The 130,051-nt window shown below is 33.3% G+C and overlaps 7 protein-coding genes across 7 annotated transcripts; 3 read left to right on the top strand and 4 right to left on the bottom strand.

Moving 5' to 3' along the window:
- Positions 1-2,930: 2,930 nt before the first annotated feature.
- Positions 2,931-3,599, bottom strand: LOC133191248 (heat shock protein beta-1-like). The gene has a single exon (XM_061327002.1). It carries the CDS (start codon positions 3,561-3,563, stop codon positions 3,096-3,098), a length of 468 nt encoding a protein of 155 aa, XP_061182986.1. The 5' UTR covers positions 3,564-3,599; the 3' UTR covers positions 2,931-3,095.
- Positions 3,600-12,913: 9,314 nt separating this feature from the next.
- On the top strand, positions 12,914-23,588 carry LOC133191254 (RNA-binding protein RO60-like). The gene is made up of 2 exons (XM_061327009.1): positions 12,914-13,016; positions 18,413-23,588. Exons 1-2 carry the CDS (start codon positions 12,940-12,942, stop codon positions 19,959-19,961), a joined length of 1,626 nt encoding a protein of 541 aa, XP_061182993.1. The 5' UTR covers positions 12,914-12,939; the 3' UTR covers positions 19,962-23,588.
- Positions 23,589-29,658: 6,070 nt separating this feature from the next.
- Positions 29,659-36,356, bottom strand: LOC133191317 (RNA-binding protein Ro60-like). The gene is made up of 2 exons (XM_061327065.1): positions 36,241-36,356; positions 29,659-31,745 (listed from the first exon to the last, which is right to left on the bottom strand). The coding sequence occupies exons 1-2, from the start codon at positions 36,354-36,356 to the stop codon at positions 30,170-30,172; spliced, it is 1,692 nt and encodes a 563-aa protein (XP_061183049.1). The 3' UTR covers positions 29,659-30,169.
- A 6,685-nt stretch (positions 36,357-43,041) lies between these two features.
- On the top strand, positions 43,042-77,275 carry LOC133191246 (epidermal retinol dehydrogenase 2-like). The gene is made up of 6 exons (XM_061327000.1): positions 43,042-43,487; positions 57,588-57,753; positions 67,571-67,652; positions 67,998-68,160; positions 70,533-70,658; positions 76,885-77,275. The coding sequence occupies exons 1-6, from the start codon at positions 43,156-43,158 to the stop codon at positions 77,000-77,002; spliced, it is 987 nt and encodes a 328-aa protein (XP_061182984.1). The 5' UTR covers positions 43,042-43,155; the 3' UTR covers positions 77,003-77,275.
- Positions 77,276-85,392: 8,117 nt separating this feature from the next.
- On the top strand, positions 85,393-124,369 carry LOC133191244 (lipoxygenase homology domain-containing protein 1-like). Its single transcript, XM_061326998.1, has 46 exons — positions 85,393-85,527; positions 86,176-86,316; positions 87,072-87,214; positions 87,492-87,620; positions 87,748-87,921; positions 88,464-88,629; positions 89,061-89,305; positions 89,740-89,875; positions 90,097-90,241; positions 90,433-90,535; positions 96,256-96,388; positions 96,676-97,062; positions 97,643-97,890; positions 99,311-99,446; positions 102,180-102,334; positions 102,501-102,658; positions 103,004-103,077; positions 103,185-103,378; positions 103,665-103,857; positions 105,848-106,008; positions 106,344-106,430; positions 106,550-106,726; positions 108,670-108,847; positions 110,025-110,191; positions 110,526-110,662; positions 110,831-110,976; positions 111,163-111,267; positions 111,469-111,577; positions 112,195-112,379; positions 112,598-112,776; positions 112,928-113,044; positions 115,519-115,681; positions 115,972-116,126; positions 116,333-116,545; positions 116,817-116,985; positions 117,189-117,397; positions 117,667-117,856; positions 118,158-118,318; positions 118,514-118,600; positions 118,806-118,938; positions 119,369-119,599; positions 120,564-120,737; positions 121,120-121,255; positions 121,542-121,825; positions 122,084-122,275; positions 122,428-124,369. The coding sequence occupies exons 1-46, from the start codon at positions 85,428-85,430 to the stop codon at positions 122,607-122,609; spliced, it is 7,587 nt and encodes a 2,528-aa protein (XP_061182982.1). The 5' UTR covers positions 85,393-85,427; the 3' UTR covers positions 122,610-124,369.
- Positions 90,820-94,176, bottom strand: LOC133191245 (GRIP and coiled-coil domain-containing protein 2-like). The gene is made up of 2 exons (XM_061326999.1): positions 91,694-94,176; positions 90,820-91,203 (listed from the first exon to the last, which is right to left on the bottom strand). The coding sequence occupies exons 1-2, from the start codon at positions 93,726-93,728 to the stop codon at positions 91,103-91,105; spliced, it is 2,136 nt and encodes a 711-aa protein (XP_061182983.1). The 5' UTR covers positions 93,729-94,176; the 3' UTR covers positions 90,820-91,102.
- A 438-nt stretch (positions 124,370-124,807) lies between the features above and the next one.
- On the bottom strand, positions 124,808-129,796 carry LOC133191521 (tetraspanin-9-like). The gene is made up of 8 exons (XM_061327271.1): positions 129,738-129,796; positions 129,510-129,559; positions 129,131-129,322; positions 128,022-128,096; positions 127,439-127,522; positions 126,962-127,096; positions 126,062-126,145; positions 124,808-125,611 (listed from the first exon to the last, which is right to left on the bottom strand). The coding sequence occupies exons 1-8, from the start codon at positions 129,751-129,753 to the stop codon at positions 125,555-125,557; spliced, it is 693 nt and encodes a 230-aa protein (XP_061183255.1). The 5' UTR covers positions 129,754-129,796; the 3' UTR covers positions 124,808-125,554.
- Positions 129,797-130,051: the final 255 nt, after the last annotated feature.

The raw sequence follows: 130,051 nt of genomic DNA, 5'->3' as shown, positions 1-130,051 counted from the left end.
TAAGTACGTAAAAATGTCCATAGAACAACTCAATTTACATACGAAAAACTAGATTTCGATTTACCCTAAGCAAATTCTTGCTGCCCTTTTCCCCTGTGTTATAGTCTGCATAATTTAAAATACCATATGTTATCGATCACTGTGAAGTTATATATATATATTTTTTACTAAGAGTCAGTTTTGGGGTAATTTATGAGGGTGATATCACCTATTTGAATAGGTGACATCACTAATTCAAATCAAATAGGTGATATCACCTATAGGAATAGGTGATATCACCTATTCGAAAAGGTGATATCACCTATTTAAATAACCTGGTATTCGAAAAGATGATATCACATATTTAGATAACCTGGTACGCAGCTGTTCTCATCTATTGTGGCCTTTAATTTTTGGATCTCTTCAATGAACATGGTGTATTATTTTCAAGTTATTTAGTTAGCATACATTAGCGAAATCGGATATGCAAAGAAATAAGGCTATCCACTTAAAAGGTGAAAAAAAATATAAATATAACGTCTAATCTATTAAAATTTGCAATTTTGTTTAAAAAGTAAAATTATTGCTTAGTGGGAAAAAGCTTTTAAATGACAGAAAAGTCCAACACGACATTAAACCTTGAAATTATCTCCCTTTATTCTTAAAAGGTGTTTTAAGTCAAATAAACTATTACGTTCATTTAAACATCAATAATCACTAACGTATTACTTTAAAAAGAATAACAGACGTAAAATTTCATAGATTATACGTTAAATATATTTTTTAAATAACTTTCTTAAAAAATCAACTCGAAATGCTTCAGGAACGAATGGTGTGACGTCACGCAGACCCTCATGGTGACTGATTCTTTTCGAGATGTCTTTAACGTTGGATTTAAGCGTCTAGTACGGCAATTGAGAAAGTAGTCGGACCAGAAATCAGGTTAGAAACATCGACTGACATGAATTATACCGCGTGTTGTTGTTAGTTTTATTAAATAAAGCGTCAGAGCAGAATTCGCCAAAAACGCGTTGCATTCCTGTCGCTTAGCTCGCTAAGCTCACTGGTTGTTGTTTATGTTGTTTTATGGATAAAACTGCCGACTCCTGTGCCGAAATATAATTACATGTATAATTGTATTCATCGATCAAGTGAATGGTTATAATACACCAACTCTTTAACATTCATTATCATGCGTATTTACATAACATGTAAATTCTGAATCCTTCCAAGATGTCATCCTCACGCCAGAGAGCGGGGTATAACGTGGAAAACTTGAACCATATTACAATTATTGGCGGATCAAACGGGAGACTCAGGGAATGCAGAACACACCAGTTCCGACCAATTTTGTTAGTAACAACTAGGCTATCGCATCAACAGAACAAGATGATTTACCATCAGGTCAACAGCATACTGGAGTTTAAATATTCTAGTCAACTCTTCCAGACATAACTGGTACACAGTCTATGTTTTAGATTACGCCGATATGGAAGGTCATTGGCCAGAGAGTCAGATTTACGCTGCTCGTCCATGACCCTTATTATATTTAAAAAGCTTTGTTTACTTGAACGAATACGATGCATGCAGAAAAGCGGAACAAATTTGTTTTTCCCTGTTGACTTTAAATATATACTTAAAGAAGAAATGAGTGTATACATTCGTCACTTCGTATTATGTAAAACTACTGGTTCAATATTTAAAACTGCTTTGCAATATATTCTGTCACGACGGGCATTTCCGGTAACCTTAGAATAGTCAATAGACAATACCGAGTCTATAACCTTGACTTGAGTAGCCAATAGATCATCCTCACAGCGTCAAGGGTTTCGAGTCCCACATCCACGAGTGGACTCGAGACGTTGTGAGGATGACTCGATTATACATATATAGCGACAACAAAGATAATTGTTGACATCATTATATTTGAGCTGCTGGGTGAGAATAACACGGTAAAAAAAATTGCATAGGTACAGTACTATATGAAATATACTACCATTGTTACGTACCGCCACCACCAATAATCTTTGTGTCAGCGGCATTTTCTTTCTTTGGTGTAGAGAAAGGACTAATTAACACAAGCAATTAATGTAGAGATACAAAAATTTGAATTTTTTTTTTTAAAATAAATTTCAAATGTCTGTACTTAATTCCTGAACTCTCAACTACCGATTTTTTTTAAATTCTTTTTCCTTTATGCATATACTTGTATATATTGACCCTTGCCTGTTATTTGTGTTAAACTGTATTTATACCAAGTTTGTGTATATATAGAGGATATTCAATGTTTTGTAGATGAATATGGAATTTATTTCACGAGTGGGACAGGATTTTTTGATATTTTCACGAGTGCGAAGCACGAGTGAAAGTATCAAAAAATCCTGTCTCACGAGTGAAATAAATTCCATATTCATCTACAAAACATTGAATTTTCTGTTTATTACATTTTCTTTGATTTTCCCTTTGCCTCTGTTTTTTCTTAACACAGTGTCATAGGCTTGACGTCATAGTTGAGCGGTTGAGACGTCACAGTTTAGCAGTTGTGTGATTGAAAACATTACATAGCATGGATTTTAGCAATATATTTATATTAAGAAATTTGCAGTTTTAGCTCTATCAAGATGCTTAGGTACTATCTCTATCTTATGACAGGCCAGAAATTATTTTTTACTTACTTTGATATCCTTTCACACTGTGAGAGAATATTATTTTGGTATCCTTTCACACTGTGAGAGAATATCACTTTTATTCAATAAATAAATCACAGTATTTTACTGTTGAAAATGTAATAAATGCACCTCTTGTACCAGTGATCTGATTTATTGAATTTTAAAAAAAAAAGTAGGTAAAATTTTTGTCATTAACATTATAGATGAGTTAAATACAGATGCATGTGCATTAGACATCTGATATTTTTTATCGCCATTTTATGTTAAGACAAAAAAATAAAATATTTAGAAAAAAATTTATTGATTCATGAAGCATAAATTCTTGTATAAAGTTAAAAAAAAATGGACAATTCGAGCTCGTAAGACTTCTTACCAATATTATGAGACAATATCCAAACACAAAAAAAGAAATGATTCAAATTCAACACTGTAAATGAAAAAGAAATGTCATGATTTTATGGCCTTGGTCGCGTGTTTTGGTACAGGTGCTTCAATACACAGGTGACCATCTGAGGACAATGTGGAGGTCAGTTTTCCCGCATCAACGCTCTCTGGGAGTACATAAGACCTGGTAAATTCTCTATAAACCTTTTGTCCTTTGCCAGATTCCTCATGCTTAGCATGCACTGTCAATTTGTTTCCATCCATAGTTTTCACAGTGACTTCCTCTGGTTTGAATTGACTGCAGTCAAATTTCAGATGCAGTTTCTTACTTCCCTTTTTATCCTCTACGATGGGATTCTCCAGTTCCAGCATATTTTTCCCAAAATGAGACAAATCAAATGGATCTTTGTCCTGTTCCCATGGGCTCAACTTGAATAATTCTTTCTCGAAATCTTCAAAACTCTTATCAAACTCACTCTGAAACTTTGAGAAGAGTGAATTTTTCTCAAAATTCAAAGGAACCAGCGACATGGTTGTTTTCTTTGGATTTTCTTAAATGAAGTGAGCTTCAGTTAACGTTACCGACGCTATCGATTGATTTACATAACCACGCACTGTGTTATTTTTATATAAGCATGCGCAGAAAACGCTAGAAAATTTTAGAAAAACAACGAATATTCCAGATTCAAATGAAAACTGTTGCCAGCATAATCTAAAAGATGGATATGCCTTTTTCATTACTGAAACAGTGGACTTGGCCCATAGTGGGCTTGCGTAACCGTGTACACAGAGTCCTTGTCCCCTCTCTTTCTCTCTGTGTGTGTGTGTGTGTGTGTGTGTATTTTACAGTCTATAAATCGCAAAGGTGTGAGCCACTGCTTTTTCCAAAGGTATTTTTAAAATATATGCAAGTAGTCTGTAAAGAATTTAAAATGAAAACAACAGATAGATTGATGTCAAGCGTATACTTTTAAAAGAGTGATCATGTTGTTATCAGAGTATTGTCTGGTATATAATATTATGACCAGCATTTATTCTATAGTTAATATGTCTACATAGCTCCAGGAAATGTTGTTCCTTACACCATGTTCACTAAAATAACTGTTTAATTTTAAATTCACACATATCCTGCCCTGGATCAAAGAAGGCGATCTATTCTAAAAAGAACAAAATATAGATTAATCGTATTATACATGAGACAAAAGATTGTTTTTTATATAGCATGTAAATGCCCTTCTTGGGAAAAAAATCTACTATTTCTTGAATTTTAAATACTTTCGGATGGATAGGACTAGATTGGGGTCACATAAGAGTGGCAAATAGATAAAGTCCATGCACGTAGTACTTATCGTTTTTGAAAGGGGCAGCCAGAAGAAAAAGAACAACTCTCAATAAGGCTTATCTGTGGTCCCCGGTTACTCGTCAAATTTCGAACATTTATTATTTTTTTTTAAAAAATAAATTTTATCATTAACTAATGTCTTTATTACTTGAATCATCATCTAAAAATGTCAAACAATAGATATAGGCAGCATACGAAGCTGCGCTTTTAAGGTAGGTCCTTTGATTTTCATGAATATCAAAAGAAATCAGTGACATGTACACACTTCAAAGCTTTCGTAAACACCGAGCACAGGTTTGTTCAGAGTCGAGTTTGAAATATAATGTGTATATTATATGTGTCAAGGTTGAGTGAAAATATCTTTGTTGAACAACCTTGTGCTCTATGTTTTCTAATTAAAAGTATTGTGATTTTGAATCTCTTCGCTGACTTCATTTACATGCGATTAACCTCTTTATGACCTGTTTAGAATCATAACAAGCCACGTGGACTTGTGTCGTTACGGGTAAGTGCCCCCAGTAAAAGTGCTAGTTCTCAGTTGAAACGTACTCAGTTTTATGTCGATCAGCATGGACTTGTTTGGTTCATCTTGTTATAACTTTTATTGCCAAAGTTTTGTAAATGGAAAACTGTATTTGTAGTTGATTGTGAATATATAATTCGTCTTTGAAAGAAAAATAGTATACCAAGATCTTCTTTATATAGTATCTAATCTAAATGTCTCCGCCCATTTTCATGTAATAGAGAAACCGTAGTCTGATCGGGTGAAAATGTTCCGGCATTTTTTAGTGCGATAGGTGTTAAAAATAGGCTTGTATTTTTTGATATGTTTAATTATTTATTATAAATACACAATGTTTAAATTAGAAATACTTCGTTGTACACAATGAAAAGAAACAAAATACCGTATGCTAATATTTAACCGGTAAACCAAGGGTGTAAAAAGGGACCACGCTACTATACTTAAGAAGAATACTCCTTTGACAATTTACAAGAAAAAAAAGAGGAAATTGTCAAAAGTCGAGAATCCTTTTTCGGGGGTAAGTGGTGGGGATGGGGGAAAGATTTCAACTTTCTTTACAGCCAAATTTTAAGTTTTCTAAATGCATTACCAAATTACCAGGACTTAACTTTTCTACAACAAAAAGTAGGGGTGGGGAGAACAACCAAACTTTAAATGAACATTTTCAATAATAAAAGGTTATGTTTGGGAGAAAGGGGGCAGGCCCCTCTGGCCCACCTGATACTACGTGCCTGAAGTCTCCTATTCACAGATAAGTGTTGAAGCTTCCTTAGATTGTAACAAAAAAATCAACTGGAAGAGATTCATAACCTCTTAAGGAATTTTGGAATCACCAAAGTATTGTAGAAACCTACTTACTTTAAGTACTTACTACAAGTTTAATGACTTATTTTGCATGTCACCTTTAGAAAACAAAAATCTATATCCTCTATAAACTCTTATTCAACTTTTGCTCAAAACGTGAATATAAACTACGAGACAGGTAACCGTTTACATTTTTGATGTACATGTAACTATAGATATTAAAGAAAAACAATCTGAAAACATCAGATTACTTTTGATAAATTAATTTTTATACAATGTTAGTTGCGAAATCAGGGTGGAAATTTAATTATATTAAATAATTAATGAACCTTTACGCATTTTTTGTTGAATTTCTAATATCAGAAATTCGAAATTTTTATAACAAAAAATGTTATTACATGTATCTGATATCAACAAAAAAAAAAAAAAAAAAAAAAAAAAAAAAAAAAATTCTGGAATCAAAAAATCAATTTATTATGAGGTGCTGTTTTAATATTACTGAGATATTTTTGATATCAAAAAAAAAAAATGATTTTCTGATAGCAAAAATTTGACTATAGAAAATCAATATTAAAATGGAAAAACCCTTATATGCATATGAAACTGGGTCTAAGAAACTTGTAACAAGTAACGTTATACGATGTTGAAAAAGATATATTTATACTTGTTGAAAAAGATATATTTACATCCACTGCTTATCATTCCCTTTATTTCTTATGAAAACCATTGTCGTTCATCAGTCAGTAAACGACACTAAGCTAGCCACCTGCATAGATTTCTTGAGTAAAGGCTGTTCCGTCAATTATGTATACAATAAATGACATACACTTCTCTTATACAATATTTAACATAAATGTATTTAATTTTACTTTGAATGTTTTTTTTTTATGCAGATATAAATATAAACAATAAAATGTCTTTCTTTGTTTGTTATTACGGGAATTAACGTCGCAGCTCTTGCAGAAAAAATTTACATAACCCGCTTACGCGGGTTATGTACTTTTTTTCTGCAACAGCTGCAATATTAATTCCCGTACTAACAACCAAAGAAAGCATTTTATTTTAAATATACTTCAGATAAGTTGATGGAAAGAAGACCGTTACATCGTCAGTATACCCAATGCCCAGTCTTCTGGTTTCCTTGCAAGGGTCCGTACGTAATTGTAAATTGGTCATTGTTCGTTATTTTCACCTTTTTAATGTAACCCCCCCCCCCCCCCGGGACCCTTCGTGACAAAAAATATAAATAAGACTGATAAATCAATTTCATTGGTAACGGATATTGTATTAATTATGCGTAAAATATACCTATTTGTTTTTTTTAAACTGTTCAATAAAACTCCTAAAAACTCTCTGAGAGCTTCTGGGTACTTCTTTTTTTCATATTTCTACATTATTTTTTTCACCAAAAGTGATTGGACTGGGCAGCAGGCAAAGCTTATTTTATTCCTCTCCCTACAACAAAGTCAAGATAAATACACTATATATAGTTATTATGCTAATATAACAAACATTGTAGAAAAAGAGACAAGAAAAAAAAAATGGAAAAATACAATGTAGTAATGGTTTGGTACGAGAAATCTAAAAAACCTTCTCTGGAACCACTGAACCAATTTCAATCAATTTTGGCATATATCATCTATGGGTAAAGGGGAGTAAAAATTGTGAAATTCATGGCCGCTGCTCCCTGAGGGATGGGGCTAAAACCATCAAAATCAATGCTATCTTTAAAAATCTTCTTTACTCCTGGGCATCAAGCAGTCAAATTGTTGGCATGATTGTAATAAGAACTGAGCCCTCTACAAAAATTGTGAAATTCATAACCACAGGGTCAGGGGTTCTGGTGCTAGGGCGGGGCTCTGTTGAATATATAGTGAAAATGCATTATTTCTTTGAAATTCTTCTCCTCTGCTCCTGGGTATCAAGCAAACAAACTAAATGCATAGTTATAATGAGAAAGGTCGTCTTTACCAAAATTGTTAATTTTATGGCCCCTGTTTCAGGGTTTCAGGTGTTAGGGCGGGGCACTAATGATTATTTGTTTAAAAATTAAAATGCATTAACGCTTTGAAAATCTTCTCCTCTGTTCCTGGGTACTAAGCAGATGAGCTAAGTAAAATTATAGTTATGATGAGGAAGGTTGCCTCTTCTAAAGTTGTGAATTTCATGGCCCCTAGGTCAGGGGTTCTGGTGTCAGAGCGGGGCTCTAATGATTATATGGTGAAAATGCATTAATTCTTTGAAAATCTCCTCTGTTCCCTGGTATTAAGCCATGAACAAAGTAAAATTTAAGAATTATTAGGAAGGGTGCCTCCTTAAATAATTTAAAAAATGTGGCCCCAGGGTCAGGAATTTTGGTATTAGGGTAGGGCTCTAATGATAATATAGTGAAAATGCATTAATTCTTTGAAAATCTTCTCCTCTGCTTCTGGGTATTTAGCCAATGAACTAAGTACATAGTTATGATGAGGAAGGGTACCTCTTTCAAAATTGTGAAAGATGCCCCCTCGGGTCAGGGGTATTGTGGGAGGGGGCTTATTTATTTTATACTAAAAATGAATTAATGTTTTGAAAATCTTCTCCTCTGCCCCTTGGTATTAAGCTAGAAACTAAATGCATAGTTATGATGAGCAAGGGTGCATTTTTCAAAATTGTGAATTTCATGGCCCCTAGGTCAGGGTTTCTGATGTTTGGGCGGGGCTCTAATGATTATATAGCAAAAATACATTAATACTTTGAAAATCTTCTCCTTTGCCTCTGGGTATTATGCAAACAGACTAAATGCATATGTAAATGTGTAAATATTAGTAAATGTGCCTTTTCTCTGCCCCTGGGTATCTAGGAGGCAGAGTACAAAATTGTAAGAGCTGAAGCAAATGTGAGTTACTTCCCTGTGCTACATTGTGTTAAATCAAGACATCCTTGTATATGATTTAATTAACAGGTTATTTGATTGAATGAGAATACAAGAAAGAAGTTATATATATAGAAACAAAATAAGAATGAATGTTTTAAATGAGCAAAGCATGCACTAAGTCGGATTCTTGCTTGAAAAGCATTCTTAAAGATTGAAATAAAGATTATTTATGTAGCAAAAGGGCCAGTTGTACTTAGTATGTGTATACTGTAGTGTTCTGCTGGAAATTGACAACTTTTTGTCAGGTAACTTCATGGAGATCAGAGTTTAGTTAGCAAGAGACTGCAAAAAGTTGTTTTATGCTTTATCGAAGTGAACAAGTGAACAGAGAGTCAGGGTGACTAGGGGACTTGCTGTAGTTACTGACAAGTGGCAAATAGCCATGTTGTATACTAAGCCAAGTGGAGAGTGCTGGTAACAAGTTTTTTGTATAGCCAAGAAGCAAATGTTGGTACCAAGTGTTACCAAGTTGCAAGCAGCTAAGTTGTTTGTGTAGCACAGAGGCATCACCTCGAGTAAATATACAGGCATTAGAGATTTCTTTTTATATACTTACATGTAATTATAGCACTAGGCAAGTGACAGAAACATATCTGTATATATTGAAATCCTTACACATTAGGCAAGTGTTCACTGTACATGTATTTGTATATTTTGCATTCATTATCATCCCTATAAGACTTGGGGGAAACCAAGTACGATTCCATGGAGATCACTTGGATCTCGCAAGTTACAATAAGCAAGGGTATTTCTACCAGATTTTTGAAATTCTTGGGCAACATTGCTTCGTCTATCAGGTAATTTTGTTTTATACTTCTGTGAATCCTTTACAGTGTTGTATATTACTCAGGTGACCGTTAAGAAGGCCCTTGGATCTCTTGTTATCTCGTTATTACGTCTTTCTTAAGTCGTAATAATGACTTTTTATCTTGTAAGAACGACTTTTTATCTCGTTCTTACGACTTAAAATAAATTTATTTCTTAAGCCGTAATAATGACTTTTCATCTTGTAAAAACGACTTTTTTATCTACTTAATACGACTTTCTTATAGTCGTTATTATAACGAATTTTTATCTTGTAATAACAACTTTTCCCGTTTTCTTATTTGACCCTATTAAGCTTTCGTAGTTTAGAAAATATTGACAATGCATGACTGTGTTCAAATAAAACGTTTTATTGCTGCTATATATGGATGTTCTGCTTCAAATATTTGAATATCAATATTGAGTCCCCCACTGGCGGATTTAATGGGGGGGGGGGGGCAGGGGACCCGCCCCCCCCCCTTTTGTTTCCAATATATACATAAGATTTAATAAATTTTTTTTGGTGTGGCCGTGGGCCCCTACCCCGACCCCAAACTGGTCGCCCCCCCCCTTTCAAGATTCCTGGATCCGCCACTGGTCCCATATAATAATAATTCAAGTTCAAAGATCTGATCACAATTAATAATATTTTGGATTATTTGGAAGAGTAAATCTCTAGGAGATGCATATTTTGGGACAAGCAAAAAAGGTAATCATGGTAATTTAAACATCTTTAACAGAATCAGTAAAGTGTTCACACATTGGCGTTTCTGATAAACATTGGTTATGTAAGTCTGCCATCAAACTACATGTACTTGCATTATTTCTTAACTGACAATATATTATATTGTACTTTCTTATTCCAAAATGAAAAAAAGTTCATTACCTTTTTTTTTTTTTTTTTTTTTTTTTTTACAAAAATAAGAATTTAAAAACTCTTGAATGAAGAAAAACTCTTAAATGAAGATATTCAAAAAGCATTTCTAACATAGTCTGGCAAGTTATTCCACTGTTTAATTGTTGGTGGAAGGACACTTTCCATGTATGATGTAGTTTTAATGTGGGGAAGTTTGAATTGTGCATCATTTGTTCTGAGGTTATAGGAGTGATTTGATGGACGATAAGGTTTGATCAAGTCATACAAATATTGAGGTGAATAGCCATTTTATAATTTTATAAAATAATATCAATTTTTTAACCTTCCTCTTTGTTCATAAAAGATCCCAGCCTAATTCATCACAAAATTTTGATCGAGAGGAGCTTCTATGCCCTACAATAATCAGAGATGCACGGAAGATGCTTCTATAGTGTGTTTCATTGTACCAGTAAAGGTTTCAGATGCTGTAATTTCAACTAAAAAATGACCAGGTTAATGTTTTTGGAGCATGTTAAAGTTTTTGGTGCAGGTTAAAGTTCATTCTAAAGTAACTAAAAGTCCTGTGTTGCATGGATGATACATCTAAGGATGCACACTACCAGGCTTGCTTCGGATGCTGGATCTGACCTACATTTTCCGGATGAGTGACCAGGTTAAAGTTTTTGGAGCAGATTCATTTCAAAGTAACTATAAGCCCTACATGTATGTTGACCAAACTGGTATAGATGATACACAGAGCTCCAGATAAGGCGCGTATTTGCAGAAATATGCATTGAATTTTTCAAAATACGCATTAGAAATTAAATAAGGGAGTACAATTACGCATTAGCAATCATAAATAGGCATTACACTACGAAAGTACTGCGTACGACGGATTGAATGATACAAGTTTAATTGATTATGTGAATTGAGGGCAGCTCAGTGTTTGAATTTTTATCTAAAAGAAATTTTGATTTATAAGCGTATTCGGAATAACATAGGTCGATTTCCCGTTCGGGAGAAAGATTTGAATATTAAATATTCATACTTTGTCTAAAAATATCATATTTCCACTGTTCATAAAACATCCAAATTTTCGTTCTTAACGCTTACGTGCACGTCGATATTGTCACAATTGTGCAAAACACGCATGGTGTCTAATTTATCTTTTATAACAGTTTATTAAACTGTTCTTATATATTTACCATTTTCTGTAGCAATAATGTCATCTAAAGTCCGCCGACAACCTTTATTAATTGTACGAAAATAATTCCTTTTTTGCTTTCGACATGCTCCTGTGCTATAAATAGCGCATCGCGACTTTTAATTAATGCAAACGGGGAGTATCTCCTAAACTATTGCCTCGATCGATTCCAATATAGCAAAACCTAATATATATTTTTGATTTTAAAAAGGGGGGGGGGGGTGGGCGGGACATTTTGAGACGGTCAGGTGAGGATGAGAATCTAAAGATTAATTTTATCTGGCCAAAGGAAGGATATTTTTCTCGGTAAACTCTTGCTACGATCGATATAGGCCTAATCTTAAATGGAGTTCTGTGTGCCCGTGGTAACTTTGCCTACCGTATGGTCTTTCTGTTGAAAGAATTGAAATGTTTCTCGGTTATGATTAAAAGCTGACAATTTTTTTAAAAATTTCAATAACCTACATGTAATTGATTAATGCAGAAACTGTCCGTTTTTACATTACTCTTTCAAAAACACTTATTTCGATAACAAGCTAAAAATCACATTTGATGTCAAAAGAGCAATAGATTAACAAAATACTCTTTGATTATTTTGGTGAAAAGCAAAATCTGCATTGATTTGAAAATCAGGGAGTAAATACTCTTTGAGGTAAAAAATTATCTGGAGCTCTGGATACATCTAAAGATGCATACTATTGGACTTGCTTCAGATGCTGGATCTGACCTACATTTTCTGGATGAGTGACCAGTTTAATGTTTTTGGAGCAGGTTCATTCTAAAGTAACTGTTTGCCATACCTTGACCAAACTTGCATGGGTGTTACAACTAAGGATGCACACTACTGGACTTGCTTTGGATGCTGGATCTGACCTACATTTTTCAGATGAGGGACCACTTTAAATTTTTTGGATCAGTTTCTTTCTTAAGTTACTATTTGCCGTACCTTGACCAAACTTGCTTCGACGATACATCCAAGGATGCACACTACTGGACTTGCTTCGAATGCTGTATTTGACCGACATTTTCCAAATGAGTGACCAGGTTAAAGTTTTTGGTGCAGGTCCATTACCAAGAAACTATAAGTCTTAGCTATCTGAACCAAACTTGCATGGATGATGTATCAAGGGATGAACACTCTCAAACTTGCTTAAGATGTCGGATTTGAAAAATACCCCCCCCCCCCCTTTTTTTTTGGTTATTGTGAATTAAAGAACAAAGAAAACTATTTAAAGGATTAGCAACTGTGTACAGCATTCATGAACTCCTGACACTGGAAGGGAACAAACAAGCTTCAAGCCAAACCATGAACCAGCCTCTTACCAGATTAATTTAAGCAAGGCTTAGGAGAAGGCTGAAAGTTTTCGTCGATTGTTCAAATTCTGACGAAAATTGCTCGCCATAGGTGTTGAAAAATGGCTGCTTCCTCGGTGGAGAAATGTGTTTGGAAGTTTCTTATGTTTGGGGTCAATGGCAGAATTAAGAGGCCTTCTGTAGAAATTCTCAGAAATGAAGTAGATGGGGCTATTGATAGGTATATGTATTTTCATTATAAGAGAACATGACAAAGAATTTCTACTTTCGCTTTATCGAGACATACATCATTACATGTGTTTTGAAGTTATTATATGGTATATAGTAAGGTGTATATCGCCCGTCTGTCTGTCTGAATTTCTGTGAAATTCATTGAAAACATACCTCTATACACAAGTAGACTACACTAAGATAAATAACTCTCTAGGACAACATCATTTTCTGATTTGAATGAAGGTTTAATATAAATACTAGAAATTTTAGTGAAATTTTCCTCATCAGATTAATTAGCACTGGCGGATTTAACTGTTTAAGGGGGGAAGGGTCCTAAAACACCCCTAAAACCTGAGAACTTTCGGGGTCCCCCCTTCCCCTGGACCCCGACCCCCCTTTTTTTCCCCAAAAATCCTGGAACTGCCATTGATCAGTCTGATACTTTATTTACAATAATAAATCATGCCTGTATGAATTTTAAAGGCGGATTCCGCCTGGAATATGGGTGGAATCTAGCAGGAATTGGCAAATCCCAGGCGTACTTGAGGCGGAGACGGAGTTTTTGAAAAGTTACGCCTGAGTAGAAGAGGTGTCTTCCAGGCGTCATTTCTACTTTCCGGGCGTCAATTGGCAAGTTCAGATTTTCCTGGCGTAAAATGGCAGGAAAATGGGAACAAAAATTACGCCTGGAACTTTCAGGAGGAGGAAAAGCGTCCGATTGGTCAATTTAATTATCAATACGTTCTATTTCCACTATGGAAGAGTTATACTTCTTAGTGCGCTCTTTTGTGAAAAAGTCGGAAAATGTACAAATCTCGCGGGATTTCTGGGACAAACGTAACATAAACATGTAAACAATATGTTGAATGTTGATGAACAAATCCTAACAAAATGCAAATGAAGTATTTTATTGTTGTGGACTTTATAAACATCAAGAGTAGGAATGACAACGATATCAATTAATATCTATTGTTGATCGTACGTATCTATTTATCGTATGGTACATCTAATACAATACACATGCCTCGGAAATATTGTATTGTTTATTAATGGATGATAAATTTAGGGCTCTCGCTCTCTTACATATGTCTTTTAGTTCTTCTATTCTTTAATTGGAATGACAAATACATTTAACATTTAAAATTGGATTGAGATTGGCATATTTTGTATTATCCGCAACGCCATGCCGTCCCAGTCAGACGACCAAACGCGCCTCTAATTTTGAAGAGTTCACTAATGGAAATAAAACGTATTAAGGGTCATTTCAGATAGGAGGTTAAGATTGAATTTGATCAGGAAGGAGGGAGTTTAGTGTGAGTGAAATAGGGAATACAGATATCAATGTTAAGGCTTTTACACTTGTTCTGGATGACACAGTAACTGCTGGTAGGTGAGATAATTAATATCTGGTATCAACTTGAGTAGATCCTTTGATTATGATTATGTACAATGATCATAAGTTATAACTTATTGACTCTTTACTTTAGATATTTTGAGTTAGTCTGATAGAGGCATTTGAACTGTAAAGTAATGAATAAATGAAGAACTGTATTAAGTAATTTGTTTCAGTGTAATGATTGAAGTGATAAAATGTATTTTAAAAGGTTTATTGAATTCTTAAACATTATTTTACACTCATGGTGGTGTTCGACAGTGTCCCTTACACAAAAAATTGAAATGGCTTTTATAAATTATATTTCTATACTATGTTAATGACCTGTCATTATGTTTTCTTCCAGTTCAAAAGGCTAAATTTTTAACTTTAACATTGTAAATCATAACCTAAATGTTTTTTCTTGGTTATATAGGTTTTTAGGTCACATAGTATTATATAATAATAAGGACTTTCCAGGCGTAATTCTGCTTCAGGCGTCATTTTAGCAGAGCTCCAGATAATTTTTTACCTCAAAGAGTATTTACTCCCTGATTTTCAAATCAATGCAGATTTTGCTTTTCACCAAAATAATCAAAGAGTATTTTGTTAATCTATTGCTCTTTTGACATCTAATGTGATTTTTAGCTTGTTATCGAAATAAGTGTTTTTGAAAGAGTAATGTAAAAACGGACAGTTTCTGCATTAATCAATTACATGTAGGTTATTGAAATTTTTAAAAAAAATTGTCAGCTTTTAATCATAACCGAGAAACATTTCAATTCTTTCAACAGAAAGACCATACGGTAGGCAAAGTTACCACGGGCACACAGAACTCCATTTAAGATTAGGCCTATATCGATCGTAGCAAGAGTTTACCGAGAAAAATATCCTTCCTTTGGCCAGATAAAATTAATCTTTAGATTCTCATCCTCACCTGACCGTCTCAAAATGTCCCGCCCACCCCCCCCCCCCTTTTTTAAAATCAAAAATATATATTAGGTTTTGCTATATTGGAATCGATCGAGGCAATAGTTTAGGAGATACTCCCCGTTTGCATTAATTAAAAGTCGCGATGCGCTATTTATAGCACAGGAGCATGTCGAAAGCAAAAAAGGAATTATTTTCGTACAATTAATAAAGGTTGTCGGCGGACTTTAGATGACATTATTGCTACAGAAAATGGTAAATATATAAGAACAGTTTAATAAACTGTTATAAAAGATAAATTAGACACCATGCGTGTTTTGCACAATTGTGACAATATCGACGTGCACGTAAGTGTTAAGAACGAAAATTTGGATGTTTTATGAACAGTGGAAATATGATATTTTTAGACAAAGTATGAATATTTAATATTCAAATCTTTCTCCCGAACGGGAAATCGACCTATGTTATTCCGAATACGCTTATAAATCAAAATTTCTTTTAGATAAAAATTCAAACACTGAGCTGCCCTCAATTCACATAATCAATTAAACTTGTATCATTCAATCCGTCGTACGCAGTACTTTCGTAGTGTAATGCCTATTTATGATTGCTAATGCGTAATTGTACTCCCTTATTTAATTTCTAATGCATATTTTGAAAAATTCAATGCATATTTCTGCAAATACGCGCATTATCTGGAGCTCTGATTTTAGTTTCCAGGCGTAATTTTTTTCCAGGTGTCATTTATTTTTCCGGGCGTAGCTCATTTGCATTTTTCACCTCAAATTCCTGCTCATTTCCTCTTGGTTTCCCTTGGGTTACGCCCGTATTACGAACCTGTATATCACCATATATGTATTGAGACAAACTGACGCCCGGAATCCCTTCTCCAAGTACGCCTCTATTCCCCCTATATTCCAGGTGGAACATTTCGTACAGGTGTTACCGGTTTCCCTTAAAGCTTCTTTCTAAATTTTGGGCAACCAAGTTTTGCATTCAGACAAGTCAAAGTTTGAGTTCACTTGCCCAAGGTCAAGTGAATCTGAAAGTTAATGTCTATCCCTGTAAAGTCAGCTTCGGTACTATAGTATAATAAAACACCTATTTACTGGCTATGAGGACAATAGCAAGTTTATCGTCCCCCTCGACAGCAACTATTTCCCTTGGCTGCGCCTTGGGAAATAGTTGCTGTCTAGGGGGACGATAAACTTGCTATTGTCCTCATAGCCAGTAAATAGGTGTATAATATAAGTTCAACAAGGATTCTGAGAGTATTGCATAAGCAGTACTAGTCCCCTACCGGCAAGTGTAATCTGGTTCCCGTTAAGAATTGAAAATGCCACAATTCTGTCAAAAATCAATGAAGTGGAAAGAAATGCGAACTTGCTCTATAACTCATCAAGGTCAAGTCACATGCCAAAAATCAGCTCAATATCTGCAAGCGTTTAGAAAAAAAAGTGCGGAAAACCCTGAAAAATTGAAAAAGCCGTAATTCCGTCAAAAATCATTGAAGCGGAACGAAATGCAAACTTGATCTGTAACTCATCAAGATACAATGACATACCAAAAATCAGCTCAATATCTGCAAGCGTTTGGAAAAAAAGTGTGGAAAACCAAGTGGGACAGACTGAGGAACAGACAGAGGGACAGCTAGACAGACAGACTCAGAGGAAACCTATAGTCCCCTCCGGTTTCACTGGTAGGGGACTAATAAATCTTCACACAAGAAGACAGCACTAACTGTTTATTAGTCCCCTACCAGTGAAACTGGAGGGGACTATAGGTTTCCTCTGAGTCTGTCCATCCGTCTGTCCGTCTGTCTGTTCCTCTGTCTGTCTGTCAGTCTGTCCCACTTGGTTTTTCGCACTTTTTTCCTAAACGCTTGCAGATATTGAGCTGATTTTTGGTATGTGAATGTATCTTGATGAGTTACAGATCAAGTTTGCATTTCGTTCCGCTTCATTGATTTTTGACGGAATTACGGCCTTTTCAATTTTTACGGGTTTTCCTCAATTTTCTTTTAAACGCTTGTACATATTGAGCTGATATTTGGTATGTGGCTTTACCGTGAGTAGTTATAGATCAAGTTTGCATTTCGTCCCGCTTCATTTATTTTTGATGGAATTATGGCATTTTCAATTCTTAACGGGAATCAAATTACACTTGCTGGTAGGGGACTAGTACATGTATTCTAATGCAATACTCTCAGAATGCTTGTTGATTTTGATGAATCGTGTTGTAGGCCTAATGGTTAAGAACTTTTAAAAGGTATGTCACTTGTCAGCTTTTAAGAAAAGTTTTGGTCAGAACCTTTAACTTCAAAAATTATTTATAAAAATTCAATTTTTATAGGATATTCAAATAAAACAATAATTATAAAATATTCAATTTAAAAACTGCTCACAAAACCATAAAGGAACAAGATTTATGGGGGACTATTTCTTGTCAATAAATCCCTGATATAACTCTGACATGTCATTAGTGACATATTATACATGTACCTTTTTTTCCGTTTTTTTTCTTCCAAGAAATACAAACAAATTAACAAATAATACTTCTATAACAGAGGATTTAGTGATACTATTAAAAACAAAGCATGCAGTCAATTAGTTTTTAAGTTACACTGCTCAATTTTATTTGATAGGACAAAAACACACATTTTGGCAATTTTGGTTTCATTCGTTGCCATAGCAACCGTGACGTCATTTTACTCTGCATATTTAAATACTTCAAGATATTACCTTTCAGAAAATATATAGGTTGCTTTATGCAAAAGTGAATAGAAAATGTTTAAATTTCTATTTGAAATTTTTTAGTCAGTTTTGCAGAAAAAATGCAAAATCTCTGGTAGTTAAAGGGTTAAGGTAAGATTATGGAGATTTAAGAAAGTTTATCTAAAACTGTATTTGACTTTTCTTACCAATTTGAAAAGAGGTCCATCCTTTGTAAGGGGGGGGGGGGGGGGGTTCCAAGGTACTATTTTGGCTACTTTACAATCCTAAGGAGGTCTAGAATCCCTTCAGTTCTTCATGCTCAAAATACCACAGTTTTCCAATATTTACAAAAAAATCTGTAATATTATCTTTTTTTCCTTTATACAGTTTAATCCAAAATGGAAGTGGAATGACTATCATCAGTTTACTGGATAAAATATCTGGCAAGCACTTCAAATTTTACCCAGTGGCATATGCTTTAGCAAAATGTGCAAGATGTGCTGACAGACAAGTTTCCAAGCAAGCTTACCTCCTGATTCATAAAGTTTGTAAAATACCATCTCATTTATTCCTTTTCCACTATTACTGCAAACATGCTGTAAATCTCAGAGGCTGGCCTAGGTCTCATAGAAAGGCTATAGCAGCCTGGTACACTGAAAACAAAGATTATAAGGAAGATATGATTCAGTTTGCAAGACATGTGACAAAATATAAATGTCGTTATGGAATCAGCCAAAGAAAAGTGATAAAATCATGTCATCCTAAGCCACCAAATGAGAAATTTGATTTTATTTTTCGATACGCTACAAAGGGATTGAAGAAAGCTAATGAGAAATACCCACCTCAGTCTTCAGCAGGCAACACTAAAGTGATGTCAGATAAATGTGAAGATTTTTTGAGAGACTATGAGACAATAAGATCAGGACATGTCCCATTGGATTGTGTGATTGATACAATTAAGAAATGGAGACTTACGTGGGAGCACATCCCTCCAAGGTTTTTGAAAAAGGAAGAAAGATGTGAAGAATTTAAAGAGAGATATAAAGAAGAGTACAAAGAAATCTGGAGAACCTTATTGCTTCATACACAAATGCCAATGACAGCAATTGTGAGAAATCTTGTGAAAATGACTAGACTGGGTTTACTTATACCTAACAGTAAGGAAGAAAATATGGTGTGTCAAAAATTGAATGATCCCATGATTTTGGAACAGTCAAATATACACCCATTTCATGTACTTACAGCACTGGCTGCTTACAGAACAGGGCAGACGAAAAGAAAGGGAGAAGATATTAAGTGGGCAGTGAGTGAAGGGGTCGTGAAGGCTCTTTTCCAGTCTTTCTTGCACACACAGGCTCTGCCTCCTACAGACAAAAGATTGCTATTGGCCATTGATAGTGCAATAGAGATGAATGATTCGGTTGGAAGTTCATGCCTTCCTATAAAAGAAGCAGCAGCTGCCTTAGCATTAGCAGTACATCAAAATTCCACCAGTTCTGAAACAGTCACATTTGGAAATGTGGCAGCTAAATTTGAGTTTCAGCCACATGACCAGAGTGTATTTGACATAGAAAGTGCCCTTGAAAGAATTCACCAAAGGGCTGAAGATATTCAAAGATCCAATTTTAATGCTCCTTTTCTCTTTGCCAGGCAGAATATTGAGACTTATGATGGAATAGTCTTGCTGACATCTTTAGTTGACACAGAGGAGGCAGCAACAATTAGAAGATCTTTCCAAGAATACAAAGAACAAAGAAATTGCAATGTTAAAGCTGTAGTTATTACATATTGTCACTCTGAGCATGTTGGGACAGAGGAAGATTCTGCCATTTTGGATGTTGAGGGAGCCGATGCATGTGCTGCAAAACAGATCATGAGGTTTATCAGTGATAATAAAGAAGGTTTTGAAGAAATTGATATTGACTTGAGATATTAAGATTATGGAACCATTGTGTAAAAGCATACCAAGTCTGCAGCAGTATTGTGAAGGAGGGAAAGTTTTTGCATATCTGTTGCATATCTGCTCCTGTTAACATCCAATATTAAGTGTAACAAAGCTCTAGTCTGCAACAGTATTCTGAAGATGTATTTATATTTTAGTATCTAGTGCTGCATATGTTGACATCAGATATTTCTGAGAATGATAATGGTGAGTCTGCAACAATAGTGTGAAGGAGATGAAAGGTTTTGATTATCTGGTGCTGTTGACATCAAATATTAAGGTCATGTTCAGTGTCACAATTCTCTAATATGTAGCAGTTTCTGAAGTAGTCATACTGTAGTCATTACAGTTGTGCCTTTACTTATAATGCTAAAAATATATAAATTTATGTACGTGCATGTAATACTTGTACACAGAAAGGATCAAGGTACATTGTATGTAATGTGTAATCACTGGAATGAAGGAGCCTTTGTTATATTTAGTCCATGGATTTTCTTTATCGATCCAGTTAGTGCCATATAAATTATACGCATTATGGTAAGTGCTCATCATCATATTGTGCCAGTATTGCTGCAAATCATATATGTAAACAGTATTCATATACTGTACATTGTTTAAATTTTTTTGCTTTATTTTAGATTTTCTACCTCATTCATATATATGAGAGAATGTTCCTCTTTGATATTTTCTTTTTCAACCCCACCCTTTCTTGCTAAAATGTTAAAAAAAAGTTGATAAAATTTTGCACTTATTTGACCTCTTTAAGATAGATCTAATGAGATCAAACTTCAAAACAAATTTAATTGCTGTACTTACCTTTCAATATTATGACCCCATATCTGACTTTAAAATGTGATGATCATGAAATGTATAAATGTGTCTAGGATGAGCAAAAAATGAGAATTGAAAAAAATACCCCATTGCTTAGCAACCCCTTTAAAGTCATCATATATGCAGAACTGATATAGAAAAGTTCATGTGATTAATGTAGTTCAGTATAATGCCCTTTTGTGAGTATATCCCAATGTAAATGTTTAGCTTGACCATGTTGAAGATTTAGAAGTGTCCAAAAATTTGATCAAAATTTTGCACTTATTTGACTTTTGACCTCTATTTCCACTAGTAATATCAGTCTTGAGGTATCTGAATAGTAATGTAATATCATTTCAAGAAATTCCCTACAAAATGGTGTGCATTATGACAAGCTTTCTCTTTGGATAAAAAAGTTAGAAATTAATTTATAATGATATGTCAAAAGATCTCCAAAGTTGCTCAAAATGCACTGGTAGAGAAAGGGTCTATACTTCCATTCATCATTCTGTGTTTGTAACACTTTAATCTCCATTATCAGAAGATTGTGTGTTCGAATCACGGCCACGACTGACCTAAGTTGATATAAAATAGGTAGCATCTGTTCCTTCGGCACTTTGGAGTGAAAGTTGCTGGTCTTTCAGATGAAACCTTAAAAACCGAGGCCCCATGTCACGGTAGGCGATGGCATGATAAAGAACCCTCACTGCTCAATGGCCCTGAGTGCTGAGTGAAGGTCTAAATTTGAAGCCCTTCACCAGTATATGGTGAGGTCTCAATATGAGTGAAATATTCTCGAACGGGACGCAAAACAACACACAATCAATCAATCAATTTCCTTGATTTATCTCTAAATGTCATTTATAAGCTTTTGCAATGAAACTTATTTCATAACTCCCTATGACTCAAGAAGACTCTATTGATTTTGAGGTCAAAAAGTCAATGGTCAAATATTTGCAAAAATGATTTCTAGATAAATTTACATATCTCTTAAAGCTTTTGCAATAAAACTTAAAGTAATGACTATCATAAGACCCATATTGATTTTGAGGCCAAAGGTGAAAGGTCATTGTCACAAGTTACAAGTCACAAGTTAATACATATCTATGGATGATATGAAATGGCATCCTCACTCAGGGGCCCAGTGTCAACTCATTGCCATGGGACTCCTGACAAATTTAATTTCTTCAGGTTTTATTTGGGGTTGCTACTCACATTGAGAAGCACCAATCAAATTGAAGTAGACAGATGATATAAGTAGAAGGAAATCAGTTGACACCTAAAGTTACGCATTGTTTATCACCGAAAGGTTTAACGTGATTGGTTGATAGATAAGAAAAACATCAAGATTCACAATTTTCCTGAAAGACGTCGCTGCCGTAAGATATCGGATGAAATTTGTCAGGGTTCCCACGTCACCGAGTTGACACAGGACCCCTGACATTGTGAGGATGATCGATGAAATGGTTGTGTGATTCACTTCAATGCTCATCATAGATAAAACATGACCTCTCTTGATTTTGTAAAAGGTTCAAAGGTCAAGGTCACCAACATATATTTTTACAAGTTATTTAAGAAATAATTCCCACGTGTTAAGTATGAAAGCCCTAGCACCAACTGTTCAAAAGTTATGGCCAAGGTTAAAGTTGAGTAAAATTTTTGCAAAACTGGGTCAAATTCCAAGGTCAAAAGGTCAAATATGATGGTTTCCAAAGAAAGGTCTTGTCACACGGAATACACATCTGAAATATGAAAGCCATAGCTCCAACAAATCAAAAGCTGTGGGCAAGGTTAAAGTTTTTGCGGACAAACAGACAGACGGACAGGGCAAAAAAAACTATATGCCCCCGAATTTGCAATTACGGGGGCATAGAAACAAGTTTTTGTGTCACCTGCAGAGCAGAAAGGCACTTGGGTATCACTTTACCCAACGTATGTCTTGTACTTCCATCTGTCTGACACATATTATTTTATGTCTTATGAGCCATAAGGGGTATAGATTTAATATAGTGCACATATATATTAGTTTGGCACTATGGCTTTTATAAGCCTTTTATAAAATATGAAAGTTATCCATCTTGGTACCTTTGAAATTGGCCTTTGACCTAATCTTCTTTGCAAATTAAAATACTTCAAATGGCTGATTTAAAACTTGTTAATTTTGAGAGGCAGAGGCGTATAATTATGTTAATGGGCTTATGACACTGTACTTTGAAACTGATTGTATAATATACAATAACCACACAAATTGAAATTTAAATATATTATGAAAATTCATAGGGATCAGTATACCAAAATGGAGCGTACTTTAAATAAAGTTGTAGACTGACAATTGCATTAAAGGCGGACTGAGTGAATCTCTCTCTGGGGGATTGTTGGGCGATAATTATTTCTAATAATTTTGATTTCATTATTCATTTTAGCTTTGAGGGATGGGAAATCATATTTTTATTGCATTGTCACATTTCATAAAATAATTGCCATTCTATCAAAGTCTCTCTATCCTTGGATGTTTTTTTTTTAAATTGTAGTAGGAAATAAATAGCTGCATGACCAGTAATTATTTTATTTATGTCTTTCATGATGCTATAAAGCAGGCAACACATGCATTCCTTGGAACACTCTTGTTATTATAGGCATATATTACCCCGGTATATTATTTTCTTTTTTATTTGCTGAAAAAATGATTGAAACAGATATTTACCCAGACTCATGTGATTATATACCATTTGTCTTTCATAAATTGTCATGCTAATTGCTTCAACAGTTATGTAATATACATTGTTTAATAAAATCTTTTCTTTCTCCGAACGTTTTCTTGATGTTGTTTTTCTTTTAAGCTCACTTGAGGTGAAAGCTCAAGTGAGCTTTACTGATCACATTTTGTCTCAGGTGCCAATCAAACACAATGCATCCTCAGGTGAAGGGGATTCAAGTTTATTCGTATGAAAGGCCATGTTCCAATTCAAGGGGAGAAATTAAAAATTGGTAAAAAATTTAAAGGCACCTTTTGAAAATGTTTCCAATAACTACTGGGCTAGAAAAGTTGAAACTTAGATGAGAATTTCATTACATAGTGTAGATTCAGATTAGTTCAAATCATGCCCCATGGGGATAGAGTGGGGCCTCAATAGGGGATCAAAGTTTTATAAAAATCTTTTTATAAGATTTATAAGAGAATTTTATTAAAAAAAAAGGTGCATATTAAGAGAATTTTTATTAAAACAAGGGGCCCAAGGGCCTCAACGGTCACCAGAGTATAATGCAACACTGTAAAGGATCCATAGACTGAAGTATAAAACAAAATTAATTGATAGACGAGCAATGTTGCCCAAGAATTTTATAAATCTGGTAAAATTATAGCGTGCTAGACCTGAATGGTCTCCTTGGAATCATACTTGGTTTTCCCAAGTCTTAAAGGGATGATAATGAATGCAAAATATACAAATACAATGGACACTTGCCTTTTGTGTAAGGTATTCAATATATGTCACTTGCCTAGTGAATAATTCTTCGCTATACAACATTGCTATTTGCCTTTTGTCACTATTACAACAAGTCACCCTGACTTTCTGTGATTCTTTGTTCACTTTGATCAAGTATAAAACATCTTTATCCAGTCTCTTGTCAACCTTGACTTTAATTGATAATAACTCATCCTTAGTGTCACCTCAGTGTATACATGCTTTGTACAATTTCAACATTTGCTAAATATTTAAAAAATCTTTATGTCAATCTTTTATACTGCTTTCCAGGCAAGAATCTTACTTTGAGCATGATTTGCTCATTTAAATGCAACATTCATTTTTATTTTGTTTCTCTCTCTCTCTCTCTCTCTCTCTCTCTATATATATATATATATATATATAACATTCTTTATTGTATTCTCATTCAATCAAATAACCTGTTAATTAAATTATATACAAGGACTTCTTGACTAACACAATCTAGCAAAGGGGAGTAACTCTCATTTGCTTCACTTAGTACAACTGTGTACTCCGTTTGCCTTCTAGATACCCAGGAGCAAAAAAAAGGCACATTAAAATTGATATTGCATTTAGTTGTCAGGGGCAGAGGAGAAGTTTTTCAAAGCATTAATGCATTTTTGCAAATTAATCAATAGAACCCCACCAAAGCACCAGAACCCCTGACCCAGGAGCCATAAAATTCACAATTTTGGAAGAGGCACTTTTCCTCATCATAACTATGTACTTAGTTAATCGGCTTAATACCCAGGAGCAGATGAGAAGATTTTTAAAGAATTAATGCATTTTCAAGAATTAATGCATTTTCAACATATAATCATTAGTACCCCTGACCCAGGGGCTATGAAATTCACAGTTTTAGAAGAGGTACCCTGTTCTTCATCATAACTATGCATATTTTTTGTTTGCTTAATACCCGGAAGCACAGGTAATTTTTTAAGAAATAATGCATTTTCACTATATATTCAACAGAGCCTGGTCCTAGCACCAGCACCTTGATCGGCTGGGGCCATGAATTTCATAGTTTTGGAAGAGGGTTCAATGCTAATTACAATCATGCCAACAGTTTGACTGCTTGATGTCCAGGAGTAAAGAAGAAGATTTTTAAAGATTGCATTAATTTTAGTGATTTTGGCCCCACACCTCAGGCCCCAGGGGGATAGGGACCATGAATTCACAATTTTGTTCCCCTTCACCCATAGATCCTATATGCCAGAATTGGCTTAGCGACTTCAGAAAAGATGCTGAAAATGTTCAAAATTGTTAATGCACAACACACGACGATGGATGAAAACACAAAGCAATAGGTCACCTGAGTAAACTCAGGTGACCTAAAAAGGAAAAATCTTTCAAAAAATCTTTTTTTGTCAAGAACCACGGGCAAAAGAGTTAAAGCTTGTGTGAAAGCTTTATTTATAGTGTAGATTCAAGTCTCTTAAAATCATGACCAAGGGCGGGGAGGACCACAATAGGAAATCAAAGTTTTACATAAAAATAGAAAGTGAAAAAATCTTCATCTCAAGAACAGCAAATGCATGATCATACCGATATGGAAGCATCCTTAGGTAGTGTACATTATTAATAGATAAATTTGTTCAAAATCATGACCCCCGGGGGTTAGGGTAGAGTCACAATGGGCGATCAGAGTTTTACATAGAAATGCAATGTATATAGGAAAAAAAAAAAAATAAAAATCTTGTCATGAATAGCAAAGCCATGATCAGTGAAATTTATATGAAAGCATCCTCAAGTAGTTTACATTCAAGCTTGCTCAAAGCATGACCCACAGGGTTAGGGTGGGGGCTACAATCAATGTTTTACAAATTAAAAACATCTGTTGATGAAGAACAGCAGGGCCATAGTGACTCAGGTGAGTGTTGTGGCCCATGGGCCTCTTGTTGATCTTTGCAATTTCATTTTAACCACAAAATTTTACAAAATATTGGACAATGCAGGTAGGACACATAGCACAGTAATTGTTATGGTGCAGGTGAAAAGTTAAGTTTGTAGTAGTGGCCTTTAGTGAAGAATAACACCACTTATGGGTTCATCGTTTATTATTAAATACTTCAGTGTTGATATGGATGGACACAATGATAATATAATTGTTGTAGTTATAGTTTTAAGCCCTGTAATAGGAATAAACAATATTGAGCATAAAAAATCAACAATAAACTTGCAAGGGAATATGTATAATACAAGAAGGATAACTCTTGCTATCTTCTTAAAGTTTAAAGTACTTTACAAGTTATTTCCCTTGACTGCATTAAAAATATATTAAAAACATTAATTCTGATGATGAATATTATGCATATACAATATTACTCCATAAATATATACATTTCAATGCAACTATTTCACATTACATTTATCTATGATAAAAGTATTATATTTCATATGCTTATCAATTAATCACCTGTTTATGGAACAAGGCTTAAACTCAATAAGCTGCCTGAATCAAGTCTCGGATATACTATATATCAACTGTAAATAATAATTTAACTATATAACTTCAGAATCAATAATCAGATCCCATCAATGAAATTGATAACTGATATTTCTAATTACTAAGGTCGAATGATAAAAGTAAAAGAAATAAACTTGATGATCAAATCAATTGAATTTACTCATGAATGATAGAAAATGCATAAATTAGATAATTTACAGAAATATTAAATCAGATATTAATCAAGATAATAAAATATAGAGTGCACTTACTATCTGTCAGTACATCTTTCAGGTCAATCAGGATAATTCAAATATGGCAGACTTCACATAGATACAGTCACTACATAATTATATATTATAAGAACTTTCCTCTAAGGAATCTAACTTTCTAATGAACAAAGGCAGTTCACCAAAAGCGGGAAAATATATAAAGTAAATCTATTGGTTCTTCAAACCACATGACATGTATCACATGTCTGAAAATGACCACATAGGTAAAATAGCCATAGGCATTAAATACCAAAAAGTCATTAATTGAAGAAGTCAACTAATGATCAATGAATAGCACAATAAAAGAACCAAGGGAGAATAGGGCAATACAGGAATGTGTATCCAATTGTGTTTCAACTAAATATATACAAGATGATGATGTAGATGATGATCAAGTGAAATAATCATAAAACAACAAGACACACAATATACTTTTAGTATCATTTATTAATCATAAATATATTGAAAATATCACCCTATTACACAAAATTTTACAAAATATTGGACAATGCACAGGCAGATGGAACTATCTGTAGTCAATTCAGTACATAAAAAACAAAGGCCTAACAATTGGTATGAAACAAGTCAACCAAAATATGACCTGATGATAGGTAACATTTGCTAACAAGGTCATTATTACGACCATAAAATTTATTTACAAAATGCCGACTTTAAATGAGGGAAACATAAACACCCTAAGCAGGTGATTGTGGTATATTTCTACATAAATAAGGAAAGCTGACAATGGAAAAGATGGAGTCATCTCGTTTTTAGTTTTTAATTGGCCTCTTATTGTCAGTTAAACATCTAAATATAAAAAGATGTGGCAGACTCTGTGGTGTCTTTTATTTCAAGTTCACTGGAATATATAGTCAACATACAAATGAAAACAACAATTGTTAATTGATAAAACATCATTGATATATCTGAATGTCGAATTGAAGGCCACAGCTAGTGTTTTCCTCTTCTTGTGTAGAAGTTTTTGAATAAATTCTGCTTCATAGAAATATAAAAACAGGTCAGCTAATGAAAGAGCACATTTAGTGCCGATCAGAATTCCAACAGTTTATTGGAAAACTTGGTCTTCAGCATCCTTTTAATACCATTATCAGAGTACTCGTGTGTACAATCAGAGTGCATGGTTTTTAACAAAGTAATTTTGCTGATGACCAATCAAAAGACATGAAAATTTTTCCGAGTTCTGTTTTTATTTACAAAGCAGTTGTCTATGATATCAAATATTGTAGATTCCTTAATATACGCATTAAATTAATTATCGTGTAATTTTGTGAGAAGCACCACTCGTGAAATAATATTACTCGCTTTAATTTTTATGGTGCTGAAATCAATGTAAAATCTTTTGATCATCCGTCCACTCGTGAATTATTTTTCTCGCGATTTGACGTTAGAGGGCCATTTCTCAATAATAAGTACTCATGAAAAAAATAAGGAATCTACAGTAGTCAAGAATTTAATTTATTGTGATGAATTGTTATATAAAGTGTAGAAAAGTGTAAAAATTAAAATAACTACATGACAAGATAACACAGGATTTTCTTTCATATATTGTAAATAATATCAATATATATAACTGAAAATCAACTTTTGCAATATGCCACAATTTCATTGGTATATAATCTATAACAGTCAATAGAACATATATGAATTAAAGTAGACAAAATTGACATTTTCTCAAATTTCAATTTTTCCATTTGAGTAAGGTCCCTGCTCTTTTTTTTTGTTTTTGTTTTTGTTGTTTTTTTTTTTTTGGCTAGTCAAAATTTTTTTCAGTGAAGAAAATAAATAATCTGCCCTTGATCATCTTGAAAAATAATCTGCCTTTGACTGGCAAGAAAATAAAGAACATGACTCAAAATTTTTTTTCTAGCTCCCCCCCCCCCCAATCAAATGGTAATAAAAATGTTGTTTGAGTGGAAGTGAATGGGAGGTCATTCCATGATATCATTAACATGTAAATGCCTGTATCTTCATGTAGTTGTGTGGCTTATTTGTAGTCATTAAGTCTCCGGTTCAAGGAACACAGTGAAGCAAACTGAAAATCAGGATTCTTGTCATTTGAGTTTAACACAGGTCATGCATTTTTTTATATTTTTTACCATAGAATGATTTTCCAAACAGAATTTTTTGACATAAATTGTGGGCTCTTTTATGAAAAAAACATTGCATTTCAATGAATGCCAATAAATAACTGACTACAGTATATACTATGCCTATATTCTCTCCATGTTTTTTGATATAAGAATGCAGTTGTCAATGAAAATAATTTTGTAAACAGTTCACAGATTTGGGTAGACATTACTTAGATCACAGCACATCTGCATGCCTTCTATTTCATGAATTTTGTTAACTTTGGATCCCTCATGTCTTTGCAAATAACTTTCCTTTTTACATTACTTTGAAAATGGTTTTAATCTTTTTGAAAAGAATTTAGAAAGATACTTTATGCCAACATTTTTTAACAGAAACATAAGTTTTGTAAGATTTTACAATCAACTAAAGTTTTTGGTCTTAGTCATAAGTTCTTTTGTAAAACGACCGGGCCCCAAATATTAATTCAGTTTTTCTAATACTCCCAAACAATATTGATATATTTTTTTAAAAAAAGATAAAAAATTCATTTGATATTTTTAGAAAATAAATAAAGGTAAAATGATTGGTGTATCAGCTGCAGATTTACTAGTAGGGGGACCCTTTTATGGCTATTTCTGTAAGAGTAAATACAAAAGTATAAAAACAGACAACAATATGGCTTGAACTGCCAAAAATTTATCAAAATACACCGCAAAGGTAGGAGCTGCCAGAAATACTACTACATGAAGAAAAATTAAGTAAGTACACTTCAGAGTAAAGATATAACTTGGGTCCAGATTTATAGTTTTTATTGTATACTAGACTAGTAAGGCTAAAGCAATTTTTACTCAGCATAAATTCTAAAATTTTCTCATAAGTACATCTTGGTACCTGAGTATTTTTATGTATAAAAGACTATATTTGTTTTTTTCCTACTGTTATATCAATGCTGGAATTCTCACCAATGATGACCCTATCAATAACATTTGTCAACCTCAGCAGTAACCTCAGCAGTAAAGATATGACATTTTCAAAAGCAGGGGTAACTCATTGAGTTTATATGCACAAAATAATACTGCATAAAATAATGTATAAATATCATATTCGCAAATCTACCACATCTCCTATGATATTTGCCATGTCTTCATGATAACCTAGTATGAAGTCTTGGATTACTTCTAAAGCATAAGCATCCACACCGATCACATCCAACATACTGGGGTCCTGTGAGACTGAGGTAGCTTCACCATGTTTGAAATGAACTGTGATGCACTTGGCAGTAGAATGATGCTGTTTGTAATTTGTGAAACCTGACTTGATTTCTCGAACTCTTGGTGAACTAACTTTATCTGTAATTAAAATGATAACATCAAAAGGCTCTTCTCTACCTTCTGCATAAACAAATGGTGCCGTGAAGGACAGAGGGGGATTTCCCTCCTCTCGTATGGAAGCAATTCTTTCTAATGCAGTTTCAATGTCTCCCATACTTTCATCGTGTCTTGGAACATCAAATCTACGCGCAAAGTGTCCAAAAGTTACAATTTCAGCAGATCTTTCATTTTCTGATAGCATCATTGCCATTGCTATGGCAGCTTCCTTACAAGAAAGCCACTGCTTTCCTACTACATATCTGTCAAAGTTCATTTTGATATTAATGGCAATGAGCAGTCTTTTTTCTGTTGAGGGTCGGCATGATAATTTATTCATGTATGCTCTATAAACAGCTTGTATGATCTGTTCATTGATGGGCCATTCCCTTCCTTTTGATCCCTCTCCTCTCCTATAGCCAGTTAAAGCTGATATGATGTCTATAGGATGTAATTTACTATTGTTTACAAGTTCAATGTTGGTAAGCCTTTCACAAACCCTCCTTTCTTCTTCACTCCCTGGCTGAAGAAGCTGCATGGATCCTGCTTTTCCAAGATTCCTAATTAAGGCCATTAATGGCATTTCTCTCATCAAAAATGTTTTCCAAACACAGTGATATTTCAAAAACTTTGTTGGAATATGTTCCCACGAGAGATCCCATTTGTTTATCATTTCTTTCACAAGTTCAACATTAACATTTGGATTTTTCAATTCTTCTAAGTCTTTAAAAAATTCTCTGACCTGAACCCTTATCCTCCCGTTTATAATGGCATCTTCAAATTTTTGGTTTGCATGGGAGAATCCTTTAAGAACATAGCAAAAAATATAGTTCATGTCTTCATTTCTAGATTTTGGGTGACATGACTTTATAACTCTTTTGTGAGTGAAACCATGCCGATGCTGATATTTTGTGACATGCTTAGCTAGATTCAAAATGTCTTGCTGATATCGTGGATTAGCTGTATACCACAGTGCAACCCCCCTACGGAATTGCCTTGGCCAACTTCTTAATCTCACTCTCTTTGATATCCCCCGTTCTCTTTTGTACTGATGCTGCCTTGAGTGTCTCCAGTAAAATCCATCCTGTGTGCCGTCTATTTTTGCACAATACCATAAAAACATAAACAATTCCGTTGGTGTGTTACAAACAAATTTCAAAGCATCCAGTGCTTCTTGCCTTACTTGCAGCATGTTGCATTTTGCACATATGGCAAGGGTGTATGCAAATGGATAAAATTTGCAGCATTTCTCTTTGTTTTCTTTAATCCAATCAATAATTGCTTTTCCTCTTCCTCTTTGAATCAATCTGAAATTGAAAGGAAATATTTAAAGAAAAAATAATAATCAATTCGAGAAATAAACCGCATATTCAAGATTTGGATCCCAAACAGAACACTGTTTTTTAGCTCACTTGAGCTGAAAGGTAAAGGGGATTCAGGTTTGTTCAAATGAAGAGTCATGACCTCTTGAAAGGGGAGATAATAAAAAAAAATTAAGAAAAATTAAATGCAACTGCATTGCAAGGGGATAAATTTTATTCAAAATCATTTTATTTATTTTTTTTTTTGCAAGGGAAACAATTTTACTTTTTATATTTTCCTTTGAGAATACTTTTATAACTCTAAGTATATAAAAAGTTGACACTAGGTTTTGAATATTGAACATGTTGAGTTTTGATATGTTCCATGTCATGGAGTATGTGGACCGCTGCTACAGTTTAGTTTACTATTCAGTGTAAATTTATTTGAGCAGTGATCATTATATATGATTTCTGAGTTATAACTGAACGTAAGTGCCTTGCTGCAGTGAACAAAGATGTTAATGTTGATTTTTGAAATTCTGTTACTGATTACAGACAGCTTTCATATATCCATAGCTCTTTTCATAGACCTTTCCATGGGTTTAAATATTTTTGACCTTGACCTTAGAGTCTGACCCATTTTTAAACAACTTTAACCTTTGCCATATCATTTGATCAGTTAGCATGGTTACTGTAGATTCCTTATTTTACGCGAGTACTTAATATCGCGAAATGGCTAAAGGGCGTCAAATCGAATGGGTGATTTATTTAGAGATTTTACATACATTAAAGAACAATAAAAATAAAAGCGAGTAATTTTATTTCGTGAGTGGTGCTTCTCGCGTAATTACGCGATAATTTATTCCTCGCGTATATTTAGGAATCTACAGTAGTACTAGGGCTTTCAAATTTCACAGGTATATTCCTTGTGACAAGACTTTCCTTTTGACAATAACAATTTTGGCCTTTTGACCTTGATTTTTGATCTACTTATGAAAAACTTGAACCTTCACCATAACTTTTGAACAGTTTGTGCTATCTAGGGCTTTTATAGTTTGTTTGTGTATTTCTTATGACAAGGTCTTCCCCTGCGTACCATTAATTTTGAGCCTTTGATCTTGACCTTGGAGATTGACCCACTTTTAGAAAACATTAACCTTGACTATAACTTTTGAATGGTTGGTGCTTGGGCTTTCATATTTACCAGATATATCCATTGACGCAAGTCCTTTCTTTGGGTAACAACAGTCTGACTTGCATTTGAAAAACTTTAACCTTTGATCGTCATAAGCTGCCATACAGGGGAATCAGTGTTTCTCAAACACATCTTGTTTTTTTTAAAAAAAAAAAATGCACATGTATATACTCTATATTTACATTAACTTCCAGTGCCCCTGTTTAATAGGAAGTGAAATGAGCTCAATAGCCTAATATGCAACAACAGAGATAATTGGGAATGAAATTGGTATATTCGTCAAGCTAATTTTTGTGTGAAATCCTCCCAGAATTCCTTCACTACCAGGATTCGATGTGATAATGGTGAATATGAAAGGCCTGCAGTTATTCTGAAGATTCTTGCAGTGAGCTTAAAAGAAACAAAACAGGTTATCAGAGGTTACAGAGCTCACCTCAATGAATGTTGTCTTTAAGTAAGGCAAAGTCCCACACTAATCGAATTATAAAATAGTGTGCATCCCTAGATGCATCATCTATGCAAGTTTGGTTCAGGTAGGTCTTAAAAGTTACTTAGGAATGCACCTGCTCTGAAAATTTTATTCTGGTCATTCATCAGGAAAATTTAGGTCAGATTCAGCATTTGAAGCAAGATGTATTGTTCATCCCTAGATGCATCATCCATGCAAGTTTGGTCCAGGTAGGTCTTAAAGTTGTTTGAGAATGAACCTGCTCCAAAAACTTTAACCTGGTCACTTTTCTGGAAAATGTAAGTCAAATCCAGCATCTAAAGCAACTCTGGTAGTGTGCATCAATAAATATACATTTGTACAATTGTATCATCCATTCAAGTTTGATCCAGGTAGGGCAAATAGTACAAAACTCTTTTCTCCTTCAACTTTCAGTAAGGCGTGACATTCTCGGCGATACATAATTAGCTTCTCTCAAATAGTGACCTAGATTCTCATTGGTTGCCAGATTAGCTCATCAATACTGAAATTTACACAGCTTTTCATTCATGTGTGAAATACACATAGGATAAAAATGAGTCAGAGTCAACGAGTAATACAAGGAACCAATTACATCGTTTCTTACAGGAAAGAGGTGTGGCTTATGTCATCTCATTGTTTGTTAACAACAATCTAAAGTTGCTAATGTTATTAATTTCTTAACCAATGAGAATCTAGGTCACCATTTGAGAGATGCTCTTTATGTATCGCCAAGAATGTCACGCCTTACTGAAAGTTTAAGGAGAAAAGAGTTTTGTACAAGTTACTTTACAATGAACCTGCTCCAAAAACTTTAACCTTGTCAATCATATGGAAAATATCGGTCTGATCCAGCATCTGAAGCAAGCCTGGTAGTGTGCATCCTTAGATGTATCATCTAGGCAAGTTTGGTCAACATAGGGCTTATAGTTACTTGGAAATGAGACCTGCTCCAAAAACTTCGACCCGGTCACTCATCCGGAAAATGAAGGTCAGATCCAGCATCTGAAGCAAGCCTGATAATGTGCATCCTTAGATGTATCATTCATGCAAGTTTGGTCAATACATGTATAGGACTCATAATTACTTGAAAATGAGACCTGCTCCTGAAACTTTAACCTGCTCCAAAAACATTAACCTAGTCTTTCTTTAGCTGAAATTGCAGCATCTGAAATCTTGACTGGTACAATGAAACATCTCTGAATAATATAGGACATAGAAGTACTTGAAAAGAAATCTGCTCTAAAAACTTAAACCTGGGATGCTGACCCAGACACCGACACTTACGCAGACTCGCAGAGGGTATTGAATAAGCTCTGTTCAACTTCGCTGAGTTAAGCTAAAAATGTTTGCACCTACTCTACAATGTCTCTTGATAAAAAATGCAGTAGGCCTTTTGAGATTCTGCTCTTGAAATACAACTTACATACGACGTCATAAGGACGTCACAGTCTAGATTGTGTCTCATGTGGTTTGAAGATTGAAGAGGCGGATCAAAGTTACAAGTGTAGTTTTTGATGGTAGAACTGTGGTCGTCCCAATGATCACACTGTAAAACACAATTTTGGGTACTTTATTAGTCCCCAGATACGCAAGATAGATCCACAAGCTCATTGCACTATGATATAAGCTTTACGTCACTCAACTGCTCAACTGACAAGTCTTAATTCAGCTTCAATGGATCTCATTGGTTTGTTTACATGAAAAAATGGCTAAGTACAAAAGAAATGTCCCTAAACATGCACCGCACATGTAGGTCTTCATTGACAATTATTGTTTTGTGATTTTTTTTAAAAACGAAGTTTTAACCTAAACTTTTCACCGAAGAATTCGATTTTGGGGTCAAAACGGACAAAAACCTTTAAAATATCAACAACAACAAAAAAAATACTTTTTATTTTTTTTTTCGATCGTTCACGCGATCTCATTTGTATTTATTTTTAGCGTGTTTTCTGGGTAAAATAAAGTCATTCCGCAATTTTATTAAAATCAAAGTAATCATCACAGGTACTTGGGTCTTGGTTTATAAATATGTATGTACCTTATTGATATGTAAAAAAAAGTAAAGGTATGCAGGCTCCGTAATGGCGTCTGCTCAACTCGCTTGTTTACATGGCTTGTTCTTTGAAAATAACGCTGCACCTACCGATCTTTATGCACCGGACGTCTCGGAACACTGATTACTTATTGTAAAAACCCTCAAATCTTGCAAATAATTCCTAAAACATGATTTTTAAACACATTTTCAAACTTTTCGTTAACGTGCCCGGAACTAAGTGCAGATACTAAAAACCGATTCAAAACGACAAATTCCGGCCATTCAGACACTTCAAAATTCTAGAGGCGTTCCGAGAAAACTAAAAATAGTTCTGGGATAATTGAAGTTATATTTAAATTTCCCGGAATGCCTCTGGACTTTTGAAGTGTCTGAATGGCCGGAATTTGTCGTTTTGAATCGGTTTTTAGTATCTGCACTTAGTTCCGGGCACGTTAACGAAAAGTTTGAAAATGTGTTTAAAAATCATGTTTTAGGAATTATTTGCAAGATTTAAGGGTTTTTACAATAAGTAATCAGTGTTCCGAGACGTCCGGTGCATAAAGATCGGTAGGCGCAGCGTTATTTTCAAAGAACAAGCCATGTTAACAAGCGAGTTGAGCAGACGCCATTACGGAGCCTGCATACCTTTACTTTTTTTACATATCAATAAGGTACATACATATTTATAAACCAAGACCCAAGTACCTGTGGTAATCATTGTTATCTGACAAACCGAAAGTAGAAATCATTTCAAACTAAATGTGGCAAATAAGAATTTCGTCTTTAGTGAATGCTTCTTTACCTATCAATGATATAAGTAGCCTGAATTTCCTGTTGTCTTGGTCTATACACACTTTCATCGTCACCCAAGAACAAAAATCTCCAAAGCAAACTCTCTTCGTCTGTGGATTCTGCCATGCCGGTTTGCCTGCTCTGAATAATAGATTGTCGTGCCCGACTGTTTTTAAAAAACGTTAAAATCTGTAATTTTTTTTCAATAAAGAGAAAATAAATGAGAAACGGTATAAAGAAAAACCAGTGAGTTTGGCAGCAGGATGGCGAGGTATCGGGTTCCCCTACTGTAAATATTATGTTAATATTTCTGTTGAATTTTAAGTCATTTCTTCTATTTTTTAAATTTCAATAGATTTAGTAAAGAATTTTTTGTTTTCCTGATAAATTGACTATTTTCATTTTTTAAAAATATTTATCAAAGACTTTATTTGTTTTTATTAATTATTGTTAATCTTAATTATTTTAATACTGTAAATGAGGGAAACCTTCGATCTTTGTTTGTGTTTTTTGATTGTTTTGTTCTGTTTTGTTTTTTGTTTCTTTGTTTTTGGTTGTTGTTGTTTTTACGAAAGAAATTGAGGGGTTATTAGGCCATTTGGTACTAAGCAGGAATTTTATCTTTGAAGAATCTTATTCTCATATTAGAATATTTAATGTTACTTATAAATCAATGAGTATATTTATCAGACATCGATTACCACAGTTCAAAATCATAAAATTATTCATTTTATGCATGAGTTCTATTTTTTAATCTATATACCGTATGTATCAATTTAATGAATTATTATTCATACAGAAACATTCAGGAATTTCAATAAAATCAACATATAAATTACGAAAATTAACCGACAAACATATTCAACATAAAAAGGACGACGCACATTAGGCGAACAAATTTTAGAGGAACCGACTCTGGGCGAACAAGCATTTGGCGAACGGCGTCAAGGACGAACGCACCGCGCCTTATAGGACAAACTACAATGATGGGCATGGAAGTGGTAATTTTTTCGTTTGAATGGAAAGTTTGGTTCTTTCTTAGCGAACGTCAATTTCTACATAAAGACACGCCCATTTCTTTGAAACGAATTCGAAAAAGTAATATTCGTCGCGGTACCATCTTCGCTAGCCAAGTGTCCGATTCGTTTACCCTCATCGGACACTTGGCTAGCGAAGATGTCGCGGTACTTAAGGCACCACACTCTCTGAAACTAGCAGCACGAGTTTTGCTGAAATGAGGATAATGACAGATTTTATGAAGTTAGGAGAGAGTTAGAGACTCCCCAATTTTCTGATTATATAAAACCCACTCATAGCAACGAACATATGCATGTACATGTACATAATTGGGAATTTATCATGCTTAAGAAGTTATCACAAGTATCGATCGAACACATGTTCACTCGGTGACAGTGTTCACACTGCCAATCTGATTGGCATGCTTCATTCGAATACCTGTTCCACCGGTATTTGAATGAAGCATGTGACCCGCCTTTTCCTTTCTGAAGAAAAAGGCCTAAGCTTCAAATGTTCTATTCAAACGCAAATTTTTACCATTTTAATGCGCACCATTGCAACATAGATTTGGATGGCAATGAGTTTTCCCGATTTTCTTCAGTTCGTTATTTCACTAAGATCAAACATCAGGTATCACATTCATATTGTTAATTATAAATATCTGGCCTTTTTTTCCCTTTCATTCACCCACGCATTCTATTTATTCCCAATTTTGCACATCTCGTTCTTAACCATTGGCAATATTTTGCGTGACGTTACAGTCTATGAAAAATATTACGAAAATATTTGAATAAAAAATATTTACAAATGTATTGCATATATGGGTTAAATCTCTGTGGCAGAAGTTAAAGAATGATTCTGTTCTGATTTCCAGCAATCACAGGGTTTAAAAAAAGTCAAAAAGTTCCTCAAGGGAAACTACAATTTAGTTATATACAATAATGGACTCTTTAAATGGTTAATATGATTTGATATTCACAGAAAAATATCAATATAGACGGAGGCTTACGCTTCTGTCAATATTGATATTTTTCTGGTGAAAGTCAAACCATAATAACCACTGAAAGAGTCAATTATTGTTTTAATCCGGTGTTGAATAAGCCATTGAAGGCTGCATGACGACACCATTTTCATTAACTGGCGAACTTCCCTCACATGCAAGAAACATAAATAATGGAGTCAAGCTTTCAAGAGTAGTTCTAACTTTAGTATTTTCCTTTTCCAGTTTTTTTTTTAGCTCACCTGAGCTGAAAGCTCAAGTGAGCTTTTCTGATCACCCGTTGTCCGTCGTCCGTCCGTCTGTAAACTTTTCACATTTTCAACTTCTTCTCAAGAACCACTGGACCAATTTTAACCAAATTTGGTACAAAACATCCTTGAGTGAAGGGGAGTTTAAATTCTTAAAATAAAGGGTCAAACTCCCTTAAAAGGGGAGATAATCAAGAAAAGAAAAAAATAGGGTGGGGTCATTAAACAATCTTCTTCTCAAGAATCACTGGGCCAGAAAAGCTGAAACTTATGTGGATGCATTCTGGGGTAGTGTAGATTCTAAATTGGTAAAATCATGACCCCCGGGGAAGGGCGGGGCCACAATAGGGAATCCAAATTTTACATTGAAATATATAGAAAAAATCTTTAAAAATCTTCTTCTCAAGAACCACTGGGCCAGAAAAACTGAAACTTAAGTGGACACATCCTTGGGTAATGTAGATTGTAAATTGTTAAAATCATGACCCCAGGGGCAGGGCGCGGCCACAACAGGGAATCCAATTTTTATATTGAAATATATAGAAAAAAAATCTTCTTCTCAAGACCCACTTGGTCAGAAAAGCTAAGACTTTTGTAGAAGCATCCTGGGGCAGCGTAAATTATAAACTATTCAAATCATGACCCTGGGGGTAGGGCGGGGCCACAATAGGGAATCCAAGTTTTACATTGAAATATATAGGAAAAATCTTTAAAAATTTTCTCCCCAAGAACCTCTTGGCCAGTAAAGCTGAAACTTATATGGAAACATCCTGGGGTAGTGTAGATTTTAAAATTTTTAAAATCATGACCCCCGTGGGTAGGGCGGGGCCACAATAGGTATTACAAAAAGATCGTCTGATGAAGAACTATTCAGGTGAGCGTTGTGGCCCGTGGGCCTTTTGTTTCCTGCTCAGCTGCACCGCTGGCTCCAAACTTTGTAGTTTGTGAGCTCACAATCGCCGATGAATATGGAGTTTCATGAACCGTTCGCGTTTGTTCAGATTGTATAGAGACTAAATAGATTACGACATATATACGTCCCTGAATAGACCATAGAAACTTTATAATTTTATATACTACTAGTAAATAAAGAAGATAACATTTAACTGAAAACACATGTATATATGTAAACCTTTCCAAATGTGGCTGTCATAAACTCTTGTATAATACAAATACAAACATTGTGTCAGATGATCGTAACATTGTAATTACAATCAATGCATTGTGATGATTGTAACATTGTAATTACGGTGGACTGTCACGTAAACGAAACCTCCGTAAACTGAAAACTGCTACTAGTGTATATAATTATGTGATCTTCATATGTTTAAGAATAATTGCAATATATACTTGTTTCAAAAATTGATTTCTTGCTAAATTTTTTTTTTGGTGTGAAAAAGAAGTTTAAAATTGAATGTAGTCTGTTTTCATGTTTTTCCTTACAATTAATTGCCTTGCAATTTTGTATCAATTGTTTGTAATTGTGAGCATGGAAATTGTAGGTTTGTATTTAATCTGTGATTGAAATGCATTATAAATAAAACAGCCTTTCGGAAAGCAAGTAAAAGAATGCCTTTTTTTCAAGCATTAAATTTTTGTAGTATTATTTGTAGTACTCACTCGTAATGGAACTCAGCTGATTGGTAGATTAGAGTGTCAAGCCGGTGCCTAAATTAGCATATGAATTTATATTCTTACGTCAGAAAAAATACCTTCCTCGTTCTGTTCGTAATGGGAAAGGCCAGCTAGATTTTACAATGTTTTAAACACAGTCAACATTTGAGCGCAATTAGGTACAATTTTCTCCTTTCACATATAGGTAGATTTCGATGAAATACAGTGACAAGTCAAAGGAGAAAAATGTACCTCCTTGCACTCATATATTTCAAGGGCTTCAAAGAGTGGGGCTGGGCCAAACTTCAATGGGAATTGGATGTAAACACGGTATCCATACCCAAATTAATATCTTCCAAACTACATTTCCATTTTTGGTAAAAGTAGTATTCCATCAGGGTACACTTATCAGTGATTAAGTGCATGCAAAAATTTGAAGATAGGTGAACATGACGAGCGATTAGCCTACAGTGTGACAAACATGAAGGTGAAAAATTAAATCTCAATTAGATCAAAATTTTCCTTGATATTTCATCTAACATTAAAATATACTCTATGTAAAATCTCTACAATTTGCAAAAATCTCAAAAAGATTGAAATTATTTGCTAATGAAATATTGTACACACACTAAAGATGGCAAAAGAGTCATTTTCTCATACAATAACACTATTTTTCTATATAAGTGGGTCTTCGCTCCATTTTTTTGAAAGTTAATCCTCGAAGTTTGCATAAAAATATATATTCTTTGGTTTCCAAAAATATGGAGCGAAGACCCACTATACTCTAAAAATATACATTTATGACATAACATTCGCATCTTTTTGAGAAATACTTGAAGTCCATTAAGTCAAGGGTCATATCACAAACATGATTTAAGGTATGTCACTCGTGAAATTTGTTATATCAAGGATTTTTTGAGAAGTATATTTTGGATAAGTACTCATATAGCATGACTCAAAATCGCGGAGAAAATGGGGGGTCAGTGTGCATCTAACTGAGCTACGGTACAATTAAGTTGACCTTTTTGCACTTAAATCGTAACTCTTTGGTTAATCACTTTATCCGTTATCACATTTTATAAGATGTAACCATGGCAATAAACATAATCTTATTTTACGTAAAATGGTTTGAATAATATTTATCATTGAACAAATCATGCAAATTAATGCGCGTAAATTATTGTGTGACCTTTTTGCACTAAAAAGTCTCATATTTAGGCTATTAAAAATCTAAATAGGCAATAGAATATTTTCTTGTATCAAACTTTTTACGACTTAAGTGCTGATCGGTCAAAAGTATCGAGTAGTTTAAAATAATGAAAGAAAAAGTTGGGGTCAGTGATGTTAATTTTGAAATATTGGTCAAAATATGCGATTTTCAGGCAAAAAACTGTGTAAATTTTATCTCGACTTCCTTAATATATCTTCATTTCTTGGCAATGTTTGATGAGTGAAGGTGTAAATTTTGTTATAAAAATATAAATTGAGACGTATATTTAATATTCCAGGCATATCATAACGGAAAATATTCTCTGAGTAAAAGTATGTGAGGCTAAAGTTCCAAGATATTAAATTTAATAAATGTGTAGATTTGCAGAATTTTCTGCTAAATATCCTCCCGCCACAAGAAATAGTCCCTTATAAATCTTGCTTCTTTGTGAATTTTTGAGCAGTTTTTTAATTGAATGTTGAACATTTTACATTGTTTAATTTAAATATGTTATAAAGATTGAATTGTAATAAATAGTTTTTAAGTAAGAGGTTCTGACTGAAATTTTCTAAAAGGCTGACGAGTGACATACCTTAAGTGCCACTATTCATCAGGTCTTGAGTAGTATAGTGGTTAGCGTGCTAGTCTCGAAAGAAAATGAAACTCAGGATTTTTCAGTATTGCTTGGGTTCGAACCCCACGATACCACATTATTTTTTTAATAAAAGAATAAATTTTGCCGAGAAAAATCTCCTCAGAAAAGTTTTAAATTTGTTTATCATAATTTCATAAATTTCAATAATTAGAACTTTAAATATATACTAAATTCACAAATTGAACATGATTTTTATATATTTGAAGCTATAGGCTTTCTGCACACTATTTTCGCCCATCTCCTTAGAGTAAAATTAGACATCTAATTTTTGTCAATTTACTGGGAGCCGTATGGTAATCATCCTTTATTCTGCAGTCAACGCTTCTGCTTCAACACTGTTCAAGAATAAGAACCATATGGTTGCTCCTTGTAATTCTGATCATTTCGGATATGGTATCAAACAACGGTGATACGATATTTGCTTAACCACAATGTACACATTCCCGGAATCAAGTACTTTATAGATTATTATTACCAGGAATCTTTTGTACTAAAATATGCGGCACAGTTTATAGCTGAAATCAAGGTGAACTGTTCAAAACGGAGTACTGTAGTTCTAAAAGGCTATAGTTTTGAAAAACATGCAGTATATGTACAACTTACATGGAAAAAAAAAGTAATATAACAGAACGTCTTCTTCACTCTTCAAACATTGTAAAACTTAAAGGCAGACACAACAATGTTTTATCGAATATGAGGAGTTTCATTTTATTTTGAAATGTCCAATTTATGTTGAATTGAGAATGAAGTATAAAAAACAAAACCTGTAATCTGCTAATGTTATTACGTACTAACTTTGCCTCTTCAGTGTATCGGTGTGGTATGGTAATTGTCATACATTATTCATGGCATGTCGACAGGAGCACTGTCGTTTATATGGTTTATTGAGTTTAAATTAAGGATGAACTTCATAAGTGTTAACAGTGCTATAAACTGTAAAGGTGGCTTTTTTTCTTTTTTGATTAATTTTGCGATTACTTCTGAGTAGTTGGTCGATATTGATTTTCTCCTTTTTTTACGCGGCTAAGCTTCCATACATCACTTCTCGGGATTTTTCGCTGATATAAATAAAGCGGCTCGATCAGTCATTGTATGTTTACAACTCTGAAGCACACCTGACATTTCAGGATGGGTCAGATGGCTACTTAAGACGTACGGTCAGTGTCTAGACAAACTGACAAATGGAGGCACGACCTGAAATTCCGACATCGCAACAGCGGAAAGATGGGGGCATTTTTCTCGAACTTTTACAAACCTTACAAAATTTTTTTGCTGCGATTTTTGTCGGCATGTGGCGATTTTTTGTCCCGCCACCAAGAAAATCGGTGTTTGGAGAAATTGTTTTAATTACGGGTTCAGGATCTGGAATCGGACGTCAATTAGCCAGGGAATTTGCCAGGCTTGGGGCAGTATTAGTTCTCTGGGATATAAACGAAACGTCAAACTCGAAAACAGCATCAATCCTCGAGGAAGAATCCCATGCTAAATGCTTTTCATATACCGTAGATGTCGGGTGAGTACTATATATTATGCTAGGGATCTCGCACGAGAAATTGCAAATTAAAATTATATTTGAGAATGTAAGTAAGGAGAGGAAAATAAAAGTTAGATTAACTTAATTTATATCATTTATTACTTAATCATTCATAGTAAACCGATCAGAGATAAACTGCTGAAGTTTCTCCAAGTATGTTGTTGAAAATGTTTACATGTTTGCAATGTATGTCACAGTCTATGACACTGTGTTAGGAAAAGACAAAGGCAAAGGAAAAATCAAAGAAAATGTAATCAACTGTTTTGTAGTGGGATATGGAATTTATTTTACTTGGGAGACAGGATTTATTAAAAATATTTCACAAGTGCCTAAATAAGCATTATATAACTGTATGATATATGGCAAGCCAAAAATTGAGTAAAACATATTGGTTTATCAACCATAGTTTAAATTACGTATTATGTAGAGCCATTAACACCTATATAGTTTACGGCTTAATCTGTTTTATAGGTTTAAACAGTTTAACTATAACTAATACAAGTGCAAACATGGTTTATTAAACACTTTAAAATGTTAATTTACAATTAACAATGATTTTGTTCATTAATCTTAGGTATGGCAAACAAAACCAATTACTCTGTGTAAACTATACTTTACAGCTGTCGATAAATCTAATTTTTATCAAATGCAAACCTATGTTTCACTCTTTCATGTGGCATTAACAAGTCACACTCCTTTAACCATAGATTACTGTTTTTAAGCTTAATCTATAGTTAATTAAACATGCAAATGCAGAACAGTTTTTATGAAATTTTGTGACCTTTATATGATACATGTAATACTTAAGTAAGTTTATGTGTCAATTTATTAGATCTCTATTATCAAATCAACTGCAGGATCAGGTTTCTGGAAAGACGGAGGGGTGCAGGTTAAGTTCTGTGAGGATATCCCCTCCCCTGAGCATGAAAATTTTTAAGAATTAGGTACTATTTTTGATGGTTCTGGAGCAATCTTGAAGTCATTTTTTCACATTAAATGAACAAAACCAGTATTCTATGAGGCGCCGTTTTGGTATTTACTTCCAAAAAGTGATATCACCTATTCGAATAGGTGATATCACTTATTTGAATGGGTGATATCACCTATTCAACTTGAATTGGTGATATCACCTATTCGAATAGGTGATATCACCGTATTCCCTTTTAGAGTGTTTAATATTATGAATTTATTTTGTTTCAAAAAGAATATTTTGGAGTGTGACAGTGTGTGTGTTTATTATTAAAGTTACGGTACATAATGAGTCAAAATCATGTATCTTTCAAGATATCTGAGTGTATCATAAAGCGAAAGATTAATGAAAATTATGAATATAGTGAAGATATGACAACTAAATTCCACTGCAAAGTAAGAAAAGACTGCACAATTTAAGTGCCGGAAAAACAAAGGTTGTACCTACCGTTTCATTGTTATCGTGCATGTCAAGGTCATGCCACTTTTTTTTTAGCGTAAACTTGTAAACAACATGCAAAGGTGAGAAATATGTTCTAATAATCTTTTTTGAAGATTGTATCAAAATTCTTAGTCTACCGACATTCATTTTAATATTGTACTTGAGACCATGGTAACTTCAACATTTCTGCGCACGCGTATAATAAAGAGGAAAAAGTAAAGCTGCAATATTTTCGTGTTGGGCCATACAGAAATTATTTTTTTTCTCCATAAAAATACATTTTTTACATTCCTGAACCTGTAATTTTCTGAAACCTAATACTTTCAGGAATTGAACAAAATTTGCACAGGTCATACAAAAATTCTATGTTTGTCAATTTTCCTGTTTGTGCGTCACAGTGTCGCTTTAAGGGTGGTGTGGGAGTTGGATGATCACACCCAATACCCAGTGCCTTGAACTGAGAATTCCAAATGATCACACATTTGAGTTTACATGTTTTAAGTCTTTTTTAAAATACCTGAATTTTTACACATTTTGTCCGATTACCAATTGTTTTTTTTTTTTTTTAATACATTTTATCCAATGATTTGTGTTTTATTTTTTTGTTTTTATCCTTGAGCCTTGGTAAAGGGATAAAAAACATGTCCAACCACAAACCATGGGAGATCTTCTCTCTCTCTCTCTCTATATATATATTATATACAAGTTTGCAGTTTATACCCTTAAAGTCATATCCTGTATGCAGATTGAAAAAGATTAAAAACATGTACTGGGTATATTATCTCCCTATATGAAATTTGCAGCTGCTCTTTAAGAAGATGCATTATATTTTTCTTGTTCTCTTCACAAATGCAAATTTGTAATGTTGATTCTCATACTTGGGGTCAATAAAAGTTGAAATGTATGCTTGACACCTTAAAGAAGTATCAAATTTAAGATAGAAAAAAAATATCCACTGGATATTTTAACATCATAATATTAGTGTGGAACTAATAATCGAGGCCCAAATTTTTTTTTACCTGCAATGAAAACTTTAAAATGTATTTTTTTGCCATTAGATTTAATTTGTACTGGATAAAATTTCATCTCTCACTTTATTAGGGTATCTGATTTGTATGTCAAATTCTTCTTTTATACATGCAGGAAGCAATGCATAAGCAATGGTTGCAACTGCTAATCCCTCATGAACAATGAAGAAAAACATTTTATTGTTTATATTTATGCCTGTTATAATAATATGGTATAAAGTAGGGTTTAGTATATTTTACTATTGATCTGTATGTCATGGTATGATGAACAGCACCCTGCTTTAGAAATCTTTCATTCACGAGTGGCCTTGAAAAAATAGTTCTAACCAGTATACAGTGTTCATGAACTGAAGTGGTTTTCAAAAGAAATAGAGAAAATATTCATTGGTCAGGATGTAAATATGTGCATGCATGCAAGTTAACAGTTCAACGTTAGCTATGAATTATTAAGGTAAATTTCTTTTCATCCATGCAGGACTTTAAAAAGCAAGCTTGATTGAGCAACTTTGTCTTTCAAAAGAGATACAAATTTTGGGCTAAGCAGGGAAAAGAATAAAAATTTTAAGATATTAAAGAAATGAATCATTGTTTTTAGGTCACCTGAGTTTACTCAGGTGACCTTATTGCTATCTGTTTTCGTCCGTCGGTGTGTGTTGTCCATCGTACATTAATATTTGAAAATTTTCAGCTTCTTCTTTTAAACCACTTAACCAATTTAAACCAATTTTGGCATATAGCATTTATGGGTGAAGGGGAGTAAAAAGTGTGAAATTTATGACCCCTACCCCCTGGGGCCTGAAGGGTGGGGCTAAAACCATCAAAATTAATGCAATCTTTAAAAATCTTCTTCTTTACTCCTGGACATCAAGCTGAGGCAAACCGTTGGCAAGATTGTAATAAGCATTGAGTCCTCTACCTAAATTATGAAATTCATTGCCCCAGGGTCAGGAGTTCTGGTAAATGCATTATTTTATTTAAAAACTTCTCTGCTCCTGGATATTAAGCAGACAAACTAAATGCATAGTTATGATGTTGAAAGGTGCCTCTTCCAAAATTTTGAATTTCATGGCCCCAGGGTCAGGGGTTCTGGTGTTAGTGCGGGGCTTTAATGATTACATAGTAAAAATGCAATAATATTTTAACAATCTTCTCCTTTTCTCCTGGGTATTAATTAGCCAATGAACTGAGAGTATAGTTATGATGAGTAAGGGTGCCTTTCCCAAAGTTGTGAAATTCATGGCCCCATGGTCAGGGGTTCTGGTGTTAAGGGCAGGGCTCTGTTGAATATATAGTGAAAATGCATTATTTCTTTAAAAATCTTCTTCTTTGATCCAGGGTATTTAGCAAACAAACTGCATGAATGCATAATTATGATCAGTAAGGATACCTCTTCCAAAATTGTGAATTTTATGGCCCCTAGGTCAGGTGTTCTGTTGTTAGGGCGGGGCTCTAATGATTACATAGTAAAAATGCAATAATTCTTTGAAAATCTTCTCCTTTTCTCCTGGGTATTAAGCTGATGAACCAAGAGTATAGTTTTCATGAGTAAGGGTGCCTCTTCCTATATTGTGAATTTTATGGCCCCTGGGTCAGGGTTTTGGTGTTAGAATAGGGCTCTAATGAATACATAGTGAAAATGCATTAATTCTTTAATAATCCTCTGCTCTGCTTCTGGGTATTAAGTAAGAAAAATAAATGTAAAGTTATGATGAGCGAGTGTGCCTAATTCAAAATTATGAATTTTAAAATGTGAACCCAATTGTTGTAAAGCTTTTACATGATACTCAGGTGACCTATAAGGCCCGTGGGCCTCTTGTTTGAGAGATGCAAAGGTGTGTGCAAACAAATTGAATAATGTGTGTTACATTGCTGTTATACATGTATTTACATCCACATGGGAGAGGAAAAGTTTTTGGAACTTGTGTCCAATCCCTTTGACATATTGACACTAAAATATGTTAAAAACAAAAAACTGAATACAGGTATTATTGCGTGGACCCTGAGGTCCACGCAGAAAATATATTAGTGGAGTTAAACCGGATGCCATGGGCTTACGTCAGGCTACGCATGCGCAAGGATGCTAGAGAGTTTGCCTCTAAGACAACTTGCCCGTAGAACAATTCGCCCTCTTCGCATTAGAATATGCCAATCATTGGCAAACCTCGCTCTAAAATCTGCACATCGTATTTATGTATTCTTTGGCGTAACCAAGATCTGAGTTTCTCTTTAATACATATATCCTTATATACAAACTAAATTCTATGGTACAAGCATTTTAAATAAGTAGGAAGAACTTATAGAGATAGCTTTACAGCTTGAACATGTTGAATTAAAAATACTAGGTTTTAAAAGATAGTCTTTGCCATGTTTACCGGCATTAGTTTTGTGCATCAAGGTTTGCAAAATAATTAGATAATTTGAGAAACATCCAAAAAAAGTTCTGCGTACTACAGATCTGTGCTACACGTGTACCATCTACCTTTCCAATGATAGGATACTTCCGTATAAATCTAGTACAGCTGTCAAGTCCCAGCTGTTAAGCATTACATGTATCAAAATAGCCCGATTTTTTTTTCAGTTAAATGACAAAACTATAGGCCAATCGGGAATAAAATTTAACAACTTTGCTATGAAAGTACAATCACTCAAAGTAGGCAGATCATTGTAGAAAATGTTAACGAAAGGTAAACCTGTGCCACCTTTCAGAGTAACCAATGAACTCGTCCATGGATGCATTGACGGTCGTTGTAACAAAAATAGATATGGGTTACCCCATATCCAAAATATTCGACTTTTAATTCACTAGAAAAAAAAAACTGTACATGTTATGAAACTGGTGTATAGTTCTTCGTGTCTGTAGCAAATACCGTCACCAGTCTAAGCGTCACTAGAGTACACACACCTGTGCTTGCAAGACCAAATAGTCTAGGTCCACACAAGATTGTCAATCGCATCTTCTCAGACCTTCTGCCGAGAAGTTACGATTGCAGGTGTTGTATATTAACCATTCCGTTATTTAAAAGAGACAGAAAAAAAACCCCACACACACAAAATTTATCTTTTTTTGTGTTTTTAAATTGACCGAGTTAATCGATAACTTAGCATTGTTTAAGATAACTCGAGACCCTTTATTAAAGGGGGGGGGGGGTTTCTAAGTCACGCCACAGGCACTTACATTCAAGCCCGTAGCAACGGTTTTCAAAGGGGGCAACCTCGAAAAAGAGTTGACAAGCAGAAATAAATAAATAAATTTACAACCTGTACACCACCCTGTAAAATCCTATATAGGGGGGGGGGGGGAGAGAGAGAGAGAGAGACTTCGTCTAACTTTTAGGTACATTTTGATTTCTTTTAAATGTTTGAGTTTCTGTATTTTGAACCTTTCCGCAACAAAAAGTGCGGGGGAGCTTCCAATGCGAATTAAAACTTATATATTCAAATTCTAACAAAAGATTTTTTTTAAGAGAAAGTGAGCCTCCTTCCCCCACATACTACGGGACATTAAAATATCCCCATAATATAAGGAGATAAATATTGTCCTTTACAAAAATTTTGATATTTCTTAGGCAAAATTTGTACATGACAATTAATTGTCATGTACAAATTTTGCATAAGAAATATCAAAATTTTTGTAAAGGATAATATTCTCTTATGGATACTCCCTTTCATGACTTTTTATGCATACTTATTAGAATTAGTTACTTTTGAAGATGGCCCAAAAATGGAATAGCTGTACGTTCGTTCGCTGGAATCTTCCGATGATATCAAAGTATTTCATGTTACATGTTGGCGGTCGAGGCCCGGGACCAGTAATTGTGAAGGTACACGGAGGAAGCAATAAGCAAAACTCTATCTAGAGAGCAGAAAGGGCAGAGATTGAAGTACTTAATATTTTATTGAAAATACTAGATGTAAAAAAAATATATATTGCAGAATAAAATTCTCTCTCTCTTCCTCTTTCTGCAAAAATAAAGGGGGTTCCAACACCCGAACCCCCCCCTCCCTGGATACGCCAATGGAGATTACAATACCTGCACGCTTAAGCCTCTTTTAATTCTGTTGCATACATGTGATTCTTCCGGCGGGAGACAAAATCTCCCGATATTTCACCCCCCTTCCGCCCCTCCCGATTAATTTTTAAATCTTCCGTGTTTTAAAATTCTTCAAATTAAATATTATTTGCAATATTTTTTGGATCGTGTTTCATATAATTGCTCAGAATGAAAAGAAATTGAGATAACAACTCCAGTGCAATAAATTTTCACAGCGGTAGGCTTCGTAGGAATCAACATGAGGTCGATTATGTTGTAAAAGTTAGTGATATATCAACTTGATAAAAGACCATTGATGTTTATTACTGAATGCAAAACATTGTAATTAGTTGCTAAAATACCCAGTTGCCATCTTCTAATGCTGCTTTGGTCATTAAAAGATACAGTTATAATGTAGGTCACACTCTAGTTTAAAATAGATCACACTACAGGGTGTTGCTAAAATATACCTGACTCTAATTTGTTTATTTTTTTAGAGGGCACTTTTTAATTTTCATCTGTACATATTCTATTTAAAAACAAATTACTGACATAGAATTTGTTACATAAAACCTAACTATGTTTTACTTCACTTACTAGTTGATATATCAATACTAAATCAAAAATAAAATTTTATCCAATATTTTAATGATACTGTTAACTCTTAATTAATTTACTAAGAAATGAATTGATTTCATTTTGAATACTCAATTTCACTTCATTTGAATAAAAACTTTATCATATTTTTCTTAAAACTAGACAACAACTTTATAAAATAAAATTTGTAAAGTAATAAACTGGGAGAAGGTATTTTTTCCTGAATTTTGGGGGTTGGATGGTCTTTCGCGATTTGAAAAAATGTCGATAAAAAATCTCCAGCTTTGAGACCCAAACTCCAGCTGAAAAATTTCAAATCTCCAGTTGTGATTTTCCAGTTCTGTCACATGTATGCTGTTGTTAATTTTTAGGGCTAAATTACAATTGTGATAGATACTTAGATAAACATTTCATTTTCGTATCATTTCAAGGTCATGATTTTTCTTATCATTACAGCCTAATTAAGCAGACTTAAATAACGATGAAAATTCGAAAAAAAAAAGATTAAACTTAATTACACCTTTGTAAACTCAATAAATCTAGAAATTTTCTTCGAATTTCGTTTCGAAACACATGCATATGGTCCACGTATTGCAGTCCTTTTTTAAAGGACAGCAACTTGTCTCCTTTATTTCTTAAGAAAACCATTGTTGTTTATCAGTCAGTAAACACCGCTAAGTATGTCACCTCTACAGATTTCTTGAGTAGAGGCTCTTCCATCAATGATACGTACATTATGATGTACATATCCTAATACAATATTTCATCCACAGTACTTATCTCTTCTTTAAATGATTATTTGTACAGTTGTATAGATATGAATGTAAACAAAATGTCTTTCTTTGTTAGTAAGGGAATTAATGTTGCAGCTGTTGCATTTTTTCTGCAACAGCTGCAACATTAACTTCTGTACTAACTACCAAAGAACAGAAGAAAGCATTTTATTGTTTAAATGAATCTGCATCTCTCAAAAAATAATGATTCATTGCTTATATTTACATTTCTGGGCGGCATTCAACATTTGTGACATCAAAATAAAAGTCATACCTTAACCTTTTGACCTTCAATCCCTGTCAAAACTTCCCAAGTGTTTTGAATGTTATAGCTTACCACACACTTTATAAGCAAAATACAGGTAGAATGTAAATATTGATTTATGATGTTTAACAAAGACACTTCCATTTCAAAATTTAGATGGATTTTTTTTAAAATCAGATCTTTTGATTTTGATTAGTGTATTTCATTAAGACATTGTCATGTCATGATCTACATATCATATTTCTTTGATTAAGATTACCAAGTTTCTTAGTCTGATACACAGTATTACAAAAATGTCTGTGATTCAGAAACTATATAGTTAGTTCCATGGAATGCATATGTGTCAATTGCTAAATGAATAATGAAACAGAAATTATTAGAAATAATTATTTTTTGTTATATTAATACTTGTTTAATCCAGCCATCCTCCAAAAATAGATTTCAATATGTCTAATGCAATTTTTAGTCCACAACAATCCAATACTGATGTATTTTCAAAGTATTTAAATTTTAGTTTGTCAGTCATTCTACAGGGACCAATTCAGGATATAAAACATGAAAAACATTATTGTTTCAAATAGAAAATTGATCATCATAATTCTCTAAAGGACATATCAGTGAACTTGAAAAAAAAAGAATTGTCCACAAATATGGTATAGTAAACTTTTTACATAAATTTTAATTTACCATTGATTTTAAGGTAATGTTATTGAAGTTAATTAATGCTTGAACAAGTCTTATTATTTTTTTAAATAAAGCTGAATTTGAGCAATTTTTCATTTTCTGATGTTCAGCATAGAACGCTGAAGTATGATTTTTGAAGTCTGGCATGAATCTGATATCAAGTTAAAATTTTGGTAAAAATATCGTTACGGAAGTTTATCATTACCGAGGTTAATTTCCAGCAATAAAAGTTGAAATTCTTGGCAACAGTTAAAGTTAAAGTTTGTTTTAAGATGTTAAACAACAGTATGAATCATTTCTCTCCCAAAATAATAAAAATGTTTATACCTTTTAATGCAAAAACATTCCTGAATTACCATAATAGAAGTTAATTTTTTAAGAGAGACAACTGTTTTTGTCTAATTCATTTTGTTTGTCAAAAATGTAATGGTCTAAAGGGACTAGAGTCGCAAGTAGAATCGATGATATAAGGTTCCATGGTCACTTTCAGATAACTTTCATTTTTTTTTAAAATCAGCATTTTGTGCATTTAATTTAAAACAAAATCGTTACGGAAGTTAATTGATTTTCAGTGACATGCTATGATTTCTTATGAAAGAAGATCCATGCATTTCTTTGCGAGAAGTGGTTTGTTTTCTTTTATACGGCTGAAAATTTCATCTAGAAAATTGTAAATGAATTAAGTGACATTAAGATTTGCAGTGAAATACATTTTTTAACATGATATTGTGTTCATATCAAAACTTTAAATGCATATATATCGGTAAATATTTTAAAAAAAAACGTGTATGTTAACTCTTAGAGTTGAAATCGACCTTAAAATTGTAGTTAAGCTATTACAAGGGTAAATTTGTAAGAGACATAAAAAATTCTTAATTGGGCATGTTTTTGTAGAATGACTGATGTCACAAAGTATCTTTGGGTAATGGTGATTCAATTTTGTTCAAATGAAGGGCCAATCCTTTATCCAAGGGGAGATATTTAAGAATTAGTGAAAAATTAATGGCATCTTTTAAAAATCTTCTTCTCAAGAACCACTGGGCCAAGAAAGATGAAACTTACGTGGAAAAATCCTCAGATAGTGTAGATTCAAGTTTGTTCAAATCATTACCCCTGGGGGTAGGGTGGGGCTGTAATGGACGATCAAAATTTTACACAGGAATACATAGGAAAAATCTTCTTCTCCAGAACCACTGGGCCAAGAAAGATGAAACTTGTGTGCAAAAATCCTCAGGTAGTGTAGATTCAAATTTGTTCAAATCATGACCCCCTGGGGAAGGGTGGGGCCATAATGAATGATCAAAATTTTAAATGGGAATACATTGGAAAAAACTTCTCCTCCAGAACCACTGGACCAAGAAAGATGAAACTTATGTGGAAACATCTTCAGGTAGTGTAGATTCAAGTTTGTTTAAATCGTGATCCCCGGGGGTAGGGTGGGGCCACAATTGACAATGAAAATTTTACATTGGAATACACAGGAAAAATCTTTAAAAAATTCTTTTCTCAAAAACAACAAAGCCATGATTGGTTATATTTACATGGAAGCATGTTATAATAATTCATAATTATTTCCTCAGATATAGTATAGATTCAAGTTTGTTCAAATCATGACTCTGGGGATAGAGTGGGGCCACAATGGACGATCAAAGATTTACACATGAATACATATGAAAAATCTTTAACAATCTTCTTCTCAAGAATAGCAAAGCCATTTGTCTTATTTATATGGAAGCATCTTTGAGTAATGTTAATTCATATTTGTTCAAATCTTGACCCCATGGGGTAGGGAGGGAGCACAACAGGTGATCAAAGTTTTAGTTAGGAATATATAGGAAAGATCATTTAAAAGTCTTCTCAAAAACAACAAAACCATGATAAGTCATTTTAATATAATTCAATTTTGGTTGTAACGCATCATTTGATTGGATAAAAAAATTAATATATATTGTGTAACCTGGGTTTGTTTTTGCAGCTTTCAATTTATACTCTATGGATCCTCTATGGATTGTTGTTTTATACTCAGGTGACCATTAAGGCCCTTGGGCCTCTTGTTCATAAAGTTTTATGGCAAACAGTGCACATGCCAAATAGCGTAGACTTACCTCTTAAATGTCAAAAATAAGCTATATATTGGCACAAGGATCTAATCTGAAAAGTAGGTCAAAGGTCTAGCTTAAGGGTCTGGATGTCAGTAACCATGGTATTTTACAAAAGCCAAAGTGCCGAGCAATATATTTGCAAAATTAATCAAATCCATACCTCTTAGAGTGTCAGTTCTCAAATATAGGGTTTAACAGACAGACAGAAAGAGGATGGAAGACAGACAGACGGATGCCAGGTAAAGTGATTCCAAAGTGTCGGTCTGCTCTGCAGGTCGTACAGGTACCTGTCATCAACATTTTTAATTTTTCCTTTAGGTCATTTTATGGGCACTTTTAAATTTGTTGTTTTACAAAAAGTCCAAAAATTATAATATGTCAAAGGTGTCGCTTTTGAAAATTTTTGGCTTGAACAAATAGATAAACTCATGTAAAATACATCTTTTAAAATATGATTCACTTTTCTCATGCAGTACGTGTCTAAAAAAATTTCTCATTGGTGCATATCGAGGGTCCTTAAGGATATAGACAATCCTATTGCAAACTAATTAAGGGTTGTGATCGGAGCTTATGTCAGCCTTGGCACATATAGAATAAGTAAGCTGAGAATTTGCACATGAGAATTCAATGGAGAACAGCACTGACTGATTCCTGAATCAGAATGATTGTAAACAGTCAATTACATGATTAATACGACATGCCAAATGCACATAAATGAGCTAGACATTTGATAGACTAGGCTTTTCAATTGTAAACTATAGTTTAAGTTTATGATTCATATTATGAATCATAAACTATTTAATACACATAATTATATAATTATTTTATGTAAATATAAATTCTTAGATGAAGGGGATATAATTTTTTTCCAAATGTAGGGCAATGCCCCCTTATTTTTCAACAACAGCATGCAAGTTCATGATTATAGTCACATTAAGGTAATTTGCAAGCAGCCTCAAGTATTACAGATTCAAGTTTGTTCAAATGATGGCCCCAGGGGTGATGGTGGGGTCAAAATAGGGGATTTTATTTTTATATGGGAATAATTTAATTCTCATTGTAACATGCCATTTGATTGGATAAAAAATTTACTTTATATTGTATAAATTGGGTTGCCTACAACACAATGACTTGCGTCAAAAACGTATCGATCCGCATGATGTTACATTTAAATTTTGTACAATTTGAAGTCATTTTTAAGGGCAATAATCTTTTTGAATGAAAATTAAATTATAAGGAATGAAATTAATAGCTACCCAATTTATACTGTATAAAGTGGGTTGGAAAGTTTACGCTTTTTTATAAACCGCTTCGTGGTTTATAAAGTGTAAACTGCCCCAACCCACTTTATACCATATAAATTGGGTAGCTATTAAATTCATTCCTTAAATATAGATGTATAATAAAAAAATCTTCTCAAGTACAGCTTGGTCATTATTCGTGACATTTTAATAAGCAAGCATCCCAATACGCAAGTTTTGAGATGATAGCTCTCCAACAGTAGAGGCGCAAAAAGTACTCACATCAGCATGGAAGTGGGACAGATTGTTGATGCACACAAACATATATAAATAAATGAACGATGGCTGGGGCTTATGAAATTCATTTAATGTTATAGAAAGATTATAATGTATTAATACAGAAGTTTTTTTTAGGGGTTGTAGGGAGCAATGTATTCTGCCCCATTTCCAATAGTAAAAAGTATGTGTTTTTTCCCAATTTCATAAAAGAAAATTCCCAGAAGAGAATTGAAACACATAAATATGTTTTAAAAATGTCCAAACTCAGTAACGTATATCAGGAATGGTTTTCTAAAAAAACAAATCTAAAGGGCATGCTCCAAAAACATTAAATATGATATTTTTCCCATTTCAACCAAATGTCACTATTTTTCCCAAATAGAAAGGCCCAGGCCTAAGAAAAACCCTGTTATGATGTTATAATATAATAGCAGTGATTATTTTGATAGCATTAAAGCAATATGAGCTGCAACTTTGATGTCAGAAATTTTTGTTGCAAAATTGTAATTAACTATTTCAATGACAGAAAAAAGAATGTTTATAAACTTCTGTTGTTCATATTTGGGATGGAAGAACTATTTATAAGCTCTGATTGAAGCAAAATTACATTATTGTCTTCCTGTACAATATATTGATTTCTTATATAATACTATATATTTGATTGTACAGAATCCTTTATTCTGTAACAATTTGATACTTTATTTCTGTCTAATTGATCAAAAAGGTTTAAATTATATACAAATCATTTTAACAGCAAAATAAAATTCTCAAACATGCAGCTCATATTGCTTTAATGAGTCTACTATACATGTTTTACAAAATCTACTTTTAATTAGGATACTTGAAAACAAAAGAACCGTCACAGACTTTTTGAAAAAGACGCTTCCTTGATTGTAAAAGTTAGTGGCCTCCTTTAAATTATAAAAAGGGAAACAGTCGGTGTGTCATTCAGAATGCTGACGTGCAATGATCAGAGGCATATGTATTTATTAGTGATCCTTATCTCTTCCCTCATCTGATAAATATTATCCACTGATATTTTCTTTTTATTCTGAGTTTTTTGGTAGAAAAAAATTGATGCCTTCACTTAAATTTGGTAATTTTCCAGTTGATGAGTTTATCCCAACAATCATTTATGATAAACAGGCATATCGATGATGTAACATACCAGTATCTAATATGAATAACTGTCCCAACTGCCGGTTTATGTGGAAACAAAACTCCCCTCTGTAACGAAAGAGAGCACCAAGGGAGATAATCTCTAAACTTGCATATTCCCAGTTCATGTGGATTCAAGTTTGTTCCAGTTGAGGACCGTTCTGTAAGTTTTAGGCAAAATCTGAGGTTCAAATTTTTACAAATTATGTTTACATAAGGAAAAAAGCTTTAAAAATGCTCTTCTCTAGCATAGCAAGGCCACATTTAATAGTCATATTGATGATATTCAGCATTCTCATGTAGTGTGGGTTCAACATTGGTGAAATCGTACCCATTTCTTGGAGCTAGGGAAGGCACAACATGGGTTCAACATTCTACACAGGAAATAGAGGAGAAAAGTCTTTTAAAATTTTCTGTAGAACACAGGGCCAAAGTGACTCAGGTGAGTGTTGTGGCCCATGAGCCTCTTGTTGCAATCTTTCATGCATATATCACTCTGTACATTTTCAGAGACAAAAACCAAATAATAAAGACTGCTGAAAGAGTGAAGAATGATGTTGGAGATGTTACCATTTTAATCAACAATGCAGGAGTGGTAACAGGGAAAAAGTTGATAGATACACCTGATATGCTAATCAGGAGAACATTTGATATCAACCTCTTAGCACATTTCTGGGTAAGTATTTAACATTATTATACTTTCATGTTAAATACTAAAATCTGATTGGTTTAGAGACATTTAACAATCCGTAATACATGTATTACCCTCAGCGTTAGCAACACACTTGACAACGGGTAACATTACGAAAATATCACATGCGTTCAAATCATGCGCGTACGGTTCACCGTAGAATTCTCAAAACGTCGGTTGTACGTTTGAAAGAAGCCGAATAAACGACGTCAATAAAAGCTTGCGTCCGATGTAGCTTACTTGAAAAAGACAAACGACAGACGAAACATCCTTGCGAGTGCAAACTTTAGGTGATAAAGGACTTTTGAGTAGCAAACAAATAATAAAGAGGTTGGTAAATCTTTTTACGAAGCTTTCCTATTGAGAAAAATAGAAGCGGGGAGTTTGAAAGCTTTCTAACCGTGAAGTTAACGACGATCTCCGAATTTTTTAATGACATCCGAAATCAATAAGACATTCAGTATAATAAAATAAATAGTGCACGTTTTTGAGGGTAACAGTTGAAATTGACACCCCTCGGAAAACCATTGTCAACCTCCGCTGACGCGTCGGTTGACAATGGTTTTCCTTGGGGTGTCAATTTCAACTGTTACCCTCAAAAACGTGCACTATTTATATAATATCAGTGCCGGGCTTAATTGATGAAACAAAACAGTATTAGTGGAACTTACCTGAGTAATAGGGTCGCAAAACAAATTATTATCCTTCAGAATTATACAGCCTATCTGATTGGTTAAGAGTATGTCACATGCAGGGAGACAATTTGTGATGTTTTCCTCACAGTTGTCTCCCTTCAGATGAAAATGAAATAGTGCAAGCGAGCATGCTGGGTGACAACTGTGTTGTCTCCCCTTAGATGAAAATAAATTATCTCATTTATATAATTGATACATATATGCAGGATCGATAAACAAATTCTAATGGTGACATCAAAGATGTCTGTTGACATAATTATTTGAATGTATTGAATCAGAGCAAAGGGTAGGAGACCACAAGAGGTTTGACTGATATTTTCTACTCTATTTTATTAAAGGATGACTGCACTTAACGCCTGTTTTTGGGTCTTTTTCGGTTGCTTCTGTTGCTTTTATATCTAAACCTTGTCTCACTTTTGTATGTTTATGAAGGAATACTGTCAATTTGGAACTACATTTAAATCTTAAAATGATTTTAGACTGTGATACAATAAAATGATTTAATGTTTTTTGTCCTTACTGCTTTCCAAATATAGTGAATTTACACTTACCTGCCCTTGATTGAACATTAGATATACATGAGAGGTGGAGCTAACATTGTAAGAATGGGTCTAAAATTAGACTTGATAAATAACAATGACATGTTTGGAATAGCAAACGTGATCACTCTTTACAATCTGCTTCTCCATTCTCTATGACACAAATACTCTTCTGACAAAGGTTTCAAAACGAAATTAACAATATGAGCACGTCAATGTAATTAAAGCAGATTTTATATCAATGCCAGATGACTTTACGTTTTCAAACACAGTGTCCTAGTCAGCACAAAACATGCTACCTTATAAGTCACATGACGGAATTTAGTATTCACAAAGTAACCTGAGGTAAGAAATCACGTGGTGAATTATAATATTCAACATGTCACAATCTTTGGTTACAACAGAGAGCGCGAATGTAAGAAGAAGCAGTTTTTTCTCTTTTTAACCATGAGCGCATGTTTGTCTATTAATCTGCTTTTGACACATTATTATTTATGCAAATATACAACTACTGTTAAACGTAGAACAATAGACAAACATGCGCTGACTATGTATAAAGTCAGCAAAAAAGTGGGCGTCCTCATTATCGAACAGAGATTCAAGAAATTGTGATGACCCCTGCCTTTGAAAACAGATTCGAACTTCGTAAATACACACTTTTATTAAACGTAATTACATAAAGTTGTAGATTGGATGTTGACCATTCTTGTAATGAAAAGAAAAATGCTTGTTTTGAAAGTTTATTTTGTCGCAAATTCTGCATGTCCTTAAGTGCAGTCATCCTTTGGATTCTTCAAGATAATAAAACTATTGTGGACTGGTTAGAAGGTATCAGGTCTAAGTAGGATTGTCACTTGAGGGCGTAAACATGAGTGCCCTCGGGTGACAACTCTACTCGGACCTGATAATTTCTAATGTCTTTCACCTAAACAGTCCACACATGAAATTGTGTGATGAGGGTGCACTATGAATGACATCATATTTATTTACTGTAAACATAAGTACTAATAATAAATTTAAAATTTATTATCGCAGCAGCAGTCTTCCTTTTAAATTGATTATAATGAGTAATTGATAAAAATTAGGACATTTGGAGCCAAGCTTCTGTATACATGTACAGTATTTGATTTATTTATTTATCTGCCTTATTTTGAATAAGCAGACAAGAAGCGCAGCATGAAAAGTGCTATTATGTGATTACTGCTTAAGTAAATTGTTTTCAGTACTGATTTATTAAAGTAGGAAACTTTTTCATCAGTATACATGCAAGCTCTATTAAGTCCTAATGCTCACTTATTCAAAAGACTAGAAGATGCATGTAGCAGTCCTGGACGTTTAATAGTCAAAAGGTTAAGATGATATATAATCATACAATGGCTTGTTTGATATGAATTTGCCAGAATTTCCAGACAAAGCATTTAGAATCAATAATTATATGATCCAACATAAAAAACCTTTCAATCAAGAAACCATGCATTGATATAGATATATTTACATTCCCAATGTCTTTGTCTGAGATTAAATTACAAATTGTAAAAATACTTTATTTCTACATAAATCTACTGGTTCATCGATAGGCGCGGTTAAAAAAAATCATGTGCGGGGTGGGACAAATAGAGACAGAAGCGGGGCTATTAGCACGGGAATTTGCAGAGTCAGGAGCATGTAAATATAAGGAATAACTGTCAGATTTTTTGGATTCATGATGATGATCAATCGATTGGCCTGCGTGATAATTTTATGCATAAACGCCTTCGGCGTTTATGCAAATTATCACGCAAGCCACTCGATTGATCACATCATGAATCCAAAAAATTAGACAGTTATTCCTTAAATCAATTATTCAAACTGTTAGGAAAACTATGTACAGAAATTAATACTTTTCAGTTACCACACATTTACACATTCTAATGTGTGAAATACATTTCCTAATCCTTTAGCAAAACCTAAAATATTTGACTTGAATTACTTAGAATAGTCTCCCTACCAGAGTGCTAATCAAAGTCCATTTGTTATGCAATACATACATGTATCAACAAACAATGTAGTATTGATATTGTTTGATGAATCTAAAGAATTTTAATAAATATGTGTAAGCTACTGTATTGCCTATTCTACTACAGTTATCTCAAAGATCAAAGGGTCACATTATTCTCCAATATATCACAAATGTCGATCATCAACAAATCAATAAATTTAAATCGGTTTCCTCTAATTTTGACTGTGTTCATTAGGAATATGATAGAGGTTATCTTCTGACTGTGACACAAATTGGTGGGGAAAAAAATATTTTGGATTTGGATTAAAACTCTAATGTTTGCTTGATATACATTTGATCAAGGAGTTAGTAAAAGGTGATCCAAAATATCTGATACCATTTCAAACGATGATAATTCTTTCAAATATTATAAAACTCTTTATTAAAATATTTGAAATTTTAACATATGTTGTAAGAGAAATATGTAGAATGATTATTGACAAAGTTATTGAAAGTCAAAATAGTATCAGATTTTGGATCACCCTGTATTATAACATCATAGGACACTTCTAATTATGTCCAAGTCTAGCTTCTACATTTCTCAATATAGAAGTTTAAATATTCACTGTAGCAGAATAGAAATAAGGCCTAAAATTAAAAAAATTGTTTGTTTGCAGTTCCCTACCCACCCACTTAAAATGCACCCGACCCAATTTTTTTTAGCCATTTCTTGAGATAATAGAGAGGTTATAAGCATTTGACCGTGTGCGTCTGTGGGTACGTGTAAACCTAGAAGTGTTTTTACAAGTACATGTAACTACCATTGTGTTCTGTTTAACAATCTGTACGTGTAGCGGTATGTGTAAAACATCATTTCAACAATTAAGTCACTTAATCCATTGGGATCAAATGATTTTATGACTTTGATTAAAGAAGATACATAGATGTACGTAATAAACTCTCAACATCACAACAAACACCGTCTGAAAAATATATATTCTATAGTTTGTGAAGAAGCCACGCGTTCTTTCCTACGTGTACATATGAATCTACACGTTGTGTACAACTTGTAGAATAACGTGCTATGCAAAACTGATGACGTAAATCGCAGTTAATTAGGGGATTTCCCATCTGCTTAAAGGCAGAGATTTTTTACCGGGTGGTAAATTCCAGGTGAGGGAGGGGCTTATTTTGTACAGGTGTGAATGCCCTGAGGGCTAGCAGTCTACCTGTGGTCGTTTGTCTCCCAATCCCTATACACAGGAAGTGATTTAATATATACAGTAGAATACACAAGAAGTCAAACTTTACCTGTGTTGGGATTTTGAAATGATTTTAGATTAGAAATAAAAAGTTTTAAATAAAGTTTAATCTCATGCAATAATTTTTATTAATTTTTAATTGAATGTGTGTCAAAGCATCCCCACCCATTAAAAAAAAATATTATTATTTAAAGTATTTGTTGAGCTTTGAAAAAAAGTTATACATGTACCTAATTTTGATATATATTATTATAATGAATATCATAATTATTTCAAATACTAAAGGTGTGTGTATATGTAAATATGTTTTCAAGCTAAAAATTCTATAGTAATACAGCTTCTCTATTGTTTATACCATGTGTGGTTTAATATCAAAGGACCAAAAGTCACCACGAGTGCCAAACAATGTGTACAGGGTATACACAGGGACTAGTAAGTAAATGTCAATCAAGTTCTAGCACCCAATGATGTACCTTAATGCACTTGATTGACAAGGGTACACAGACCAGGGTATTTTTGAAGGCAGTGCTTAAAATCTCTGCCTTTAACCTCTCTAATTTTTTTTTAGAGTAACATTCAAGTTTTCAGGATATTGAAACTGTACCATCTTTTATTTCTTTCTTTATCAATTAGTAGCTTAAAATAAACGGAGCTTATTTACTTTAGTAACTATATGAAAATCCCTATGATTTGGTATCCAACAAAAAACTGAAAACTAAAATCTATTTTTAAATCCTACCTACCTACCCACTCTAAAAATTACAGATCGGCAACTGCAAACAAAGTATTGTTTTAAGCTTGGCCTAATTTCCTTGTTGTCAGAACTGATGGAGAATATACCCCTCAGCCTTGTGAGGCTTGGTTTTTATTTTCCAACAAAATCTCTTAATGATCAGAGTATAACTATATTCTCCTGCAACAATTCCTTTGATGTGGGAATTATTTCTTAAATATTACATGTTAAACTAAGGCCATACCAATTTCTAATATAGTTCGTCGGATTCGCCGCTTCTATTTACAACAAATCAAAATTATAATATTATAAAAAAAAAAAAAATCCGCGCGCGCGTCCAAAAATATCCGTATACAATTTTTTTTCGACTTTTTACACAAAACGCACAAAAGACTTGGAAACTTGTTTGACAGAAGCGCGGGATTTAGAATGTGAAGTTTTGCACGATGCCTGTGTAACTGTTCGTATGTACCAGGGGTGAGCAATTAGCATCTCCCGACGCCCAGGGCTACCATTTTTGCGGGTCGGGCTAGTGGTTTTCTGCAAGGAGGAAGCCCGTCGGGCTAGTGAAAAATTAAACTACACACGCAATAAATATGACAAGCACAATCGGTATTTTCACTCATTTTTTTGCTATAAAATTCCCAACCAGTTAAAATTTTCCAGACAACATGCTCCGACTGTCAATAAATCTCCATAATCTTATTTGTTTTACAGTTCTATCTGACTATTTACTTCCAAAGACGATCGTTTTTTCCTAATCCGAATTTCCTCTCTTCCTCCATTTATGGTAAATACATACAGATATCTCATTAAATTATTTACGATCACTCAATCAACTGAAAAATAAGTGTTTTGTGACTTACATAAAATATATTTCTAGTGTATTTAATGATTTAAGATGAAAACAAAATGAATTTAATTTCATTCTAAATGAGCTAGTGCAATGATCAGAAAAAGGAAAGATAATTTATTTAAATTCATTTTAATTTTCTTTCATAATAATTTATACATGATTTATATTGATAGTGAGAACTTTTAACTTTAATTTTAAGAAGAATGACCTCAGTACCCTGACTTTTTCAGCAATTAATTTCTTCTCAACATTAATTACGCCATTTTCACAGTATTTGTGTTTTTTCATACTCACTTATGTTATAATGCACTCTGCATCAAAATATATGATTAAACCCTTAACAATTATGACCAAATTATGACAAAATGGTACCCCTAACAAGTTAAATGATATATAACACTCCCATGTTCTAGACAATAAAAATATCAAAGATTTACTACCTAAAATATGGGGTATATTTTGCGTTATGCTGTTGCAGCTGAAAAATGGCTTTGTTTTCCAGTTTTTGTTTCAGGAGATTTACAATAGAAACTCTTAGTCATAGATGTCAAATCATTGTGAAATTATCCCTCTTTTATATGCAATTTACTGTGTGTAAATCAACAAAATATTAGTGAAATAATGTTTAAATGTGTGAAAATCCAGATACGTTATGAAATTTAATATAATTCTACTGTTTGAACTTGCAGTTTAAAAAAATATATGTTAATGCATTACTCTTACTTTAGATTCATTTTAAAATTAGAGTTAAATGATAAATGAAACAATAAAGAAAAGTTTGAGTGGATTCTTCGAAACTTTAGAAAATGACACACTTTCTTCTTACTGGCATAAAAATGTCCCAAAATTCTGTAGTGTCCGCAACATGTGCTTATTCAATGCATTATGAATTATATTTCTTTTATTTTACATGTAAGAGGCCAGTACAGCTACTAATCCATCTACCAAAAAATATCAGACTTTAGCTCAGTGTAGCTTGGAATTCTGGCAAATATATTGTGTTTTGTAGAGTCCGCAACGCTGTAGAGTCCGCAACAGCTTTTTAAATTCACAGTTTCTTCAAAGAAATGTAACATGATTTCAATTGATCATCACTATAATTGTCCAAATATTCAATACAAATATGTAAGGTTACAAAACTTAGTGGAACTATAACTTCATACTTTGAATAACACCTATAACGACTTGTTTATACATAATATTCAAAATCTTTCAATTGTCAGTCTTATGTTATATATTGAAAGTTAATTTTCATGTGGTATTTAAAACTGAATAAGTGGAAACTAAAGAATATATCAAGATGTTAATTGTTAATTAATAAGAGTAGTTCTAATTAATACAGTTGTGTTGCGGACACTACAGTAATAACTATATACCACATTCATTTATTATTTTCACTTTTTTATTTCATTAAATATTTTTGAAATGTAAAACATTTCTCTGATATTTTGCTCCTTTGATAATACAATTAGTTAACTGGATTATGATAACAAATGGTGATTTTTGTACAAGATAACACTTCAATCTTATTGGTATATATATGGGTTTTATTTTCCAGGCCGGAAAGCCATTTTCGACTAGCCTTTTTTATTTTCCTATAATATAACACCATTTACTGTACATATAGAACTAGTTAGAGATTAAAATTTTCAGTTTACTCCATTAAAACCAAATATGGTGTCATATAGCAATATTTCAATATATTGTAGTGTCTAGGAGTGAAACGGTTCACCGTGGTATTTTTTCTCGGTTTGATACACGGTGCAAAATCTCTATTTTTTGGGTCGGTTCATTTTTCGGTAGGAATCGTTATTCAGTCGGGTTTGGCATAAAGTAAAACACGTTACTCAGTATAAATAAGTAGAGAAAACGTAAATTTTTGATGACTGATAGCTTGTAAAATAATTTTTGACAGTCAAATAATTTTGATCAATTTCTTCTAGTCAATTTGCAAATAAAATTCGTAAAATATGTGACTAGATTTAGAAAAAGAAAGCATAAAACCATGTTGAATTTGTTTCTTTCTATCAAAATGTATCGTATCGAAAAAAAAAAACCGAACCGAGACAAAATTATACAATACGTATCGAACCGTGAAGGAGGTGTATCGTTTCACCCCTAGTAGTGTCCGCAACAATTTCAATACTGAAAAAAAAATTATGGATGCCTCAGTAAATTCTTTAATTCATTGAATTTATCTATAAAACTATTTGTTATAACTTTTTTAATTGTATTAAAATAAGTAAAATCATAGACATTTTTTAAAACTGCAGAACAATTATACATCAAGAAATAATTAATGGTCCTTGTTATGTGGTTATTTTCATCTCAGTAAACCACATTCTGCATCTTTTTATATGATACGTTTTCAAGAGTTGATCCTGTGGTATATAATTCAGCCTAGAAATGAACATTTATCAACAATTATTTTTATAAAAATGACAAAAGATTATTCTTATGGTTACTTGTAGTGTCCGCAATAAAAATGCTATGCATTTTCAAAGCTAGACAAGATACAAACGAAGATATCCAGGGTGTTATGACAAATGTATTTGAAATTCAGAAGTATTCAATTTAATTTTCACATGATAATTATATAGGTCTTATGTGTGATTGTAAAGGTAGATAAACTTAAGGAAGGGAGATAAATTAGGCAAAAAAATTAGCAAGTCATTAATGTGAGTAAAATTTTTGTTTTCAAAGAGAACCACGAGATTTTTCTTTTATTTCACTGCAATTAGGCACATAATCAAAACGCGCAAGAAGTTTGGAATATATAAATATCTTTCATATTTTATTTTAGACATAACAGGTGTAATGTAGTGTCCGCAACACAAGGTCTCGCCCAAAATTTGACTTCGCATAACTTTTTTCTTAAGAATGCTTATATAAAAAAAATTTGGGACTCATTTGCATAGGTATTGTACTTTCTAGAAAACATGTCAATAATGTGCTGTTTGACTTTTTATTTTTTGGTCCAAGTGCAACACAATTAGCACAAATACTGTGAAAATGGCGTTAGTATTTATTTTAATTTTTGCCCCTCTATTTGGGCTAGTAACTTTTTACTTGGGGCTAGTAACTTTGATTGACTTACTTGATTTTTTTTTATTGCACATCCCTGTGTACTATAGTTAAAAACAATAGGTACAAAGTAGTTCCATACACAGCAATAGAAATGGAAGCATAGGAGACGTTTGAAGCTTTGTTTGATGAAACAATAAAGAGAATATCATCAACATATGAAAAATATACACAAGGTTAAGTAAATATTGACCATATTTGTTCAATAAAAATTAAAGAAAATTCAAGAAGCGATGCAATTGTGATTTTGAAACCTGACATGACCTTAACAATTTGCAAAGAATTAAACAGAAAATTTGTAGAAATGAAACTACGTCTAAATTGCAATGTTACGAGAAACAAAAGAAAGGCGCGTTTTCACATCTTATGAGTGCATAGAAAACGTTTTCTCTCCCAGAAAAAATAATAGGAAAAAGAGGAGAACTTAGAAAATTTTGCCACCTATATTAATTATATTCGCTCGCCTCATAATTTTGAAACCCGAAATGAAAAATAATATTTGTAAAATTAATTTGCTCGCTCGCCTCACTTTTTATTTTTGAAAATCCGAAGAACTATTTTACAAATTGGTGTGGCCTAAGTATGTATTTCAAATATCTGAAGAAGTTATTGTGATGTCATTCTTACAAAATTTGTTTCATTTCATACTTTCTAGACTGTGAAATGTTTTCTTCCATCAATGCTGAAAAACAATCATGGACATATTGTTAACATATCCAGCTCCACGGGATTGGTGGGTAGGTATTCTCTTCAGAGAAATGGACAGGTATGGCCTACATGTAAAATATGTATACCTGTCCACTTCTCTACAGAGTAAAGTGGGTAGGTAGATGGTGAAATTGTACATTATGCAGTACTTCCATCTAATACAGTCTACTCAGAAAGAAACAATCGATGAAGTTTGATTTCATTTAACATTTGCACAATCTTAGAAATCATCAGAATATACAATTCTGGAAATTTAAAAAGAGGAAAAAACTTTTCACTTCCACTATGATAAGTACAAACAAGTAGGGCTACTGTCTCTTCAGAGACCTCTTGTTATTTAAATTATGACCATAATTGAGCTGTATCATTTTCAGGGTTGAACAAACTTACAGACTACAGTGCGTCAAAGTTTGGCGTGGTAGGATTTACAGAGGTGCTGAATTATGAGATCATCTTCTCAGGTTATACAGGAGTTCATACCACTCTTGTGTGCTCATCTTACATTAAAACTGGCATGTTTGCTGGATGTGAAATGAGGTAGGAAAACAGAAGGAAAATCAGTTGTTATAACTGGAAAAATCATTTCAATATTTTTAGGTTACCTGAGTCACTCAGATGACCTAGCTATTAATTGCTACCCGTTTTCATTCGTCTTTGTGCGTCGTGCAATGTGTGTTAACATTTGAACATTTTCAGCTTCTTCTCTGGAACCACTTAACCAATTTCAACCAAATTTGGCATATATAGCATCTATGCGTGAACGGAAGTAAAAAATTATTAAATTAATGACCCTTACCCCCCATCAAAATTAATGCAATCTTTAAAAATCTCCTTCTTTACTGTTGGATATCAGGCAGTCAAACAGGTGGCATGATTGTAATAAGAATTGTGCCCTCTACCAAAATTATGAAAATAATGGCCCCTGGGTCAGGGGTTCTGGTGCTAGGGCAGGGCTCTGTTGAATATATAGTGAAAATGCATTATTTCTTTAAAAAAACCTTCTTCTCTGCTCCTGGCTATTGAGCAAACAAACTAAATGCATAGTTATGATGAGGAAGGGTACCTCTTCCAAAATTGTGAATTTCATGGCAACCAAGTCAGGGATTCTGGTGTTAGAGCAGGGCTCTAATGATTATATAGTAAAAATTCATTAATTTATAGAAAATCTTCTCCTCTGCTCCTGGGTATTAAGACGATAAACTAAGTATATAGTTATAAGGAGGAGGGGTGCCTCCTCCAAAATTGTGAATTTCATGGCCCCTGGGTCAGGGGTTCTGGTTTTAGGGTGGGGCTGTAATGATTTTATAGTAAAAATGAATTAATTCTCTGAAAATCTTCTCCTCTGCTCCTGGATATTAAGGCAATGAACTAAGAACATAGTTATGATGAGGAAGGGTTCCTCTTCCAAAATTGTGAATTTCATGCCCCTGGGTCAGGGGTTCTGGTGTTAGGATGGGGCTCTGATGATAATATAGTGAAAATGCATTAACGCTTTGAAAATGTTCTCCTATTCCCCTGAGTATTAAGCAATCAGACTAAATGCAATAATATAAATATAAATATACAAAATGTGCCTTTTCTCTGCTCCAGGGTATCTAGGAGGCAAACAGAGTACAAAATTTGTAATAAGTGAAGCAAATGAGAGTTATTCCCCTTTGCTAAATTGTGTTAAATCAGAAAATCCTTGTATATAATTTAATTAATAGGTTATTTGGTGGAATGAATACAAGAAAGAATGTTATATATATAATTATATATATAGAAACAAAACAAAAATTAATGTTTGGTTTAAACGAGCAAAGCATGCTCAGAGTTGGATCCTTGCGTGGAAAGCAGTATAAAAGATTGAAATAAAGATTATTTATGTAACAAAAGGGCCATTTGTACTTAGTATGTGTAGTGTCTTGTTGGACAATTGACATTTTATTGTTTAGTTGGCAGGAAACTCCAAAAAAGTGATTTATACTTTATCAAAGTGAAAAAGTGAAGAGAGAGCCAGGGTGACTAGGGGACATGATGTAGTTACTGACAAGTAGCAAATAGCCATGTTGTATACTAAGTCAAGTTTTTTTTGTATAACCAAGAGGCAAGTGTTGGTACCAAGTGGCAAGCTGCTAAGTTGCTTGTGTAGCCTAGAGGCATCACCTTGTCAAGGTATCTAATGAGATTTTATGATGAGTGGCTTCAAAAATGGCTACCCAAGGGAACCAAAAATGGATTTTGTAGAAAAGCGGTAGATTTACGAATAAAAGTGGTAGGCAAGAGATGGAGTAAAAAAGTGGTAGACTTTCACCTAAAGCGGTAGAGTTAACATTTATGGTATATTTTGAATACCTGATAAATGGCAAGTGTCTATTGTATATTTTGCATTCGTTATCATCCCTGTAAGACTTGGGAAAACCAAGTACGATTTCAAGGAGATCACTCGGTCTTGCACATTACAATACACAAAGGTATTTTTACCAGATTTTTGAAATTCTTGGGCAATATTGCTTCGTCTATCAGTTAATTTTGTTTTATTCTTCTATGGATCCTTTACAGTGTTGTAACATACTCAGGTGATGATTAAAACCCTTGGGCCTCTTGTTTTTTTTTTATCGTTGTCGGAGCCATTCAGTTAAAGCTTACAAAAGGGTAATTAAAATATTTTTCCTAGTGTCAGTTAATATGAAGTTTAGTAAATATTTTCAGTTTTCTAAGTTTCTTGGCATTTACTTTGAAATGGAATTATATATTTAGTGTTCTGATTAATTAATTAATGATTAGATGATATGTAAATAAATTACTGGATGTTAATGGCCTGTCTTTGGAGAAAATTTTAAATGATTTTGTAAGTCCTAATTTAAAAGTACTTGTTTGTTACCGCCCAACATTAACCAATTCTTACAAAAAAATTTACTTTTTTGCAGATTTCCATGGTTACTGCCTGCATTGGAGGTTGATGAAACAGCCAATAGAATAATGCAGGGAATTCTAACCAATCAATATATTATTTGTATCCCACGACTAGTTTACTTTCTAACCTATTTAAAAATGTAAGTTTTAACAAGTAAAACTTTCTTTCATGATTAAGTAAACACTTTTGCTCATTTAATCCCTGTGAGTTACAACATATTATGTCTATCTTTGCAAAGGGGGGGGGGGGCTATGGGCATATATATATATATATATATATATATATATATATATATATATATATATATATATATATATATGCATGTAGGTTATTTCCTCAAGTAAGGTCTATTCATATTCACAAATAAATAAGGAAGACTGACAATATTCTGTTTAATTTTAACCAAACCCTATATAAATTTTATTTCAATTTTAAAATCATGAATCATGTGTTATATATCAGATACTTAAACAACATTCTGCATTGTAGCCATCATTAGAACCACAATTAATTACACCTTTTTAATTGAAAATCTATGTTGATTAACAAATGCACAGAATATACGTGGTAAGTTATGCATTGAAAGCTACGAAAGCCTATTAGGATCAAACTACGGTAAAAAAAATTAAAAAGGCGTTATAACGCCTTTTCAAAAGGTGTTATAACGCGAAAAAAGGAGTAATAACTCGTTTTGAAAATTTGTTATAGCGCGGAAAAAGGCGTAATAATGCAAATAAAGGCGTAATTATGCCTTTCCAAAAGGCGTTATAACACGAAAAAAGGCGTTATTACGCCTTTCCAAAAGGCATTATTACGCCTTTCTAAAAGGCGTTATAACGCCTTTATAAAAGGCGTTATTACGCCTTTCCAAAAGGCGTTATTACGCCTTTCCAAAAGGCATTATTATGCCTTTCCTAAAGGCGTTATTATGCCTTTCCAAAAGGCGTTATTATGCCTTTCCAAAAGGCGTTATTACGCCTTTCATAAAGGCGTTATTACGCCTTTCCAAAAGGCTTATTACGCCTTTTCAAAAGGCATTAATACGCCTTTCAAAAAGGCGTTTTTATGCATTTTGAAGGGCCATTATTATGTCTTTGACAGACCCGTGCTTTTAAAGTGGGGGGGGCAAGACTATTCTCCCAAAAAGTGGAGTGGGGACCCCCCCCTCCCCCCCCCCCCCCCCCCCCACTCACTCACATTCGTACTACCGGCATGTTTGAAAAGGAGTTGTATCCAAAAATGAAAAGGCGTTATTTTAATATAGTAAATATATGAAAGATTGAACCAAAGCCATCTTTATTTATGCAATATTTAGATTATAGTTTTAATATTATAAATTATATTATAAATTATAGTATTTTCTATATTCCTGTACATCTCGCAGACAGTTGTTTGCATTTTGCATGCATATAAAGAGAAGTCAACACTCTACTTTTGAAAATCCAGGATATAGGCAGAACCAGCTTTGGGCTTTGCTAGCCACATATTAAGAATTCATGTCAAATTTGAAATATTTTTCTTTCCTCTAGGTAAAAAACAGGCAAAGTATTTGCATAGGTATAATGAGCAATTAGCCTTCAACAAAATTTCTGAAATCCATACACCTTGGTAGAAGCGTCTGGCATCAGAGAAGGACTAAGTTGGTTTAACACTGAAAATATTTTACACATTTAAAAATCTTTTTTCCTAGAAATCTAATTATAATCAGTCCCCAGGGTGGGCTAAGTAAGTCATGTATTGAAAAAAAAGAGGCGTAATAATGCCTTTTTAAAAGGCGTAATAACGCCATTTTAAAAGACGTAATAACGCCTTTTGGAAAGGCATAATAACGCCTTTTGGAAAGGCGTAATAACGCCTTTTGGAAAGGTGTAATTACGCCTTTATTTGCGTTATTACGCCTTTTTTCGCGTTATAACGCCTTTTGAAAAGGCGTCATAACGCCTTTTAAATTTTTTTTACCGTAGTTTGATCCTAATAGGCTTTCGTAGAAAGCAGTTAAATGACAACATTTACTAAATGCATGGTTATGATGATGAAGAGTTTTTCTTCCAAAATTGTGGAATTCATAGCACCTGAGACAGGGGTTCTGGAGTTATACATTAAAGCAAAAATATTTCTTGGGGATTAAACTTCGCTTATTTTGTTATTAACAATTATCAACAAAATTCAATCCCACACAAAATTTTAATAGGAATAGGGTTGCTTCCAAAACAAAGAAATTTAATGCCAGGGAAACCTGTTTAGAGGACAAATCAATAAGCTTTTATCCCCATGAAAATATGTGCTTCTAAAGTAATTAAAAGTTTTTACCTTCTATTTTTTTAATTTTGTTGAATTTGATTAATTTTGTTGAAATAATTGCTTTAAAATGTAATAAATAAATTTGATTCCCTTTTCTGGTATTGCATAATGAAAACCCCAGTCAGCCCTTCTAAGTTGTTCAAATGAAGGGCCACACCCTCTTTCAAGGGGAGACAATTAAGAATTAATGATTTGGTGGCATCATTTAAACATCTTCTTTTCAAAAACCACTTGGCTAGTTAAGATGAAACTAATTACGCGAAACTAGGAGTTTCATTACATAGTGTAGATTCAAGTCTGTTTAGACCATGTCCCTCACTGGAAGGGTCAGACCACAATGGGTGATAAAATTTTACATGGGAATATGTAGGAAAAATCTTTTCAAGAACAGCAATACTGTGATTAGTCATCATTTATATGGAAGCATCCTCAGGTAATGTAGATGCAAGTTTGTTCAAATCATGACCCCCAAGTGTAGGGTGTGGCCACAATGGGCAATCAAAGGAATACATAGGAAAAATCTTTGAAAATCTTTTTCTCGAGAACAGCAAAGCCAGGTTGGTCATATTTATATGGAAGCATCCTTAGGTAGTGTAGATTCAAGTTTGTTCAAATCATGACCTCCGGGTCTAGGGTGGGGCCACAATGAGCGATCAAAATTTTACATAGAATTACATAGGAAAAAATCTTTAAAATTCTCCACAATAACAGCAAAGCCATGATTGGTCATGATAATATAAAAGCATCCTCTGGTAATGTAGATTTAAATTTGTTCAAATCATGACCCCCCCCCCAACCCCTTTTATATTTAAACTTTTCAATACTGAACTAATTTCTGCTTTTTCATAGCCAAAGTGCTCAGGTGAGCAGTGTGGCCCCTGGGCCTCTTGTTATTGCAAATGTTTTGCTCCATATCAATGTGTTGAACAATTTCAACTAGTAAGAATTAACCCATATTTACAAAATATTTTTAAAAAAATGTTTTAATTAATTGCCACAGTAAAATATGAATTTCTAGTACTATTATTGATAATGGGTGCATCCTGTTTAGAAAAATTAATTCGCTGGAAACTCCCCTTCCATTATTTGTTTTTAAGCTTTCCCATACAGTCTGCAATTTTAAAACTGAATTAAGAATGGTCGTCATTCAATTTTGACATAATCAATCAACAAAAAGTGTGTTCTTGGTGTAAGTGTTCCAGCGTTGAACATTCATGAAGTTAATAAAATTAAGAGATTGCCTTTGAGATTAATTTTCATTCTATTGTGGAACATATAAAGGATTGTCTTTTTGTAATCAGTTTTTCATTGATGTAACTCTGTGACACATTTACACGAGATTCAAGGTACTATATACAGTATTGATTTTACTATTCATTTGCTATTGTCTCATTATTTCTAATTAAGCAAGGAAGAACTCGAGTTAATTGGATTAGGAGCAATAAATTTTTATGACATGACACTTGTGTGCTCCATTATACCACTTCATCTTTCTAAAAAATGCCATAAAATGATACTCTGGTGTTTTCATATGTTGTACAAAAAGAACACTTAATCTGTAGAAATGTACTTCTTCTATTGCAATTCCCAGAATGGTTCAAGATAGTTTTCTTCTGTAACTATAAATCACCCTTTGATAGTAATGTCTATTCATTTGAAGGAAATTTTACCTTACCATTGAGAGAATGATCTGTTTGTTAGGAATTAGACAAACCCTCATTGATTTTGATGTTATTAGAAAGTCCATTATTATTAGATACATGCTGAGATGAATCCTTAATTAATCACGAACGAGATTGTATTGGTTTATAGAACAATACTTGATTAATTTTGGATCACCATGCATACATCCATATTAAGGATATGACTTCTTAATACTCTTAGTCAGGGAATGTGTTTCTATTGCATGGGGAAAAAAAATGCATTTCTTTCATATTTACATGATTGAACTTCAGTTTTCATCATAAATTTCATTGTGTAGTGAAAAGGAAATTGATCAAACTCAGTAGAAAGACAGACAAAGCCATGTATAGATATTTATACTGCAGCATTGACTACATTAATTTAAGGTACATGTAAGCCAATAACCTAAAGCTGTATTTCATCAAGGTCCATGTATAACCATGTAGAGCATGTTTTGAATGGCCCCCATCTGACTCTCAAAATACTATAGGGACACAAGGAAGACTTGTTGCTCTATTTTGCACACACTTTAAAATTAGGTATAGAACAATAGGTAAGAATTGTGTTTTGATAGTCATTATAGTTTCCATGCTTTCAATTGAGATTTACATTATAATTGAAACACAAACGTAAATACCTCCAGCTTATCTTAGTATTTTGTGTTTTACTTTTCCTTTTTAGCTCACCTGAGCTGAAAGCTCAAGTGAGCTTTTCTAATCAAAATTTGTCTGTCGTCGTTGTTGTTGTCATTAACTTTTCACATTTTCATCTTCTTCTCAAGAACTACTGGGCCAATTTCAACCAAACTTTCCACAAAATATCCATGAGTAAAGGGGATTCAAGTTTGTTCAAATGAAGGGCCACGCCTTCTTCCAAGGGGAGATAATTATGAATTCGTGAAAGATTAATGGCATCATTTAAAAATCTTCTTCTCAAGAACCACTGGGCTTGAAAGCATCCTCTGGTAGTGTAGATTCAAGTTTGTACAAATCATGACCCCTGGGGGTAGGGTGGGGCCACAATGGGCGATCAAAGTTTTACATAGGAATACAGAGGAAAAATCTGTAAATATCTGCTTCTCAAGAACAGCAAAGTCATGGTTGGTCATATTTAAATGGAAGCATCCTCAGGTAGTGTAGATTCAAGTTTGTTCAAATCATGACCCCCTGGGGTAGGGTGGGGCCACAATGGGTTATTAAAGTTTTACATAGGAATACATAGGAAATTTTTTTTAAAAAATTTTCTTCTCAAGAACAGCAAAGCCATAATTAGTCATATTTAAATGGAAGCTTCCTCAGGTAATGTAGATTCAAATTTTGTTCAAATCATGACCCCCCAGGAGAATAGAGGGGCCATAACAGGGGATCATAGTCAAACAAAGGAATACAATTGATATATCAATTAAAATTGTCTTCTTAAGAACAGCAAAGCCATTATTTGTCATATTAATTCAAAAGCATCCCTATGAAGTATAGATTCAAATTAGTTCAAATCAACACCCTCCACCCCCTCCCCCCACCCCCCTCGAACCGCTTTTATATCAAAACTTTTCAAGACTGAACTGCTTTCTGCTTTTTCCTAGCCAGAGTGCTTAGGTGAGCGATGTGGCCCCTGGGCCTCTTGTTTAAGGTTTAAGTTTTTGAAAACGTATATAAAACATGAACAACAGTCCATCTATTAATACAGAAATAATGCAGGAGTTGCCGCCAAGGGCCTTTTTTTCTCTCTTCATTAAGTATTTGGAGTTATCAAGATTTATAATTGTGCCCTTTACTCATTTTTAAGGCAAAATTAAGAATGATTACATGATATTTTATGTCATTTAATATCACTTTTAATTTTTTTTACATTAAAAATGAGTAAAAGCTACTTGGAAGAGATTGGTGTAGGGTGCTGGATGAGGAGGGGGCATTAACATCTCGAAACAACATGGTTCCCGAGTCCACTCCTGGCTCAGGAACCCCTGACAAACTTCATTCAATTTTTTTATGGGCTGAATGTAATTTCTTTCAAGGAAATGATAAATCCCGATTCTTCTCTCCACCATTCACACTAAACTTTATGGTGACAAACAATCTACATATAAAACGTGCATTGAGTTGTCAATTGATTACTTTCTGTTTACTTTTCATGTTAACGTACGCAAGCCCCATGCAATTTGATGTGTTTCTCAATGAGAGAAGCTGCCCTTCCCTTTACCCCCCCCCCCCCCAAAAAAAAACCAAATGAAGCTTTTCAGGGATCCCATGGCAGTTGTGGACTCAGGACCCCTGAGATCGTGAGGATGTGGGCCAATGTCAATAATAATCATACAATATTTGTTGTTTCATGTACTGCCTTATTGCTGTGTATAGGATGGTAAATTATTTTCTTCTTTACAGGATCCTTCCGGTTGATGCCTTTTTGGAAGTGGTCAAATTCTTTGGTGCTGCAACATTTATGGACACATATGTTGGAAAAGAGGCGAACATTTTAATTCAACAAAATGGGGCATCATAAAATCAACATCTGTATTTAATTGTTAACACTTTAATTTATGTTAGCAAAAGAAATGGGATGTCTGCAATATTTTATCACTTATAGGGCAATAGCATGTAGTTTAGTTTAGTTAATTGTGTTGTAAATTGAAAATGCAGAGCTCTTGAAATGAGTATCAATTTGTTCATGGAGATGTATATTGTATATTGCTGTACAAACCAAGGCCTAAGGTCTGGTAAACTCTTTATTTTAATGCTTGTGTTTTTCTCTTTTGAAATAAAAACTGAAATTGAATGATAGCATTTGTAGTAAGGAGTTAAGCGAGTGCTGTTTAGATTGCTTTCATGTAGATCACCTCTCCTCTAAACTCAGAATCTAAGTCATTATTGGAGCATATTGGGTAATATGTACCCATAATTCAGGAATTGAAGAAGTGAAAGAAGGAGGAAATAAAGATGAGATAAAATGCAGAGTATGGTTATGGAATTAGAGATTAATTAAGATGGGTGAGAGGACTGGACTGTGACAAGCTGTAGGAATTAAGGCAGGAACTGGGATCATATTGTTATTGTTTATGAACTACAGACATTTGTTTGGATCATTAGTTGTCAGCTGCCTGATACAAAGTTTAGTATTACATCATATATATAAGATTTAGACACCTTAATGACATTGTTTCTCAATGTATGTATGTTTATGTTATTTTATCTGAAATTGAAAAACACAAACATCTAAATATTTGACAATTTATTCATGCTTATTTTGACATATGACATATTATCATAAGAAATCTACATATGAAATTTTCCTGTATAATCTTGAGCTAGTATAGTGGCCAATAGTTAGAAGAATTTCAGATTTCAAGTTATGTTGAAGATGACTGGATGACCTTTGTCAATACGTGTATTTGTTTTCTCATTCAAGTTCCAATAATGTATCGTTTTAAAATTTCACTCAATGGGTTTCTGGGAATATACTTTATTATATTGTTTAATATAATTTAAATCAGTAAATTAGTGTATTGGTAATTTTCTTGAACTGGGTGAATTAAAAAAAAAATGACCAAACACATATTTATCAACCCACACTAAAAATACAGGCAATGAAAATAGATTTCTATGTCTCAGCATATGTCTTCAGATAGTGTCTAAATACCTGCCAAATATCTCGTTGATATCTCAATTAACAAAAAAGTTATGCCCAAAAATGATGCTAAAATTGTCAGGAGTGCAACACCTTTTTGTGACATTTTGAAATTTCAACATTTTTTAGAGATCTGTGAAATAAAAAATAATGCTTCATGTTGAAAATAAAGACTTTCCTGATAATATTCAAAGTATTGAGCTTTAAATGTGGACTGCCATAACTTCTGTTTAATCAAGTTGTGGTCATGGCTGATGTTTAAAAAAATGTTATACCATGTCAGGAGTGCAACAGAAAAGATGTAGTGTTGCCAAAACAACATCAATTGTAAAATTCTGAAAGAAAATTAAGACAAAAAAGAATTTTCGAAGTCTAAAACAATAACTGATATACATTTTAAAACTTTAAAATGTAACTTATATAAATCACAAGCATTAATGAGAGTCAAGTATATGTGCATACCCAAAAATGTCAGGAGTGCAACATTTGATGTTTTGCTCCCAAGCATGAAAAAATTATTATCATTATATGATTTTCTGATTTTTATTTTGGAAAATAAAGACACAAAGAACATTTCTACCAAATAGATTTATCAATTACAGGATCTGTCTGTGCTTCAGATCCATATTTCTATGGTCAGGAGTGCAACACATTTTTTTAAAGATTCAATTTGTGTGTCGAAAACACTTCTTTTCATGCTTAGAAATATTCATTAATTAATAATGATCTTTTTGTATAATTTAATACTAAATTATTGACAGTTTTTTTTTTTATTAAAATCCTTCCTTTTTCAATTTTATCAATTCAGATGTGTTTTTATCTTTTTGTGATTTTTTTTAATGAATGTTAAAAATAAACACACTAAAACATTGTCATAAAATTCAAGTAATTCCTCCTCAACTTCACTGAAACAACAGAACAAGTTCTTATGTAATTTTCACTTCACAATTCTACTTTAAAGGCCCCAATGCTTTTAGTCAGGAGTGCACCAAATATGTTAGAATTATAATTCATCCAATAAGAATAAAAATAAAGAAAAAATGATGAGTAGAATTTTTCTGGTGGGTTACTGTGTTTGTCCTCTAAAGGAAAATATGCTTTAAAATATATTTTATCTTCTAAATATAAGTTTAAGCTAGTTTTTTTGGCATAAAATAGGGTATAATTCCAGATAAATGCGAATTTTAAATTCTTTCATCTGTTTTAATTATGAAGTATTAGACTATAAGTATTGCACAATTTCATTACCATTTGATGTTGCCAACACTTCATGAATTTTTGTGTTCTGTGGTTTTAATTTTAAACTTTACTGCAGTGAGGAGTGCAACAAAACTGCTTTATAATTACCGATGCTTTTTAACTATCTTTACTGAAAAATAAGTTGAAAAAAAATGCTTGATACTATTTGATGTTCAAAACACTATGTCTATCAACAAATTACATAAATTTTATGGTCAATTCAGGGAACAGTTTTCATCATTTCACATATATTTTAAATACAATTTATATATATTACACTTTGAAAATAATCATGTTTTAAGGTCTTCAAAATATGAAAAACCTGCTCTAAACGATGAAAAATACCAACACGACAAATTGATTTACAAAGTAAGAATGGGTTATTGTGTGTTATAATTTTTAAAACAATGTTAAATAAAATACATATCAGATGTCAGGAGTGCAACACAATAATGTAACATAGGTTCACTTCAAAATCTAGTATTTTTTGTAAGAGAACTCGTATATAACAATTCTTTTTTGGCTTAGATTTAAAGAATTGACTTGAACGGACAAAAAAGTGAAATTTGGGGAATTTTATTGCTTCATATTTTTTTCATATTAAAACTTTTCAAACCAGAATTGAAAAAAATTGTAAAATAACAATCAAAAAGCCAATTTTTTGTCACATGTACAAGAGAAGATACTCATTCAAAGTCTAGATTTAATCATTTATACCCCTTTTACCATTTTGAAGCATAAAAAACTATAATTTCTTGTTATTATGTATTTTAGAAAGTCTTTTAAGGTGTAATGATATTTTCTTTTTTCAAAAGAAATTTTACTAATAAAAATTCTGAAACTTTTTAATCCAATTGTCTATTCTATTGCCACTTCAGGATTTTAAACTAGAATGCATTTGCATTATGATGATATAAGTGAAAAATACGTTATAAGTAGTTGAATTTTGCCAAAAAAATTCAGTTTGGTGGTCATTTTTTTTTAATTCACCCTATAACTATTATGTGGCGGGCTTGTCAGGTTACACATGACATAATGATTAATTATAAACCAACCAGTGAAAATATATCTTTCAATTCCATTGTTTTCAAGTGGCTCAAAGCCATAGCAAATATCTTTTGTGATTGTGGAGGAGGATTTATAGACTTTCAGAAAATTATTCTCTGATATTTTGTAACGTAGTCCAATATTATGGAACGCCAAATTAACATATATTCAAATATTTGAACCTATCTTCAATTAATTGTAACTATCTTCAAATCAATTGTACCTATCTGTAAATGAATTAAAGATGGGTTTAATTCAATTATACCTATCTTTCATTCATTTGAAGATAGGTACAAACGATTTGAAGATAGGTACAACTGATTTGAAGATAGGTACAAATGCCATGAATTAAAGATAGGTATAATTGATTTAAAGATAGGTGCAATTGAATTGAACCTATCTTTAATTATAAAGACACTAAAATAACAACTACTCCCCATAAAAATGCTTTGTTTGGTTCCCTCCATGTTCAAATCGTGAGTTTTCATTATTTTCTATGACACAAAATGAATTGAACCTAGGTATAATTGAATTGTACCTATCTTCAAATCCTTTGTGGATATGTTTCAATTGTACCTATCTTCAAATCAATTGTACCTATCTTTAAATCAATTGTACCTATCTTTAAATGAATTGAAGATAGGTGTAATTTATTTGAACCTAGGTTTAATTATTTAGAGATAGGTATAATTAATTACACCTATCTTTAATTCATTTATACCTGTCTTTAATTCAATTGTACCTATCTTCAATTCATTTAAAGATAGGTTCAATTATTTGAAGATAGGTACAATTATTTGAAGATAGGTTCAAATATTTGAATATATGTTAATTTGGCATTCGGATTCCATACAATATTGTCGATCATCACTTTCCATTTTAAAGACAAGTCATATTAAGTTGCAATACTTGCCTACTATAAAGGCTGTTTTCTAATTGGTTTCTAGCCCTGGATTGGGAACAAATAAAAAAAAATGGGGAAAAATAGAAACGGAAGAAGAAAGACAAGAGGAGCATGGGCCAGAACACTCACCTGAGTCACTACTGGTCTTCTGTTCTTCATTGGCGGATATTTCCCCCCTAATATTCCTTTGATTGCATACTGTGGTGATCCCAACCTACCCCCCAGGGGCCAGGATTCTGAGCAAAATTAACTAATAATTGCTTCCTTATAAATATGACTAACCATGATTTTGCTTTTCCTGGGAGGAAGATTTGTAAATAAACTTTGATCACCCATATTGTGCCCCCTCTCTTCCCCCAGGGTCATGATTTAATTCATTTTGAACGATCTTAAATCAACGTACACCATGTCAGAATTTAAGCTTGCACATAACTTTCATTTTTTCTTCCATGGAACTGGTTGTTGAGTTAAATAAGATAGAATGTTCTATCGTTAAAATGATATTGTCCTACGGACCCGGTGAGGGCTTGTCCCGAGACACAGTTAGATTATTCTAACTAGTTGTTGAGAAGAAGATTTTTTTATGACGCCATGCAATTTTCACTATTTTGTTAATCTTCTCCCCTTTGAACAGGGAGATGCTCTTCATTCGAACAAATTAGAAGTAAATTGAGATTTGAACAAACTGGAATGATATTCAGTGCAAAATGTGTGCATAAAATTGGCCCAATGGTTCTGGAGAAGAAAATGAAAATGTGAAAAGTTTACAACGACAGACAACGGTCAAAATTCGAGCAGAAGAGCTCACTTGAACCTTCGGCTCAGGTGAGCTAAAAAGGGAAGGACAAAGTTACCTCGAAGAAGTTGGTGTACGACCTATTTCTCAGGTGGTTTGCTCTACTGCGCATGCTCCGATATGTTTGGCAACGATGAAAACAAGTGTAAACTCATTTTCTGAGTGTTTTAATTATTGATTGCACGTGCCGATTAAGATGATATTTGATACTTAGACAATTAATTGACATGACAATGCTCATTATTACTAGTTAATTTATTTTTATGTAAAATTTATATGTTGACAAACTTATGTGAAAAGTTAATTTTACCATCGGATGCAAACAAATTCGGCACGGTAGCGCAAACATTATTGGAAAGGTAAGTATACCTTCATTTAGAACATGATGCATTAATTTCAAACTGATTTGTATTTCAATTACGTAAAATACACCCCAACGTATTTTGCTGTTTTTGTTAATTTTCAAAATATATATGTATTTTTATAAGATTCATGTATACAGTGCTTTAACTGTTTAAATTCTAACAAGCTTTTTAAAAGATAGGTGAGTTAGAACTGTGCTTACTCATTATAAAACAAAGAAATAGATTTCTGAACAATTGCTTCATTTTGTTGAAAGGATTAATTATAGAACTGTAGAAAGATCGTACGCACTGCGCTGGGTTGGGGGAGTGGTCTCAATTCAGAATGGTAAAACTCAAGTGGGGTTCACATCAGCAATGGCATCACTGTGTTTTAAGTAGTCTGATTCACTGTAATTTCAATATTGAGGAGGACAATACAATAATTTTAAGAAATCTGTAGAGCCAACAAGCACCTAGTTGTTTGAAATATATCCCCGTGTGGTATTGTTTTCTAGCAGTTGCATCTTCATGTGCCTTTCCACGAAGGAAAATACATCACTGGATGCTTATTAATAAATAAGTTTTGTACAAAATGGAGTCACTTTCCATGTATTAAAGTATTGTTGTTAGTATATTTTAGGTTATATATCGTAAGTTTTATTCAATGACATTTATATATAAGCTCCAGAATATAGATAAAAGGTCCACCTACGTTTAGTTCAATGTTTTTGAAAAGATGGTTGTCATGGAAGTTTGATGTACTGGAAAGACCCAAGAAGGTAGTTAAGAAAAGCTAGATTTTTTATTATCAATTTTAGAAATAACTGATCTCTGATTAGTTTTAAGTCTTAACTAAATTAGCTTAATAGGGCCTAAGTTACAGGTAATTTTTGTACAACTTAGATGACAAAAAAGGAAACTTCAAATATATATTTCCAGATGATACCAGGTAACACAAAATTGACATGGTATCTTTTACCAGAATGCCCTACCATGAATTCGAGCGTGTATAATTCAGTAAAGAAAAAAAAAGAAAAAAAGTAGTTGCTTGTACTCATATATCTTAACAGAGAGAAATAATAATAATACCCGTGTCTTTGATGATATGCAGTGAGCCAAGAAACTCCAGATTATTAATATTTTTTAGCTTACCTCAACGAAGTTGGGGGAGCTTATGTAATACCGTCGGCGTCCCAGGTTAAGGTTTTTGGAGCAGTTTTCTTTTCAAGTACTTCTATGGCCTATATTAGTCAGAGATGCATGGAGGATGCTTCTAGTGTGTTTTATTGTACCAGTCAAGGTTTCAGATGCTGCAATTTCAGCTAAAGAATGACCAGGTTAATGTTTTTGGAGCAGGTTAAAGTTTTTGGAGCAGGTTAAAATTTTTGGAGCAGGTCTCATTTCCAAGTAACTATAAGCCCTATATTGACCAAACTTGCATGGATGATACATCTAAGGATGCACACTACCGAACTTGCTTCAGATGCTGGATCTGACCTACATTTTCCAGATGAGTGACCAGGTTAAGGTTTTTGGAGCAGATCTCATTTCCAAGTAACTATAAGCCCTATATTGACCAAACTTGCAAGTATGATACATCTAAGGATGCACACTACTGGACTTGCTTCGGATGCTGAATCTGACCTATATTTTATGGATGAGTGACCAGGTTAAAGTTTTTGGAGCAGATGTCATTTCCAAGTATCTATAAACCCTATATTGACCAAACTTGCAAGGATGATACATCTAAGGATGTACACTACTGGACTTGCTTTGGATGCTGGATCTGACCTATATTTTCCGGATGAGTAACCAGGTTAAAGTTTTTGCAGCAGATCTCATTTCCAAGTAACTATAAGGCCTATCTGAACCAAACTTGCATGGATGATGCATCAAGGGACGAACAATCTCAAAACTTGCTTTGGATGCTGGATTTGACTTACATTTTCTGGTTGAGTGACTAGTTTTAAGTTTTCAGATAAGTCTATTCCCAAGTAACTGCAAGCCCTATCAGACCAAAATTGCATAAATGTTGCATCTAGGGATGAACACTCCTAGATTATTAGTTTAGTGTGGGACTTTGCCTTACTTAAAGACAACATTCGTTGAGGTGAGCTCTGTAATCTCTGATTACCTATGTTTTAAGTTAAACAAGGAACAAACAGGTCATCTCATAGACATTTATTAATGAGACATTAGCTTACCCTTTTCAGGCTGTTATTTTCCTCCTTTTGGCCACATGGTGGATTTTCTGTTTCTGATTTTGATGTCATGTGTAATTGTGGATTCAAAATATGCATTTTAATGGGTATTCACAATATTACTTTTAATTTCAATATATGACTAAATTTAATTAAAAGATTATGATAAAAGATAGAAAAAAATCATTTTTTTTAATGCTTTTTTTTTTTTTTTTTTTTTTTGAAAAATTTTATTTTTTGAAAAAAAAAAAAAACAAACAAAACACAAAAAAAACCCTCATGTTAAAATATCTTAACTTCAGATATGTCAGAGATGGCTTTAGTGTACATCTTAAGATATATTTTAGAGTGGCCATAAGATATATCTGAGTACATCTCATTAAGAGGGATCTTATATGATGTACCATACCTATACTTAAGGTCTTAATTTAGATATGACATACAGGTGATGGAAAAAAATCAATATTTAACACAGATTTGCATCAGTGAACATAAAAGTTAAATTGCATTATTTTTTTGTAATACCCATTTAGAGATGGATTGTATGGGCAGTTTATATCCTGGAGTATTTACTGTTGCATACTGGAATCATTGTCAGAGTTTTGTTAGTTTAAACATTTACTGTAATCCAATGAATAATTTATGATTATAGGAATTCATACCTTGACTCAAGTTGATTGACTTAGGTAAACATATGTGCAATTTATTTTCTAGCTGGAAAGTGAATTAGACAAAAATGCAGCAACCCTTTACAAATTCTGAAGCTGTGAGAATGTGCATGGCCGGCTCTGATGCCCCATTGAGCAGTCACATCAGATATGGACCTAAACCTCCTTATGCAGTGGGAAAACCCAGGGAAAGGCCTTATTCAGGTAACAGAGCTTTATTTTAGAGGAAGCTATTGGTTATAGTAATAGATTTCTGGATTCTAGCCTTTAGGGGAAAAGGCTAATAATACTTAAATGATTTGAATCACAGCCAAAAACACAATAATTTTCTTGATTACTCCCAGCAGAGTAGAATAGGTTGATTGAATTCCAGAACATGCATGTCTTAGTGTCTTTTCTTTTCGGGTTATCAGAAAAGAATTGTATAATTCATTGGAATCAGAAACAAACTGTTGAATTTCTTGTTTATCAGGATGTATAGAAAAGCAGGATTCAAACCTTCCCTCCCCCCACTCCCCACACCCCCCACCTTCTTACCAGGTAATTCTGTTGAATTTTTTGTTTATCAGGATATATAGAAAAGCAGGATTCAACCCCTCCCTCTCCCCATGCCCCCAATTCCCCTTAATGCAGTTGATTTTGCTTACATTAAATGCATGGATACATGTACATATAATAAAAGTAGCTATCAATAATCACAAATTTAAATATGTACATACATGTCTTTTGGTTATATGCAATAGTTACAATTTGAAATTGTTATTTTTTTTTTTACTTTGAAATATATGTATTAGCAAGTACATGTACTTTTCTTTTGCAGCAGTAAATTATATTGCATTCTTTTATTTTCAGCTCCAACAAGGCGCATTACAAATGGTAATTTTTCTGATCCATGGAGGGGGCCAAGTTATCAAGAACCACGAGTGACCATGCCCAGAAGTTATCACAAAGTAACCATTAGACCAACTGAAGACAGACAAACACCCTACTTGTGTAAGTTTGTGTGGAGTAATATCCAGGTCATTTCAAATTATACCTGCTTTTATTTGTCTTATAAGGCCTCTCACACCAGTTCCTGTGATTGGGGCCAGGGCCATACAAACTAGGAAAAGTATAGTGACCTTTTTGGGAATTTGGGGAAATCATTTTACATTAAAATCTTTAACATTTGTTTTCTGGTGTTTCTTATTGCCTAAATTTCTCTTTTTTAAATACAGAAGAATATGAATAGCAAGTTTAGTTAAATCCAACTGTATGTTCTTTAATTTTTGGGAAAAAATGACTATTGGGAAAATTAACATGTTCAATTGGCTAAAAAGGTACTTTTTTGAATTGGGAATGCATGGAGCCTTTGAATGGCCCCAATTATAGACAATTGAGAGCCCTGTCTTTATAAGAGGTGAGATAAAATGTACATTTGTAGGTGATGTAGGTAATTCTGCTAATTGAGTCCACTGACAATCCATAGAAAAATAAAAAACAATAGTTTGGTGAAAAAAGCAAACATTTTGGGACAAAGAAATATTAGTTATTTCACATACACGGATGTTTCATTAAATGTGGTTTGTAGTACATAATGTACTGGATATTTGTTGTTTCTACCCCCTTGAAATTGACCTGTTTGAAACTCCCTGTTACGTATATAAAAATGACTATTCATATACACTTCATTTGTTATGCTTTCTTTTATATTTTCACATATATTTTTTTCTTACTGTAATTATTAAATTTGTACTTTTATTCTGCAGCAAAAAGACTAGAATCGGTCTACAGTCATAACCATGACATCAGGTCCAGTATGCCCCTCCCCCCGTATCACTCCATGAATGACCCTCACCTTTACGAGTACTTTGAAAGAAGATTTGGACAGATACAAATGATTCATAGAAGGGTTAGTGCTCACGTTTTAAAAATCCATCAGAAAATGTTTTTCGTTAAAAAAAAAATGTATTATATTAGATGAAGTCATGTGCAGGTTAGATGTTTAAAATTTTTGAGAATTATTGCTTACAACTAACCTGAAATAAGTGGTATTAATAGAACAGTGTATGGGAAACTTTGGAAAATACATGTATATTACTGATAAAATACATGTTTATTACTGATAAAATATTTATATATTACTGATAAAATACATGTATATTACTGATAAAATATTATATTTACAGAAACGCCCACACTCAGCACATTCTAGTGCTTCCTCAACAATTAGAAGTAAGAAGAAACACGAGGATGATGTACTGTATAAAGTAGCCGTTATAACCGCAGATAAACACAATGCTGGCACAGATGCTAAGGTCTCAATCTTACATACATATTGCTTGGAAACAATTTATTAAAGATTTGATATTGTTTTTATGCTATTATGCTAGTAAGGAAACAGACACTTTTTGGGAATGAAACCAAAATGTGTTTTTATTTTAGGTTTTCCTGACAGTGAAGGGTCTAAGAGGTAAAATTCCAAAAACCAGACTAACTAAAAAAGCTGGATCAGTCAAAAAGAATAGCAAAGTAGCCTTCCGATTTGCCAAAGGCAGCACTCATCTGTTTAAGATCCGTGGTCCTGAAATTGGAGACATCAAATCAATAGTTATTGAGGTAATGTTTAGCACTTAGTCTAATATACACTGATTTTTAAAAAAGAATTAATTCTTAAGTTCTAAATTCAGTTGATGGTGTATGCTAAATAAATATCCAATTTAAAGATGGAAAGTCTTAGATACTTGTAAATAATACCAGAAAATTATTTATTAGGACTGGGTGAGTGGTAGATATTGTACCTGTTCTTTAAATAATATTTTTAGCATGTTCAAAATTTAGCTGAAATAGATCATGGATTATTAAATGTACATGCATAAGCATAATCAAGATTTCTGTGTATTTATATGAAATTATATTTTTTCAAAATTCATGTATTAGCAGAGTATTGTGTCTCTAAGGCACCAAACTTTGAATCCTGTTAAAAAATTAACATACATTATATTTCTTCAAATATCCTTTAGAGACTATCAGAAAGAAAACCATGCAAGTATAGAAACATGTAGGCATGTAAGAAATTTGATGAAACAGGGATATATAGGATATAGAAAGTACCTAAAAATTCCATTGATAGAGTCTTGCATATTCATTTCGTGTTGTAGACTGATGGCATACAGAAAGAGCAAGCGTGGTTCCTACAGGAAGTAGAAATCACCAATGTTAAGAGGAAGAAAAGCTGGACATTCGTCTGTAATAATTGGCTGTCTTTGCATCATGTGGACCAGCAGACTTCAAGGGAGTTATTCCCAAATATATCTTCTAAAACAGGTCAATATTGTGTTTTAAAGGGAGATGACTCTTATGACATCTCTAGTTGACATAGCTGACTTATTTGCTTTTTTGTTTGCTTATAAAAGAAACATTCATAAAAATGAATTTTCATGGGCAAAAAATGAAGAATTTTTAATTTTGCCATATATTTTTGAAAATAAAGGAAGTAAATTTGTATAGATGCTGATTTTAAAAGTGTAAAAACCTTTCATTTTGATGTTGAGATCTCATTTGATACAATGCTGATATGAATGATCAGAAACAAATACATATATCTGTTCATAAAAACTGAATAATCACATAATTAACATATTATAATAATTGCTAAGGCATTATATGTTGTCTTGTGGCATGTATGATATAAACATAGATAAAACATTGGTAAATCAAAAGAAATCCCCTTAACTAGATATTGTTCTAAATTTCAGACTATGAGATTGTAACAGTGACAGGAGATAAGAATGGAGCAGCAACAAGTGCCAATGTGTATATCACCATTGAAGGTCGTTCAGGGGTCACTCCCAAAATTCACCTCAAAGATTTCACTAGGACCAACTTTAGGCAAAATTCCAGTGACACTTTTAAAGTTAGAGCTAACTGTGTGGGCCCTATGAAGAAAATAAAAATTGAGCATGACAACACAGGACTGGGGCCTGGCTGGTACTTAGAGAGGGTGAGTTGTCAGTTTTATTCATTGAGACATATACATGTACTGTAAACAAGGTAATGTTCACACTGTCCTATTCTGATCCTCTCGGAAACAATTGTGTTAAAAGAGAGATAACTCTGCCCAATTATGAATCTGTCCACTGACAATGAGGACGAAATGGGCGAACGTTTTGCTGTATATAGTAAAGTTAAAGAAGGTTGTTTTAAATATATCCTTTTGTGAAAGGAGAGTACAGAGTACAGTATAACTTTTTAATTCTATGAACTTTGAATTTTTTTTTGTTGAAATTTTATTGATAACTGGTAATTCCTTTTTTGTATACTAAAGTTTGAGTAAGAATATTTATGGCTGGGTATTAGACATGAACAATTTAAGAAGGTGGTAAAATATTTGTTAAAGTGTGACCAGATTAACAGACATGCCTTTTTGTTCCCTAGGTTGTGATAACAGATTTAAACCATACCAAATGGAAGTATTACTTCCCTTGTGGTATGTGGCTGGCCAGAGATGAGGGGGATGGAGCCATTTCTAGATACCTCATTGGTAGCAAGGATCCATTTGCTATCAGAAAAGGTACATAGATTCCTAGGCAAATGTAATCTCTTGATAGTATGTAAAAGGACTGTTATTTCTCAAGATTTGTGACTAGTTTTTGAAAAGAGGGTGAATTCTGGATAATCTTTTAAAGTTTATACATTTAAGCCAATTTCTTTTATTTATATTTTTTCTTTGGTCCATTTCAAATATGAAAGATTTTTAGCAAATATTTTAAAGACCTTTTTTTTCATTCACAGACAGCAAATACAAAGTAACGGTGTACACTGGTGATAAGAAGGGGGCGGGTACTGACGCCAATGTCATCATCAATATTTTTGGAGAAAATGGGGAGTCAGGAGAGGTCAAACTGGACAATTCCAAAAACAATTTTGAAAGAAACTGGTGAGTTTTTGACTTACTGTCAGAGGTGAAATTTGCAACATTATGATTGTCTTTATTGCACAATTTTAGCAGAGTTATCGAGTTTTAATGTTTTTTTTTTTTTAAATTTCTTTGCTTCCCTCTGTCTTTCTATCTGTATTTGGTCATTGCTATATTTAGTAGAAAATCATTATTATTTTTTTCTTCTGCAGCAAAGATGAGTTTACAGTGAAGTGTCCATGTTTAGGTCGTATTACAAGGATACGTATCGGACACGACAACACAGGCTTTGGTCCTGGCTGGTACTTGGATAAGGTTAGTAAAAGGCTGGATAGTATTGGATAGGGATAATACACAACAGTCAGTGTCATTCCATAATAGAGGAGACCTTTAGTATGCAGTTGTTATTTTATGAAGTGGGTAATCCTTGAATTGTATCCCATCACTCACCACCAGTTTCAGTGTATTTGGAATAGTGCTGATATAAATTTGCGACATCGTAGGAGAGAAGGGGTAGGAATAAATCTCTGTATTATAAGTGTATTATAAGTGTACATATAAATCTTTTGCAGATATACTCCACAAATTTAGTTTTATTAAAAAAAGTAAGAAATATACACAAACACAGAATACTGTATTTCAAGAAAAGCAACAAAAAAATACTGGTTAACATCAAAAAATTATACATTTATAACGATTACAAAAATGCACCAACATTCATCATATGTCTGAAACATTTGTATCAATGATGCATTTCACAGAAATATTTTTTCACAATCTTGCTTGAAATGAAAAATATGATCCACTCTATTTGCCTGGCAGAATTCACCACCCAGTATTGCATTGTTTAAAAACTTGGGAATTGTAAAGTTTTCAGAACAACTAAGGTATTGATATTCCACACTCGTAGTAGGCAGAAGTGGGCTGCAGAGTTGAAATCTTCCCAAACTGTGGCACCTCATTCCAGTGCTCTCTCATGTATCCTAATAAAAAAAACAAACAAGGATATATTAAACTTAATTTCCAGTAATTTTTTTTTGGATTTGTCAGATTTTCATGTGCAAAATTAAAGTAGAATGAATTTTTTTAATGTTTTAAAAACAGTTGGTTAATTAAGCAGTACATTTTTAAGGATGACAGTTCCATGGAAGTTATTCTGAATTAATTCTTAAATTGAGCTCTTAACATTTCTCATCTGTTTGATGTCATGTAATCTTCAAACTACATGTTCTAGTTGTGTGTTATATCAATCTAGTAAAAGTAATGCTAGTATTGTAAAAATTAAACAGTTGGCAGTTATATGCATGGATTGTTGATTCTGACTACAGGCCTTTGGATTGCTTAAATTCGACTTTAAAAAATTGGGGTGTATAAAAAAAAAAAAATTTTTAACACCTTACTTTTTTAAAGTGATCTAAGGGCCTGTGATTCTGACTAATGGGAGATAAATCATGGTGTGTTTTCTCTGCTTACCATCAATTGTGAAGAAGGCTAATTTCTTGTCCACCTTGTATGTTGTGTTGCTGTCTGGTATGGTGGCCCCCACAAATTGACAGTGATCCTCGCCTCGTCCAGCTTTGTCACCGATGTCATAGAATTCCCCACCCTTACTGGGCCCCAGGAATATCTTGTACCTAGTGTTTGTACACAACTGCACCCCAACAAACTTGACCACGGAAGACCCAAAGAAACTTTTTCTGATGTATTTTTTGCCTCCACCACAGTCATTTCGAATTGGTGAATGAGAACTGAAGTTGTATGGAACCCACTGGTTTTCACTCATGACTTCAGCTGTAAATTCAGAGAAAATCTTCTGTATGTCCTTAAGTTTATTCTCAAATGTGTTGACTTTATCAGTAGTGGTATTGAGAATCATGTCCTGATTTCCTAATGAGACTTTAAGTAGGTCAATTCCACCGATTTCATACTCTACAGCTTGTAATTCTCTCTTCAAATTCTGAATTTCATTTTGGGCGTTTCTAAAGTTTTCGGTGAACCCAGATTTGAATTTATCAATGCCTTGTTCCATGAATAACTGGGAATCGGCAACTCCTTGAATTTCCTCTTCTAAGTACCGTAGCCTCTCTTTCAGCACGACACTGTCATCATCGTTACAAATCTTTAATTTGAGACTCAGTTCTGCCACCTTTTGTTGAAGTTGGCCGAGCTCTGTTTGACTCTGATTCTGGTATTTGGCCAGAGATTCTGGGAAGATGTTTACAAGTCTGGATGTTGTGTTCAGCCTTTTGCTCTGAGAATAGATTTTATTTTCTATCTGCAAGATTTCACTTTGGAGTTTTTGAGAAAATGCTTTTTGTAAAGACAACATTTTCAAATCAAATTTTGAATTCACATGATTTGCTGTTATTTGAGGCAGATCACTAACTGATTGTTCAACTTTGTTTTCAAGGATATTAAATTCTTGCCTGATGTCTGAAATATTTTTCTCCATGATCCATTGTTGAATTTGATAATTTTCTTGGAAATTTGAAACTTTTTCTTCTAAAGAGTTTGTCTTGCCAAATAAAATATCACTTACATTTTGGTATTTGTTATCAACATCATTGATCTTCAGATTCATCTCTTTTGAAATTTCTGTTTTAACTATTGATAACAATCTTATCACATTTTTTGCATTCATAACTGGGGATACATTTGAAGAATTTCCAACTTCAGTTTCAGAGTCATTATTATATATGGTTTTTGCTGGTTTATTCAAGTTAAAGCTAACATTTTTCACTGTTCGAGCCAGCATGTCTATAGCATTTGTACTCCAAGAAGATTTAGATGAGGTCTCAGGCATTTTTGTTGGTTTTGTTACAATCATGAATTCATTTATGAAATCCTCCTCTTTTGTATCATTTTTTGCCTCATCATCTTCAATTTCACTGGATGATTCAACTATCTCCAAAGGACTTACAGTATTAGCTTTGATTTGTACCTTTAAACTTTGAATAAGTTTGTTCATAAAATTGACTCCTAATTTGTTGTCTGGAGTTAAAATTGCAGGAACTAAATTGTCCACCAGATTTCTCATCCAATCATCTTTAAAACTTTCCAACTCGTTCATTACGAGGGGACGGACGGGATCCAGCAGGGAATCAAGAGAATTGGAACGCTGAGGGATAACTGTTTGTCCCCCTGCTGTCTGTGGCAGTTTGGATTCTAGATCTAGAATTTTGTCCTCAAGCTTTTTGACATATGTTGCTGACTGTGCCAAATTGAATTCTAATCTTTCCATTGTTTCTTGATTCCTGGTCTGATGAGAAACAATTCGAGGCATTCGAACTTCCAACCCTTCCACTGCAGTGTACAACCGCTGAAGTTTAGCTTCTAAAGCTTGCATCTTTCTGAGAGTTCCCTCATCTTGATTACAGCTACTTTTGATACTGTCCCTGGGTATAGTCAAACTGACCACACAATCTTCACCAATAGTATTTGTTATTGACCATATCTGCTTTGTTCCCACAGATAGAGCAAACCACAGGATTACTAATATATGATGCATTTCATGAGAGATTTTTGTTAAAATTTCAATCCATGAATTGAATTATGTGTGAAATCCAATTAATGAAAGAAATCAGAGCAAGAATATTCAACAGAATAATTAAATCATTCAGGCAACACTGACTGTTTTCCAATTTGAAATGAATTTTCCACAGAATCTAAAATTCACTTCCACTGTAGTATGTCCTACAAATGAAATCGCATGAAAGAGAAATTGTTTATATTCTGATTCCAGCATGCAACTTTCACAAAGTGGAAGCAAAATTGCGAAATAGTTTTTTTATTCTAGCATATGTGCAGGTGAATGACACACTTGATTGATGACCAGTAGTTGTAGTTTCCTCCCCATCTTACGGGGGAGGCATTTCGCCATCAGAAAGAAGCATTGCATTGCCCATGTAAACACACTTGTTATCAGTAATGAAAGGAACATTCTCTCTTGATTCCTGCTATGCTTATTTTGTGAGAGTAAGAAAAAAAATCATGGTGTGAATTGCTATATAAAACAACAGGTTTTGATAAATATCTGAGATTTTTACATTTATTTACTACTTTCAATTTTCCATATCTCAAAAGTATATTACTTTTAGGTTTTCTTAATGAAGTGTGCATGCAGACTTAACATGATTGTGTCTTATTTTTAAATGGTCAAGGTTTAGAAGTGCAGAAGCAAATGGAGAGAATTCTCTGCCCTGGCCCTTGACACATCTTGGGGGCATAAATATTCATTAAGTACTACACACATCATAACACATTACGTATTAATTCATATACTTTCAATTAAAAGTAATTTTATCATTATTTTTAATTTCAATTACATATATAGCCGTAATTTAAAAAAAAAGTGATGAAATTGAATAATATTTGTAAAGACTGAAATTATTTTGATGACATAATTAAGAATTAAGTAAAATTATTCACAAATGTGTAATGGATAAAAATTAATGTAAGGCCCAAATTGATTAAATGTTGCAGAACCATTTCCCGGCACAGAAAAACTTCGCAGATTTGTAATTACTTAATCTTTGCTCCCATGCATCTTTGTGGCTACAGAAAATTGCTTAAAATTTAGATAAAGCTAGTAAAAAAATTATTCTTAAGTGGATTTACATAAACAGTTTAACGGTATGTTGAAGGCTGTCTGTGTCTGCCCCTGTTTGTCATCACCAGTCTCTGATTCAGAGGGTTGATTGGTATTCCACTGTTTTCTATAGTTTTATCTTATTGAGGTTTTATATGTACAGATTAGTACATCTCAGATGCACTACACGTTCTTTATTAACACAGTACAGTGCATGGATCACTAACTTCAATCCTTAATCATAAGATTTAATTCTGACTGGATGACCCTAACTCCCATTATGAATAAGCTGCTGAAACTTCAAGGATGGTTTAGAGTTGTATATACACACTTATATACATATATAAATTGTTAACATAACTTTTTTAAGGGCTGGTATATACAATGTAATGTTTAATATATTCTTACCACCAGAAATTTAAAAAAATGAAAGACAATCAGACTGAGTGCATACTTTTCTTTTAATTGTGTTCAGTGTTCAAATTCTAACTATAGATATATATCTAAATTATAATACCTCACTCTGAATTAGTAATTACTATGTTTTATATCTTTCTCTAACAAAGTCTGTAAGTACTTTTCTAATCATGTCAAAAACAACAAAGAAGAATAATGGAGAGACATCAGAGGACCATACCTGGCTCTAAGGTTGCTTATGACCAGAGAGTATGATATGACCCTGAACCAGTCATTTGCCAAGGTCAATACCTGGCTCTAAGGTTGCCTATGACCAGAGAGTATGATATGATCCTGAACCAGTCATTTGCAAAGGTCAGTACCTGGCTCTAAGGTTGCCTATGACCAGAGAGTATGATATGACTCTGAACCAGTCATTTGTCAAGGTTAATATCTGGATCTAAGGTTGCCTATGACCAGAGAGTATGATATGACCCTGAACCAGTCATTTGCCAAGGTCAATACCTGGCTTTAAGGTTGCCTATGACCAGAGAGTATGATATGACCCTGAACCAAGGTCAATACCTTGCTCTAAGGTTACTTATGACCGGAGAGTATGATGTGACCCTGAACCAGTCATTTGCCAAGGTCAGTGCCTGGTCCTAAGGTTGCCTATGACCAGAGAGTATGATATGACCCTGAACCAGTCATTTGCCAAGGTCAATATCAGGGTTCAGAAGTGTAATAATTTTTCTGGGTCTGAACTTTGAAACACAGAGACATTAATTGTTGAATCAAGGACATACTTTAAACAAGGCTAGGATTACATACCGGTAGTTTAGAAGCATGAAGTTCTTGTTGATTCCATACCTTTATGGATAGAACATTATAAAAATCACAATTAAGGTAAAACTCTGAAGGTTAATTAACAATGAGTTGTGAAGGAGGGAGTGGAGTGGAGTCATGTTAAAACAAATTAAGATTGAAAATATAGTCCAGGTTCAACTGCTGTGAGTTGAATTTGTAACTTTTAGATCTTGTCTATTTTTAGGTGATTGTGGATGACTGCGACAACATGATTGTGTATGAATTCCCCTGCGGCCGATGGTTTGCTGATGATGAAGATGATGGTGCTTTATTCCGAGACCTCATTCCAGGAGTTGGAGCCACAAGCTCTTATGGGGGTCAGTGTAGATGAAATTTCTAAAGAAATTTTTTTAAAAGCAATGTACATGTAAATTTCTGAAAATTGTTAGAATTTAGTTGATGGGAGTTCATCTGTAATTGAAAGTCAGATATTTTTTTAATTTGTCTTTGATATCTAAATTACTTTTGATTTGGTCACAGTTTCAGTACTTTGAAATTGCAAATCAAAAAGACTGCATGAAGCTGCAGTTGCTTAGCATTGCATTGTAGTAAAAATGCCAGGTGTAATGTCATAAAAATTTGAATACCCTTTATCTGTGAACAGGGGTACCCTATGTAATCACTGTCTCTACTGGTGATAAGAAGAACGCTGGTACCAACGCTAGGGTCTTCATCATAATGAAAGGGGGACTAAACAAAGAATCTAGTGGGAAAATCTGGCTGGATAATGGAAGTTTTGAGAGAGACAGGTCGGAAATCTTTAACATTAACCTCCAGGCTTTGTTGAGCCCTGTTCAGAGTTTGGAGGTGGGTCATGATAATAGTGGAGTGGGGGCAGGGTGGTATCTGGAACAAATTATTGTGTACTGTCCCACGACTGGCATAGAACAGGTCTTCCCATGTAAACAATGGCTGGCCATCGACAGTGAGGATGGACAGATTCAGAGGACCTTGTTTGAACAGAAGGCAATGAGACAGAAGAAAGAAAAAAGTAAGAATATTTATTGTTAAATCATAATTAATTAAATTTATTAAAAAGTTATTGCTATTTTTTTTTTTGAAAAATTATTGTGTCTTATAAATTTTTTTTGTTATACCTTTAAAAATTAGTTCCTTTATAAATCTATACTAAAAAAAGTCTAACATTTCTAATGTTTTACTGAGCGGTCATAAAAAAATCGATGTTTGACCGCAGAGTGAGATATTGGACCTTTCAATGAGATATTGGACCGCTTACATCACACTGTGGGTGGGATCAGCTAAATCTTATTTGCATTCGTTGGTATGGAAGCCAGCAAAAGATGCATGTATAACATAAATAAATAAAAGGTTTAACAAAACATTTATTGACTGTGTTATCGGGCAAAATGCATTTTGTCGACCCCTCGAACCAAACTGTTTGCCTTTGATGTAATGGCCTCAGGCGAACATTTTGGTTCTTGGGTCCGACAAACCGCATGTTGCCCTCAAACCCAGTCAATAAATGTATAATATATAGAAGGAAAATGTCTAGTTTTTCTGCTTTTAAGAAACTTAAATTCCTTGAATGTAAGTTGCATTTTTTTCTGTAGGAGTCCATTGGCACTTGTGGGTTAAAACCAGTGATGAGAGTTTGTCTGGCACGGATGCTCACGTGTTCCTCTGTCTCTACGGTACAAAGGGTAAAACAGACGAGGTTGAACTGGACAACAAGAGTGATGTGTTTGAGCAGGGCAACACTGACGAGTTTGACATACATGTATCAGATGTGGGTAAACCGTATAAGCTGCGTGTATTTCATGATGACACAAGTATGATGTCAGGATGGAAATTAGACCAGGTAAATGACATACTGAAAATTGCAGATGTCAAAATTGACATTTAGCAGTGGAAAAGATTAATTGAAGAAAATTAATTAAAACCGTACATGTATTTTTATTTTCTGCATTACTGGAGTTGACTGTATGTTAAAAAGAAATATATGTAATGAGATACCAAAAAGTGCACAAGGTTGTATGCGTGATGCTATGTGTGTATTTCTGCTGAATTTCTTTAAGCACCATGAAAAATTTATTTTTTTTTTTTTTGCTTAATACAATGCATATACAATTCCAAACTTTACTGATTACAAATCTATCAACTTAGAAATTACCAACAGAAGTAAGTATGTATATAAGGCATGTAAATGTACATATGATAGAGATATGGACTGAAAACGCATCATAGCTTTAAGTGTTTTGCTTTTTATCTCATCTTTTTTTGTTTTATAAGGCGTGATATTATGGATTTAACTGTCTTATTAAAAGTCCCTTCAATTGGTTTGATAAAGTTCTCCTACGTTCAGATAAAGTAGACAATCTAGTCCTAAGATGTAGCAAATATACCTGCATCTTGCTTTTTCATTTTTAATTCCCTTGGCTTAAGATGAAAATTTTGAATCTTAATTCTTATTTTTTTAATATACTATACTTAAAGACTAAATATTTTATATTTTCATTGGAAATTTAGATTTTTAGAAAGACAACTTTCTTCATTTACAAAAAAGTTTTATATAGCATTCTTTTTTTATTTTTGCTTTAGGTTAGTTAAGGCAAATATTCAATACATTATTTGCCAGTAGAATGTGGTACATATCTTTTTCATAAAGATTCAATTTGTCTTTGTACCAGTGTTTTATATGTGTTCGTGCTTCTCAATTTTTTCTATACATGTACATGTATCATATTTTCATCACATTTTCTTTCACTTTTGTATCTGTAGTTATGAAAAAGAAAACAAAACAAATTGATCATGTCACAATTTTGCATCTTTCAATCAGATATATTGATGTGTATTTATTATAAATTTGTTCCCAGTACACAATAAGATGTTATCTGCAGTTCAAGATAACTGTGCACGATTTAAAAGAAGATATTCACATTCCCCTGTTTAGGTAAAAGTTATTTTTTTTCTTTTTTTGTGATTCACTTAATCTTATATATCTTGAATCACAATCACAAGCAACTGCATGCTTATAATAGAGATGACGTTTAAAGAAGGTCCAATGTCAGTAATGTGAGATGGAATAATTCAGGATGACTTTTGCTCCAAACCTCATACTTGCATGCATATAGATGTACATGTCTGTATAATCAGGCATGTTTTATCATCAGAGAAGTGTCTGGTATATTTTCTATGGGAACCAATCCATTCTTTACAAAGATTTCATTAACAAATATATTCATCACAATATCTTTTATAGCACTTGTGATTTGTTTCAGATTGAGATGGAAAATATAGCCAGCAAAGAGAGATACATATTTAAGTGTGGGAAGTGGCTAGCTGTGGATGAAGGAGATCATTCCACGGTCAGGGAGATGCCTGCTGAAGGACCCCTCATCAAAAAACCCTTAGCATGTAAGCCCCCACCCCCCATCCCCCATTTGGTAGATGGTACTCTGCATTTAGAAAATGAAAGCACAATTTTCACATTTGAATATTTTTATTGAAAAATAAAAATTAATGTTGAAATAATGTATATGTAATAACATATTATTCATGATTATGTGATGATTAAGCAATAAACATTGTTTTGTCAAATTTGATTTTTACCATTTTATTAGGTCACCTGAGTGACTCAGGTGACCTATTGCTATCCGTTCTCGTCCGTCGTCGTGCGGTGTGCATTGTGTGTTAACATTTGGACATTTTTAGCTTCTTCTCTGAAACCGCTCAAACAATTTCAACCAAATTTGGCTTATAGCATTTATGGGTGAAGGGGAACAAAATTTGTGAATTTCATGGTCCATACCCCCCTGGGGCCCAAGGGGTGGGGCTAAAACCACCAAAAATAATGCAATCTTTAAAAATCTTCTTATTTACTCCTGGACATCAAGCAGTCAAACTGTTGGCATCATTGTAATAAGCATTGAGCCCTCTACCAAAATTATGAAATTCATGGCCCCAGGATCAGGAGTTCTGGTGCTAGGGCGGGGCTATATAGATCATATAGTAAAAGTGCATTGTTTCTTTGAAAATCTTCTTCTCTGCTCCTGGGTATTAAATAAAGTAACTAAGTACATAGTTATGATGAACAAGAGTGCCTCTTCCAAAATTGTGAATTTCATGGCCCCAGGGTCAGGGGTTTTGGTGTTAGGGCGGGGCTCTATTGATCATATTGTGAAATTGCATTAATTCTTTGAAAATCTTCTTCTCTGCTCCTGGATATTAAATAAACTAACTAAGAACATATTTATGATGAGCAAGAGAGTCTCTTTCAAAATTGTGAATTTCATGGCCCCAAGGGTCAGGGGTTCTGATGTTAGGGCGTGGCTCTATTGACTATATAGTGAAAATGCTTTAATTCTTTGAAAATCTTCTTCTCTGCTCCTGGATATTAAATAAAGTAACTAAGAATATAGTTATGATGAGTAAGAGTGCCTTTTCCAAAATTATGAATGTTATGGCCCCTGGGTCAGGGGTTCTAGTGTTAGGGCGGGGCTCTATTGATTATATAGTAAAATTGCATTAATTCTTTGAATATCTTCTTCTCTGCTCCTGGGTATTAAATAAAGTAACTCAGTACAGAGTTGTGATGAGCAAGAGTGCCTCTTCCAAAATTATGAATTTCATGGCCCAAGGGTCAGGGGTTCTGGTGCTAGGGCGGGGCTCTATTGATTATATAGTGAAGATGCATTAATTCTTTGAAAATCATCTTCTCTGCTCCTGGATATTAAATAAACTAACTTAGAACATATTTATGATGAGCAAGAGTGCCTCTCCCAAAATTGTGAATTTCATGGCCCCTGGGTCAGGGGTTCTGGTGTTAGGGTGGGGCTCTATTGATTATATAGAGAAGATGCATTAATTCTTTGAAAATCTTCTTCTCTGCTCCAAAATTGTGAAATTCATGGCCCTTGGGTCAGGGGTTCTGGTGCTAGGGCGGGGCTATATAGATCATATAGTGAAAGTGCATTATTTCTTTGAAAATCTTCTTCTCTGCTCTTGGGTATTAAATAAAGTAACTAAGTACATAGTTATGATGAGTAAGAGTGCCTCTTTCAAAATTAAAAATTTTATGGCCCCTGGGTCAGGGGTTCCGGTGTTAGGGTGGGGCTCTATTGATTATATAGTAAAATTGCATAAATCTTTCAAAATCTTCTTCTCTGCTCCTTGGTATTATTCAAGCAAAGGAACTGCATGGTTATAATAAGGAAGAATGCCTCTTCCAAATTGTGAAATTCATGGCCCCTGGGTCAGGGGTTAGGTGAAGGGGGGGGACTTTATTGATTATTATATTGAAAATGCATAATTTCTTTCAAAATATTTTCTACTACTGGTTATAAAGCAAAGAATTTCAAACAAGTGTATAGTTGTGATGAGCAAGGGTGCTTCTTCCAGAATTGTGAGTTCATGGCCCCTGGGTCAGATGTTCTGGTGTAAGGGTGGGGCTTTATATATTTTAATAATATAGTGAAAATGCATTTCTTTGAAAATCTTCTATGCTTCTGGGCATATTCAAGGCAAACAGAGTAGAAGTTTTAATATGCAAAGGTATTTTTACCAGAATTTTGAACACCTGGACCATTTAGTCAAGTGTTCTGGTCCTGCCCTGTGCTCTATTAACTTGTATTCTGCTGAGCAAAGTTATTCCCTTTTGCCATTCACCTTTGATAATTAATCACTGTAAACAATGTATTTGAAAGGTTAATAAAATACGAGAATTATGCAAGAATATTTATTGTAAAATACAAAAAGTACTTTCACAGTTTAATGATCGGGTAGACTTGGAAATAATAGCTGAATGAAATTGAGACAAAAATAACTTATCTTTTTAAATGTTCTTCAAAGGCCAAGAGAGGCCACTGTGAGAAGTAATAATATGGGGTTAAAAAATAGACATTTTGTTAAAAAGTCTGCATGGTAATAGTGATAAATGGGGGACAGATAGATACTAGACCAATTATTTTGTTGATGCTAACCATACTATATTTCTTGTTTTTGGGCAACAAAGCTTCATTTATCAGTGTATGGATCCTCTAAATTGTTGTATTGTACTCAGGTGACCGTTAAGGCCCTTGGGCCTCTTGTTAATATTGGTTGAGGTTATGAGGTTGGAATTATAATTTTGAGACTATTTTCTGTTTTCAGTGGTTAAGTACACACTTGAGGTTTACACTGGGAAGAAGTCGCGGGCGGGAACAGATGCCAATGTGTTTATCTGTATTTTTGGGGAACTTGGAGACACTGGTAGACGATGGCTGACACATTCCTCTACCAACATTAACAAGTTTGAGAAAGGACAGGTAATGGCTTTACAGATATCTGTATACAATTGCATTAATGTATTTAAAGTGCTTTAAGTCACAAGTTACCATTTTTAGCTTCGTCTCATTTTGCTATTTGCAAGGTTTTTGTCTTTAAGTTTGAGCAAGAGGAACTTTTTACAGTGTTCTGAATTGTTTCTTTCAGTGTGATATATTTGAAATCGAGGCTGTGACCTTGGAGAAAATAAAGAAAATAGAAGTAGGGCATGATGGTAAAGGTTTAGGAGCAGGCTGGTACCTTGAAAAAGTCGTCATCAAGCGTCCAGACAAACCAAAATATGATGTCAGCATCGACTGTAGTTCGTAAGTGTTAAGGGAAATAACTCTGTTCATATTTGAAGATGCATGTGAAGTTTCTGAATTTTCTTGAGAATAAAATTGTTCCTAATCAGTCAATTACGCTTTTGCATCTTTTAAGAATCTACTCAGAATATATGTGAACAATAGTCATGAAAATAATAGGTAATATTATTTGATTGAATAAAAAATTTGCATCTATGAAGGGAAAGAGGATGTGTTTTCATACCACATTTGATTTTCTTATGGAAGACATATGGTCTAATACCATCTGTGTCCATGTTAATTCCATGAATATACTTGTACTACTTTCTTTGATAAAAACATGTACCTTTTTATTTTTGCTTTCAGATGGCTGGCATCAGATGAGGAATCAGGGCATATCGTGAAGGAGTTCTTAGTGTCAGGGTCCCAGTTATTGGGAAGTAAGTATTGAAGAATTTTGAGTAGCTTGATCAGTACAGGTTTGAAAATGTACTATTTCTAACCTGAATAATATTATATTACTACAAAGCATTGCCTTGATTTTTAGAGACCACTTACAATGTGTATGTGAAGACGGGAGACGTGGCACAGGCAGGAACGGATGCTAATGTCTATCTCAAAATATTTGGAGAAAAGGGAGACACAGGAACTTTGAAGCTGGAAAATGCTGAATCTACCTCAAACAAGTTTGAGAGAAATCGAACTGATCACTTCATTCTTAATGCTGAAGATATTGGAAAGGTATGTTGAGAGAAGAGAATGAACATGATGAAAACTTTGCAAATGATCAACATCGTAAATAAAAAGAATAATATTATTCTACTGAGTCTGTAGCATATATGCCATCAGAGGAAAAGATTTCTTATGTTAAGACTAATATATCTGCAAAATATTTTTTTTTTTCAAAGTTATTCTACATTTTCATGTCAAAATTTTTAAGTGTCTCTTATTAAAATGAAAAACTTAATGATTAATTCTCTGTGTATTAATGGAGTGATACAAAGATTTTGAATATAATTTGTTGTAGATCAAGAGAATCAGAGTTGGACATGATGGAGCCAATTTTGGCTCAGGTTGGTTTTTAGATGAGGTTCGCATTGACATTCCCTCCCACGGACAGCAGTATGTGTTCGCGTGTCACCGGTGGCTAGACAAAAATGAAGGAGATGGAGAGATTGAAGTAGAACTTGAACCATCATTTAAAGAGGATAGAGAGAAGAGTAAGTTACTTCCTCCTTAGATGAGTGAAATAAAATGATATAAGACACTTGTACATGTACATGAAAATCCCCTTCTGTTCTCACTATTATTGTTCCAAATAAAATACACTTTTCTGCTAGTCTAGTATAATGCTTGCAATTAACCCTGATCAGAAAGCAGAGTTTTGTAAATTTTGAACTTAATTTTTTGAATCTGTTTTTGCCTGTTAAAAACTGAATATGCCAATGTCTATTTGACTGTTGAGATTGTCTTATTCATATATTAATTTTTAATACCCTTATCTTTTTGGAATACCTGTATCACCTACTTTTAAAAGGTTTAAAACAGCATATCTTGTAATGGAGAAAATAAATGTTTGTTTTTGACATAAATTTTAACCAGCAATATTGTATGTCAGGAATAAGATGCAGGGGCCTTCGAAGGCTTTGTGCAAGTAAGCAATGACATTGAATTCGTGTGAAAGTAACACACTACTTCAAACTTCTGTGCAACGAAGATGAATTTTCTGCAGCCACCACTTTTTGCACTCTCAACAGGAGTTTTCCCCCTTCATTTGCCATTAATTAATTATGAAATGACAATTTTTCTTTTTTGGAATGAAGTTTGTGATTTTTATTTAATTCACTATTCACTTGATGATTTTAAATGTTTTTGTAGAAGTGAAAGGAGGTAAATGTGTGCAAGTAAAAGTTTATGTGAGAGAAAACAATTGTTAATTGTTCATAATAAATTGTTGGCATTAAAACTAACTCAGAGATTTCAACGTTTTGATAAATCCAGATTTTTTATGTATCAACTGGGAAATCAAAATGAGAATTTAATTTGAGCAGAGCTGATATTTTCATTCACCAATTAAAGCTTAAGGTTTCAATTATTAAAATTGTCATGTAATTGTTTTTGTTCAATTCTTTTATCCCAAACTATATGGCTGATTCTGTGTTAAGGGATTGATGGTTTCTTGAAACAAACTATTCTGACTTCTTTCTGAAAATCAGATGTTAAATGATAGCAAGGGCCACTTGAAGACGTTGATCAGACGTGAATCAGAACTGAAAAAAATAACATGGAGGCATTGTTATAAGATTTATATATTATTCTTTGTAAGAAAACTCACACATAGGTCTCTTGTTGGAAGTGATTATGTTTTAATCTCAGTGTGAAACTACCATTAGACATTAGAATGGATTGAGCAATTAATTGCTAGCAGAGTTGTAAGAATGAATGATGCTTTTCTTTTTTTTTTAAATTTGATTTTAAACAAGTGAAAACAAGTATGGAATTTTGTTTATATTTTATGTGAGAAGGATCTTTGTTGTTTTCAACATCTTCAAAGTTTAACAGCATAGACTTTGTACATTCTTTATGCTTTTTCTTTTTGAATTTGAAATGTAGCACCAGCTGTTGACCAAACAGTGAATCTTGACTGTAGCAAAGATGGTTTGTAAAGTGAAAATTTGCATGAGGATTTTTATTGCTTTTTGTGCATAAAGTTGACCCACTTTGATTTATTTAAAAGTCTGAGACTTTTTTTTAAAGCTTAATTATTTTATAGGATCTTTATGAATCATAGAGCCCAGTGTGCTTTATGCTTCAAAGTATGCATGATTATTCATTGATCATGTTTATAAAATAGACTCAAGCTATATAATATTTTCCCTGTAGCATTTTCAAATTTTCTTGTATCTTATAGATATCATTTAAAATTGAATACTTATTTTGGACTATGTGAACTTCTTTTAGATGTAGATGCTGAGTCTTGCATGAACATGCAGTATAAAGTGTTGTTTTCATAGTGGTAAACCAGTACAACAAACATTATAATTGAAAATTCAAAGATTGAAAAGATAAAATTGGAATAAAAGCTAATTTTTTGGAATGATTTAGTACATGTACTCTTTATTTGTATATGTTTAATCTTTGTATTTTCCGTAGACTTGAAGCCTTTAAATATTTACTAGTGAGTTTTAGTTCTTTGATCTTCCTTTTCAGGAATTCCTTATGAAGTTACCGTTTGGACCAGTGATATCTCTAAAGCTGGAACTGATGCCAATGTTTTCCTACAGATGTATGGAACAGAGGGGAAAACTGACGAGATTGTGCTCAATAATAGATCTGATAATTTTGAACGTGGAATGAAAGAGAAGTTTAAGGTAAAAATTTGACTCCCACAGTAACAAAGAGTTATTAAGTGTGATGTAGAAAAAACATGCAGGTATATAAATTCTGTAACACGTTAAATATGCTAGCAATACCTGTCTTCGCTTAATACATTATTTTCAAAAAAGACAACTCAATTTCTTATTTTTACCTAGTATCAATTTTATGACCCCCCCTCCCCCCTTTTACAACAAATACTGTGTTACAAAATCCATCAGAAATTTTGTTTCATATCCAAATATCAATTACAGATGTAATATTTAAATTATGTTGAATTCTGAGATTATCATAGGTATTGTGTGAATCTTAATGCATATGGTGTTTGTAGATTGAGCAAAAGGACATTGGGGACCTGCTGAAGATTAGAATTGGACATGATGGTAAAGGATTTGGAGCTGGTTGGCACTTGGAAAAGGTATGATATATATATATCCTATATATTTCACAGAAATTGATTTTGATTTTAAATTGTCTTGTGAATTTGTATTTTAGTTTAAAATGAATAAACTTGGAAAACTGTGGTATTGTTTTCAGTTGCTGATCCAAAGAAAGCCAAAAGCAGGAACCAAAAAGAGATCAAAATCGAGCAAGTCTTCTGGAGCCAATGCTGCATATGAGAGAAGACAGTCACTGATTCAGCAGAATGAGGATCAGGATTCTGACAGTAGTTCCTCCTCCTCCCCCACCCCCAGGCGCAAGAGAAGCCTCAGGGTTAGTTGTGGTGTTTTTGCACTTCTCACAGTAAAGCATTCGATTTTTTGTGTGAATACTGTAGATAGAAACAAGCTGATGTTTGCTGCAGTATGCATGAATGTTTATTGAGAAGAGGGGTGCATTTTTCACATATTTTTTTAATACTGATAAAAAAAGCAGTAATTTTCTTCATTTTTGAATACATGTATTATTATACCCCACGCAACAAGTTGTGGGGGGTATAATGTTTTTGACCCGTCCGTCTGCAGTCAGTCAGTCAGTGTGTCAGTCAGTCAGTGTGTCAGTCAGTCAGTCCGTCAATCCTGTTTTTTTGTCAGCGCAACTCCTCATAAACCGCTGCACAGAATTTCGTCAAACTTTGCAGATATTTAGGACACAATGTGTAGAGATGTGCATATTACCAGGAAATTCCGATTCCTTTATTTTTTCTGGGAATTTCGGCACTTTTCAACTTAGATTTTTGGCCATATCTTGAATAAAGAGAGGAACAGTTTGTCAGCACAACTCCTCATATACCACTGCACAGAATTTGGTTAAACTTTGCAGATATTTAGCACACAATGTGTAGATATGCATATTACCAGGAAATTCCGATTCCTTTATTTTTTCTGGGGATTTCGGCACTTTTCAACTTAGATTTTTGGCCATATCTTAAATAAAGAGAGGAACAGTTTGTCAGCGCAACTCCTCTTAAACCGCTGCACAGAATTTGGTTAAACTTTGCAGATATTTAGTACACAATGTGTGGATATGCATATTACCAGGAAATTCCGATTCCTTTATTTTTTCTGGGAATATCGGCACTTTTCAACTTAGATTTTTGGCCATATCTTGAATAAAGAGAGGAACAGTTTGTCAGCACAACTCCTCATATACCACTGCACAGAATTTGGTTAAACTTTGCAGATATTTAGCACACAATGTGTAGATGTGCATATTACCAGGAAATTCCGATTCCTTTATTTTTTTCTGGGAATTTTGGCACTTTTCAACTTAGATTTTTGGCCATATCTTAAATATAGAGAGGAACAGTTTGTCAGCGCAACTCCTCTTAAACCACTGCACAGAATTTGGTCAAACTTTGCAGATATTTAGTACACAGTGTGGAGATGTGCATATTACCAGGAAATTCTGATTCCTTTATTTTTCTTGGAATTTCGGCACTTTTCAACTTAGATTTTTGGCCATATCTTGAATATAGAGATGAACAGTTTCTCAGCGCAACTCCTCTTAAACCACTGCACAGAATTTGGTCAAATTTTGCAGATATTTAGTACACAGTGTAGAGATGTGCATATTACCAGGAAATTCCGATTCCTTTATTTTTCTGGGAATTTCGGCATTTTTCAACTTAGATTTTTGGCCATATCTTGAATATAGAGATGAACAGTTTGTTAGTGCAACACAAGATCTTGGATAGTTCTCAACCCCCCCCCCCCCCCCCCCCCAAATTGGTGCTTTGCCTTAAATAATTTCATAAGTACAGTATATAAACAAATTCATATGACTACATCATAATTTTGTTTCCATCAATTATTTAAATGTGTAAATTGTCATGTGTTGGACATGGACTTACACTCATTAACAAATCAAAATCACTGAGGAATTTAAATAACAGTTTGTCAGCATAACTCCAGCACTGAATTTCCTGAAACTTTGTAGGTATTTCAGACATAATGTATGGATTTGTATATTACCAAGAAATTTTGATTCCATTATTTATCTAGAAACTTTAGCCCAATTAAATTTGTAATATACAAAGATTTGAATGTCCTTATTCATGTATGCAAGAAGTTTTGATGTGATGATTTTTTGCAAGTAATGCCCCTTTTTGAATTATTATACTGTGTATTTAAAACATGTTGCATTGTTGAGTTTTGGGGGAGCGTGGGGTATGTGAGCTTGCTCACTTTTTCTTTCATTTTTATATCTGATAACAGAAAAAGCCTGATCTGAAGACAGTAGAAGAAGAAGAGGAAGTTTATGATGGAGAGGAGACGATTGATTATTGGTTCTACATCAACAAGTGGTTCGCAACTGATGAGGATGACAAACAGATTGTCAGGGAATTTGTCCCCACTGACAAAGATGGAAGACCTCTTAAAAAAGCCCTTGATGGTAGTTAATTCATGCTCTTACAGATTTCTTGTTACTTATCATAGTGTCAGCTCATTTCGGATCACATTTTCATTTACTTCTCACAATGTCATAAAAGATCAAGATAGGTTAATTTTAATAATTTTGCAAACACAAAGACTTTTTGTATTTAGATGCCATATTGATTTGTAATGAACTAGGGATGTCAAAATATTTATTTTCCTTAGTCGATTATTCAGTTGCATTATTCGAACGATAGTCGAATATTCGGAATATTTCCTGGAAAAAAAAAAATTTCAAACTTCACTGGTACATGACGTATTTATAACTCAAAAATCCTTTTACTTAAATATATTTAAAAGAACCATGAAAATTAATGCAACGTAACGTGTGGATAACATGATTATATGAAATGAATTTGGAAACCTAATTCTCTTAATTATCCAAAATGTATGGTTTCCGCGTCAATAGAAATCAGTAATCGGTCTGTACATGCAGTAACTTTTTATTTTAGTAAGCATGAAAAAATTGCCAACTGTTATTTTTTTTTAAGCTTATTATGAAATAAATTGGGGGGGGGGGGGGTAATCTCACACTTTTTACACGTCATATGCCTATGAAATTATTAAACAGTTAGATACTTCTTATTGAATTATCGATTGCTCTTGCTATCAAAATGTCCGTAAACGGTTTAAAATGTAAGCGAATTGTTTTAATAATTATCGACGTGTCAAAACATGTCACAGCTATGGTTTGTTCCTTGCATTTGAGCAATCTTAAAATAACAAAAGATAATTGATACATGGTATAAGATCAAGTCCAATTAATATTTTTACAAACAAACCCCAGTATATTAGTGGGTAATTTATTACAAAAACAACACAGGCCGTTACTGACAAATATTTCTCGCAGTAGTGAAGCACTTATAATTAGTATACTTTCTAAACGTACATAGAAAATCAACTGTTTTTTGTTGAGAAAAATTATCTTATCGGCTGTCTCTGAGGAAAGACAGTTTCTCAATTTTGTGATGAGAATTCCATCTTGTTATTACTCTTTTATTGCATTTATTTAATTATAATAATATTCGAATGTCGTTTCATTATTCGATTGTCGGTCCATTCGACTAATAGTCGAATAGTCGACTATTCGTTGACATCCCTATAATGAACATTTTGTGTGTTTTTATCTTTTGTAGATGTAGAATATATAGTGAGAGTGTACACTGGTAAAGTCAGCGGGGCTGGTACGGATGCTAACGTATTTGTGACACTGTTTGGCAGCTATAAAGATAATCCTATTGACTCCGGGGAAAGACAGCTCAAAAACAGCAGCACAAATATCAACAAGTTTGAATCTGGACAGGTACACCTTAAAACTAACAGTTTTACTGTAAAACTTGAATGATTTTAGTGCAACTGGGGAGGACAATATAAGGGAGTGAGTCATCAGATGTAATTCAGCATGTGGATAATCCCCTTTCAAACACCCATTTCTTTCAGAAAAAAAGCTTGCAAGCAAGTTTAAATGACAAATGCATTTGAAATATTATGGTCAAATAGTTATACAAATGTAGGAGAAAGATGAAAACAAAGATGATGCACTCTTATTATTAGGGCTTGATATTATTTATTCAGATACTCAACTTCTTTAACATAAGTGTTAGATGTCTTGTCTTACTAATATGCTCAATTTGTAGGAGGATATTTTCACGATAAAGGCTGTGGAACTTGGAGCGTTGACCAAGTGTCGTATCCGTCATGACAACTCGGGTCTGGTGGGGGCCGCGTGGTTCTTAGACAGAGTAGAGGTAGAGGATACCAAAAACAAGAAAACGTAAGTATTGAAAGTACATATAATTACTAGTAGTTAAAAATATACTTAGTAGCAAGAATACCATTGAAGCAGTATTTACATCATTGGGAACTCTAAAAAACAAAAAAAAGAATATTGCACAAAAGCTGTCAGAATTTTTGAATATAGAATTTTAACCTTTGACCCTAGGTACTACTTCCTGTGTCAGCGCTGGCTAGCAACAAACAAAGATGATGGACAGATATGTCGAGAGCTGGTCCCTGTAGACAAGTCAGTACTGAAGAAACTGGAGCGGCAAGATTCTGCCAGAATGGAGGTCGCTCTGGAAACTAAAGGTACACAATCCCTGTCAGTATGTGGATGTAAATTTTCAGAAAATTTATGTTGTTGCTTGTATTTTATTGAAAGAAAGATACATTGTATTTTCAAAATTTTTATTGTAATTCTCTTTGTTGTGCAATCTTAGTTAATGACTGTCTATAATAATTATGAATTCTGGTTAATTGAGTGATACATTTCAGCTGCCTTGACTACCTACCATGTTCATGTGATTACTGGAAAAGAGTTTGGATCTGGTACAAATGCCAATGTATTCGTCAAGCTTTATGGTGACAAAGATCAAACAGGTTTGTTGCTATCTATGTAGAATTATTGCCAATATTAAAGCATTATAATTTATTGGTATTCAGTTGGTAAAAGAGAAATATATCACTTATGTCACATTTTCAGTGAAAATTAAAATGCTTGCTTTCTTTCTTGTCCCTTAAAACTGTTTTTAAATGCTCAAATGAAGCAAAATTAAGAGACTTAAATGTGTGAATTTTTAGATAAGATTCCCTTGAAGTCTTCTCTGACATATTCTGACAAGTTTGAGGCAGGACATGATGATGAGTTTGTATTAGAAGTTGTCAACATAGGAGAACTTCAGAAAATTATGTAAGTATTCAAATTTCTAACATTTTAATATTTTGAATTAGCTTGTGGAAAATTCATTTCATTCATATAATATATATAGCTGACCTGGTAAAATGAATGAGGATGAAATATATATATGTAATGTATTAGAATAATATGTTTTGAAACAAAAGCTAAAAGGCTTCATTCATAATTAAGCAAAAGTTACATTTTAAAAGTAAGAAAAACTGAAAACCCAATTTTTTATGTACAGTTTTTGAAGTAGAGGTAACTACTTCAATCATCAGGCTTCCCTGTTAGAATAAATGAGATGGACAATTACCAGAAATATAAAGTTGATCTTTAATTCTGCATTTTTAAGAGACTTCTGTTTGACAGATACTGACAATGCTCTTGATGAAAATTACTACTTCATCTCTTAGTGCAATCTAAGTCACTCTTTGGGATGTAAGAGAGACTTTTTTGGAGGGGAGGGAGGTTAATAAGGCATTTTGGTATATTATGCAAATTTAAAAACACTAAAAATTCAATATATGGAATTCTTGGCCCATGGAGACTTGTTTTTGTTTTTTTTTAATTGTGTATAAAATAATTTCATAACAATTTATAATACATATACTATACCCTATTGACTTCAGTATTAGCCATGATGACTCTGGATTCCGCTCGGATTGGTTCTTGGAGAAGGTCATCATTGATTGTCCATCTCTAGGAAAATCCTGGACATTTCCCTGTAACAGATGGCTGGCTAAAGGAAAAGATGACGGGAAGATTGAAAGGGAACTCTTTCCTCAGGATCTGGAAACAGAAGAATATATCCCTTGTAAGTCTATAATTACATATACATGTAGTGTTATCTTACACCAGAATTATTCTATACAAATTTATATACACTGAAATCTTGCAAGATAAATAAATTATTTTTTTTCTAATTTCAAGATTTCAAGAAATATTTTTGAATCATATTTTAAACATTTTCAGAAATAATAATAAAATATGTAATATATGCCATCTAAATTATTTTTTTTCATTTTATCTTAGGTATCCCATATGAAATCAAAACCTTCACCAGTGACAAGTCAGGGGCTGATACTAGTGCTGATGTGTATGTTCAGCTGTTTGGTAAAGACATGCAGTGTACTCAACAAAAATCACTGTGTACCAAGCAAGAGAGGGCAGGAAAGTTCAAAAAGGGTCAAGTGGACGTTTTTGTGGTTGAGGTATCTACATTGTAGATTTAATGAACTAAATACATTTAATGGTTTTTTTTTTAATGTTTACACAATTTGCAAGTTTTGAAAAAAAATATTTTGAAATCTAAATGATCAAAATCATTTTATTAAAAGATTAATTTACCTTAAATGTTTGCAGCTGGAAGATGTAGGGGAGATAACTAAGTTACGTATTGGCCATGACAATGCTGGTCTGTTTGCTGGTTGGCATCTGGAAAAAGTGGAAGTGCGAACACTGAATGACACTACTGGCAAGGTAATATATATAAAGTGTAGATAAAGCAGACTTTTCAATGTAGAATAAGTATATTGCTATAATTGGTCCAGGACTGTATATGTAGACATACAAAATTTGAATATGAAGTCTAGATAAACAAAAATTTTAATGTACTGTAGAATAAGTATATTGCTATAATTGGTCCAGGACTTGATATGTATAGACATGCAAATTTTAAACCTGGCTTGGATTACAAACACATTATTGATGACAATATGGTTCTTAAAGAAATAATCAATAATGAAAGTATAAGGTTTTGAACTTCTTTTCTCAAAAAGTCAAAGAATTGTAAATAAAGATGATCTTGTTTTCATCCATTTGATAATGTCTTATTTAAAATTTGACTTTATAAAGGGATCTCGTAGGACACGTGTAACTCAGGTTTGTGGAAGCACTTGGTAGAAATTCTGTTCATACTTTCAGCTTTTAAATCCCACAACATATTTGTGCTTCTGTTTAGAATCTATCAATACATTATTTTTATTGATCCTCTTAAGTTCACAAAGATATGTGGTCTTTAATACTGTAAATCAACATCTGTTTGTTAATTAGAGCAAGATCATTATTCCAGCTGTCTCTAACTTTGGAATATTTGCCATCACTGAATGATAAATTAGTAGATATCTTTTGTATTCATTTATGCGCATCAAAAATTCTAAAAGTGGTTAAAAAGAGTTGCATCAGAGATTGGATGACTAATGTTGTCATATATAGATGTTGGTTTACAGTTTATACTAATTGAGAGCACTGAACTTTACTGAATTTATAAGAAATGTGGATTCTTTTTATACCAGACTATTTTCCTATTAGATCTTCATATTCTTGTCTTGTGTTACCTTCAATACACCCAAATTCAACTGATATATCTTGTAAACACCATAACATTATGAGCTGATCAGTTAACATTTTATTAATTTACAGTGATCTATCTGCACTTTTTAGCTCACCTGAGCCGAAGGCTCAAGTGAGCTTTTCTGATCACATTTTGTCCTTCGTCCGTCTGTCCGCCTGTCCGTCCGTCTGTCTGTCTGTCCGTCCGTCTGTAAACTTTTCACATTTTTGACTTCTTCTCAAGAACCACTGGGCCAATTTTGACCAAACTTGGTACAAAGCATCCTTGGGTGAAGGGGAATTTAAATTGTGAAAATAAAGGGCCAAGTCCCCTTACAAGGGGAGATAATCAAGAAAAGACAAAAATAGGGTGGGGTCATTAAAAAATCTTCTTCTCAAGAACCACTGGGCCAAAAAAGCTGAAACTTATGTGGAAGCATCCTGGGATAGTGTAGATTGTAAATTGTTAAAATCATGACCCCTGGGGGTAGGGCAGGGTCGCAACAGGGAATCCAAGTTTTACATTGAAATATGTAAGAAAAATCTTTAAAAATCTTCTTCTCAAGAACCACTAGGTCAGAAAAGCTGAAACTTATGTGGAAGCATCCTGGGGTAGTGTAGATTCTAAATTGTTAAAATCATGACCCCCAGGGGTAGGGCGGGGCCACAATAGGGAATCCAAGTTTAACATTGAAATATGTAAGAAAAATCTTTAAAAATCTTCTTCTCAAGGACCACTAGGCCAGAAAAGCTGAAACTTATGTGGAAGCATCCTGGGGTAGTGTAGATTGTAAATTGTTAAAATCATGACCCCCGGGGGTAGGGCGGGGCCACAATAGGGAATCCAAGTTTTACATTGAAATATATAAGAAAAATCTTTAAAAATCTTCTTCTCAAGAACCACTAGGCAAGAAAAGCTGAAACTTATGTGGAAGCATCCTGGGGTAGTGGAGATTCTAAATTGTTCAAATCATGACCCCCGGGGATAGGGCGGGGCCACAATAGGGAATCCAAGTTTTACATTGAAATATGTAAGAAAAATCTTTAAAAATCTTCTTCTCAAGAACAACTGGGCCAGAAAAACTGAAACTTATGTGGAAGCATCCTAGGATAGTGTAGATTTTAAATTCTTAAAATCATGACCCCCGGGGGTAGGGCGGGGCCACAATAAGTATTACAAGGGGGAAATCTGGTAAAGAACAGCATGGCCAGTTACTCAGGTGAGCGATGTGGCCCATGGGCCTCTTGTTAGTTTCACTATTACAAAGCCTCCAGGAGGTAACAAAACAAGAACACACTAGTGGGACAGTTAAAGGCTTCAGTTGAATGATAAACTGTCATGAGAAAACCAAATTAAATTCTGAAAAAATGCTTTCATAAGTTTTGAAAGTGACTTTTTATTGTCAGCTAGTAAAATGTGTATGCTAATGAAGGTCAAGTTATTGTACACAGTATAAGGATGTGCCATCATTAGCATTGCTTCAGTTAAAGTTGTCTCAGAAGATCTAAGAAGATTTTAATGAAATCAAAATAACAATAAATATCAAATATTTCAAGTTAGAAAAAGTAGATTTTTTGTGCTGCATACCATAATTCATTTCCATTTTCTTGGAATTTTCCAGGGGTCTAAACTGTATGTCTTCCCCTGTAACCGATGGCTTGCTCGAGATGAAGATGACAAGGAGATCGTAAGGGAATTAGTACCAGATAAAATCATCAAGGAAACAGTGCGCAGGGACGGCGAGGTGGAGAAGAAAGAGGTCAAGGTCAAAAACAAACTAGAAGGTAAGGCTTTAGGAATTCACTTTGAAGATGTGTGTTTTCTCAATCAAAATTGAAATTGAATTCTAAATACAAATTTAAAAGATTTTAGATTGCAGTCATTCATGTGACATATTTTTGGTCTAACACATGGTTTTATACTTTCATGTTTGAATTCTACATATATGTATATATATATATATATATATTATATATAAATATATATATATAAATAAACTACTTACTAAATGCCAAAAGTTTAAAAAAACAAAACAAAACAAAACATGCAAATTTACGTACCCTTGACATTTCAGTGAAGCATTATATAGTAAATGTCCACACGGGAGATAAGTTTAGTGCTGGAACAGATGCCAATGTCTTCATTAACATTTACGGAGAGCTTGGAAACACAGGAGAGAGAAAGCTAGCCAGTTCTGAAACTCACATGGACAAGTTTGAGAGAAACCATGTAATTACTGATTATACTTAGATTTTTAGTTTCTGCAGCTTAACTTTCAATTTTTGTTTCCCTATACTTTGATATTTAATGAATTAATTAAAGATTAATACATTAATAAAATAATAATAGTTTTTAAATATTTGGGTTATGTAGATTTATGTATGTATTTATAAAGAAGCAATGTAAGTAACATAAGTAAATTTATTTTTATTCAGACTGATGTATTCAAGTTGGAGGCCGCAGATCTAGGAAAAATCTACAGAGTGAAGATTTGGCATGACAATAAAAACATCAATCCATCGTGGTACCTTGATTATGTGGAGGTGATAGATACAGCAGACAGAAACAAGTCCTACATGTTCCATTGTGAGCGATGGCTTTCAAAATCAAAGGATGATTGCAAGACAGAGAGGTCACTGTATGTCAAGGTAAGGTCAAAGGTCAAGGATCAATTTTTATAAAAGTTGTATTAGATACTGGGCATACAAACTAGTGGATAAGTATACTTGCATTAAAGTGATGAAAGATTTATTTAGAGTATGTGTATCTATCTGTATTCTGTATCAATGAGAAAAGTACATTGTATGTTTGAAGCTGAGATAGAAGTATACACTTTCATTAATGGTTCTTGAGGATCCCTTCAGTCTTGACTGACATATACAGTGTAAAGAATGTACAGTACTCTGCTCTTCCTTATAGGGTTATGATGGGGAGATGGGATCTAGTACTGGTACATTAAGGTCCACTAGATTTGGTGGTTCAGTGGCCAGTTTGGAGTCCAGCAGTGACCTTTTCTCGAAGAGCCCTAGAGTAAAACGAAAGCAGCTGATGCAGGAGGAAGAAATGGACAACATGTCTCGATTGGAACGTAAGTTAAAATCATTTAAGGGATGTTTAGGTGTTACTGAGTTGAATAAATAAAGTTTTCTTTTTTCTTTTTTTTTTTTACAAATACTTTTCCCCCACTTAGATTCATGTTTTTACATGATTTTTTTGCACATGATCAACTTTGGGGTACCTCATTTTAACTGTTTGCTTCATTTTCAATATTTATTCTTGCTATATTTTCAGAAATCCCATACAGTGTAAAAATCTGGACAGGAGAGGGTGAGGACAATGGTACTGATGCTAATGTCTGGATAGTTATCTATGGTACAAAGAAATTACACACAGGCACACAGTTCCTAGAGTTTGCTCAGAATGGGGACAAATTTGAGCCTGGATCTGTGAAGACCTTTTCATTTGATGCTCCAGATGTGAATGAAGTCAAGAAAATTAAAGTAAGATTTGGTTCAAAAGTATTCTAAGATTTGAGAAGACATTTGACCTGATATAAAGAATATTAAAAAAAAAATGCATTATAAGTGACATTAAAGGACTAGTTTAGGTGTACAAAAATAATACCGAACTACTTGACAGTAAATATTGAGGAAACTATAACAGATTTAATTCATGCTGTATGTCTGGATTTATTATACCCTATTTAGGTTATTTTTATTTTTCATCTGCAGATCTTAAGTTTTATGTGTACTTTTATAACCTTTGACAGCTTGGCCATGATGGCACCTCCCCAGGCAGTGGTTGGTTTGTGAAGCAAGTCAGTGTGGACATGCCTACCAAGGGAAAGAACTTTTTGTTCAGTTGTGGACAATGGCTGGCAAGAGACAGGAGTGATGGAAAAACAGAGAGGACATTTACTTTGGACGAGGGGCTAAGCACAATTACATCTTACAGACCAAGTGAGTATTTCATATGATTGATAATAACATAGTTAATTACAAACTATCCTATATACAGAGAAATAATGGAACAAATAATGTATGGCAATTTTGTGTTGATCGTGACCAATAAAAAATGAATTGGCATGATATAATCTTGTTAATGCTTCATATTTTCTACAGAGTTGATAGTGCACCAGTCATTAGTATAAATGTTAAAATTAGGAGGATATACATGTAAATGTTGAAGTAGGGTAAAAATTTTGTTTGGAGGGAAAATGTTATATTTTGACTGAATCCTGCAACTTTTTTTATATAACAGAGGTTACGTATGAGTGTACAGTGGTGACGGGGGATGTAGAGAATGCAGGAACAGACATGAAGATCATGCTGTCAGCCTCTGGTGACAAAGGAACCACAACTCCAGTAGAACTGGAGAAAGCCTCCGACAGATTTGAAAGAGCAAGAGAAGACAACCTCAGGGTAGGGTGACATTCTCTGTCCTAGGAATAAAAATTTAATATCAGCGTAAAGTTGAAATCCTGTGATTATCTACAAGGTTGAATAAAGAACAAAGATATTCAGCCTAATGTCATGCAGACAAGTGTTTCACCATCATGTGTGTTATTTGCTGGCAGATGTTACTGTTAACACGTGGTTTGTATTTTCTCTTTCTAGCTTGAGTTAGAAGATGTTGGATCACTGAAGAAAATCCGTGTGGAGACATCAGCCAGCGGAAGTCGACAGAGCTGGTACTTAGAAAGGGTATGTTTACATACATGTACAATGGTTCTTGATCTCTTTAATAGATGGTGTGTTACATACACTGATAACTGATCTTCACTAGGAAGACTGGGCAAAGATGGGTTTGATCCCCCTTACAGTTCAATCCATTTGCAGGGTAAAAATACGAAAAAATAATGCTCATCAGGTGATACATCTTATGTGTTTATGTGTACTTTCTTTTTAGATTGACTTGTTCAATACAGCGACGGGGGTGAAGTACAGATTTGAGTGTAATCAGTGGTTTGGTAAGAAGAGTGATGACAAGAAATACTGGAGAGATATCCCAGCCATGAAACGAGGCAAAGAGGTTATCTCCCGTAAGTCATATCACAGAGATTCCATAAGTTATTTATATCACAGATATCCCTGCCATGAAATGAGGCAAATGCTGTGATTCTTTAAGTCATTTCACTGGAATCAGTGCTGTGATTTCATAAATCATTCCTATCACTGAAATCAGTGCTATGATTGATTGGGAATTCCTCTTTATTTACTCTGAAATAATGAAACAAGAGTACATTTTGATTGGATGCCATATATCCCTTGAACATGTAGTTGCAAATTCTTTTAAACAAAGAATAGAGTTCAACAATGTAGTGTATTAGTGTAATTAAGTACATGTATTTAATGGGGAAAATATAAAATTCATTGAATTCACTCCCTCTCTTTTTTTCATTTTTCTTTAAAAATTTACAATGTTTTTAGTACACAAATATATATATACTGTATAATGATTTTTACCTATAGGAACAACATATAAGATTTCTGTGAAAACTTCCAATGTTCCTGGAGCTGGGACAGATGCCAATGTTTACGTCATTTTGTTTGGATCAAATGGTGACACAGGAGAACTCCATTTGAAGAAGTCAGAGACTAACAAGAGTCCGTTTGAGAATGACCAGCTGGATGTATTTACATTTAATGAAATGCTTAGTATAGGAGAGATGTCCAAGTGTCGTGTTTGGCATGACAATAAAGGTACGTGATGCAGTCCATAACTGAATTGAAAAATAACTTTCTATCATTCAATATTCTTAGTTATAATGAAAGCAAACTTTCTTTCCTCTTGCATTATCTATTCTATTAGAAATGTGGTTTACACTATGTCCTTATACTAAATATCAGTCAATGAATGTATGGTATTTGTAGTCATTACATGGATTTATTTGAAAATGTTATCTGTATGTCTACAAATTTTATTAATTCTATCAATTTTTCAAGAATTTTTTCAATTACTAATTATCTTCTGTTTTTCCCTCTGTTAAGAAACTCTGGGTAACTATATTCATTTTGTGGAGGCTGGGACTTCTATAATAGCTTTTTATTTTCACCTGTATTATGTAGGCAGCGCAGTCATCTAGTACACAATTTGTAGAGAAGTTATATAGATGAAATTCTATCATAAAAAATTATATCAAATATACTTTTCATCAGATATTAAATTGCAAAGATCCAAAGGGCCCATTTAGTATTTGACTTTTAGTAAAAAATTAGTATAATGAATTGATTATGTAGATCCTATGAATATTAGTAGCAATTATTTTTTTCAAATAGTAGAGCTTATCATTGTGTGACATATAGAGCTAGATTTTTTGAATATTTTTTGTTTCTAATTTTTGTAAGAAAAAAAGAGTTACTTTTTTATTTTTCCCTATATTCAGCTGTTCTAGTTAGATTAACATTTGTTTTGGTATCTAATGTATGAAGTATATATTCCACAGTTTACTAATTTGAAGTCTCCTGACCTTGATATGCTGGTATAATTCAAAAAAATCATATATGACATGCAGTATTAGTTTTAATGTAAAAAAAAATATATAGTAATGAAGATCATTCTCTAGTAGTACATTATAAATGTGTTTTTGACATAATGCATCTCTTTGTGGAGACTTGCATGTAATTAACAGTCAGTGTTACAGAACCAACTTGTCTCATCCTCTAGGTTTTGGTGCGGCCTGGCATTTAGACTTTATAGAAGTAGAGGACATGTCTACTCGGAAGAAGTACACATTCCATTGTGGAAGATGGTTATCTAAAAAGGAAGACGACAAACAGATAGTCAGGGAACTGACCTGTGCTACACGACCTTTAACCCCAGGGTCACAGGATGAAACAAGTAAATTACATAAACTTCAATTTCATGAACTTTTATTTCAATTTGTTTGTATAATAGAGTAAGCTTTTGTGATTAAGTTTTTGCTTGTTAGAATGGAAGGTATGAATTCAACTTTTGGAAGGGATCTATATTTATTAATTATAGTCATTTTAATGGCTTGTCAATCACAATAAAACATATTTTATCTTTTGAAGAAGACTTTAAAATTGAAATCCTTTGTAAAACTCTACACTGAATTGTAAAAGACTTCACTGTATGTCCACCAGTATTGTATATAAGCCGGAATGTTAATGATTATCAAAGGAAGCAAATTGTCTGTGAAACTCACCCAAGCTTAGGTTTATTCTCTGCTATATTAATATTTATCTATGTATTGTTGTAGTTTATGAAATTGAGGTGAAAACTGCTGACAAGGACAAAGCCAGCACAGTACATAATGGCTGGCTGATCATCAAAGGCAAGAAAGGGGAGACAAAAATGAAGATGAAGAACAGTGCACGAGATAAAATACTCAGAAGGTGTGGTTGTTTCTCTGTTACAGTCCGAGTTATGTTTGTCCTTATATGATGACATTGGCTTCTGGGTAGCTTTCCTTATAATATTTCAATGAAGAGTATTTGTATTAGCATAAATAAAAACAGTCAGTTAACCTTTAATGAGAATATACATATACATATTTATGTTACGTTTTTGTATATAACAGTATTCCAAAAACTTCTCAGTGATTGTTTATGATTGACACACTTCTTCTTACGGAGGAAACATCCATGTTCATTCTTATATATTTATATATGATTTTAACAGAGGTGACACAAACACCTTCAGCCACAGCTGTAGGAACCTTGGTAAAATTCAGCAGGTCACAGTTGGGGCGTACGAACGAGAAGACAAACCTTTACAAGACCTGGAAGGGAAAGATGCAATGTGGTACTGTTACCAGGTGGCAATCACTGATACCAGTACCGGAGACAAGTACCTGTTCCCCTGTAAGGACTGGATCCAGATAGGTTCCTCTCCTTTCAAGAGGAGTATGGGCAAGGAGCTGGAACTGAAAGACATTGAACAGAGTCAAGTGTCAGTTGTCAGAAGTAAGTGGATTGGCTGGAGATTGTTAAACAGTGTTTCTAAAATCAGCAGGAGAATCAAGTTATGAAACAAGGAATATTTTCATAAAAAGGTTCTGTATAAGCCATTTACCAGGCAATAAATTTGATACGATACAAATCTATCACATTTTTGTGCTTTCTGTTGCACTCGCATGATATTTTTTTTTTCACCTATGTAGGTACTGCATTTCTGGACATATGCACAACAAATTAACAGATTGTATTGTTTCTTCTGCATAGGTCTTGCTTCAGTCAAATACCAGATAATAGTGTACACTGGTGATGTGTTTGGTGCAGGAACAAATGCAAACGTCTACATTACAATATACGGAGCTAATGGAGATTCTGGGAAACGTCCCCTCGAACAAAGCTGGAGAGATCTGTTTGAGCGCAACCAGATTGACAAATTTGAGATTGAATGCTTAGACTTGGGTAATTAACAAATAGCTGGTTTTGAATTTCATTTATAAGTTCAGATTAATTTTTATTCATTGAACTATCTACAATTTTGAACTATCTACAATTTAGTTTTTTAGATGATATTTTAAAAATTCAATTTAAAAACCAATTTTCACCTTTTCTAGGTGAAATTGAGAAAGTGAGAATCGAACATGACAACAAGAACTTCCGTCCTGCCTGGTTTTTGGACAAGATTGAGATAATTAATCTGGGAACTAACGAGAAGAAAACCTTCCCTTGTAAACAATGGTTAGACAAAGACAAAGGAGATGGAGCTATATCCCGAGAGTTACTGCCTGTTGATTAAAGAATCAGTGGTTACTTCCCTTGTATTTAATACGCATCTTACGCAAATTGTTATGTAAATTTTACATTGAAGCTGAGTGTTTTAAAATGTTTAAACGTGTTCTACCATTTTGTCCAGAAAATTACTAAAGTACACCAACTCAAATCCTAGCAGTAATTGATATACTAAAAAAATGATTCATGTGACCTGTTGGAGTAATTTACACATACATGTATGAATTATACTCAGGAAAATCAAAATGTGAAGTGCTGTAAATTTTACACCAAGGTTTTTTAAAAGCATATTTTCTCTTTTTTCGTACAAGAATGTAACAGGTAGAAATTTATGTCCTACAACAGAAATTCATATTTTTTTTTTTTACTCCTGGGAATTTGTAGTATGCCTAAGTAGGACTAGTTAAACAAGCTTATAGCGATCACACTTATAATGGACGCTTACAGCAGTGTGATTTTCATTCCCTGTGATTTAAAAATATATTGGAAACTTAACATATATAACGAAATACTCTTATAACAAAGCAAAATTGTCCGTCCCTGGCACTTCATTATAAGCGTGTTTTACTGTATTTATTTAGAGAGTATCTCTTACAGTTGTTTGTCCACATAATTCCATCCACAAGGTAAACCGTTTTTATGACATTTTTATCTAAGCATATTCCTTTTTATGCTCCTACCCACTTGAAATTTATTCCATCTGTGATATTTTTGTACTATATATGATTTTTTAAATGGATGTACATTTTTAGTATGGACTCTATGAAATCCACTTTTTTTTCTCCATTTTAATTTGCATTTCCCTTTATGAACAAACATGCTTTTTCTACCATAATTCAACAATGGTTGTTTTTGTGCCTTTATATAGAATATATCACCAGTCTTTTTTTTGTCTGGTGTTGAGAAACATGAACCGGTTTATACTTATAAGTTTTACATGCAGCTCTAAAGCCCTTTTCTAATATATTCTTGTATATATATGTTGATGATTATGTTTTGTCGGAGCTGAGTTTATTCCATCAACCTTACATTAGTACTTGTTTTATATTAGCCTTAAAATCTTACCTCTTTGACAAAAATGTTGAGATGTTTTGTAAATGAAAATTCAAATCATTACAAAGCAAATGACATTCCACTGTGTGTCTTTTGATTTAAAATGGCTTGATGATTTCTTCCATGTTTTTTTTTTTTTTATCTGATATGTACTGCTGCATGATTTACAAGTTTTATTTCAGGAGTGTTATTCCAAGCATTAGAACTGTCCAATGAAGATGTGTTTGTGTGTGATTCTTTTGTAACTTACTTCTTGTAGACTTAAACAAAAGCTAATTAGTATATAGAATCCTCATATTTAATATTTATATTCTAGTCATTCTGTCTAATTTATTAGTCACTAATAGACATTAATGTTGAATTTATCATACTTATGTAAAATAATGAACAGGACATTTGTTCTTGTTATACATGTATGTTGAAATAATTTTAAAATATTTTATTATGTATGTTACCATGATTACTTACTTATTTTTTGTTACATTTAGTGAATATACGTGAATCTAGATGTAGGGTCATGGTATAGAATTTGTACAGTGTATATTTTATGAATTAACATTAATTTAACACCAAAAGATGATATTAATTAAGCCAGAAAATCTCGATCATGTGTACATGTAGTGCCATTTCTGCTTCAGGAACAAGAATCCTTTGTGTTTTTATCTATAGTATGTCAGACATCAAAAGAATAAATCGAGAACCATACTGTTATAATTCTTGTTTTCTCTTGCACTTACATAGAGAGTATATCATGGTATTACAATGTAAAATGCTTGGAAGAACCATTTCAACCGAGTACCAAAAATACCAAAAATTTGTATTGTGACAGACAAATGCAATCACCAGTCACTGGTCAGGTAGCTCAATTGGTAGAGCACCTGAGTAGCGAGTGATTCAGGGGACTAAGATTCTAATTCTGGTCTGGTCTATAGTATTTTTCTCATTAAATCGCCAATCGCATGCTCTACCAATTTACCTATCTGGCCACAGGCGATTGAATCCATCTGACAGCCACAGTATGTTTCTTGGTCTTGTGTTACATAATGTGCACTGATAACTTAAACTTTTAGAGTTAGGTCCCATGATCTTTAAGTCAAGGTGGAAAAGTTCTTGACAAGTTTTCTTGTAAATCTTCATATTAAGCAAAACTCGTTTTCATTTTTATATTTATTGAGTATAACAAATATTTTTAACTATATTATAATACAGGTGGGCATTTGTTGGAGTCTACAATTTAAATTGAGTAAACCAATTTAGTGTTGATTCCAACTGTGACAATTTTATTTGGATTTACAGTACAAAAAATCAAAAGCAAAATTGAAAATTTTTGAATATATATATTTATTTTTTGCAGTTTTATTAATGGCAAGGGAATATGGGAGCATAAAAAGATATCAACAGAGCAGAAATATAGGGAAATAAGCTGATATGTGAGAGCTTTCAAAATACTGCAGGAGATTCTGTACTCTTCATACACCTTTAGCATGGTTAAATTTCCCATTCAGAAAATTAGCTGGGACAATGAGACAATATTCAAACAAATTTTAAGAACCTTGTATTAAAAAAAAAATCCATCACATACAAGTGTACAAATAAATGTAACATTTTTTTCACAAACAATAATCGCAGAATAAATACGAGATTCTTGTTGCACTACATTCAACCAAAAGACGGGAAAAAAAACCCATTTCCATTGTAAAACAAACTGAAATGCATGTTTATCATTCATTGCCCAGTTCTTTCATTTATCTGGTTATAGTTAAACAAAATACTGGCTCAATATCAATTAACCAAGAGATGCAAAATCAATATGACAATATATTATGTACATCTCACTTTCTAACTTTGGTTTTTGGTTTGTTTAATAATTATACAATTCCTAACTTGATTTTGTAACATTCATCCATTTCTCCTCAGAAGGAAAATTAGAGTAGCAGTCAATACCAGCAGCAATACCTATAATAAATACAATATATGTAACAGTTAATTAACAGTATAAAGCACAGTGTTTTTTTTAAGAATTCAGATTTTTTTTTCTTATTCTTCTAGGACAAGTAAATGTTAAAGAATGTACAGTGATATGTTTCTTTGCCTGATAGTTAAAAATTATACTTCTGTGTAGATTATTTATAATTTAACTTTGTTCTAAAAAAGTGGATTTCAGTCATTAAATACCTTTGAGGTTATATAGTGATTGAAATCCACTTTTTAGAATAAAGTTAAATGATAAATAATCTAGATGGAAGTGTATGTCAACTATCAGTCAAAGCAACAAATCAGTGTACAACTGAATCCATGCACTCATCTATTTTAACAGTTGTAAATGTGCCATAGCTGGTACACATTTACCGGTATAAGGACTTTCTGTATACTTACATGCATAGCTCCAATGATCTGTATACTTACATGCATAGCTCCAATGACAATACACACTGCTCCCAGCAGTAAATAATTCTCTTCTAACCATTCTTTGGCATCCTCAACACAGCCCTTAATGAGTATACAATAACAATGTTTACAATCACTTCTCTATTGATAAAAGATGATTAAATCAAATCACTACTATGTGGATCTGAATTTTTTAAAATTCAAAATTATGTACAATTTTCTTTTTATTCACTTTATTTTTTTTTTTTTTTTGTTTAGACTTTAAATAAATGTAACTTAAAGAATAAAAAGCACGGGAAATGTCAATGTGGTTCAAATTATTTTAAAAATAATTTCAAACTTAGAGAACATAACTTGATCTGCACATAATTAAGTCCTGTTTAATAAACAGTGTCATTTAAATTTCAGACCTCCTTTGTAAACTTTATATATAAGTATTAACATACATGTAGCTCTATTAAATGTAATTAGATCATTTATAAAAAGCTGTATATGTTATTCTCCAGTAGCAAGAATGGACACTGGAGGGACTCTAGATCTGCATATTTTGTGTGCTACGGGAACTGTATGATGTGATACTGATAAGTCTATGGGTAAAATCGCTCAAAGTTGAAATAAATATTTAAATCAACACCAATCATAAGATGTACACATTTAATCCATGAAAGTTTAGTACATCCAATAATTATTTATTGAAATTTTACTCTTTTTTAGCAGTTAATTCCATGAAATAAAAATATCCAACATCAAAAAACCACATCTCTCCATTAGATAATAAATAAATGTTTCATATACTTTTTTAAAACAAAAAAATTCTGTTTAAATGACACTAGATGAACTCTACTGTTCCAAGCACCACCCCATTGGAATCCCACTCCAAAATGATTTAACCCTTATTCAAAAGGGGAGGGAACTTACAATACGCCAGGCAGCTGCTGATCCGGACTCTCCACAATCCGGATATCCACAACAGGAATCCGGAATAGAGGTGGGAACATTTACATCATAAACACCCATCCAGTCTGTATAGTTATGGACCCCACAACACTCATACTGTAAAGAGATACACGTGTCTTAATTAAATTACATGTACTAACAACTGAGATAATAAAGTTTTTAGGATTCAATTTGAACAACTGAAAGTATTCTGCTGTAAAACATAGGGTTCAATAGTAGGGCATTTAACCAGATAATTTGATGATATATTCTAAATTTTACATTGCACTTCTTAAACTGTTATAGTGTAAACATGCATGAATCATTTTAATATATACAAAGTTATTTGGAAGTCCCACCACATTTTCTTTAATTAATTATTTTAAATTCTTAGATATATAGAAGTTTTTTCTCAATCCCATCGAGTTTAAGATAACCAGGTTTAACTTTTTTTTTTACCTTTTCTTGCACTGTATCCCAAGCCACTCTCCTCTTTGTGTCTTTTAAGCCTAGTCTTAGGTCGTCAACTATAACCTCTTCTATCTGGTGAGGGGAAATAACAATGAACATTGAATCAAACATTGCTATTTTAAAATACTAGAAGTTCTGTAAACATACCTTTTCCATGGGGTCATAATTCAGTTGAATCACAATTTTGGTTTAATCCTTGGGTAAAAAAATTATGTGGATTTCTTGGATTGTCGTTCATGTTTCAAACAAACTAAGTATGCTGTGACAAATTTCTGGGGGAAAATTTATGACCTCATACATACAATGTAGCGTAAATTAATTCCACATGGAAGAAAAGTACATCTACACTAGTACATGTATATAGCTATGTTTCTAAGAATCTTTTTTCTTAATCTCATGTAGGTTTATCAAAATATGATGGTTATATTTGGTGTCTGAAGTTTAATGATCAGTGATAAAACGAATTTCGATCAGTCTTTCTTTGAAGAGCTATCTTGATAACAGTTGCATGTTAAACACTGCAATATTCCCATTTTACAAAATGACAAAAATTTGAAAGTCAAATCCTCACCTTATTCCTGTAGACGTATGCGATGATACCAGCAGCTATTTCAAGGCAGAAGATGATCAAGACTGAGAAGAAATACTGTAACAATAAAACTGAGAATCAAATTTTAATTTTGAATTAAAATGTAGATTAACCGGTAATTCTAAATACAATGTATCCATCATAAATGAATTTTTAGTCCTAATTGTCAACATGAAATGTTTAGTCAACTGTATAATGACTCACTGAGAACACAAACTAACCACATTGTGTGTCTCCAGTCCCAGAATGTCTGTCTGTAGAGATCAAGGTCAAAATGGTATATGCATGCGTTCTGCAGCCACCCCTAACACTAGCTGAGAGGACTATAGGGACCTACTCTTAGCCCAAATTTTTACAATTTAGATATGACATTGAAAAATTTTCCTTTTTTCAAATCACTGCCCAGTTTGTTATCTTGTGCATAATTTGCCTACCAGCTCTAACTACACAGGATAAAACTGCACCATACAGTCTGCAAGTGAATGTTTTCTAACAGAACTGGAAGAGGGGCTGAATGACAGAGTTCTGCAATTCAGTTACCTTTTAATATTTACATCCACTGAATATTATCTCCTTTATTTCTTATAAAAACTACAGTCATACTTCAATTCTTAAATGCTGCTTAAAACAGTTTTTCAAGCCACCTGTGTAGATTTCTAGTTTAATATGTGCTGTTCAATCAATGAAACAATGTACATATCAATAATCCACTATTCAACTACTTAAACAATAAATATTTTATTTATAAATAATAAAATGCCAATTTTATTTGTTAGTAGGGGAATTAAATATTGCAGCTATTGCAGAAAACCTGCTTATACATGTACGTGTTATGTATTATGGCAGTGGCAACAATAATTCCCAAAATAACAATGAAACAAAGCATTTTATTGTTTAAGTAAACTTATTTCATTTGAATAATTAAGGCATATTTTCACTCTGTGATAATAGAGAGATTCACATTGCAGATAACACATACTTTTATTTATCAACTTATGCCATTAATGGAAAAAAGATGGAAAAAGATTGCAGCAATTGATATGTACATTTATAATTTTCAAGAAAATTATATTGTTATACAGTCTCCTTACCAAACTCAGAACAAAATGACTCCTCATCCATAACCCCCAAAATCCAATAAGGGACACAACCACCACAATGATCCCTGCAGACACACACAGGGCGGTGCCTGTCTCAAACTCTCGACTGTCCAGTAGTTCTGTGTAAACTGAGCGAGAGACTTTCAGGTATACACCCACCACAAACACCGCCATACCCATCAACTGTACAAAAAGTCAACACATAATAATGGTATACATGTAGCTTTATTCGAATAGCAGGATTGTGAAATAATCTATCAAAGATTCTATTATGAGCGGTAGTTTTGTTTGCATGATTATACCGTCATAATCTCAGTTTTCAAAATAGTTTCAATTTCTATTAATGAATAATTTAGGGTAGGATACAAACCAGGAATAAGAGATTGGCGATGCCAAAAAACACCTCCTTTGGGGATGTTCCTATTAAAAAGAAGAAAATAATGAAAGTCAAATATTCTTCAGAGAAACCCCCCCACACACACTTTCTTCTGAACTTGAAATAAAAACATTTATATTTGTTATATAAAAATTGCTTTACAGATTAACTGATTTATAAAGATATCATTGTAAAATAACGCTAAATAACACAATGACTTACGACTTTTGTACCCCATGTTTTCAGGTGTGCCGACACGGTGTTGTGTTTACATGAATAGTCTTTACTTAGATCGATCTATAAATAAACTTGCAGAACAAGTTCTTTCAGCTAAATATAGAACGAGGGGAGTTCCCGTGCGCGCTCAATTTCAAAACAAAAAATTCCCATTCTCTATTTAAAAAAAAAAAAGAAAGCACAGGCACTTGGGTCTTGGTTTATAAATATGTATGTACCTTATTGATATGTAAAAAAAAAAAAGTACAAAAAGAAAAACACAAAGAAAAACAACAAACAACATATTACGTAAATAAAAC

The sequence above is a fragment of the Saccostrea echinata genome, unplaced genomic scaffold, assembly GCF_033153115.1.
Source record: "Saccostrea echinata isolate AGI-Se365-2 ecotype Australia unplaced genomic scaffold, CSIRO_AGI_Sech_v1 ptg000023l, whole genome shotgun sequence".
NCBI lineage: Eukaryota > Metazoa > Mollusca > Bivalvia > Ostreida > Ostreidae > Saccostrea > Saccostrea echinata.
The sequence above is the reverse complement of the archived record's forward strand: the minus strand, read 5'-3'. Positions and strand labels throughout refer to the sequence as shown.

What these genes read in the sequence shown, in the direction of transcription:
- LOC133191254 (XM_061327009.1), top strand. Translation starts at nt 12,940, where the DNA reads ATGTTTGGGGTCAATGGCAGAATTAAGAGGCCTTCTGTAGAAATTCTC. An exon ending in GTAGATGGGGCTATTGATAG is followed by an intron (nt 13,017 to 18,412) that starts GTATATGTATTT and finishes TCCTTTATACAG; the next exon opens with TTTAATCCAAAATGGAAGTG.
- LOC133191245 (XM_061326999.1), bottom strand. Translation starts at nt 93,728, where the DNA reads ATGCATCATATATTAGTAATCCTGTGGTTTGCTCTATCTGTGGGAACA. An exon ending in AGCCTTCTTCACAATTGATG is followed by an intron (nt 91,204 to 91,693) that starts GTAAGCAGAGAA and finishes TTTTTTTATTAG; the next exon opens with GATACATGAGAGAGCACTGG.
- LOC133191246 (XM_061327000.1), top strand. Translation starts at nt 43,156, where the DNA reads ATGGAGGCACGACCTGAAATTCCGACATCGCAACAGCGGAAAGATGGG. An exon ending in TCATATACCGTAGATGTCGG is followed by an intron (nt 43,488 to 57,587) that starts GTGAGTACTATA and finishes GTACATTTTCAG; the next exon opens with AGACAAAAACCAAATAATAA. An exon ending in TTTGCTGGATGTGAAATGAG is followed by an intron (nt 68,161 to 70,532) that starts GTAGGAAAACAG and finishes ACTTTTTTGCAG; the next exon opens with ATTTCCATGGTTACTGCCTG.
- LOC133191521 (XM_061327271.1), bottom strand. An exon ending in CATACGTCTACAGGAATAAG is followed by an intron (nt 127,523 to 128,021) that starts GTGAGGATTTGA and finishes TCCCCTCACCAG; the next exon opens with ATAGAAGAGGTTATAGTTGA. An exon ending in GGGATACAGTGCAAGAAAAG is followed by an intron (nt 127,097 to 127,438) that starts GTAAAAAAAAAA and finishes ATCTCTTTACAG; the next exon opens with TATGAGTGTTGTGGGGTCCA.
- LOC133191244 (XM_061326998.1), top strand. Translation starts at nt 85,428, where the DNA reads ATGTGCATGGCCGGCTCTGATGCCCCATTGAGCAGTCACATCAGATAT. An exon ending in GGTCAAAAACAAACTAGAAG is followed by an intron (nt 115,682 to 115,971) that starts GTAAGGCTTTAG and finishes TTGACATTTCAG; the next exon opens with TGAAGCATTATATAGTAAAT. An exon ending in TGTTTGGCATGACAATAAAG is followed by an intron (nt 119,600 to 120,563) that starts GTACGTGATGCA and finishes CTCATCCTCTAG; the next exon opens with GTTTTGGTGCGGCCTGGCAT.
- LOC133191317 (XM_061327065.1), bottom strand. Translation starts at nt 36,356, where the DNA reads ATGGCAGAATCCACAGACGAAGAGAGTTTGCTTTGGAGATTTTTGTTC. An exon ending in GCTACTTATATCATTGATAG is followed by an intron (nt 31,746 to 36,240) that starts GTAAAGAAGCAT and finishes TTTCAATTTCAG; the next exon opens with ATTGATTCAAAGAGGAAGAG.
- LOC133191248 (XM_061327002.1), bottom strand. Translation starts at nt 3,563, where the DNA reads ATGTCGCTGGTTCCTTTGAATTTTGAGAAAAATTCACTCTTCTCAAAG.